At 35.4% G+C, this 144179-nt stretch overlaps 3 long non-coding RNA genes across 5 annotated transcripts; all 3 read right to left on the bottom strand.

Moving 5' to 3' along the window:
• Positions 1-33474: 33474 nt before the first annotated feature.
• Positions 33475-68374, bottom strand: LOC144283953 (uncharacterized). Its single transcript, XR_013352433.1, has 6 exons — positions 68132-68374; positions 46734-46856; positions 43856-43991; positions 36986-37084; positions 34284-34429; positions 33475-33957 (listed from the first exon to the last, which is right to left on the bottom strand). It is a non-coding gene; the product is annotated as an uncharacterized LOC144283953 (long non-coding RNA).
• Positions 68375-80301: 11927 nt separating this feature from the next.
• Positions 80302-109495, bottom strand: LOC144284280 (uncharacterized). 3 transcript variants are annotated; one of them, XR_013352637.1, is made up of 8 exons: positions 109411-109495; positions 104498-104623; positions 101592-101706; positions 100273-100390; positions 95760-95919; positions 87652-91557; positions 85474-85809; positions 80302-80702 (listed from the first exon to the last, which is right to left on the bottom strand). It is a non-coding gene; the product is annotated as an uncharacterized LOC144284280 (long non-coding RNA). The 3 variants fall into 3 exon arrangements; XR_013352636.1 differs by having other exon boundaries at positions 85474-91557; XR_013352638.1 differs by having other exon boundaries at positions 85474-91557; positions 95844-95919.
• A 5938-nt stretch (positions 109496-115433) lies between these two features.
• On the bottom strand, positions 115434-120902 carry LOC144283952 (uncharacterized). The gene is made up of 3 exons (XR_013352432.1): positions 117900-120902; positions 117445-117590; positions 115434-115625 (listed from the first exon to the last, which is right to left on the bottom strand). It is a non-coding gene; the product is annotated as an uncharacterized LOC144283952 (long non-coding RNA).
• Positions 120903-144179: the final 23277 nt, after the last annotated feature.

Here is a 144179-nt window from a genome sequence, read left to right as displayed (position 1 = left end):
TGAGGAAGCCCATGGCACAGGAGAGCCCCAAAGACTGGGCTGAGCCTGCACAAACCTCTCTCTCTGATCTCGTCAATGATACAAATCCCTCCTCAGCCTTGCATGGGAAAGGAAAGTGATGTCATGGAGATATTCTGGTAAATCGTGCACTCTTCTACCTCATGCCTAACACGAGGTTCAACGAGCTTCCTTCCGTCTTCCCTTAATGGTGCCGCAGACGTCCCCAAGACTTCATGTCTCTTGTCTGAAAATCGCCTGGGCAGACTCCTTACAACTTTAGTCAGAAAGTATGTTTGCCCTTCGCTGGCACAGAACTAGCCAAAATCTCAGCTAACTTGGACTTGCACTTAATGTTAATATAAGGGCATCTGGGTCATATTCTTGCCACCTGACAACCGATGTCAGCTCAAGAGAGTAAAACACTCAGTTCCTCCCTCCAAACATTCTTTACCACTGAAGTTTTATTGAGGTGACCACAATGCCCAGGACTCATCTTGGGTAAAAGGAGGAAGGAAATTTTCATCTTGGATTCATTCATCAAGAATCCCATTTATCTAGAAATAAGTAACACTGTGCATTCTGTAGAATAGGTGCTCAAAAATAAATTGTATCATAAATTTTAAAACACCCAAGAACTCTGCATTAGACATGATATCCCCTCTACAAGAGGTTTTTACATGTGGTCAGCACAGACATTGCCTTAGCTACAACAAATTAATATTCTTTATTTACAGAAACAGGCAGTCGGGGACATAAGCCATGCTATTTATGATCTAAATTAAGTTCAACTGTGTTTCCCCTCTGATTTGTACATAAGCCTTATTGTCTTGCATGATATTAGATTTAAATTGAAGGTCTTATGATGAAGAATCACTAAATCAAAGATCAGACGTGTTTTAGTTTGGCCAAATCATGATTAAAATAAAGAAAACATTATTCAACATTGTGTTTACTTAACATTGTATCTCTGTCTCTCTGCACACCCACATATACCCACATGCACATTCATTCAGCATGAGACACAATCTCTATGTTTTTCACTGACCTTTTAAGTTAAAGAAAATGATATTCAGAAAATCAATAGGATAGAAAAGTGACAAGGCCACTAATGTTGATTGCATCAAATCCAAGAGGGACTTTAAAGAACTCATTAGCCAAGGAGTCTGTATGTCTGTGTTCTTAGATTTACCTATCTGATACTTTTAACATTCTAGTTAGATAGATAGTTGAGTATAAGGACACTCGTGATATCAGGATGGTTTGCTTTATAGAGTAAGAACTTAACCAGGGGAAATAGTGCAACCTTGCATTCAGTTACTCTTCCCCTCATCCCCCCAGTTTATATATAAATCTGTAATTTCATTTGTAGTCAACCATATTTTTTTTTAGAAATAGGCATATAACTGGGTATAGCAAGAAATAATTGTTTGTCTCTAAGTAAAATTATTTTATACCAGTGGGAAATTATTTACTCTAAACTTACTGTAAAATAATCTAAATTAAATTTGTATTTTTGAAAATTAATGACTTTTGTATGCAACAGAACCAAAAGGCCTTTTCTATTTTCCTTTGGAAAATATATGCATAGTTTTAATTATGTCTTAATAAGAAAATAGCTACTTAGAAACCCAAAATTGCAGGCTTTTACTGTTCCTCATATTCTGGAAAGTGTTCTTAAGATCAGTTATCAACGAATAACTTTGGAATATCTGTGATCCTCTGGTAAGGCTTTGTCAAGTTGAGGGAATATAGTGTCCCCTGAAATAAATGTACTTGGGCCAGCTACTCCTAGTCTTTTCCTTGTTACTTCCCATATCCACTTTAAGCTGCTTAGACATAACCTGGGAATAATGGTTAGGCTCTCTAGTTTATGAAAGTTTCTTAAAAGTCCTTGAAACCAACCAGGTTTTCCAGTTCAACCTTTAAAGGTGACAGTTACAATTAAAGTATACCTTCATCTGTGTCTTTGAGACATAGTAATTCCCAGACCCATACTGGTCCCAAGAATAGCTCAATATATCGATCCTAAAAGGAATGAACTGACCAAGATAACAATGCCCGACATGAGTTAAAGGAGTAAGGATAGATTTTATTCAGGAATAACTATTGCAAGAGAGAAGAGGATCCAGCGTGAGTGGAATTCCATTTCATCAAACAGTGGGCAGGAGACTGAGGTCTGGTTTGTGTTAAGGGTAAGGCCCTGAGTGGTGTAAAAGGGGTTTGGCTCCTGTGACCAGGGCATCTGGGTTTCTTCATCGACTCCTATCCAGAGAAGTAACAAACCTCTCCCAGCTTTATAAAGGAGAGAGTGGTGCAGGTTATAGCAGGAGCCTGCTGGGGCCCTTCTCCCTGCAGGGAGCAAGAGTAAGAATGATCCCCAGGAATGTTTGCCTTTTAAATAAATGTATTCTCAGGTTCTTGAGAAGACAGTTCTGATGGTTGAGGATTTACATCTCAAAGGGGGCAGAGAAAGGATTTATAATGTAAGCTTTCTGTTCATTGAGTGTTGGCTGGAAGAAATAGTAAATTCTGGCCACTTTGAGCTTTCTTAGGCAAGAACTGAAGGGTACTGGAGTCCTCATCCTGGGGATGTGGCTTTGAGTGGTTAGAAACCGTGTTATACTGTTTATTCATGTCTCTTGCTGTGTTGTCTATGTACAGGGTGGGGGGGGGTTGGAGGAAATCTTTTGTGGTTTGAGTCTGCAGTTTTCCCTGGCCAAGGTTGAAGCATAGTTGAGAAGAGAGTTCCTAGGAGCCTAACTCGACTTTGGTGAAGGAAAGTGTCTTTGTCAAAGCTCAGCTTTGTTACCTGATTGGTTCTCATCCCAGATGCACCAAAGAATTGGAGACCTGAGACCAGGATGGAGAGAGAGAGAGTTTACGCTTTCAAGAGTGAAGCTGGGCCACTGTCAGAGCAGGAGTGGCAATGGCCCATGAGCTCTAGGGGAGTCCTTTCAAGCCTGCTTCCTGCATATGCAAATTTGGCTTTGATTGACATCTTTGGTTGACAGCTGGTGGCTGTATAACATTTTGGCTTCTGTGCACGCGCCTAGCCATGATGCCTTCAGTTATAATTGTATTTATTTATGTATTGTGTATTTATGAGTGTTTGATGGACTCTTGTTGTGACCTTAAAGGCACTTAAGAGCAAGTTGTACCTTTTGTGCACATGCTCAGGCCTTGGAAGTCCTTCCTTGGCTTGTGAGCCAGCTCTGTGGTGAGGACTTTCCTGCTCTGTTAGCCCTTACAGGGGGTTCTCATGGGGTGGCTGTTAACCCCAGGGGGTGGCTCCCAGGGGATGGCCAGCACCTGCTTTATCCCTGCTCGCTCATGCCTCAGTGCCCAACAACTTCACATACGTGAGGCGAAGGATTTCCTGTAATTTATTATAATGGAACATTCGTGTAGTGTTTTGTCAGTTGTAGCAGAATTAATGGATTAGTAATTTGGAAATTTCTAGCACTAGCTTTCTGAGTTACTGTGTCTCTCAATCAGGGTTCAGTCAAGATCAAAATAATATTATATGATTATGTTTTTCACAGATATTCTTCTGCAACTATAGGAGCCAGTTAGGCAGTCTATGTGATATAGTTTTAGAATATAGATGAGGTTTGGTGGGGTGAGGTCCTGAGCTGAGGACCAAGAAAGAATTCTTGAGACTTCTTTGGTGCAAAATGGTAGTTTTATTAAAGTATGGGGACAGGACCCATGGGCAGGAAGAGCTGCTGCCCTGGGCCTCTGAAAGGTAGCTGATTATATAGCTGGGACTTGGGGGAGGAAAAGGGAGGTTTTCCAAAGAACTTTCATCTGCTAAAGAGGACTCACAGATCCTGGAGGCCTTGCATTGTCAAGTTAAGGTTGTTTTTCCCTCTAGCAAGGCATCAGTGTTAAGATAGTTGGGAACTTTCTGGAAGAGTGTCACATATACCCACTCGGGAGTGGGGGAGGGGAGTTGCAGGGCGTGAGCTTGTGCTTTGTCCTCAGCTAGCCTTCTGCTCCCTCATCATGTGTTTTTGTGTCTGATGCTGGGTCTTGAAGGATAGGCAGTTGGGAAGGGAAGGTGGATGCAATGAGTGGGGAAGACCAGCAACAAGCTGGAAACCACACACACACACACACACACACACACACACACACACACACTGCAGTTGGTGAAAATGGATTGAAGCCCATGTCACTTTTTGGCTCGACCTTGATGAGATGTGTTCCAAGGAGACAGGGGATGCCACTGTCAAGAAGGTGAACATCATAGCTGCCCTATGAAAAGGAGTGCTCAGGGGATGGTGAAACCATTTAAGGAGGTAAGTTACAGATCAGAAACAAGAGAGTGAGCAACAAAATGGCAGCTGCTTTACTCCCATCCTCCAAATCCTCATAAGAATCTCTCCTGTGGACCATTCTCACCAGAATCTTAAAAGAAAGTGTATTCAGGAAAATGATCAACTTAGCCAGGTTGATACATTACAAAGTCATCACAGTCTACCTCTTAGCAACTTGACAAACACATACATCTCTTGAAACCATACTTAACTGTTTTTTTAAAGATTTTATTTATTTATTCATGAGAGACACAGAGAGAGAGAGAGAGAGAGAGAGAGAGGCAGAGACACAGGCAGAGGGAGAAGCAGGCTCCATGCAGGGAGCCCGATGTGGGACTCGATCCCAGGTCCCCAGGATCATGCCCTGGGTTGAAGGCGGCGCTAAACCACTAAGCCACCCGGGCTGCCCCATACTTAATTGTTAAAGTCAATAGCAAAGTCACATTTTGTGTTACATGAAACAGTTATCCTGCATACAAATTTTTAAAAAAATGTTAATGCCATAAAGATGATAGATGATACAAAGTCTTTGTGTGATGTTCATTCTTCTGGTAAGTCACACTTCCTGTTTGATACCCAGTAACTTAACACTAAAAGATTACACTAGTTACTATTAACATATCTCATTCTAAATGGTAAGGAGGTGAGAGAATGGAAAAAAATTAAATAATTGGTTAAGATAAACACAAACATAATCTTAACAAAATGAGGAAGAAATACTCATAACTCGTCCCTTCCTTGTTTTTGCAAGTGCTCCTGTGATTGCAGCTAGTGTGTACAATTACCTTCCCCAACTACTCATCCCATGTTCTCTCTGCCCTCAACATACACTCAGCTGGATTCTTGCCTGGCGGTACTACCCAACCTTAATTTCCGAGAGATCTTTTCCACAAACAGCATACCCTAAACTGGATGTTGTGGTCTTCCAAATACTTTCATCATAGGACATGGGAATACTGAGAAACCTAATGGATCCCTTTTGCTCTAGACATATCCACTGTTGCCCCGTATCATGTATTAGAAAACCAATATCCCTTGACAGACAGAAGCACTCAGCCCAGTCAGTATAGTAATCCCTTCTTTTCCTATTGACTCACTGGCATAAGGACCCCAAAGAGCTAAGTAACAGTGTCAAATCTAGCAAACATGACTACTCCGATATTTGCAAATTTATTAAAACTAAGGAACTAATTTATTTGCTGGAAAGATGTTTGCACACAGAAAATTTGTTTAGTTCTGGAAGTTTTAACTTGACCTCCATCTGAGCCAAAGGCTTTGGCATGCATGTTCCCTGTTACAATTAAAAAAGTATTTTTAGTAGCTATTTGTTCCGCAAGGAACCCACTGAGATTTAGGTTTGCTCTTTCCAGGATTTAAAAAAAAATTAATTGTAAAAAGATAAATGCTCCAGAATTTAATTTTGTTTTCTATGCTCAGAGCATTAGCTATTGAATCATCAGAACTCACTTCCCCATTTCTGATCCCACGCACCAAAAAAAAAAACATTTGAAAGTATAACTATATCCTCTGCTTAGTAAAGGGAAGTGCAAATTAATTCCAATCAAGCTGAAATTATACCAAATCAAAATTGGTTAGAAGACAATATGTCTCCTGAGGTGACTTGAAAGGAGAAAAAGTAGTGATGTAATTCTCCATTTAATTGTCTGCTTTATTTGGAAGCATTTGTTATGGTAATTCTTGAATTTGTCTAAAACATGCTTTCCTGGCTTTGTATTTATAGTTCCAGTAATGATCTATAGCCTCTAAATGAGATTTTTTTTTCTACATATTCTATATTTCTTTGGATTCAGTAATAGCTCTTTCTCCTTCTTTCTTACTTCTTTTATTTCTTCCCTCTCTTCTCTGGCACACTTGTTTCTGAAACCCCTTTAGGGTTCTCCATTACTGACAGAATGATTCTAAATCTTTAGTGATAATAAAATCCCCGTTGGGACAATCTGCACTTTCAAAGTGTGTGCCCCACAATAATTCTCATGCCACTTTTAAGAAACATTCATAAAAATCAATAAATCAGCTCATGAGGCATGTACCCCTTTTATAGCAGGTCATCTGTGTGCCTCCTCTCGTCTCGTGACCTTGCCTAGGTCTCCTGTTGCAATCACATCCAAAGATTTCTCTGTTCTTAAGGAGATTTGTCCTCTTATACATCCTTTTTTTTTTTTTTTTTTTTTTTTTTTTGCACGTGATGTTCCCTTTCAGATTTAGTTAATAAATTAATTTGACTGCCGGTCATTTCTCAAGCCTATCAGAGTAACTCAGAATATAATTTATGATACTCGATTACTAGAGGCAATAAGCTTCATGTCCATAAAAAAATAAGTCATTTTATCAACTTGTAACTAGAATAATTAAGAAATTTACTAAAAGGTGATCTTTTATATGCTTTCCTTCTCTCCTCTTAGAACTCAATACTTTTTGATTGGTTGATTTATTTGTATAATAAACTCTATGACCTTATAACTTGCAATACAATCTTCTTTTTCACCCACATCACTGCACTGAAATACAAAGACATACAATATTATTACCTTGACACTAAAAACACCCAAACATTCTACAAATACATTTTCTAACTAGTTATTCAACTTACCGTTTCTGTTTTGGTAGGTTTATCTTTTGAAAATTTGGAACTGTTTTAATTCATACATTTTTATATAAACGCTACAGTCTCCTTGGAGTCATTTTCTAAACTCGCTAATATGTTTATAATAGACCCTGATATTTCGGTTTTATCATCAGCAGAGCTAGGTCGTGTTGAATAAGAGTTGTAAAATTAGACCTGAATTTAAGGTTTTTGATTAAAATGCAATATAACTTTTTTTCCCCTCAAGACTGTGTCTTATCATCGATATTCAACATAAGATAGATATTTAGATCTTTGCTCTACTGAGTGGAATATGATGGTGTATCTCTGTTATGTATCGATTAGGGCATGTTATCATGTCTTTTGCCCATTTCATGATTGGATTGTTTGTTTCTTTGCTGTTGAGTTGAATAAGTTCTTTAGAAATTCTCTTGTGTTCAAAACAAAATATAAATTAGATGTGTGGATACATGAATGTCAGCCTCATCATTGCTTCTCTCTCTGATTCAAAGTGATCAAAACGAGAGATGACAACGAACGGAACTAGTAGAGAGCTGGTAACAGAGGTAACAGGAAGGGACAGCACACAGGGACATTTAGAAGGACATTTAGGGACTCAGATCCAAAGTTTAGATCACTGCAAAGGAGTGTTACTATGTCCCTAGTCCCCTAGCCACATGGGGGTGTTTTGGAGGAAAAGCTATATGGGGATACAGTAGAAATTCTTTTTTTAAAAAAAAAAAATTATTGGAATTCAATTTGTCAACACATAGCGTAACACCCAGTGCTCATCCTGCCAAGTGCCCCCCTCAGTGTCCGTCACCCAGTCACCCCCACCCCCCGCCCTCCTCCCCTTCCACCACCCCTAGTTCGTTTCCCAGAGTTAGGAGTCTTCATGTTCTGTCTTCCTTTCTGATATTTCCCACTCATTTCTTCTCCCTTCCCTTATATTCCCTTTCACTATTGTTTATATTCCCCAAATGAATGAGAACATATAATGTTTGCCCTTAGATTGACTTATTTCACTCAGCATAATACCCTCCAGTTCCATCCCCGTTGAAGCAAATGGTGGGTATTTGTCGTTTTTAATGGCTGAGGAATATTCCACTGTATACATAGACCACATCTTCTTTATCCATCATCTTTCGATGGACACCGAGGCTCCTCCCACAGTTTGGCTATTGTGGCCATTGCTGCTAGAAACATTGGGGTGCAGGTGTCCCGGCGTTTCACTGCATCTGTATCTTTGGGGTAAATCCCCAACAGTGCAATTGCTGGGTCGTAGGGCAGGTCTATTTTTAACTCTTTGAGGAACCTCCACACAGTTTTCCAGAGTGGCTGCACCAGTTCCCATTCCCACCAACAGTGCAAGAGGGTTCCCCTTTCTCCATGGGAGAAAGGTTCCCTTCCATGGGAGGGAAGATTGTTCTCAAGAAGGGGTATCTCAGGTTATGATCCCTATAAACAGAACCTGAAGTACAAATTCTTATGGAAGTGACTTCCCCAGAGGGTGCTTTTGGGAGAAGGGGAGTGAGAGATGCAAACCAGGAAAGAGGAGGGATGTCTCATAGAGATGTAGTTTCCAGCCTCCTTTCGTGGGGGGCTCTGCATAGGAAACATTGGGGCTACCAAGGAAAAAGAGCTCACTCACATGCTTGCTTGCTTGATCCTTCCTTCCTTCCTTCCTTCCTTCCTTCCTTCCTTCCTTCCTTCTTTCCTCCCTTCCCCCTCTCTTTCTCTCTTTCTCTTTCTTTCTTTCTTTCTTTCTTTCTTTCTTTCTTTCTTTCTTTCTTTCTTTCTTTTCTTTTCTTTCTCTCTCTCTCTCTTTCTCTCTCTCCTCATGTAATTCTTTGGCTGCTGACTTTCAAAGAACATATCCTGGGTGGGTGGTGATTCCCTTTGGGCTCAGGGTAATTCTCTGCAGCAGCTTGGAGAGAAGAGTGCCAGCCTGGGGAGAGTAATCTGTACCGAGTGCCAAAGCGCGCACTCCCAGGGAATGTGGACTACTGCTCTCTGACACAGAGGCTCCTGGTAAATATTAACAACAACCTCTTCCTAATTAGGTAGAAACAAATGTGAGGATTTGATATACATGTGGAAAACCAAGATTAGTCTGTCCGAAGTCAGGCTGTTGAGAGCCATGTTTTAATTCAATTTTTTTTTTGTAATGACCAGTTGATGAGGTTCTGACTACCCATCATATTATAACTCCATGAGGGTGGAGTCTGTGGTAGCCTTTTTTAAATTATTGTACTTGCGACTCTAAGTACAGAGGAAAGCATAAAATAGGTATACAATAAATACCTGTCGAATGAATCAAATAATAAACATGAATTATATGAGAGATAGCATTAGTCAGGGCTCTACAAAAGAAGCCGAACTAACACACACCCCACCCCCACCATGTATATGTACACAGAGAGATTTACTTTAGGGAATTGTTTCCTGTGATTATGAGAGCAAGAGTCCAAAATCTACAGTGTAAGATGGTACCCTGGAAGCAGAATTCCTTATTCCCTTAGAGAGCCTCAAGTCTTTTCTCTGAGGGCCTTCAACTGCTTAGACTAGGCCCACCCACATTATGGAGTATAATCTTACTCAAAGTCTTTTCTCTGAAGGCCTTCGACTGCTTAGATGAGGCCCACCCACATTTTGGAACATAATCTCCTTTACTCAAAGTCTACTGATCTAAATGTTTATCACATCTAAAAAGAAAAAAAAATACCTTCAGAGGAACACCTAAACTGATGGCTGACAAAACAACCAGGTGCCATAACCTAGCCAGGTTGACACATTAATCATCCATGAAGACTGTCATCAGAGCTATCTTTGCAGTACTTATTATATTTCTCTAAGCAGAATTTCATTCAACAAATGAAAAAAATATAAATAAAAAAGAAAAATATAAACATATTAAATATTAAAAATCTATTAATCATAATTATATGTCTATAATGTCACTTTTCTGAACCTTGGTATATTGGAATTTTCAATAATCCGGGAACTAAAAAGGATTATCAACTGTATAGTAGGATAGTGGCTTGCTTTCTTTTCCTGTGCAGGGAAAAATGTTTCCATACACCAGTTAACTCAGAGTAAATCTTTCAACGTAGCATGAAAGACTGTGAAATTTCCTGTCTTTCACATAGAATATTTTAGAGCATAATCTTCAGAATGTTACACTTGATAGTATAGTTGGTGTGTGTACATTAAAACAGTGCCTTCAAAGATCATTTTTAGAAATATAAAAGCTGGTATGTAAGACCAATATTATAGTGTATTATAGTTTTCAACTACAGCATCCTTTAGTTTGCTTTTGAGAAACAATTGGCTCAGAATCCTGTAATATCTAAGAAAAGCAGCATCCCCCACCAATCTGGGTGAAGTGAAAAGCGACAATCAACCTTGCCTTTTATTTTCAAAGATGGTGACAGTGAGAGAGCTTGTGCCCCTGAGGGTAGCTGAGATGTCCAATGGTGTGGAGTCCTTCACCTGTTCCATGTTCTCTTTGCTAAGGTTTGTGCTGTTGTGTCATGGCCTGTTTTGCATCTTTCTGGTAGATCTATTGTCATTTCCTGTCCAACTCTTCTCCTTACATAGACATCAATTGTGACCTATACCTATCTTAGATATAATCTCAGAGCAACTTCCTGACACAGATGAACGATTCTGTGTGCTAGGAAGTAACCCTAAACTATAAAACACTGAGTAAATGTAAGAGGCAAAATAAAAGAAGCTTATATAGTGTTTCAACAATTTTTAGTGCTCATCACAGTAAGTGTACTTGTAATCCCCTTGACCTATTTTGCCCATCTCTCCACCCACCTCCCTTCTCATAATCATCAGTTTGTTCTCTATATAGTTAAGAGTCTGTGTTTTTGTTTCTTAAATTCCACATGTGAGTGAAACCATGTGGTATTTGTCTTTCTCTTATTTCACTTAGCTTTAACCCTTTAGATCCATTCACGCTTTTGGGAATGGCAAGATTTCATTTTTTCCTGTGGCGCAGTAATATTCCAATGTAAATATATAACACATCGTTACCCATTCATCTACTGATGGACACTTGGGATGCTTCCATTATATGGCTATTGTAAATAATAGGGCAATAAACATAGGGGAGCGTATATCTTTTCAAATTAAGGTTTTTACATTCTTTTGGTAAAAATGCACAGTAGTAGAATGACCGGATTGTATGGTAATTCTATTTGTAAGTTTTTTGGGAGCCTCTGTACTTTTTTTTTTTTTTTTCCATAATAGCTAGTGGTTTGCATTCTCACCAACACTGCACAAGGGCTCTTTTTTCTTTACATCTTCACCAATACTTGCTCCTGGTGTTTTTCATTTTAATCATTCTGACAGATATCTCATTGTGGTTGATTCCCATTTCCCTGATTATTACTGATGTTGAACATCTTTTTCATGTGTCTGTTGGACATCTATATGTCTTTTTTGGAAAAATGTCTGTTCATGCCTTCTCATTTTTTATTGGAAATATTTGAGGGTTTGGGGGTGTTGAGTTTTATTAGTTCTTTTTTAAATTTTTTATTTTTTTAATTTTTAAAAAAATTTTTATTTATTCATGATAGTCACAGAGAGAGAGAGAGAGGCAGAGACATAGGCAGAGGGAGAAGCAGGCTCCATGCAGGAAGCCCGATGTGGGATTCGATACCGGGTCTCCAGGATCGCGCTTCCGGCCAAAGGCAGGAGCTAAACCGCTGCGCCACCCAGGGATCCCCTTATTAGTTCTTTATACAGTTTGGATACTAACCTTCTATCAGATGAGTCATTTCCAAACATTTTCTCTCATTCAGTAGGTTGTCGCCTAGTTTTGTTGGTTTTCTTCTTTGCTGTACAGAAGCTATTTTATTTTTTAAATTAATTTTTATTTAAATCCAATTCACCAACATATAGTATAACAGCCAGTGCTCATCCCATCTAGTGCCCTCCTTAGTGCCTGCTCATCACCCAGTTACCCCATCCCTGCACCCAACTCCCCTTCTGCAACCCTTTGTTTGTTTCCCAGAGTTAGGAGGAGTCTCTCATGGTTTGTCTCCTTATCTAATTTTTTCCCACTCAGTTCTCCTCCTTTCCCTTATAATTCTGTTTACTATTTCTTACATTCCATGTATAAGTGAAACCATATGATGACTGTCCTTCTCTGATTGATGTATTTCACTCAATATAATACCCTTCAGCTCCATCTATTTCGAAGTAGATGGTGGGTGTTCATCCTTTCTGATGGCCAAGTAATATTCCATTGTATATATAGACCACATCATCTTTATCCATTCATCTGTTGAAGGACATCGTGGCTCCTTCCACAGTTTGGCTATTGTGGACCTTGCTGCTAGAAACATTGGGGTTCAGCTGCCCCAGCATTTCACTACATCAGTAACTTTGGGAAAAATACCCAGTAGTGCAATCACTAGGTCACAGGGTAGCTCTATTTTTAACTTCTTGAGGAACCTCCACATGGTTTTCCAGAGTGGCTGTATCAGTTCACATTCCCACCAACAGTGCAAGAGGGTTCCCCTTTCTCCACATCCTCTCCAGCATTTGTTGTTTCCTAAGAAGTTTTTTATTTTGGTGTAGTCCCGATAGTTTATTTTTGTTTTTGTTTCTCTTCCCTCAGGAGACGTATCTAGAAAAATGCTGCAATGGCTGATGTCAAAGAAGTTACTGCCTATGCCTATGCTCTCTTTTAAGATTTTAAGGTCTCACATTTAGGTCTTTAATTCTAAATGTGTAACTCACATTTAGGTCTCAGATTCAAACTCAGATTTAAAACTCAACCTTTGAGTTTATTGTTATGTATGATATGAGAAAGTGGTCCAGCTGATTCATTTGTATGTAGCTGTCCAGTTTTCCCAACACCATGTGTTCCCACTCCCTATTCTCGCCTCCTTTGTCAAAGAGTAATTGATATTTAATAATCATGGATTTCCTCTGGGCATCTCTTGTCTGTGCCACTGATCTGTGTGCCTATTTCTGTGCCCATACCATACTGTTAGCATTACTACAGCTTTGTAGTATATCTTGAAATCAGGGATTGTAGTACCACCAATTTCAGTCTTCTTTCTCAAGATTACTTTGGCTTTATGGAGTCTTTTGTGGTTTCATAAAAATTTTAAGATTATTTAATCTAGTTCTGTGAAAAATGCTGTTGGTATTTTTATAGGAATTGCCTATCTGTAGATGCTTTTGGGCAATCAGGATATTTTAACAATATTTATTCTCCCAGTCCATGAACATGGAATATCTTTCCATCTGTTTAAGTCCTCTTCAGTTTCTTTCATCAGTGTTTTATAATTTTCAGAGTAAGGTGCTTTTGCCTCTGTGATTATGTTTATTCCTAGGTATTTTATTCTTTTTGGTGCAATTGTAGATGAGATTGTTCTCTTAATTTCTTTTTCTGCTACTTCATTATTAAAGTCTAGAAATACAACAGGCTTTCACATATTGATTTTGTATCCTTCAACCTTATGAAAATCATTTATTAATTCTAGTAGTCTTTTTTGGTAAAGTCTTTCAGGTTTTCTATATATATAGTACCATGTCATCTGCAAGTTGTTAAAGTTTAACCTCTTCTTTACCAATTTGGATGGCTTTTATTTATTTTCCTTTGGTTGTTATGGCTGGAACATCTTAGTACTATGTTGAGTAAAAGTGAGTGGTTATCATTGTTTTGTTCCTGATCTTAGGGGAAAATCTCTCAGGTGTTCTCCATTGAGTATGATGTTAGCTGAGAGTTTTTCATGTGTGGTTCTATCATGTTGAAGTATGTTTCCTCTAAACCTACATTCCTGGGGTTTTGTTTTGGTTTGTTTGTTTTTTCATGAATGGATGTTGTACATAGTCAAATGTTATTTGTACATCTATTGAAAAGATCATATGTTTTTTTCCCCTTTCTCTTATTGATGTTATTGTATCACATTAATTTGCAAGTATTGAACCATATTTTCATTCTAGTAATAGTTATTCATCATTTAATGTGATGAATGATTATTTTTAATGTATTATTGAATTCAGTTTGCTAGTATTTCTTTGAGGATTTTTGCACAATATTTATAGAAGATATTGGCCTGATTCTTTTTTTTTTTTTTTTTTTGTAATGTCTTTATCTGGTTTTGATATGCCTTGTAGAATGAATTTGGAAGTTGTCTTCCTCTTTCATTTTTTGGAATACTTTGAGAATAGCTATTAAGACTTCTTTAAATGTTTTGAAGAGAGGTAACCTAGGTGGCTCACCGCCTACAGCCCAAGACATGATCCTGGAGACCTGGGATCGAGTCCTACGTCAGGCTCCTTGCATGGAACCTGCTTCTCCCTCTGCCTCTTTCTCTCTGTGTCTCTCATGAGTAAATAAATAAAATATTTGAAAAAAAATGTTTGGCAGAATTTACCTGTGAATCTGTCCAGTAGTGGACTTTGTGTGTTAGGAGTTTTTCAGTTACAAATTGCTAGCAGTTGGTATGTTCAAATTTTCTATTTCTTCCTAGTTCAGTTTTGGAAGGTTATATTTTTAGGATTTACCCATGTCTTCTAGGTTGTTCAGTTTGTTGGTATATAAGTTTTCATAAGATTTTCATCTTTTGTATGTCTGTGTTGGTTGTTTCTCCTTTTTCATTTGTGATTTTGTTTGAGTTCTCTCTCTCTCATATCTCCCTTTTTATGAGTGTGGCTAAAGGTTTATCAGTTTTGTTGATCTTTTCAAAGAAATAGCCCCTGGTTTCTTTAAGCTCTTCTATAGGGTTCTTTTAAAGTTTTTATTCAAGTTCTAGTTAGTTAACATACAGTGAAATATTAGCATCAGGTGTACAGTATAGTGATTCAACACTTACATACAATTCTCAGTACTCATCACAAGTTCAGTCCTTAATCCCCATCACCTATTTAACCTATCACCTTCCTGCATCCCCTCTGGTATCCAAAAGTTATCTATAGGTAAGTGTCTCTTTCTGAGTTTGCTTCTCTCTCTCTTTTGCCCCATGCTTGTTTTGTTTCTTAAATTCCATATACGAGAGAAATCATATGGCATTTGTCTCTAACTTATTTCCCTTAGCATAATACTCCATACCTCCATCTATGTCATTGCAAATGGTAAGATTTCATTCTTTTTTATGGCTGGGTTCTATGCGAGTCCCAATGCGGGACTCGATCCTGGGACTCCAGAATCATGCCCTGAGCAGAAGGTAGATGCTCAACCACTGAGCCATCCAGGCGTCCCCATTTTTAACTTTTCAAGAACCTCACCTACTGTGTTCCAGAGTGGCTATACCTGTTTGTATTTCCACCAACACTGCAAGAGGGTTTCCCTTTCTCCACATCCTCACCAGAACTTGTTTTTTGTGTTACTGATTTGAATAGGTATAAGGTGATATCTCATTGTAGTTTTGAATATATTTCCCTGATCATCAGTGATGCTGATCATCTTTTCATGTGTCTGTTGGCCATCTTTGTTGGAAAAATATTTATGTCTTCTGCCTAAGTTTTATTTGGATTATTTGTTTTTTGGGTGTTGTGATTTATTAGTTCTTCCTATAATTAAAATACTTATCCTTTATCACATATGTCATTTGCAAAGATCTTCTCCTATTCTGCAAGTTGCCTTTTACTTTTTGTTTGTTGTTTACACTGCTGTGCAGAAATGTTTTATTTGGTTGAAGTTGACAACAGCAAATTTTTTGCTTTTGTTTCCTTTGCCTTAGGAGACATATCTAGAAAGAAATTGCTATGGCCAGTGCCAAAGAGGTTATTACCTGTGTTCTCTAGGAATTTTATGGTGTCATGTCTCACATTTAAGTCTTTAATCCATTTTTTTTTTTTTGTGCATAGTATAAGGAAGTGGTCTGGATTCATTCTTTTGCATGTTGCTATCCAGTTTTACCAGCACCATTTGTTGAAGAAAATATCTTTTTCCATTAGATATTCTTTCCTGCTTTGTTGAACATTAAGTGGCCATGTAGTTGTGAGTTCATTTCTGAATTTTCTATTCCGGTTTTGTATCCTGCAACTTTACTGAATTCATGTATCAGTTCTAGCAATTTTTCAATGGAGTTTTTTGGGTTTCCTATGTACAGTATCACATCATCTAAAATAGAGTTTTACTTCTTCTTTGCCAACTTTCATGCCTTTTATTTCTTTTTTGCTGGATAGAACTTCTAGTACTGTTATAGTGGTGACAGTAGATATTCCTGTCCTGTTTCAAAGTGTAGAGGACTCTCTCAGTTTTTCCCTACTGAGAATGATATTAGCTGTGGGTTTTTCATATATGACCTTTACTATGTTGAGGTATGTTCCCTCTAAACCTACTTTATTTCAATCATGGATAGACATAAATCATCAAATGAGGTTTTCTGCATCTAGTGAAATAATCATATGTTTCTAATTGTTCCCTTTATTAATGTGGGGTATTACATTTATTGGTTGGCAAATATAGAACCATCCTTGCACCCCAGGAATATATCCCACTGGATCATGGTGAAACTTTTTTTTATGTATTGTTAGATTTGATGGGATAGTATTTTACTGAGAATGTTGGCATTCATGTTCATCAGGGATATTGGCCTAGAAGTTGCCTTTTTTTTTTTTTTACTGGAGTCTTTCTCTGATTTTGGTATCAGGATAATGCTGGCCTCATAAAGTGTGTTCGGGCATTTTTCTTCCTTTTCTATTTTCTGGAATAGTTTGAGAAGAGTGGTACTACGTAATCTTTAAATATTTGGTAGAATTCACCTGTGAAGCCATCTGGCCCTGGATTTTTGTTCGTTGGAAAGCTTTTAATTACTGATTCAGTTTATTTGCTGGTGATTCATCTGTTCAAATTGTCCATTTCTTGTTTCAGTTTTGATAATTTATATGTTTCTAGGAATTTATCCATTTTTTCTAGGTTGTCCAACTTGTTGACAATAGTTTTCCGTAATATTTTCTCATAATTATATTTCTGTGGTGGTTGTTTTCTTCTTTCATCTGTTATTTATTTGGGTCTTTTTTCTTTTTGATAAGTCTAGCTAAGGATTTATCAATTTTTTTGAAAAATATTTAATTTATTTATTCATGAGAGACCCAGAGAGAGAGGCAGAGACACAGGCAGAGGGAGAAGCAGGCTCCATGCAGGGGGCCCGACGTGGGACTCGATCCCAGGTCTCCAAGATCATGCCCTGGGCTGAAGGCAGGCACTAAACTGCTGAGCCACCAAGGTGTCTTTATCAATTTTATTAACTTCTGGTGTCTCTGATTTGTTCTATTGTTTGTTGTTTTTTTGTTTGTTTGTTTGTTTTTCTTTTTTAGTTTTTATATCATTTATTTCTGCTCTAACCTTTACTATTTCCTTCTTTCTGCTAGCTTTAGGTTTCATTTGTTGTTTCTTTTCCAGCTTCTTTAGATACAAGGTTGGGTTGTTTATTTGTGATTTTTCTTGCTTCTTGAGCTAGGCCTGTATTGCTATATTCTTCCTTCTTAGAACTGCTTTTGCTGCATCCCAAAGTCTTTGGACCATTGTGTTTCATTTCCTTTTGTTTCCACATACTTTTAAATTTTATCTTTGACTTTTTGGTTGACCCATTCATTGTTCATAACATCTGGTTTTAGCTCTATGTATTTGTGTTCTTTCTAGATTTTTTATTGTGGTTGATTTCTAGTTTCATAATGTTGTCAGAAAAGTCATGGTATGACTTCAGTATTTTTTTAATTTGTTGAGGCTTTTTTTTTTTTTCCCCCTAACATGTGATCTATTCTGGAGGATGTTTCCATGTGTACTTGAAAAGAGTGTGGGAACACCTGGATAACTCAGCGGTTGAGCATCTCCCTTTGGCTCAGGTTGTGATCCCAGGGTTGCGTGATCAAGTCCCACATCAGGCTCCCTGCAGGGAACCTGCTTCTCCCTCTGCCTATGTCTTTGCCTCTCTCTGTGTCTCTCATGAATAAATAAATAAATAAATAAATAAATAAATAAATAAATAAATAAATAAATAAAACCTTACTCTTTTTAAATAAAAGAGTGTGTATTTTGCTGTTTAAGGTTTGAATATTATGAACTTATATCTGTTATGGGCTAGGAATGACATCTGGTCCAGTGTTAATTCAAAGCCAATGTTTCCTTGTTGATTTTCTTTTTGGATGAACTATCCATTGATGTCAGTGGGGCTGCTGTAGTCCACTACCATTATTGTATTACTATTGATTACTTCCTTTGTATTTGTTATTAGCTGCTTCATGTATTTGAGTGCTCTCACATTGGGTGCATAAATATTTATGATTATTATATCTTCTTGTTGGATTGTTCCTCTTTATGATTATATAGTGTCCCTCTTTGTCTCTTGTAACAGTCTTTGTTTTAAAGTCGATTTTGTCTGATATAAGTATTGCTTCTCTGGCTACTTTACTTTCCATTTGCATGATAAATGCTTTTCTATCCTTTTACTCTAAATCTGCCTGTGTCTTTGAGTCTGAAATGAGTCTCTTGGAGGCAGCAGATAGATGGATCTTGCTTGTTTATCCATTCCATCACCTGTGTCTTTTGATAGAATGTTTAGTCCATTTAAATTCAAAGTAATTAGTGATAGATATGTACTTACTGCCATTTTGTTAACTGTTTTATGGGGTTTTTTAGTCCTCTGTTCCTTTCTTCTCTTGCTTTTTTCTCTCATGGTTTGCTGGCTTTCTTTAGTTATATGGATTTCTTTCTCTCTGTTTTTTGCATATCTTTTGCCAGCTTTTGATTAATGGTTACCATTATGCTTACGTATAGCATCTTATGCATATAGCCGTTTATATTAAATTGATGGTCGCTTAATTTTTAACCCTTTCTTTACTCCTCTCCACATTCTAGGCATATGGTGTCATAATTTATATCCTTTTGTGAGTCCCTTGACTGATTTTTATAAATATACTTAATTTTATTGCTTTTATGGTTCCTATTTTACTTCTTTTGCTCATGGTCTTACGTTTCTACTCAAGGATTCCCCTTTAACATATCTTCTAAGGATGGTTTAGTGCTGATGAATTCCTTTAACTTTTATTTGTCTGGAAAATTATTTCTCTCTATTCTGAATGATAGCATTGGTGGATAAAGTAGACTTGGTTTGCAGGGTTTCTTTCAGCCCTCTGAATTTATCATGCCACCCTCTTCTGGCCTTCAAAGTCTCTACTGAAAAATCAGTTGACAGCCCTACGGGGTTTCCCTTATATGAAACTATTTCCCCTTGCTGTTTTTGAAATTCTCTTTATCACTATGTGTTCTAGTGTGGACCTCCTTTGTGTGATTTTGTTGGAAGATCTCTATGCCTCCTAGATCTGGAATTCTATTTCTTTTCCCAGATTCTGGAAGTTTATAGCTATCATTTCTTCAAATGGATTTCTGCCTCTTTTTCTCCTTTTGGTATCCCATCAGTGCAAATGTTATTATACTTTATAGTGCCCCTGTTCTCTCACTCTATTTGGATTTTTTGATCCTTTATTTTTTGTTTCCTTTTCAGCTTGATTGCTTTACATTACTCTGTCCTCCAGGTCACTGATCTGTTCTTCTGTTCCTCTAGTCTGCTATGTATTCCCTCTAGTGTATTTTTAATTGCCATTATTGAGTTTTTCATCTCTGATAGGTTCTTTTTCATGTTTTGTATCTCTTTGGTGAGAGTCTCACTGAGGTCCCCCACTCTTTTCTCAAATCCAGTAAGTATCTTTATGATCATTATTTTAAAGTCTCTATTGGGCATATTCCTTAGCTCCATTTTTTTTTTCTCTCTTGATGTGATTTTGTCCTGTTCTTTCATTTGGGACATAGTCCTGTCTCTCATCATTTTGACTAACCCTCTGTATCTGTCTCTGTGGGTTAGGAAAGTTAGCCAAGTGTCCTGTTCTTGAAAATATTGGCCTTATGAACAAGAGGTCCTGTGGTGCCTTGCAGTGCAGTGTGCCCTGTTCACCAGAATCTGGCACTCCAGGAATGTCTCCTATGCATGTTATGTGCAACCTAGAGTGGTCGCTGAGCCACTTTTGCCTTGAGTCCAGAAGTCTACAATGGCTCTCTTTGCTTATTAGGAGCAGGTATTCCCACATTGTTAGTGACCCATCTGAGACCACATTGACCTTGAGTTATCAGATAGGTGTTTGTCAGAGATGTAGCAGCACCAAACTTCAGGGTGCTTTTCCTAAATTGTCTTCTGAGAAGCTTGTGTTGGTGGTGGGGTCTGAGTCTTATTGGATGTCTGCTGCCAGCCCAGTTCTGAGGCTGTCGGGGACTAGAATATTAGCCTCTTGACAGCAGGAGGTATTATATTTGGACAGTGTGTAACCAATGTATAATACAATTCTTAATACACAGATATATAAAAAAATATTTGTCAAATGAATTGAGTGCTGTGTCAATATATAAAAGAACATTGCCCTTCCTCAAAAAAATAAAACTTCCCTTGTCTATTATGTCTGTGATAAAATGTTGCCCAAGTTTTTATCTATTTACAAACTTATATAATACATATATACACATAAATGTGTCATACATATATTTTAAGTATTGAGAAATTTAATTATTTTGATGAAATAATATCTAATGAAATTATTTTAATAATATATATCACTTGAATATCAGTATTACTAATTTAATGGATTTTATGTGTGTGTGTGTTTACAATTATAGTCTTCCAGTATTTGAATCCATATAGTCTATAAAAGTAAAGGAGGAAAGTAATCAGGAGGTCAGCAAACCATTGTTTAAGCACTTTAAAGTTATCTTAAAAAATCATGTTTCAGAGAAGCTATGTGAAAGCAATACAAACAAGGTGTTGTTCTTTCAGCTTTGTAATTAAGGATTCTTCCATAGTTCTTTTGATGAGTTATAGAATATGTTACTCCTGACTTCAATAAACTCAGCAGCTTGTAAAAACAAAATTTTACCTGGTATTTTATTTTACATAAATTCATTAATATTTATATTGTATCTTTATGACTTTCACCTCCTCCTCTTCCATAATCCCCCTGTGAAATCTGTGTGTTATAATAGTTATAAAATGTGATATTACTGTAATTGTCGTTTTTGTTGGCAACTTGTCCTAATCATTTGGACTCTATGATTGATGTTCGCATGTCTTTCACTTTTTTCATTGACTAAGAAAAAAACAGTGTAGCACAGAGGCTCTGTTTCATCTTTATTCATGTTCTTTGTAGTGATTACTACATTCCTGTACATTGAATAGAAATTTAATGAAAACATAATGGATGGTTTTATTACTTCCTATTATTGAAATACTGTGACTTGCTACTTGCCATTCTCTTTATTTGGAAATCTTTCCCCAATTTTATTAGCTTACCATGGTTTTAAAAAATATATTTTTCAGACAAAGTATGTGATAATAAATTTTACTGTTTGTCATACATTGGTGGTTCTTCTATTTCATCTAAGAATGCTAATGTGAGTAGCTCTAAAAGTGATTACCGAGCCATTTAATTATACTGGGAATAATATCAATATCAGTAGGATTATGTGATCTGTAAAATATCAAAATATTTCAATAGAAGACTTAAAGCAGAATTCATCTTTATTTTGTCTTCTATATAAAAACATGAACACAACTTTAAGTGTATTTACAATATATGTGTATTTGCAAAGCTACACTGCCTGTTTTTTAAGAATAAATCTTATTCAATAAATACATTTTGATATCAGAAAAAACATCTATCCTCTTACATTTCCCGAAATCTCCATCAAACTGCTCTTGCCTTTGAGATAATTAAAGGAATGGTTATCTCCCCACATATTTACTTTTCCTTTATACAAATTCAGGAAAGGAAAAGGATGTAGAGGACAAATCACTAAATTGTGAGACCTAATTGAATCTCTTTTTAAACATTTGATAAGAGAAGAAATGGACATTTTATGTTTGTAGTTCCTGCATTTTCGTTTTCCACAATGACATAATTGAGAGTTGTGTCCTTGTGTTAATGTATAGATAGAAAGCATGTTCTGTATTTTTCTATAAATAAGATGTTAACTAGGCATTTTGTCAATACCCTTTATCAGATGTGGAAATTCTCTTCTATACCTACTTTGCTAATAAATTCTATTATGATTAGATGTTGAATTTAGCAAATGCTTTTTCTGCACCTGTTAAATGTCTTTTGTTTTTTTCAGACTCTTATATGGTAAATTACAAGATTTGATACTTTTTAATGTTAAAGCAACCTTGCATTCCTGTAACAAACCCACTTTGTTTATGGATGCTTGTCCTCTGTATGATTTTAAATTGTGTTTCCTCACATTTTGTTAAGGATTTTTGTTTCTGTGTCCATGAGGTATATTACTCTGTTTTTTAATAATCACTTCTACTTTTGCAGTCAGTGTGATGCTAGGCTTCAGAATATGAGTTGAAAAACATTTCAATCTCCTTTATTTCTTAAAAAAGTTTGAATAGAATTAGTACTTTTCCTTCTTTAAAAATTTGAAACATTGGGATCCCTGGGTGGCGCAGCGGTTGGGCGCCTGTCTTTGGCCCAGGGCGCGATCCTGGAGACCCGGGATCGAATCCCACGTCGGGCTCCCGGTGCATGGAGCCTGCTTCTCCCTCTGCCTGTGTCTCTGCCTCTCTCTCTTTCTCTCTCTGTGACTATCATAAATAAATAAAAATTTAAAAAAAAAAAATTTGAAACATTTATCAATGAAACCATCTGTGCCTGGAGAATTCTTTGTCTAAATGCTTTTAATTAAAAATTACCTTTTAATGGTCTGTGTTGTCAAATTTATTCAAATTGCGTTTTTTAAACTTCATTTTTTATTACTTTAGTTTCTATACATTGTGTAGTAATAATTCTTATTTTGTTCTGAAATGGGCAATTTTGTTTCTCCTCTTTACTTGATCATTCTTACTAGTTGTTTATCAGTTTACTCATATTTTCCAAACAGCTTTTAGTTTTATGTATTTTCTCTAATATTTGTCTATTTTTATTTCATTGTTTTCTGTTCTTAAATTATTTCCTTCCCTATACTTTTGACTTTAATTTGCTCCTATTTGTCTGTATTGGACAAAATACAGATTTATATTTTAGCCTTTTTATTTCCTTTTAAATATAAACTCCAAGTTATAGATTTTCCTCTAAGTACTATATGTACTCTGAAAGTTTTCATGTTGGCTATTCATTATCATTCAGTGAAAAAAATTAAATTTGTGCGTATGATTTCTAATTTGATAGATTATTTAGAATGTGTTATTTAATTTCCAAATACTTGCGGTTTCCTACATACTGTTTAGAAGTAAAATTTCTGATGCAGTTTTGAAAGCATTTATTCACATATTATAATCTTATGATAAAAGGGATTCAGTGCTCCATGGTGTGTTATTCAACACACCATGTTGGTATAAGCCTGTTCTCCCTTAAACCAAACTGTAAATGAAATTAGCACAGTCTTTGTGAAACCACCAAACTTTTGAAGTGATCTCTTTCTTCTTATATTCACCTCTAAATTTCTCTTTCTGTCTCGGTTAGCTTCATTACATAATCTTAGGGAATCCATCAGGAAATAAGCCTATTAGTTGTCTAGGTATTTGCATTGTCCTGTTCCTGCTCACTAACCGAAAGTAACTTTATCCTGTTCCAGTTTGAAAAATACCAAAATTATGATTGATGTGGCTTGAGTCATTCTAACCATATTTGTATGGGGTATATGTATACAAAACTCTAGCCTTAACTAGAACAGAGCCATCAGGACAAACTTGGCTGGTGGGACTCTGCCTGGCATGAAATTTCCTGGAAAGTAGGAGTCATTTTGTACTGGCCCAAAAGCATATTACCCATCCACTGCTATGTATAAAATGTTAGTGTTAGACTTTAAGTTCAATTATAGAGACTCAAAAACCACCTACGAATCATGGTTCACTTAATAATTATTTTAATTAAGCAAAAGAAAGATGCATATATTTTATTTACTGACATTTTAGGGAACATTTGTACAGTTCTGTCCTCTAGAAAATCTAAGGTCCTTCCTTCATATGACAACCTGACCTAGATTTTTGGTTTTCTCTAAATTCAACTCAGTATCCCCATCCATTAGTCTCCATCAAAAGTGTGTCATTAATCCGTATCAGGACGAGTTTGAATAATTATTTCATTATCCCATAATTGTATGTATTTCTGAGTCTATTTTCCTGGCAAGATTTTGCATTCTGCATTTGTTCATCTGAGTCCCTAATAACCTCCTTTATTTACTCTTTATTATGGATCATTTGAAATATAGTTCTATAAAGCCATGCATGTACCTGAGTTGTTTCCTTATAGGAGTGGGGGTGTACTTATGAGCTTACATTTATTCCTCTCTCATTTATCTCCAGTATCTTCTGTCTTCATATTTGCTTTACAAATATATTGATTTCAATTCCTGTGCCATTTGTTTTCATTACCTATGCTGATTGTAAAAGTTCTCTATCAATAAGACTATGTCTTGTGTATAAAATGTTCTGTATTCTCATTGTTTTAAATTGTATTCATTTCTTAATTATCTATTTTAGTAAAGCACCATGTTGTTTGTGTACATTTACATGGATACTAATCAAATTTCTCTTCTAAAATAAGTTAGTAGAGTCAGATTTATCTTCCTGTTCTTACAGATTTTAGTATTTTGAAACTGCCGGTTATTTCTTTCCTATGGCTAACACACACTGGAGATATCTCACATTACATAGTCATATATAATTTTTACCAAATTTGGAGGCTTATAATAATAACAAAGCTTTAAATCTGTTGTTTTTTTTTAAAATTAAAGGATTAAAAGGAATCACTAATCAGAATAGAACCAGGTAAACTGAAACACCGATGACAAGAGAATAATACTATACTACCAGAATATTATATTAACAGAGTATCTCAAAGCACAAAGCTGGAAGACTGGATCAAAATAATAAATATTTTCTGCAAGACACCTCATTTCAGCTTTAAAAATACCATGTGCTACAAAATCAAAATGTTACTCTCAGGTCTTCCTATTTATAAATTATTTTTGTTGTGGAGTTATTGCTCTAAGTAGAAATTATTGCTTTAAGTAGAATTGCTTGAGTTAAAAAAATCCCATTTTTTGCTACTTTATCTTGTGCTGTCATTTTGCTCTTTTAGAAAACATCATTTTTAGACTTATGGTACACACATGTATCAACAGCTTTTTTTTTTTTTACTCTGAATTGTAGGTCATATTCATGCTAACTGCAAATTTATGAGAATTTCTTTAAGCATTTAATTTGGACTTGAGATTCTGACTCTAATCTAAAACATCCTAAATGGTCAGTCACCTGAATATGCTTATGATTTGGTTTCCTGCTAGGTCTCTAATGACCCTCACATATAGATGAACTTTACACTTGATGAAACATTAACTGATATCTGAGAGGACAATATTCTTTGCAGGATTGCTTCATGTGAGTGTTATATTTTGTAATCTAAAAAGTTACACATGTATATATGTACATACAATATATGACTTTAGTGAAAGTATTCAGAAATTTATATTCTATTCTTGTCTGCTTAATCACTGTACTTGTTATCTTTCTATATTCTTGTGGGCAAATGTGGATACAACTATGATAATTATAATTTCTAAATCTTTCTAAAATTAATGAGTTTATTAGAAGTTCCTATTAAGCAACATGAATTTTGAATTATAGTAGAGTTCACTTAAATGTAATTATGATCTCTTAATGACTTCCAATTGATTTTTGTTATGGCTACTACAATCAGAGAGCACCTAATTAATTTACTTTACTAAATAAGCAAAACCGAGCATTACCAGTGTCAGAATATCACAGTGTTCTGAGCAAGTGAGTTGAAAAATATTTATAGGAGCAAGCAAAGAATCAGTATATTTCAGAAATACAAGAGACTTTAGACCTCATCCAGTGGTATCCTTTCACTTAACAAATAGATTGAAGTGTTGAAAGTTTATATGATTTGTCTGTAGTCTAATAATGCAACAATGAGCAACAGAATCTAGCACATCTAATCCTTTCCACTGCAGTCTGGTCTTCTTGACCATATATCTAGAAATACTATTTGATTCAGGGATTTTGTCTATATAGTTAATAATTTACCATTTCTCTTTTTCTTTTCCATAATATGCATGGTAGTGAAGAGATGAGTGGACTGTCTACTGTGTCATCACTAATGAATCCAGGTGAGACTTGAGTTGTATTTCATGCTTTGTAGCTCCTGGTTTATTAATAATGTATTCCACACTAAACACAAAATAGATTCTGGGTGTGATATTTTCCAAGTAATTCAAATCTCATTGATTCATTGGCATGAAAAGTAGCAAATGGTGTGAGGTGATCTAAAATATGTTTTAAATACCATGTGAGGGACACCTGGGTGGCTCAGTGGTTTAGTGCCTGCCTTTAGCCCAGGGCATGATCCTGGGGTCCTGGTATTGAGTCCCACATCAGGCTCCCTGCATGGAGCCTGCTTCTCCCTCTGTCTCTGTCTCTACTTCTGTCTGTTTCTCATGAATAAATAAATAAAATCTTAAAAAAATACCATATCAGTATTTAATTGAATAACTGGTGTTATTTATACAAGCTGGGAAACCAAAAATCAGAATATTTCATCTTGAATGATATTTCAAAAATAATATTATGATCACAAATATTTACTACCCCATACATTCCTGTCAAAGATGAACTTTCTAGTGATTCAAAAGTCCTTTGGAGACCAGCAGTATCAATATCATTTGAGAACTTCCTAGAAATGCTAATTCTCTGGCTCCAACACATACCTAATAATAAGCAATTTGTGTTGTAACAAGTGCTCTTAGTGATTCCAGTGCACCCTCAAGTTTGGGAACCACTGTTTGGAATTAATTTTAAAAATAAGGTAAATGACTTGTAAAGGAAAATGTTCATAGGTGATGAAAATTTTTCACACTGCTAATTATTCTCAAGTAGAGGTTTGGAATTTGAGTTTCAACATGTTTTAAGATAAATGATATGTAGCATACTGTGTCTCCAATTAGAAAAAAAATGGTAAGATGGCCTGTGCAAATTTTGAAAAGCAGAGTTGGCATGCAGTTTTGAGTATCCAAAAGGTTATTAGATATGATTTTTACATATCTCTAACCCAGAAAAAAGTGAGGTACCTCTCTAATCCAATACAAATGGAAGTATTAAGTTATTCCCCCAAACCAACTCTCCACCAAATAGATCAGTAGACTTATACTATACTGTACCCAGAACCCATTATCATGTAACATATTTAAGGTAAGTAATAAAATTGCATAAATATTTAAATAAATGAATTCCATTTCATAGGGTAAACTGGACATACTCTATTATACATGAGGAGACATAGTGTATATTCACATGTTAAAGTCTAAAATTAATTATCATACTATAGAAGCCTGTTTAATTGTGTTTAATACCAAATTTATCAAATTACTTTATTATGGATAGCTTTCAAGTCATACATTTTAAAATTTCATGAAACTAGTGTTGTGGAGAACATATTTTTAAAAGTGCTGATCTAAACATTAAAAGTTGTGCCATCATAAATAGAGTAAGAATGTCTTCCTTGTAGAAGCTACTGATATATGTAAAAGATTTTCAATCAAGAACAAAATCCCTCACTGAAAATGTTCCTTTGTTAAAAGAATAAATGTAGTTTTATTTCATCATAAGAGAGAGTATTGCATTGTGGGTAATGGCTTGGATTACTCTTTCAGCTCCCACCCTCCTCAGCTAGGTAACCTTGTGCGTAACATTATCTCTGTGCTTTAACCACTTAAACTATGAAATGGGAATAATATTAATACCTTACTCATAAGGTTGTGAATTTTGAAAGTTTCTGGCACTGAGTAAAACCACTTAAACACGAGAGGAATAAATACATTTGAATTATTATCATGACTGACTTAACTAAATATATTTGCAAAACTCCAAGCCTTCATATTGTAGGAAATTTTCTTTGGGTAAATTGGCACTTAAATATTTAAAACATCTTTATTTACACTTAACACTTCTTGGAGATAAGCAGAGAAAAACATAAAATCTTTTTCTTAGGTTTACATATATGGAAATGAAGATGTAGTCTATCCTTATTGAAGTTCTAATAAAGGAATTCATTTTATTACCTGCTAATGCAGAATACTAACATTAAAGAAAAAATTGAATGTAAAATCCCCAGATAATGAATGAGACTATAACAACCCAATGCTAGGCACTGAATATCAGTAAAAGAATAAATTGCTGTATACTCACTGTTGTATTAAGAACTAAAATGAATAATCTCCATACCTCCAATATTACTAATTAAGAGCTCTCTCTTCTTTCTTTGGTACTAGGGATGTATAGAATTCCAAAATGCACTTTGAATATTACTACATACTGTAAAACAAACAAAAACACAATTTTGGCATTCAGGAGCACTGAGCTACCACTCAATTAGATTGAGAAGAGTCTCTGCTATAGCTAAAAGGATCCATTTTTCTGTTTCCAATATGTTGAAAGATATTTTCTTACATTAAATAAAATTTATACAGTCATATTCCACATGGATATTTGAATTATGTGAGAATACCTATTTTTTAATTTAAAACCTAAAACAACTGTCATGCCTGTGAATGTATGGAATAATATGCACCAAATATCACTGATATCCAATTCTATGAATGATGGAATTTTAGATGTTTTATATTTTTTTGTTTCTGCCCATATTTTTTTCTTATAATGAATGTTTTTTTCATAAAATAACATAAAAACACTCTTTACAATAAAAGAAAAACAACTACCTAGATACAAAGCCAAATATAATCTCATCTTTCAAGCCTTTCCAGATCTTCCTCAAACAAATATAGTTGACTTGAATTTTGAAACACTCTGTTATTCCTCTTAAGACAAATCAAATGTCTTGCCATAAAGTATATTATATATACTCACATAATTCATAAGATTGTTGAGAGAAAATGGTGTACTTTCTCAACCTTGAATAATAGATTGATACCCACTTCAAACATAGTAACTATTCAATAAATATTTAATAAATTATATGAAAAAGTTCATTGACCCAATAACCTGCTTGTAAGCCTAGATACTACTCTCATAGTTATCACAAAACAGTTAAATTGCAGACATTTTGTAGAGAGTTTCTACTGGCTAAAAGGAAAGGCTTCAAGTCCATGATGTAGACCAGAAGATTCAACAAAGTTAACTGCTTGAGGCATGTTGTAATGCTTGAGGTATGTGAAGAGCTAATAATAAAAGGACAAAAAACTGACTGGAAATTGTGGGAGAAATCTGCACTCTCTCTGGCAGTGACCCTGCTGTGCAGGCACATGACGTGTCAAATATGGCCTTAGCCAAATAAATAGCAAAGTTCACCCCTACTAATCAGCTTCGGATATCTTAAGGTAAAATCCAATATAGTAATTTTGTATTTTAAATCATATAGCACAATGGCTATATATTAAGTCTGTAAGTCACCTGACCACTCCCAACTCCAGCCTCTTTCTTTAAAATGTATGGACGTTTGATGAACTGATTTTTCTTCCTTCTAGCTTTAAATGTTTATGATTTTTCTCTTCATAATTTTAGTAGTATCTACTAGAATGGATGAATGAATTCAGTAAGGTCTCAGGATACAAACCCAATATAGAGAAATCAATTGCATTTCTATACACTAATAATGAAGTAGCAGAAAGAGAAACTAAGAAAACAATCCCATTTACAATTGTACTAAAAATAACAAGAACTTAGCCAAAAACTTGTACTCTGAAAACTATAAAACAATGGTGAAAGAAATTGAAGATGACATGAATGGGAAGATAGTCCATGCTCATGGCCTGAGAGAACAAATATCGTTAAAATGTCCCTATTGCCCAAAAGAATCTACAGATTTAATACAATACTTATCAAATTACCAAGAGCATTTTTCACAGAACTAGAACAAATAATCTCAAAATTTGTATGGAACCACAGAAGACCCTGAATAATCAAAGCAATCTTGAAAAAAGATGACTAAAACTGGAGGTATCATAAGGTCAGATATCAAGATACGTGACAAAACTATAGTAATCAAAACAGTATGGTACTGGCACAAAAACAGATCAGTGGAGCAGAAGAGAGAGCCCAGAAAGAAATACACAATTGTCTGGTCAATCTTGGACAAAGCAGGCAAGAATAACACAATGGGAAAAATGATAATCTCTTCAATAAATAGTATTGGAAAACTGGGCAGCTACATGCAAAAGAATGTAACTAGACAAAATTCTCACACCATACAGAAAAATAAACTCAAAATGGATTAAAGACCTAAATAGGAGATCTGAATCCATTAAAATCCTAGAAGAGTGTATAGGCAATAATGTCTCTGGCATCAGATGTAATGACATTTTTTATATATGTGTCTTGAGACAAGGAAAACAAAAGCAAAAACTATTGGGATTACATAAAAATAGAAAGCTTTTGCACAGCGAAGGTAGGAGTCTACAAACTGAAACACAACCTACTGAATTGAGAACATATTTGCAAATGACATATCTAACAAATGATTAATATGCAAAATGCATTAAGAGTTTATATAACTCAACACCAAAACCCCAAATAATACAATTTAAAAAATGGATAGAAGATACAAACAGGCATTTCTTCAAAGAAGACATACGCATGGCCAACAAATAGATGAAAAGATGCTAAATATTATTCACCATCAGGTAAATGCCTATCAAAACCACAAGGAGATACTACCTCATACAGGTCAGAATGGCTAAAATAAAAAACACAGGAAATAAGTGCTGGTGAGGATGTGGAGAAGAAGGAACCCTCATGCACTGTTGGTGGGATGCAAACAGGTGCAGCCACTGTGGAAAACTGTATGGATGTTTCTCAAGAAATTAAAAATAAATTATCCAGGAATTCCACTACTGGATATTTAACCAAAGAAATTGAAAACACTAATTCAAGAAGATACATGCACCTCTGTGTTTATTGCAGTATTATTTACAATAGCCAAACTGCAGAAGCAACCCAATTGCCCTTTCATAAATGAATGAAGAAAGTGGGGCGTCTGAATACAATGGAATATTACTCAACCATAAAAAAGAATGAGATTTTGCCACAATATGGATGGATCTAGAAGGTATAATGCCAAGTGATGTAAGAGAAAAATACCATATGATTTTACTCACATGTAGTATTTAAGAAACAAAACAGATGAACAAAGAAAAAGAGAAACCAGGAAGTAGGCTCTTAACTATAGAGAACAAACTGATAGTTAACAGGAAGGGAAGTAGGTGGGGGATGGGTGAAATAGGTGATGGGGATTAAGAGTACATTTATGGTGATGAGCACTGACTGATGCATAGAATTGAATTTATGGTGTTGAATCACTACATTGTAGACCTAAAACTAACACTATGTGTTAAGTGTACTGGAAAAAAACAGGGAGGTTTAGTATTTCTTTATTTTGTAAAGCATCAGTCATCATTTCATATATTCTACAAGAATTTTGGTTGGTAAGCCTTGGGTCAATACCGAGTTTGCTTCTGGACTTAAGTGTCAAGGCTGTGCATGACAGGCCAGATTATCTTATGGGTGTGCAGCCTTCCCTAACTTTTGATTTTGGATACTATGACAGTAAAGCAGAGAATTATCCTATTCATTGGAAAAGATATTTGGAACCTGGAATGCCACTATAAAAAATATTTCAGTAGTTAGGGGAAAGTAACTTAGGCGGAATAATAGTGTTGCTTTTCTGTTTAACACTTTTTTTTTCATGTTAAGTACATATCCTGAATAGAATACTTCCTTAACCATGATCTCTAAGTGTCGAATAAGAATATTGAGTTATATGTAACAAAATTCTTGCTTAAACACCATATTTTGTGGTAACTAATTAGAAAATTATTAATAATGAAGTATTGGCTTACAGAATAAAAGCATGTAACTCTGGGATACACAATAAAGAACTATTAATGCCCTTTATCCAGAGATAAAATTCTGATTTTCTCTTAAAAAGAACTGTTCGCCTCATAATTTTCATGTGTCTAAATGGGAAAATTAATGAGTGTATATTTTAGTTTAATATATTACAATTATGATGTCTCCTGTAAATCTGGAGCATTTTGATATGTGCATGAATTTGCAGTATATATATATATATATATATATATATATATATATATATATAAAACCAAGAATGTAGAAGTTGTACTGAAGAGTGAAGCTTTGGCCATACTTGGTGTCTTTTAAAATCAGCAGCAAGCAAATAAAAGAAGAAAAGAAAGCAAAAGAAAGCAAAAGATTCAATAAAGAGTACCTAACTTATTCATACAAATCCTATTATTTCTATTGATTTAGTAACTAGTAAACCTCATTTTCCACTCTGTGAAGTGATAATGCTCCTGGCCATGAGCTTCTTTATTTCAAGACTCTAATTTGAAATATTTCAATCACCTCTGAAAGTTGCAGAATAATCCACATCCTGATCTCCCAGAAGGAATATCATATTGCAAATGTGCTATACTTTGCAAGTACAAACAGAATGTTAAAAGATCAGGTTACCTTTCTTCTTGGAAATCTACACTACACCTAAGATGTGAAATACAGCTTTTATTTTGCTGGAGGCTCTCAGAGGTGCAGCTGCCGGTTGGCAACGCCATTAAGTAGGTTCAAGTTGGGAATGGAAGGTTAACAACAGTCTGTGTAATAGAAATGTAGACAAAAGATAATCCAAGTTTCCAGCTTTCAAGGGATTCACTGGCAGTAGCTGACTGTGAGCTCTCAGTATTAAATCTAATAAAGTCCTCGGGCAGAGCAATGGTGAGGTTGTTACCTTTGAGAAATGGCACTGTGTTTTTCTGCATTTGGATCACAAATAGGCACCCTGGCAGATTTTCTATTTGAGGGGAGCCTGAACTGAAATCAAGATTTGTAGGAGTTTTAAGTCTCTAGTTTTTTAATAAATGAATTAGCATTTCCAGTATGAAAAACTTGAATGAAAATATTATTATGATACTGCTTCCTGCCAGCAATCAACCCATACAGACTCTGACATATAATTTTGCAACTGTGCTTTATCAAACCAAACTTCTTTTTTCCAAACTTAATTTTCTCTCAAAGCTAACAGTGTCATCACAGGAAGAGTTTCTAATTTAAGTGTTACTAATCACCTTAGACTGAATTTGAATATAAAACAGAATACTAGCTAGAGGAGAATATTGTAAGAGGCACGGGTTTGATAAGTTGTGGTTACCGTCCCTCTTTTCACGTCGCCCTTCACATATTTCCTCTGAGTCATTTCTATGTACTCCAGAACGAGGGAGTTCTCTGAAGCCTCACTACACTCATTTTATCCAGGAAGAGCTAACTAGAAATGATGTATTCCTTGACAGGGGCTTACCACACTCACTACACTCTGCACTTGAAATCTTTAGTTTTCACAAAGAATTTGTCTTACATGACATTTTATCTAATTATTTTTTAAAGAAGAACAATCTGAGGCCGATAAGAAAGACATCACTGTATCAGTCGGATTTTTTGAATTGAATATTTACATATATAAAACTAAAAAATATATAACAGACCACAAGTAGTAAAAACACAACTTACTCTAAATCCTACCACCAGCAAACCACCAAGAACTGCCATTGACACCATCATCTATGGGTTATTCAGGTGGATGGTCTCTTTATTTGAAATTCCAAGATTTCTTTTGCTTAAAAATCCTTATGAGGGGATCCCTGGGTGGCTCAGCGGTTTAGTTCCTGCCTTCGGCCCAGGGCACGGTCCTGGAGTCCCGGAATCAAGTCCCACGTCGGGCTCCCGGTATGGAGCCTGCTTCTCCCTCTGCCTGTGTCTCTGACTCTCTCTCGCTCTATGTCTATCATGAATAAATAAAATCTTAAAAAAAAATCCTTATGAAATCTACCTGATGGTTTAGTGTACCTTTGACAATTGCTAGATTTAGATTGGGGAACTGATTCCATCCAAGACTGGAGTAAAGTGAGTTTGCTGTAGTCTTTCTAAGATGAGAGAAGGTGAAAATTTGATTTTCCATCATATATGGCACAGTCTATAGGAAAAAGAAATGAAAAAGTAAAATGCACAAGAAAATGGCAGTGCTAAACAGGATGCACTGGGTAATGTCTGGGCCAGCCCTTTCTTCACCTTTGTTTCCTCTTACATTGTATTCATATTATGATCTGAGTATACTATGCCTCTTGCTTTAACACAAGTACACACATACAGTCCTCTCCAGCCACTTCCTCCTTGACAACAAACCCATCTAGTGTGAATGCTCTATGATATCTTCAACTTTAGATACTATTGTATTAGGTACGCAGAACCAATAGGATGTATATACGTATATGAAAACATTTATAATAGAAGTCGGCTCACCTGGCTGTGGAGGCAGACAAGTCCCACAGTCTGTGGTCAGCAAGGTGAAGAACAACAACCAGGAAACCAGTGGTATAATTCGGTCTGAGTCAGGAAGCCTGAGAACCACACACTCTAATGCTGGAGGGCAGGAGAAGATGGATGCCCTAGTTCAAGAAGAAAGAGGGAATCAGTCCTTTTTTTACCTTTTTGTTCTATTGGGCCATCAGCAGATTGGAGGATACACACCCGGGGAGAGAACGGGTCTCTTTATTCTACTAAAGTACATGCTAATCCCTTTCAGAAATGCCCTCACAGACACGTCTAGAAGTAATGTCTTACCAGCTATCCAAGCATCTCTTAACCCAATACAGTTGACACATAAAATGAACCATTATAGATATCAACTGGGTATTTTGCAATATGAAAGTTATTTGTATTTTCTAGTAAGGGATATGCATTGTAGGGAGAAGTTATTACAGAAATGCAGTAAATCATTTTAAAGGAGAAATGTACCTACTTTGCAATAGATATTTGTGATTTCTCACACAAAATACAGTGGGGCAGAGCACATTGGGGATGGTGGGGCACAGTTAAGCAAGCATAATATAAGATCATTCAAATGATTGCACTACTTACACCCTTACGCCATACATTGAGTGAAGCGGGCCTGCACTCCTCCTTCATGTGGATGGTGGTATCAGGCCATAAATGCTGTAACTGTGAATCAGAACATTGCTGGTTCATAGCCCGGGTTTCACATCTGGCAAGTAGATTGCACAGACATTCCCTAGAGATAGCATATGGTCTTTGAAGACCTAGATACTGTTGAAATTAATTGAACTTATATGACATCTGGATAAGCAGAAATGTCATGATGGCACTAAATGGCCCTATTACAGTTCCTGCATATGAAGTTAGCATGAGAAGATGAACACCAAGTGCACTTCAAATACTTAATCACTAGCATTGTCCACATTAGCTCTTCAACTATGCCATGTTTTCATTGCCTTGTTCAACTTCTCATAATCTGACACATTTTCTTTTGGACGCAGTTCTAACAAAGTCAGGCCATCTTATTACGGAATCCCAGAAAAAAATGTTTATGGCCTGACACAGTAGTGCAATTTAGATTTCTCTACCAAAACTCCCATCAGAATTGGTTTGTAGTGCAATTACCAAAAGAAGGAAAATGCTACCAACAGAAAACAAACTAAGGACCAAAGAACCAAACCCCAATGACACCAAAGAACTACCAATACAGTTACATTTTTAAGGTGAAAAAGAGTAGTAATTTGGTCCTTCCCCCCTCATTTTCTTTATGCAAATTTAAACTGCTTTAAATAAAATAGCCCCCTATAAACACACCTGGCCTTTCGCTTAGTAGTGCAAAAGTTCTATTTTCATCTTCTAATTTAGGATGGAGGTAAAGTGGAATAGAGATGTGTGGATATAAATGTTCTCAGGAATATTAGATGTTTTGTTATAATATGTCTTGGTGGAACTAACTCTTGAGAGCTATCACTTATTGCAGAAATAATAAATGATTTAGGTATAAGCTAGCAATTAAAAAAAAGGATCTTAGCAAAGAATCTATTTGGGAGAAAAAAAGTCACTTTCAATCTCTGGATGATCAGTTTGATATTAATTTGGAACATGCTAGATTAAGAAAACAAGATTTTTCTGTCCTAATATTTACCAAAGGGTTAGTAGAAGGAGAAAATGAAAAAATAATGTTTACTAGGTTGCCTTTAATGGCAAAAGGTAATTTTTTTGATTCCTTTGAATACTTTGTGCCCAATGAAGGGTTTTCAATTTTCAGAATTTAAGATGCTATATAAGAATTGTAAGAATTTAATAAGAGTTTAGAAACTAATCAATACTCAGAAAACAGTGGATATAAATGTCTTTTTCAAATTTAAATTTGATGCAACATGTTTAGTAAACTCATTTCTGATGTATTTTTATATTTAATACATAATAAAATTAATAAAAACCTGACTCCTTGAACCCACTTGAAGGAAAAACAAAAACCCTAAAACCCAGAAAGCTCCATCAAGTTTTATACTCATCACAAGGAATATAATGAAGAAGAATGCAAGGCTGCATGACAGAGCTCACTTTTTAGTGAGGTTTTCTGAGAGACACATAGTTGTGATGAAACAGTGTAATAAGTGTTTGCATCATCATAGGTTTGTTCAGAGGGTCCCTCAAGTTGGGAAGGGTTCCTATCTTAGGGAGGGAGGCATGAGCTGGCTCCGCTAATCACCAGAATGCTGGACTCCGAGTGTGGCAGTGACACTGAGGAGGAATGACAGCTCCAAAAGAAAACATTTTAGAATGAATATTCAAATTTTCCTCAATATTTTACTTTGATCAGAATACAAGTATAAGCCAAATTCAAAACATTATCTTTAATTAAGATGAATTAATGGGTGGGACTCATGAACAATGAATTGGTTTATCCAAAACATTTTCTGAAGTAGTATTAAAGCTTCCAAATTAGACCCTCATACACAAACTAAGCCAAAGAAGTAACTGAAGTCATTGGCGAGCAAGAGGACAGCAAATATATTTCCAAAGACCCTGCTTCTTTAGGTTAATTCCATGATTGCCAAGCAAAGGAATCCTATTCTGCACCTAGGCATGTGCATGGTTCTGAAGTGATGTTTTGCTACAGAAAAGCCAGTCAGTCAAACAAGAACTACTGTGTCTATACTCACATCGGTTTACACTCTGCAGTAATGAGTAAATATGGGACCCATGCGGATGCTCCAGGAGGATAACATTCCCATTTATCAGAAGTTCTGTTTTCTGGATTTCTGCAAAACAGCACATTCAAGAACAGTCAGGCTAACCTTGTTCTGCCTCCTTATGGAGAGTCTCAGTTCATGGGCAGCTGTCTGTTCTCCTGTCCTCAATGCTCCCACACCCCCAGGGCACACCCAGAGATGTGAATAAGCTCCAGCTCTCAGGGCCGAAGAACTCCCAACACACACACACACACACACACACACACACACACACACACGCACCCTGCTTCATGTCACTTTTCCTCTTTGTGGGAAGACGTTTGCCATCAGTGTCTAATGTTACCCTAGTTATTGTTTTTAACTCTATTCAAATTACTAGTAGCATCTTCATTTTCCTTTCTTAGCTTCCCTCCATCTTCCATTTTTATTAGCTTTTCTGTGAAAATTCTGTCCCTTTTTAATAGACTTCACAAACCTATCACAATGGACTTTTCTCTCTAAGTTATAACAGCAAACCACATTGCAGTAGAGATACTCTTTAAAATTTGGACTAGATTTCCTTCTTTTTTCCTTCCTCTCTCTCTCCCTCTGCCCTCCTTCTCATTCTGTCCCTCTCTTTTGCCTTACACTGTAAATCTTTGAGCTCATCTATTGACAGCAGAGCACCTGAAGGTATTTAGGGTAGTGTGTGTGTGTGTGTGTGTGTGTGTATGTGTGTACATGTTAATGGCAATACATAAATCATGTTTTCTGAGATGTAGACAGCGGATCTCCTTAAATTAAGGTTTCACTGGTAGTAAGTGTATGGTATTTATTATTTTAAAAGGTGATAAATACTTAAAATATAAATGGGTTCCTAAAAGCTTAAATTCATGGATAAAGATTTATTATATGCCACTACATGTGACAACCATCTGTTTTCATATTAACATTCAATTTCTTTGCCAGACTACTACTATCTTAGGTATATAATGGGATCGACATAGGATGTGGTCTTTTATTCTTCACATCTGCCCTAGTCATCATCAGCATTATGCCTTCCAGAAATTTTAAGTCATTGGCACCCATGTAAATAATTCAAGAATACAAGCAACATGTAATTCACAGGTTCTACTAAATATAACACAGTGGTAGTTAACTTTGGATTCTTTTGAAATAATTTATTCCATTCAAGTACATGCATTTATTTTTTTGCTTTTATTAGGATAGAGAAGTACTTTTTATGACAAATTAAATCTATTTGATCTCTGAAAATATTGGGAATGGCATAAACCTGTAATAATAGTTTTGTTAGTGCTAATTACATTTTTACTTTTTAATATGCAAACTTTGATTCCCAGAAACAAGAGGGTAATTACAAACTAAGATTCCTTGGAAAAAAATTGCAGCTCTGAAATTGTTTTTAAATCAATATATATTACACTTAGATTGCAAATAAGCTCTGAGGTGAGAACCATCCCTAGATGATCCGGTGAAACCTGACAAGAAGCCAAGAGGCAGCTTTTGATGAGTGCTCTGTGGATGCATACACCTCTCTTAACTAAAGCATTTTAACTCACTGTAATTTGCAGGGTATATTCCCTGTCTGCCCTGCCTGAAAATATTTCCTTTTGGATCTAACTACAAAGGTGTTTTTTTTTTGTGTGTGTGTGTGTGGTCTTTTTGTTTGTTGTTGTTTAATTCTAAGACAACATCACAGAGCAGAGTCAGTTATATTTCATAGTCTGTTTACATAAAAATAAGGAGATTTTGTATGCAAGATAGACATGTGATTCTGATAGGCTTTTTAGAGTAGGAAAACATTTTTAAAAATATTTTATTTATTTATTCATGAGAAATACACAGAGAGAGGCAGAGACACAGACAGAAGGAGAAGCAGGCTCCCTAAGGGGAGTCCAATGAGGGACTCAATCCCAGGACCCCAGGATCATGACCTGAGCCAAAGGGAGATGCTGAGCCACCCAGGTGTCCCAAGTAGAAAAACATTTTAAAGAGAAGCTTCAAATATTCAAAACGGCAAGATGAATATGACTTTGTTATTATAAAATCCATCATATAAAATTAAACATAATATCTGTAGGAGAGGAATTAATGTTTGTTATACTCTTACATCAAGAACACAGTTTGAATGATCAATTAAAATATACTTAATAGGTAAAATATACTTAAAATACATGTCCCTGATCATCATTACCTAAAAACTGGATTCAAGTCTTAAGATTACTAGGCTAGAGCCTAGATTTCTATAATGAAATATTTAGGAGTATTAATTATGGTAGTATTATATGAAGAAATTTTGCAAATGGTTAATAAATATACTAAACAACCCTTAGTTGAATAAAATGATTAAAACCAGGCAGGTTGTAATTTCTGGATCTGCATAACTTCTCTGACAGATGTGCTCTGATGTTTATATTATGCTTTTCTTTTACCCTTCCCATATTGTTGACTGTTATATTTGAGACTCGCATCATAGCCTGTGTGCTTTATGGGGCACACGTAAACACCCATGTGAAAGACACACTAATGGCATTTCTCGACTCTGCTTGGCCTACTAGGTTAGTCATTCTTCAGTCCTGATTTTCTACAGGAGCCAAACAGGTGCTTTTTAATATACTTCAAGCATGCCAGGCTGAGAACAACAGGCTTGTTAAATAAATGTTTTCCAGAGACTTAATCTGAGGGTCATTAAAGGTAGGAATAGACTTCTAACTGTGACTTGCAATCTTGTGTCCTGGAGGCATGTGTGGAGGTAATGAACTGACGTGAATGTTTCCACAGTGCCTGTTATGTGCCAAACTGTTAGGCTTAGTGTTTTCCTGTATATACGTCCTCATTCAGTCGCTAAAACACAGTGAAGCAGAATTGTTAGGTAGAAATTGAGGCTCAGAGAAGTTAAACAACTTGCATAAAGTCATGCACCGGTTAAGAAGTTACCCAGATAGACAGTGGATTTTAATCCAAATGTTCAGACCGTCTGTTGTGTTGACCATCTTACCACATTGCATCGGAAGCCTCAAGGACTTTCAAAGGCCTATCTGGAACTAGATTTCTGCCTTTGGTGAAAGATTTCCTGTACTTTTACGGAATAGAAGACTTAAGTCCTGTTCTGGGAACATTGTTCCCACTTCAGGATGTGTTTGCCCTGTGCAAAGTTATTTAATCTGTTAATTTTAGGTTTTTCTCTCTAAAAATAGCGACAATGATATTTCAAACTGTCGCCCAAGGGTGTCATGAAAATAAATGTAATAATCACGGTCATAAGTCATTTTAAGCTACTAAAGAAAATTTCTGACTGGGAGATAAATCCACAAATTCTATTTTTATCCTCCCACTGAGCCCCCACCATAGGCCAACTCCCCCACTTACTCACATTTTCCGAGAACACAATAAAGAACGGGCGGAAGACACTGCAGTAAGTAGCACCATGGCCCCAAGGAAAACACTAATAATGACATGAATCTTACTTTCAATTTTGATGAACATTCTTCTTTGCCCAAAGCCTGGTTCCTTTTTTAATACACAGTGACTATGAGACTGACTGACTTTTAAATAATTTCTTTGATAAAAACCATAATTGTAAGCCTGCATAGATCCAAACTTCTGTATCAGCATATAGATAGTATATGATCTCCATCAGTATTTCATGAAATAAATTTGCATGTGATCAATATTCACTATGCTTTCTCCAGTAGATCTTAGGCAAGACTACCTTCAAGTTATAGGAATCATAAAGGAATTTATGATGATAAACTTTATCCGGGACTAGAAGAAAGATTTGATAACTAAAGAAATAGCAAATAGCAAAACTTTTTGAAGAAGATGGTAGCAAAATAAACATGTTTAGCATGCTAAAGCATGCCATCAAGCAGATCTGTCTCCTTACTCCCATGTGAATCAAGTAAATGAATCTTTGTTCCTTTAATTTCTGTATCTGTTAACATGGATTAAATAAAATTTATGTGGGTTAGGGAGGGGGAATGAGGCTTACATAGGACAAAACTTGTAATATTCAAAAGTAAGTTACTGATCAATTCAAATTTAATAATTACATTTTAATATTAGATTTTTTAATGTATGATCACTAGTAATAGTAGTCATTTCTGTTAGTAAAACAGTGGCATTCATATTTTAATGATATTTTTGTTTATTTTATAAAAACTGCAGGTACCAAATTATTTTATGTCATTTTTTTCTGAGTTTCTTCAAATTCAAGGAATTACAGTTCCAAATATTGGGTTTACATGATAATTAACCTTTCAGTTATTCAGTTAATAGGCCACCTTATCAGGTTTACTCATTTCCTTAAAATATGGTGTACTGGGGAGCACCTGGGTGGCTCAGTGGTTGAGTGTCAGCCTTTGGCTCAGGGCATGACCCCGGCGTCCTGGGATCCAGTCCCGCATTGGGCTCCCCGCAGGAAGCCTGCTTCTCCCTCTGCCTGTGTCTCTGTCTGTGTGTGTCTCTCGTGAATAAATAAATAAAATCTTTGAACAATATGCTATACTGGGTTGAATAGTGTGCCCTTCTCAAATTATGAAAAGTAGATTCCCTTATAGAAAGAGAGAAAAACAGACATAGAGACGCAGAGGGCAAACACCATATGATGATAAAAGATGGAGATTGAAGTGGTGCATCTACAAGGCAAGGAACACCAAGGATTTCTGGCAACTTCCAGAAGCTAGGAAAGAGGCATAGAGTAGATTCCTCTTCAGGGTCTTCAATGGAACCAACCCTGCTGATACCTTGATTTTAGACTTTACCCTCCTAACTGTGACAGAAAATATTTCTATTGTTTTAAACCCCCTGGTTTGTTGGGATCTGTTCTATAGCAGCTCTTGAAAACTAATACAGATACTGGTACTGGGCCCTGGGGCACTACGGTAACAACTACGGAAAAATGTGGAAGTGGCTTTGAAATTGGGTAATAGGCAGAGGCTAGAAGAATTTTGATGCTCAGGATAGAAAAATCCAAGCTTCCTTGAAGAGACTGTTTATAGAAATAATGGATATTAATGGCAATTCTGGTGAGGTTTCAAAAAGAAGTTAAAACAGAGAGAACATGTCTATTATCTTAGGGAAACATATTATCATGAACAGGATACTGCTAGAAATATGTTAAAGTACTTCTGGTAAAGTCTCAGACACAAATGAGAAACATATTATTGGACATTGGAATAAGATGATCCTTGTTTGTTTTTCCATTTTGTAAGTAGATTCTACGCCCAGTATGGAGACCAATACAGGACTTGAACCCACAACCCTGAGATTAAGACCTCTACTGAGATCAAGAGTTGGATGATTAACCAGCTGAGCCACCCACGGACCCGGATCCATGTTTTAAAGTGATAAAATTATGACTGAATTAACGTCTGTTGAGTGGAAAGTAGATCTTGTAAATAATAAACTTGGATATTTAGCTGAGGAGCTATCCAAGCAATGTGCAAAAACTGAAGCCTGATTTCTCTTTGCTGTTTACGATGAAATGTGAGAGGAAGAAGCTGTTAAACACAAAGGAGTCACACTTGATGACTTGGATATTTCTCAGCCTTTCTAGGTAGCCTGCCTTGGAAACAAGCCCGAGAGTGTAGCTGGGCAATCTTTGCTAAACAGATTAGGATGTAATTTATGGATCCAACAACCATCTCAACAGAAGCCAGGAATAGACATGGGATTATCCAGAAGAGATCTGTGGAGAACCCTCATATTTAATGGTATGGATACCCTTGATAGTCACAGAAGGGCAATAGTAAGGCTTTTGAGAATTTTATATTGACACTTCTAGCCTAGACTGAAAAGGGGAGAAATGGGACAAAATGAAGGAAGAATTATGCTGAGAGTAGAGACAAGGATTTTGAGGACAGAAAGGACAAGTCTGCTGCCCTGGAGGGTCAAGACAGTGGACTGTCCCAGAAGACTTACAGGACAGAGCTTCAGCCACAGGAGAGGACTCTAAGGAATTTGCAGTGATAGGTTCTAAACTTACTTTAGACCAGTAAGCCCCCCACCTTTTTTTCATCTTCCCCCTTTTGGAATGGGAATATATATTCCATCTCTGTTCCATCACTGTATTTTGGGAGCATATAACTGGGTTGGTTTTTTTTTGGTTTTTTTTTTTTTTTTGGTTTTATTGATCACTGGATAAAAAGAAATTTTGTCCTAGGATGGACAATATGCTGAGACTCATAACTGATTTAGATAATAAGATTTGAAAGAGGGGATCCCTGGGTGGCTCAGCGGTTTAACAGGCCTTCGGCCCAGGGTGTGATCCAGGGTCCCGGGATCGAGTCCCACATCAGGCTCCCTGCATGGAGCCTGCTTCTCCCTCTGCCTATGTCTCTGCCTCTCTCTCTGTATCTCTCATGAATAAATGAATAATCTTTAAAAAAATAGATTTGGGATATTCTTGAATTGATATTTAGATGAGATTTCAGATTTAGAGTTCATTCTTGAATGGGTTAAGACTTCTGGAGATGTTGGGATGCCTGGGTGGCTCAGTGGTTGAGTGTCAGCCTTTGGCTCTGGTCGTGATCCTAGAGTCCTGGGATCGACTCCCACATAGAGCTCCCTGAAGGGAGCCTGCTTCTCCCTCTGCCTATGTCTCGGCCTCTCTCTCTGTCTCTCATGAATGAATGAATGAATGAGTAAATAAATAAATAAATAAATTAATTAATTAATTAATTAATTTTTTAAAAGACCTGGAGATGTTGGAATTGGGTGAGTGTATTTTGCACATGGAAAGGATTTGAGTTGGGGAGGACAGAAGATGGACAGTACTGGGTTGAATAGTGCCCTCCTCCCTAAATTCACATCCACCCAAACCTCAGTGTGTAACCTTACCTGGAGTTAGGATTTTTGCAGATGTGATCAATTCAAAATGGATTAGCTCAGGCTCTACACCAGTATGAAAGATGCTCCTTTAAGAAATGGGAAATTTGAACATGAAAACATGGAGGTGGAGATTGGATGGATGCATCTGTAAGAAAGGCAAGGAACACCAAAAATTTCTGTCAACCACCAGAAACTAGGGCAGAGGCATGGAACAGATCTTCCCTCAGGGCCTCCAGATGGCACCAGCCCTACCTCTGCCTTGATTTTAGAATTGTAAAAGAATAAATTTTTGTTGTTTCCAATGCTCCAGTTCATGGCTCTTTGTTATAGCAGCCCTAGGAAACTAATATATACTGTTGCTGCTATATAGTAAATTATTATAATAGAATTAATAATGTTTTCTACCCTAGTAACTCCCTTAATGTATCAATTCACATTGCCACTAAAACAAACTACCATATGGTCAAAATTATATGGTTAACCCTATAAACATAGTATACCTAATTTAAATGGAGACCAAATAGGAAAAGGATACAAATACATATTATTTATATATGCGATGTGCCATATGCAGAGAAAAAGCCCTAACACTTTTTATAGTCATCTTCCCCCCGTCATAACAAAGTAAAGATAAAAATATATTCAATCATTCATCTAGGCCGGTTTCAATTGTTTTGAATAGGTACCTCAAAATTATATTTAATAAACCTACATTCAAACCAGAAATATTGTTTAATACACTAGCATGAAACTGTAATTTTTTTTTGTTTTTGTTTGGTTGTACTTTGTGTGAATAAGATTATAAAAGCAGATGATGGGGGGAGTACCTACATCAAAGTCACTTAAAACTGTACTGTAAATATGGTCACCCACATGTAGAAATGATAAGACAACAAATTTAAAGCTAGATTTTTTAAAAGGAGTAAAAGTCGGAAAATATTTTTTATATTTTTTTTTGTTGTTGGATAAGCCAAGTCATTTATGACATTTTGTTATTTTAGGTATATTGGCTAGAGATCTCCATAGAATAGTTCAAATTTGATTCAGTTTTGCTATTACTGACAGTTAGAGATAAGATAGCAAATACAAATACTTGAGAGTTTTAAAACTGCCATTCAGGGAGTGTTATTATTTTTCTATAATTCATACTACTAAAGTGATATAAAACAGATGTTTAAACTGGGTTTTACAGTGTTTAAAGTATCTTCTCACCTCTCTTAATGAAGAACGTGAAAGCATTAAATACTTATGGAAATACCAGTGAAAAGAAGAGAACCGTTCTTTCATACTTTGTTGATATTTTGTTGCTGGGGGTTAGAAGTTCTTTGTGTAGCATAATATATAAAACTTAAAATTGAGATAGATTTTTTGGTTAATTGTAAATATCCTAAATCTGAAGATAAAATATATGGTGATAAAACACAGAAATGCTTTCCAAACATTATTAATAAAAATAAATATTTAAGATATACTGAAAGACAAGAAGGATGTGAAATAGTGAATTTATTCTGATCACCTGTGAGCTTTTTAGACTATGATAGGAAAATGTATTATCATAGGACATTTTTAAAGATTTTTGAGATCTAGAAAGAAAAGTGAGAGACTATGAATAAATTAGGTGTTAGCTGAAGGTCATTTTAACTGTACTAATTTAGAAATACACAGAAAAAAAGAATTTTCCATTTCTTACTGAGACACAATATATGCACAGGAGATATGATTAGATATGGCCTGAGATCCTGTTTGGACACCTTCTTAATTATCTTTAATAAAAATGAAATTTTAGAAATGAGATTAATTCAACAAATCAATTGATAATGACTAATTAATTAATGTCAGTTATCATTTATAAAGCAGTTTGAAGCTGGAACATGCTATGCTTGTTAAGTAGTATTATTAAAGATTATAATGATGAAGAATGTAGATAAAAAATCTGGCATGGGTAACATTTTAAAGAACCATTTATATTATGAATGTTATAAAATGACATACTATTTAGGAAGAGATATGCAGTTATGTTTCTTAGACTTCTTTTAAAATTCTTTTCTTATACAATCAAAGGTGTCTTTTTAATTCACTCTTAGGCTTCATTTCTGATATCAATCGGTCAAAGTGTTGAAGCCCCTAACATTTAACAGCTACTAGTCTGAGCATTAGGAGTTTAGTGGTGAATGAAATCCCTGTCTTCAAGGAACTTATATTCTGCTGGAAGAAGCAAATCTCAAGACATAAACACAGAAATAAGAATTTCAGAGACTGACAGGATGGTATGAAGAAAATTAACTAGGCTAAAGGGAGAGAGTGTACCATCTAGATTATCTGGGAAGCCCTTGTGAGCTTTGACATTATGCCTGAATAAGGAGAAGCACCAGCCAATGGCCAAGATCATAACAACTATGAGAGCCCAAGTCAGAAACAAGGTTTGCTCGTTCAAGAAACAAAAATGAACCAAATGCAGCTGGAGTGCACTCCAAGCTGTAGTAGAATAATGAGTCAGGTATCTAGGCAAGGTGATGAGAAGTCACTGGAAACATGAGGAAGAGTGACTGATAGGAATTTTATTCTGACAGTTGAGTTGAAAATGCATGCTATAGGTGCAGGTTTAGGAAAAGAAGAGGTTAAGGGTTCGATAGCTTTGTTGAGGTATATTTTATATATCACAAAGTTTACCCATCTCAAACCATCATTGATTTTTAATAACTACCCAAGAGTTTCATCATCATTATGAATAGGTTTTAGAACACCCTTCCTTGTCCCCCACCAAAGATCCATCACGTCCATCTGTAGTTCATCGCCATTCCCATCCCAAAATTCAGGCAAGCACTTCTCTTCTTTCTGTCTCTATAGGTTTGCTTTTTGTGGACATCTCATATAAATGGATCCGTACCGTATGTGGCTTGATTACTGGTAGTGGTTGATGCCAGATAATAGAAAGGGTGAGAGGTTGTCCACTTTGGATTGACTTTGGAGGTAGAGTTGGCAGGACATTCTGTTGAATTGGATGTAGAATCTGGGGAATGAAAGAATTAAACATAAAAAGACTCTTAGGCTTTTTGTTCTTGATTATGTGATTTTGTGTATGGTGATCCTATTATGCTGATGAAAAATCTTCAAGAAAAATAATATTTCAGATTTTTGCTAGATATGAGAGTCCAGATACCAAGGAGGCAGTTGGGTATAGTACATCTGGGAGGAGTCAGTAGACAGTCATCATGGATGAGAACACATAGGGAGTTATAGGAGGGTGAGTGCAAAACAGAGAGGGAGGGTGAGAGGAAGCAGGCACAAGCTGAGCCTCTGAACACTTTAACAGTCTGTCCTATGCAATTTGCAGGACTCAGAAACATGGGCCACTTGTTCAAAAAGCTGCTGAGACTTGAATTACTGGCTTCCAATCCAGCATTTAAAAAGCTTAGAAGTCTTTACTCCATCATAATGACAAGTGAAAAAAAAACCCAGCAAACTAAAAATATCAAACTCCTCATAGATGTAACATAGAAGTGAGATGCCAGGGCAAATTTCTGCCAGCAGAATTAGAGAGACAGACAAGCAGATTCAGAGTCACAACTATGAGAACAGAAACCAGCCCAGAAACTGGTATTGGGACTGAAAAACCTAAACTGTAATTGAGAAATTGCTGGAGTCTTGGTGTAGACAAGTTTGAGAGAGAAAAACCCCAGGAGTCCCAGTTTTACCTCTAGTTGTATCAGGCCTCACAGTGAATATTGTAGAAAAATCCCCTCAGGTTTCTGGCAGGGTAAGGGGAAAGTGAGTCATTCTGAAATAGACCAAAGCTTGTTGTTCCTCTTAGCAAAACATGCTCTAAGGAGAAACTTTTATTAGATCCTAACATACTTGGGAGAAGGGAAATCTCCAACTCCAGCCCTCTCAAGTCTTTTGTATAGGGGAAGAGAGAACACAACTCCAGTGAACGTCAGCCATTCTATCCCACCTGAGGGGGCACAAAACTGGAAGCACTGGTGAAATTCACAGTTCAGATACACAGCCTCACCTAGAGACTGGGACTTGATTGTAGGATTATGGAACATGCCCTTGTTCCCCCACCCTTTAACATGTTACTGAACACCAACATATAGAAGTTTCTTTCACTCAGTAGATCATGTACACCTTTCAACCAAAATGACAAAGCATACTAAGAGGAAAAACCCAGAGTTTGAAGAAAATGAACAGCTATCAGAACCAGAGACAGATACGGCAAGAAAGTAAGGATTATCAGATAAGAAATTTCTGTAAAACTATAATTAATATGCTAGGGCTTCAATGGACAACATTTGGATAACATAAGCAGGAAGATGGACATTCTGAGAATGAATAAAAAGGAAATGCTAGAGATCAATACCAGTGTAATAGAACTGAAGAATGTCTTTTTTTTTTTTTTTTTTTTTTTTTTTAGTATGTCTTTGAATGACACATTAGAAGACTGGGCTTGGCTGAGCTTGACAATATGACAATAGAAACTTCAAAAACTGAAAAGAGAGAAATATTTGGAAAAAATACAGAATATCCAAGAACTGTGAGACAACTACAGAAGGTATAACATGTAAATAAGAATACCAGAAGAAAGGGAAAGGAACAGGAGCAATAATCAAAGCAATGACTGATAATGTCCTCAAATTAATGTCAGACACCTAACCACAAATGTAGGAAGTTGGGAGAACCCTAAGGATAAATGTAAGAAGAGCTACACTTAGGCAAATCATACTTAAATTTCAGAAAATCAAAGATCAAGAAAAATCTTGAACAAAGTTGGGGGGTACTTAAAGAGCATCAAAGATGAGAATTATATACGATTTCTCCTAGAAACCATGCAAGCAAGAAGAGAGTAGAGTGGGATATTAAAAATGTGAGAAACAAACAAACAAAAACCACCAAAAGGGATCCCTGGGTGGCTCAGTGGTTTAGCGCCTGCCTTTGGCCCAGGGCATGATCCAGGAGTCCTGGATCAAGTCCCACATCAGGCTCCTTACAAGGAGCCTGCTTCTCCGTCTGCTTCTCTCTCTCTCTCTCTTTCTCTCTCTCACTCTCTCTCTCTCATGAATAAATAACTAAAATCTTTAAAAAAGGAAAAAAAAAAACTCCAAAAACTTAAAAGCAACCAAGATTATCTTTCAGTAAATAAATGGATGAATAAACTTGGGAACATCCAGACAATGGAGTTTTATTCACTCAAAAAGGAGCTATTGAGCCATGGAAAGACACAGAGGAAATATAATGCAAATCACTAAGTGAAAGAAGCCAATCTGAGAAGACTACGTACTGTATGATATTCTGGAAAACGAAAACTATGGAGGTAGTGAAAAGATCAGTGATTGCCAGGGGCTAAGAAAGGGATTGATGGGTAGGCAGAGAGCACAGAGGTCATGAAGCTATCTTGTATCATAGTGAAATGGTAGGTACATGTCATCATGCAATTTGTCAAAATCTATAGAATATACAAAAGCAAGAGCAAACTCTTACATAAACTATGGCCTTGAATGATAATGATGTGCCAGTTAGGTGAACCAGTTGTCATAGATTTATCATCTACTGATGGTAAGTGACAGTAGAGGAAGCAGTGTACGGGCCGGGATGGAGTCTTTGGGAAATCTGTACCTCCACCTAATTTTGCTGTGAACCAAAAGTTGCCATAAAAACAAAGTTTCCTAATTAAAAAAAGCTACTAGTAACTTTACAATGACAACATTAAAGAATATAATCACTCATGGGACTCTTTTAAGTAGGAAACGCTGTGCAGCTAGACACATTTTGCACACCCATGAAGCCAGTCTTGTGGTGAAAGGACAAGAGAAGTCAAAGAATATTGTGTCTTACAGAAGCTTAAATAAAGATGTCCTGGACTGAATTATGTCTCCCCCAAATTCATATGTTGAGGCTCTAACCCCAAATGAGACTATATTTGCAGATAGGACCTTTTGGGAGGTAGTTAAGGTTAAGGGACACAATAATCGTTGGGTCCAAGTTTGCTTTGGCTCGTATCCTTATAAGAAAGAGACAACATGTCTGTTTTTCCATGCTTGCTCAGAAGAGAGGACATGTGATCATGCAATGAGAAGGCAGCCATGTATAAGTCAGGAAGAGAATCTTACCAGAAACCAACCCTATTGGCACATTGGTCTTGGACTTCTAACTTCCAAAACTATGATTAAAACATTTCTGTTAAAAAAATTCTGTTATTTAAGCTACCCAGTCAATGATATTTATAATGGCAGCCCTAGACAAAGACAAAGACAAAGCCCTAAGACAAAATGTTTCAAAGAAGGAGTAGTCATTATGTCCAATGAGTTCAAGTTCATGCCCTCCATGCCCTGCATTTCTTATAACTACAGAAGAGGGGAAGAGATGGCATGCTCTGATAATAAATTTTCCATACTTAATTGTTCTTAAAATATAATGTCTTTGAAATATATGTAAGGAATAACTTTGCATGTCAACATGACTAGATTACAGGATGCCAAGAGACTTGGCTGAACGTTATTTTTGAGGATGTCTATTAGGGTGTTTCTAGATGAGATTAGCATTTGAATTGATAGACTGAGTAAAGCAGAGTACTCTCCCCCATGTGAGTGTACAGCATTCAACTGTTGAGTGCCTGATAAAACAAAAACGTTGGAATAAAGTAAAATTTATCTTTCAGTGAGACTGTGGATCTGGGTCAGCATTCTTCTCCTGTCCTGGGGTGACTGACAACTTTAGCTCCCCTGGTTCTCAGGCATTTGGGCATCTGACTGAATTATACCACTGGCTTTGCTAAATCTTCAGGTTGTGGATGGAAGATCATGAGCCTTTTCATCCTCTATAATTGTGTGAGCCACTTCCTCATAAAAATGAATTGGGGTGTGTGTGTATGTCTCTCCCCCCCACCCCAGGTTCTCTTTTGCGGGAGAACACTGACAAACACAATATATCTCACTCATTATTCAATTTCTTGATTAAAAGTAATCAATGACTACTATAAAAAAAAACTATTCTGAAGATATAGGAGAGTGTAAAGACAAAACATAAATATCATTTATCCTTTCAACCACTCTGAAAAATCAGGACTAATTTTTATAGCACCCTCTATAGCATCATCCTGTACACATTTGTAGGCTTTCCTAACATCTTGATTACTGTAGTATCTATATGGTTAGATACCATATCGCCATTACCATGCTAATTGATGCAAACTGCCTTATTTTCACTTACCATTTAAAAAATATTTACAATATGTCAAGTATTTTATAAACTATTTTATATTCATATATCATTTTATTCCTGAAGTAACCCACAGATGTGTTTGTTTACATTCCCATTGTACAATTGAGGCTCTGAGGATGAAAGAATTCAAACAATGTGCCCAAAGTTAAAGATTTAGAAGCTGGGATTCTTAGTTTTATACCCAAGCCACTCCACTTCCAAAGTTCTAAGTTGTCTTAGTCTTAATTATTTCAGGTGTATATCTCATGTATTTTTAAAATGCTGTTGTATGTGTCTGGAGAACATGTTCTGTGCCCTGTGCTGCTTTTGTATGCCCTTCAATATTTAATAGACTTCTAGGCACATGTTTGTTTCTAATTAAATTCTTAATTAATTTAATTGAATTTACCATATGGTCTTTGCTACTTCATCATTAATTTATTTCTGCGATTGATTTGGACTCAGTAAAAATACACATGATCTCCATTGATAAAAACATTAAGAGTTATGATTTATGTGGCTTAATCAAGATATTGTTTTACTAAAACACTTCTGGTTAATATAATCAAGAGGAAGTTTCTATAATTAGTTTTTCTTCCCCAAATGATATGTGTCTAAAATGTAAAGAAAGGTAAAATCACTGATTAATGTTTTAATTGTACTATTTAACAAATTATGACAAAAATGTAAAGTATGGATCAAATAATATATAGGAACAAAGTCCAAAGAACTTAGTGGTCAATAGATTGAAAAAAATAATAGAGAATAGTCGCAATGTCCACAACCCCCTCTCAGTTCTTTCTCTCTGTGAGCTTTCAGGCCACAGCCTCTTTGAATACATGTCTTGCAATGACACTTAAAATAATCTTTTGCTATAATATTGTCACCAGCTACACCCTAAGACCTGACCTTTATTCACCTGCTTGTATCCACACACCTTCATCCCTTAAGCTCTTCCTTCCAGTTTATCTCTTAACTCTGGTAAAAGAGTTACAGGCATAGCATCCCCCATGGCATCTGGAACTACCTCAGAAGCAATAATGACTGCCTGGACGAGGAGCTTCCGGCACCCAGACCACCCAGACCTGTTTGAACCTCACCCTGACGCACATGTGTACAGATGGACCATGGAGTGACCCATGCAGGGACCGGCAGTTACCTTCACCTCACTGCAATATTAAAACCCCTGCCCAGCGAGAAGCACAAGCCTCATTTAAATAACATACAATATATGGATACCTAGGTTTCCTTAAGATCTATGGGCAACCTTATTCCTGTTTTTATATACAATGAACAAGGCTTCCCTTTCTAAGTATTCATCCTGAACACTAAATAAAAGGATTTATTCATTTTCATCTGGAGAGTCGCAGCTTTGAAGGTTATTCCCCATGAACTCCTTATTTGCTGCAAATAAAGTTTCCTTTGTGTGACAACCCTACCTGGTATGGTTTCTATGTGACTCACCAAGGAGCGAACTCATGTAAGTTCAGTTACAATATTTCTTTACACTTTTTCTGCCACTTTTTTTTGATGGGGCACAAACTATTCAATGTGCCACTGAGTATTAAGACAAAATGACCAGAAGAAATTATTAAATTATTTAAAAGCAAAATGATCATTGGAGGACCAAAAAAAAAATGATGTTTTTCAAAATAAGTAGTGCAAAATTTGTTCATATATACGTGAACATGAATTTTTGATAGTTGGTGTAAGTACTGGCTGAAGAAATCTTGAACCAAATCTGTAATAATCAAATATTGTTTGATATGAAATATGTATTAATTTGAAATGTTTATTAATAATAAATTTGCATAGGGACATTTAATTAAAAGATTTTAAGCACCATGACCAACTGGTATGTGAGTAGCATAATTCTAACCTGCATGGAAGTGAGCATTGTTAGTTCTGTGTTTTCATGATAATTAACTACTCGGTTAAGTGTGATATCTAGTAGATACTTTGAATGTCCAAAAGTCACTAAAAGCAATGAGACTAAATTATTCTACAAACTCTGTGATTCAGTGTTTACTTACGTGAGTTATTTTTTTTTTTCTCTCTATGGCAGTTGTGTATCCAGTTGGTAGGTTTGGGGTATAGCTATATGCAACTGTAAAGATGATCTGAAATCTAGAGCACAGTAAAATTCAAAGAAAATAATTATAGAGCAAAGAAAGGAAGTAAATTTTAGATAACAAAGAGAGCTTTAGAAATATCAGATGGGGCAAATAAAAAGCTCTGCAATGTTATTTCTGTTAATATAATTGAGATAGGGGAGCTGAAGAGATTCTATAAAAAACTTGTTTTTGCTCCTTTTCCTGTTCTTGCTAGGACCCGCACCCCCCCCCCATATGTGCCTCATACTGTATATCTTCCTTATGAGGGACAAGGAGTCAATGATTTCTTTAAAGCCTCCCAGCCCAATAGATAACATCTAAGGAAGGACCAGGCAAGAATGACTGGATGAAGCCATCAAGTACATATTAGACTACTGGCGCCAGACATCTTGACACCAAGACCCCCTAGTTCTAAGAAATAAGTAATTTATAGAGGACACCTGGAAACTTTTCCTTGTTCTAACCAGTTCCTGGATAGACATCTAAGAGGACACATACACCAGACCACAATCCTCAATAAAAACCCAAGATGCAAAGAAGAGACTCTCTTTCCCCTACTTTCTGAATCTCCCAGACAGTCTACCTGTACTTGCACTCTCTCCAAATAACTTCAATAAATTCTGCTTTCACTTCCTGCTGGCTGACATTTGATTCCTATCCTGTGCATAACCAATGAACCTCTTGGTTGGTCCTGTGTGAACCCCTCCCTCTGGGTCCTTGGAATGGGACTGCCTACACTATAATAACTCTTAAAATCTACTTATAAAATAGCATATTATAAACATACTGATATGATCCCAAATCAAGACATAATTCATTGGCAAATTTTGAACAAAGGTAAGTAAAGTAGTTTGAAAGACTTACTTGGAAATTTTTTAAATTATGAAAAACTTTAGAAATAAAATTGCCATTGTGCAATGATTATGTTAGTGTGTTAATAATCAAATATTGCTTAATTTGAAATGTTTACAGATCTTCATAATCCCTCATTCAGGTTTCCTTATAAACATAGGACAAATATCTAGAATTATGCCTTCTTGTTCAGATGCCCAAATATATTCTGTAGAATTCTAAAAATTCCAAGTTGATTTTATTCTTGCTGGCATACAGAAAGGCAATGATCAGTAATTTAAGATAGGATGGAATCTTAAAGTTCAATATGAGACTGAAGGGCATGGTGATAATGTTGGTAACTGGCATCAGTAGAAAATCAACTAATAAGGCACGTTTTACCATAGCATATGTATTAGTTGGAACATGTTTCAGAGTGAAATATAAATGATGCAATTAACAGAGGTAAAAGACATGTGATACCAGGAAAATTATATAGAACCATGAAGAATATCAGCTTGTAAAGCCACGTTAGGTCTAATAGGTTATAAGCTAACATAATTTTCTGCTAGTATCCAGTATGCATTTTTCCCCCATTCTAATTTTTCTTCAGTCGTATAGCACTGACATTATGATGCAGCCCTCTTATGTTTGTTTTTTGCTTTTTCACTTATTTTATCTTTTTCCCACTCTCCTACTGAGTATTTGGCATTTTATTGTCTGTGGGGGAGAAATCGATTTTTAGATGTGACTATAAAAATATATGCACATAGAACCAATGGATCCTCATTCACAGATTCTTTATTTGCAAATTTTCCTACCCATAGTGTCTATTTGTATCCCCTCAAATCAATACTTGCAGCTCATTCATGGTCATTCACAGATATGTGCAGAGTGAGTAAAACTCTGAGTCATTTTATGTGTATGTTCCTAGAGAAGGTCAAACAGTATGATGCCCTGCCTTCCCGTGTCAGCTCTCATACTACAAACATAGCTTTTTCAGCCTATTTCATGTGACATAATTCACATTTTGGAGCTATTAGTGATTTTACTACTTACAATGTCATCCAGATGCAGTGCTGAAGTGCTCCCTAGGGTTCCCAAGAGCAAGAAGGCTATGATGTGCCTCAAGGAGAAAGTACATGAAAGTACATGTGTTCGATAAGTTCCCTCCAGATAGGAGTTACAGTGCCTTTGAGTCCAATGTTAATGAATCAATGATAACATTGAGTAAGGTGCTGTGGAACCAAAACTAATATAGAAGACAATGTTACATGTTGATCAGCTGACAAAACGTTGTGATCAGAGTTTGCAGGAACCACTGTGTATTTTCTCTAAGGACATTTGTTCAGTATTAGCTAATTCAGTCTTTGCAGAGACTATATAGCATACAAGTACCATGAATGACAACAATTGACTATATTATCAATTTTTTTCTATGTAGATAATGTGGATATATAATTTACTATAAGCTAATCAGGAAAAGCGTAAATACTTTGCACTATAAGTCTGTCAAAAGCTAGATTTTAATTATTTTGAATAGAAAACATTCATTTCTCACACAACCTTAGGGTGCTATGGAATAAAAAAATATGATTAACAGATTTCAGAACTTGGTAGTTTTTCATAGCCCCTTCCAAAGAGGAAGGAATCTCAGTGACATCATATATTTTTAAGGACTTGTTAACTTTTTGGAAGATGTATAAACCATGGCAATATTCAGACAATACTGACTTTAAATCTCATTTCATTCTTTCTGATTACACATATACTTAGCTTTGATGTCAGAAAACAAGATGCGGAGTACAGCTTTCAAAAAATTATCCTTTCAACCTCACATTCAGTAGCAAAGTATAATGTTTAATATATCTTTGGGAAATTTTACCTTTTGGGAAATGTATACCCTCCTTGTACTCTGGATTCTTTTATCACGTTTTTTGAACACATGGCTCTTTGGATGTCTCATAGGCATCTAATGGGCATCTCAAAGTTAATACACTTTCCTCCAAACTGTTTTATCTTTTCTTTCAGAGTCAAGAGCAGTTCTATCTTTGCAATGTTCAAGTCTACCACCTTAGACTTCCTTAACTCTTTTCCCCCACTCGATATGTCCAAACCATTAGGAAATCCTGTTGGGGAAATTAAATCCTTCAAAAAGGTGCCAAGAACCCAGCCACCTTCACTATCTCTACTGCTACCACCTTCATCATTCCTTGCTGTTTCCCTAGCTCCTCTCTTGGCCTCTTCATTCCATTATCAAATGAGTGGCTAGAGTGAAAATTTTTAAATGGAATCTTATCTTTTTCATCAGTGAAATTTTTCTAATGGCTTCTTAGCTTGCTCAGAATCAAAATCAGTGTTGTTCTGTGACCCACAAGACCCTTCATTACTGGACTCCATCAACCATTATCCTTTGTGATTATATTAAATCAAGTTCCCATTTGTGAACTGAAAAACAAGAAGGTAAGAAGATAAACTGTCAAAAAAAGAAAAAAGAAGATAAACTGTCAAGAAGATAATCTAGTTATCAGTGTGACGAAGTGAAGAATACTTAGTGCTTGATATAAAGGGATATAAGAAGGGAAGCCTGGGTGGCTCAGCAGATGCCTTTGGTTCAGGTTGTGATCCTGGGGTCCTGGGATTGAGTCCCGCATCAGTGTCCCCACAGGGAGCCTGCTTCTCCCTCTACCTGTGTCTCTGCCTCTCTCTGTGTGTCTTTCATGAATAAATAAATACAATCTTTAAAAAAAATAAAATGCAGTTTTGGAAAATATTGATTGTTTTATATACTGAAGGAAATTATTTTTGTAATTTTTTGTTAATATTATTACAGAGATATATACTAGTAAACTTAAGCATATAACTTAGAGGTTTCTTTTTTCTTAAGATTTTGAGCAGCACTTATTTTTTTCAACAAGTAAATAGATTCCTAAACTCTTTCTGCTCACCTACCTAAATTATTACTCAACTTTAGTGAACAGAAATAAAATATTGGAAAGATTGCTTTTTAAAAACCTTCATTTGCATATTCCAGATACTACATTTTGTATTTGCCTCTTTCACTTCCTAACACTCTATTAATAATATATTTAATGTTGTGGTACTATTTATATCAATGTGAAGCCATTTTAATATAGTTCTATTCAGGAAAATAAAATCCTGAAGACACTGAATAAAAGAGTCTATGTATATGGTATAGACCTAGTGTCAAGAGTTAGCGTACTTATTTATGTAGTAATGACAAATTAGTAAGGAGAGAGAATAATATCTCAAAAGATTATTAGGAAGAATAAAATATAAATCTTGGCATAGTTGATTATTCAAGTTGATTGTCTTCCTGGTCTTGAAAGGTGTCTACCATTCAACATATATTTTCTACAAATCATAAGGGAGTATAAAATTAACTAAAGGATATCCTACTTGCTATTACTGTAATTTAGAATGGATCATTTAGGAAAAAACAGGGCAGAAACGTTAATGATTATTTACAAAGAATATAATAGAGCAAAACAGCGAAACACTCTTTCATAGAGAATTGTTTTTAGGGCAAAGAGAGGAAGAGAAAAAAGTGAAAAAGAAAAAGCTCAAAGAAAGGGGAGAGCTATCTAAGCCCCTGGGATTTCTCTTGGGAGAGGCTATTATTTGTATTGATTTTAGTTTGCAAGTTTTCTTCTTCTCTTTCTCTGCTGGCCCACCATGTAATCCATAAATAATAAATAGATGAACAGTGAGTCATTCTTTTGATTGCAAGCATAGCAACCATCACAATACATTAATCCACCAACTGAGCACCACATCATGCCCATCATAAAATGCACTTCATTATGGAGTCAAGATCCTAGAACTTAAACTTGCTAGTGGCCCCAAGATTCTGACAGATGGAGTAGTGCAAATTGAAAGGATTCTTACAGGCCAAATATGTCAGCTTCTATTGTTACTTGTGCTTTAATTCATATGCCTACTTCTTTACCCTTAAACCTTGAATATTGAAAGTCTAAGGCAAGAATGGTTGTCGTCTCATTTAACAAAGTGTTATATATAAGTTTCTGGGTGCTTTTGATGGGACTCATACAATTTTCTCTAAGTAGTATAACTGTTTGTTATTTGTCACATAAATCTGTGAGAAATGGAAAGCTTCAGACTGTAAGCATGTAACTGAATGGCTAATTTATAGGTCCAATAAAGAGAGGAATAGAAGTAACTAATGTAAATTAAAAAGACCTTTTAGAAAGTAACATCAATAAAGATAATTGTGAATTAATAATAATTCAGTGAGTAATATGACCCCAGGGAGTTTCAATGCTTTAGAGAACTGAATGGGCATATCATATATTACATGTATGAATTTCTTATTCTATTAAAGAACCATGTTATTGTTATTATTTTTTAACCTCTTCTGATAATGTAACAAACATCCAGAAAATGGTACAAATCTTCTGTGAACCTTAATGGATTTCGTTTTGTTCTAATTCATTTTTTAAATTTTTAAAACTTTTAAAAAATTTAAATTCAACTAATATATGATGTATTATTGGTTTCAATTTTTAAAACTTTAAAAACAAATACAACTAACATATAATGCATTATTTAGAAGTCAGGTATTCATAAGTCTTATACAACACCCAGTGTTCATCACATCACATGACCTACTTAATGTCCATCACCCAGTGACCCCAACCCCCCATACCCCACCTTCAAGCGACCCTCAGTTTATCCCCTATTATTAAGAGTCTCTTATGGTTTGTCTCTCTGTGTTTTATTTTTCCTCTCTTCCCCTATGATCCTCTGTTTTATTTCTTAAATTCCACACATAAATGAGATCATATAATTGTCTTTCTCTGATTCACTTATTCTGCTTAGCACAATATCCTCTAGTTCCATCCATGTCATTGCAAATGGCAAGATTTCATGTTTTTTGATGTCTGAGTAGTATTCCATTCTATTTATATACCACATTGTCTTTACCTATTAATCTACCAATGCACATCTGGGCTCTTTCCATAGTTTGGCTATTGTAGAAATTGCTGCTAAAAACATTGGGGTGCAGGTGCCCCTTCAGATCACTACATTTGTATCTTTGGGGCAAATACCCAGTAGTGCAATTCTTAGGCCATAGGCTAGCTCTATCCTCAACTTTTTGAGGGACCTCCATACTTTTTTCTAGATTGGCTGTACCAGCTTGCATTCCCAGCAAGGGTGTATTAGAGTTTCCCTTTCTCTGCAACTTTGCCAATATCTTTCATTTTCTGACTTGTTAATTTTAGCCATTCTGACAGGTGTTAGGTGGTAGCTCATTGTGATCTGATTTGTTATTTCCCTGATGTCAAGTGATGTTGAGCACTTTTCTCATGTGTCTGTTGGCCTTTTGTATGTCTTCTTTGGAGAAATTTCTGTTCATGTCTTCTGTCCATTTCTTGATTGAATTATTTGTTCTTTGGGTGTTAAGTTTGATAAGTTCTTCACAGATATTGGGTATAGCCCTTTATCTGATATGTCATTTGCAACTATCTTCTTCCATTCTTTTGGTTCTCTTTTGGTTTTGTGACTGTTTCCTTTTCTGTGCAAAAGCTTTTTATCTTGATGAAGTCCTAATAGTTTATTTTTGCATTTGTTTCCTTTGCCTTTGGAGACATGTTTAGTAAGAAGTTGCTGCAGCCGAGATCACAGAGATTGTTGCCTGTGTTCGCTATGATTTTGATGGATTCCTATTTCACATTTAGGTCTTTCATCCATTTTAAGTCTATTTTTGTGTATATGGTGTGAGGAAATGATCCAGCTTAATTCTGCATGTGGCTGTTCAGTTTTCCCCACACCATTTGTTGAAGAGACTGTGTTTTCTATTGGATATTCTTTCCTACTTTGTTGAAGATTAGTTGACCACAGAATTGAGGGTCCATTTCTGGGCTCTCTCTTCTGTTCCATTGATCTATGTGTCATTTTTGTGCCAGTACCATACTGGCTAGATGATTACAGCTTTGTAATAGAGCTTGAAGTCTTGAATTGTGATGCCAACAGTTTTGGTTTTCTTTTTCTAATATTCCTTTGGCTATTAGAGGTCTTTTCTGATTCCATACAAATTTTAGGATTATTTGCTCCAACTCTGTGAAATAAGTCAATGGTATTTTGATAGGGACTGCATTGAATGTATAGATTGCTCTGGGTAGCATGGATATTTTAACAATATTTGTTGTTCCAATCCATAAGCATGGAACATTTTTTTCCAATTCTTTGTGTCTTCCTCAGTTACTTTCATGAGTGTTGTATAGTTTTCTGAGTAGAGATCCTTTGCTTTCTTGGTTAGGTTTATTCCTAGGTATCTTATGTTTCGGGGTGCAATTGTAAATGTGATCGACTCCTTAATTTCTCTTTCTCCTGTCTCATTGTTAGTGTATAGAAATGCAGCTGATTTCTGTGCATTGATTTTATATCCTGCCACTTTCCTGAATAAGTTCTAGCAATTTGGGGTGGAGTCTTTTTAGTTTTCCATATAGAGTATCATATCATCTGCAAAGACTGAAAGTTTGGCTTCCTCTTTGCTGATTTGGATGCCTTTTATTTCCTTTTGTTGTCTGATTGCTGATGCTAGGACTAGTACTTTGTTGAACAGCAGTGGTGATAGTGGACATCCCTGCTGTATTCTTGACCTTAGGGGAAAATCTGAGAGATTTGGAAAAAACTCAAACATCATCTGAGAATGATATTTTCTGTGGGCTTTTTACATATGGCTTTTATAATACTGAGGTTTGTTCCCTCCATCCCTATAATGTAAAGAATTTTAATCAGGAAACCATGCTGCACTTTGTCAAATGCTTTTTCTACATCTATTGACAGGATCATATGGTTCCTCTCATTTCTTTTATCAATTTAGTGTATCACATCGATTAAATTTGCAGGTATTGAACCACACTTACAGCCCAGGAATAAATCCCACTCAGCTGTGGTGAATAATCCTTTTAATGTACAGTTGGATCCTATTGCCTAGTATCTTAGTGAGAATTTTTGCATCCATGTTCATCAAGGATAGTTGTCTGTAATTCTTTTGGTGTGGTCTTTATCTGGTTTGAGAACCAAGGTAATGCTGGCTTCATAGAGAGTTCAGAAGTTTTTCTGCCATGTCTATTTTTTGAAACCACTTCAGAAGAATAGGTATTAATTCTTCTTTAAATGTTTGGTAGAATTCTCCTGGGAAGCCCTCTGGCCATGGACTCTTATTTGTTGGGAGATTTTTGATTACTGCTTCAATTTCCTCGCTGGTTATGGGCCTGTTCAGGTTTCCTGCTTCTTCTTGTTTCAGTCTTGGTATTTATACGTCTCCAGGAAGGCATTCATTTCTTCCAGATTGCTTATTTTGTTGGCATATAGTTGCTCATAATATGTTCTTGTAATTGTATTTCTTCAGTGTTGGTTGTGATCTCTCCTTTTTCATTCATGAATTAATCTATTTGGTCCTTTCTTTCTTCTCTTTAATAAGTCTGGCCAGAGGTTATTAATATTATCGATTCTTTCAAAGAACCAGCTTTTAGTTTTGTTGATCTGTTCTGAAAGCAGCTGCAGAGAAGAGGTTCATAACCTACAAGTGTAGAAACATTAGACTGGTAGCAGACATATTCACAGAGACCTAGCAGGCCAGAAAGGACTGGCATGATATATTCAGCATGCTAAGTGAGTAAAATATGCAGCCAAGAATATTTTATCTAGCTAGGATGTCATTCAAAGTAGAAGGAAAGATAAAAAACTTCCAGAAACAAACTATAAGAATTTGTGATCACCAAACTAACCCTATAAGAAATATTAAAAGGAAACCTTTACATGAAAAGAGAGCCCAAATGTAACATAGACCAGACATGGAACATTCTCCAGAATAGATCACATACTGGGTCACAAATCAGGTCTCAACTGGTATCAAAAGATTGGACCACAATGCTGAGAAACTGGAACTCAATCACAAGAAGAAATTTGGAAAGAACTCAAATACATGGAGGGTAAATAACATCCTACTAAAGATTGAATGGTCAACCAGGAAATTAAAGAGGAATTTTAAAAATTCATGAAAACAAATGAAAATGAACATACAATGGTTCAAAACCGTTGGAATGCAGCTAAGGCAGTCCTATGAGGGAAGTATATAGCAATACAAGCCTTTCTCAAGAAACAAGAAAGGTCTCAAATACACAACCTAACCTTATGCCTAACGGAATTAGGGAAGAAATAGCAAATAAGCCAAAACTCAGGAGAAGAGGAATGATGAAGATGGGAATAGAGATCAATGAAATAGAAACCAAAAAGAACAGTAGAGCCTTAATTAATTTTAAAATGTCAGCACACTTGTTATTTTAGCACTGAGAACCAGAAGATTAACAGCCATCTCCAAATCCACCCTCTGTCCATCCACATACTTTTTTCCACAAACTTGACTTTATCCACTGAGGTTGATTTCCAATTATTTGATTCTTGTCTAGCTTCTTCTGTGTGGAAGAGTTTGGCAGTGGCAGTTCTCATTTCTGTATTCAATTACTTAATTATACTATATTTTTTCCAATTCATTGTTGTTGGATAGCAGTTACTTCAAGTCCTGGATTATTATATATAGTCCTGTTATGAACTTTTTTTTATAAAGGTTTATTTATTTATTCATTTTAGAGAGAGAGAGAGAGAGAGAGAGAGAGAGGCAGAGACACAGGAGGAGGAAGAAGCAGGCTCCATGCCGGGAGCCCAACGCGGGACTCAATCCTGGGACTCCAGGATTGCGCCCTGGGCCAAAGGCAGGAGCCAAACCACTGAGCCACCCAGGGATCCCCTGTTATGAACATTTTTGAACATATTTTTGGTAAACATACATGCTTGGGTGATACACTATCCATATATTCATTTTAGTAGATATTGGCAAACAATTTAGAAAACTTGTTATACCATTTTGTATTCTTACTAACAATTTGTGAGCATTCCACGTGTTTCACACCCTTGCTGAAAACTTAGTATTTTGTACATTTTTTCTTATTTTTTTTTCATCTTTGCCCTTCTAGTATTTGTAGTGTTAGCACATATCACATTTTAGATTTAATTGGTGTTTTCCTAATGACTGATGAAATTGAACACATTTTCATATAATTATTTGCCATTTGGATATACATCTTGTTTTATATCAAGTCTTTTGCTTATTTTTCCATTGTGTTGTCAGCATTTTGTAATCATTTATAGGAGTTGTTTTTGTAAATTAAAGTCATTTAATTTATAATTACTTAATGGTGCCTCTTGATGAATATAAATTCTTATTTGAACTTAGTACAATTTTTCATTTTTTAAAATTTTATAATGGGTTTTGCAATGGTTCTATGCAAGATATTTTTGTCTTTTCTAAATCAATAAATATGTTCACTGATATTTTGTTCTAAAAACTGTATAACCTTAATTTTTAAATTTATATCTATAATCCATGTAGGATATAGATTTGGAGAGGTGGTGATATTTAATTATGATAACTAGCACAAAAACATACATTTTCTATTAAGTTGCATAAAGTTTCATAAATTTGATTGTAGGATGTCATTTGGTCAATGTACCAGGATGGGTTCAATCAGGAAAAGGAAACCATGCAGTAATTTGAACAATAATATCAATATAAAGAGTTATTAAATATAACAAGATTTTAAAATAATGAGAGATGGGTTAAAAAGAGAACTCTAGAGACCATAGAAATATTAGATATAAGGAGTAGTCATTAGCCCTAGTATTGATATGAACACCCAAGAAAAAGCTCCCTATATATCCCCATCCTTCTGAGGTTCAGACTTTGTTGGAGAGTATACCACTATGACTCACATTTTGGCAGAAAGCTTCCTAGAGTGGAGGCTCGTGGAACATGCTAGAAATCTACCCCCTAGGGCCTGGGAAAGCTATTCATCCTGTAAGGCCTGAAAAAGCTGGAGGTCCTCCGATACAAAACTGTCCAAAAAAGATTGGGGAAAGCTGTTGGCATATGGGTGCTGCTAACCGTCATCTACTGCAGGCACCCGGTGCTAGAGAAGCCACCTACACTGTAAGAGCCTAATACTGGACAAACTTCTCACATTATAGGAGCTGTGAACTGGGTAAGCCACATGCAGTGCAGGAGTCTATCAAGCATACCACGATTAGGAAGCAAAACCCTTTCTGCCCACTATGTTTCTCTAGAATTCTCTATTGAGAAAGCTTCAGTACTGCCTGAAAAAAAAAAAACCACAAACATATTTTAAAGGTCCATATTCATTTTCACAGAACAGAAAAAAAGAGGAGGTTACTTTGGAGCAGAGAGATAATGAATTAATAATCGCAAGGTCAAATTCAAGTTCAAAAAATAAAGACTAGCCAGTTAGAGATCCACAATACCTTTTAAAAAAAAGATTTTATTTATTTATTCATGACAGACACACAGAGAGGGAGAGAGAGAGGCAGAGACCCAGGCAGAGGGAGAAGCAGGCTCCATGCAGGGAGCCAATGCGGGACTAGATCCCGAGACTCCAGGTTCACGCCCTGAGCCAAAGGCAGACGCTTAACTGCTGAGCCACCCAGGCATCCCGAGACCCACAATATCTTGATCTAACTCTAATATTAATGAAATGTGGCCGTTCTTGTGACTCCACTTGTAAGGTAGTTAGATCCCCAGCAACATTTCACCCTTGACAGATGAAGACCACACTGTATTAACCTGAGAATGAACTGGCTCAGCATGTCTGGAATATGTAGTCCTTGGAATAGCCTCTGTGAGAAAGTCAGGCACTGTGGACCTTGTGAACTCTTCACAAGCTAGGAACTGGACACAAGTTTTAAAATGTATCATGACTTATTAAAAAAACACTCTATTTCCAAGGTATCTCTCATAAAACATACCCGGTTTAATAAATATACTCCTTGTTTGTAGCAATATCACTTCTCTGCTTAGGAGTTAAAAGAATACTATTTAAAGAAAATAGACTGATTGGCAAATATCACTCCCTGAAATATCTTTAATTCTATGTATAGGCATCTTGACTATATTGAGTATGTACTTCTAATTAAAGACTTTGCTTTTATAATTCTGCATTCTCCTAGTTTTCTTTCTATCTGTGACAATTTATTTTCTAATTTTTCCCCAAATGTCAGCATTTCTCAATAATTCACCTATGGCTCACTCACTTTTCATTCTTTTTCTTTAAAATTTCATCTATTTCTATGACTTCAAGTCACATCTCTTTGTGAAATATATGTCTGTACCTCCAATCCTCAAGTCATTCGCAAGATTCTAGAGTCATAAATTTCTAAATACTTGTAAAACCATTATGCCTTATTGCACTGCCAGCAACTCAGATTCAACAAAACCACAGTTTTTTCCAACTAAATGTTTCCATCCAGAATTCAAAATCTGTATTAATGGTACAATCAATCATCTAGTTATCAATGTTCAATATTTTATCTCCACTTCTATATTTCCTAGTCTATCATATTCATTACATTTTTAAGTTTTCTAAACTCTCTGTATTCTCTTTTTATTGTATATTCTCATTCCCAGTATATATGCACTAAAATTTCAAAAGTATAAAGAAAAATGGCATGGTATTCAGAATAAATTATTTGTCTTTAGAGGATATAGGCTAAAGGAGGTGAAGATTCTACAGCCTACTATTATTAAGTCCAAGATATATAAAAAGTGGCATAGGTCTTGGAGTACATTAATAGGCATGACATCAGAATTTAAGTTTTGATTGCAAAGGATATCATTCTAAGTGTTAGAAAGAGAGGTTAAGCATTAAAAAAAAATAGGAGAAAGAGAGACTAAAGACCTCATTAAGAGTCTCACCTGAATGAAGCAAAGCAAATAGAGGACAGAGAAAGTAAAGTTAAAAGATACTGGAAGAGTACCAAAGATCAAGAAAGGAGTCTTAATCTTAATGAAGAGCTTGACAGGGGAATTCTCATGATGGAGAGAATGGTAGTTCCATAAGGGAAGGTAACAAAAAATTTCTAAGATGTTAAGTCAAAAGTAAAGATTAAATGTTGAATTATAGGACATAAGAATAAGTCAGTGTATATCTTAGATAAATATTGAATCTGAAATGGTGTTTAAAAATAGGATATGCAAATGGTTTAGGATCCAGATTTTCCTTTTTTCTAAATCCTCACAGCAAATTTTTTGTACTGTTGGAAGCTGCACACACACACACACACACACACACACACACACACAATGCTGAAAAAACATCTACCTACAAGAAACTTGATTCCCAGGAGGATAAATGAGCTCCTAAGGTCAAGCATAGCTCTAGAATTTTATGAATGTGTAGAATCTTTTATTTACTTCTCTGTGAATTGCCTCCTGAACTTATGTAAGAATTATTTATCTTTCTTTTTCAGAAGTGAGCACTGAAAGAAGGTTAAGCGACTTTACCAAAATATAAGAGCAGTTCAATAATAGAATTCTAGGAGGAGTTTGAGAATCCCTAGTAAATTGCTAGAGTTGTTTAAAATTACACGTGGTAATTTAGAAAATTCCAAGTGAGTGGTTCTACTCAACTACTTATACCTTATTAGATCAATATAATATTAAAATAAAATTATTTCTTATATTTTTATTTTCTAACTAAACAAAATAACTTTAACAGTCCAAAAATAGTGCTTAATAATATGCATTTTAATTATAAAATTTAAAAATGCCATTTATTAACAGCCTATTTGACCTCAAAAATCATTATTCTACACGTACTTACTGAGTTCATATTATTTGTACAATACTGTGTGTGACCCTATGAGGCTATAAAAAGACATTATAGTATAGTGTGTAAAAGCATGGATTTGATTGGCTGGGTTTGAATTTTTGCCTTACTACTTACAGTCTGTGTAAACTTGGGGACATTATTTAATTTCTTTCCTCATCTATGAAATGTGGATGTTGATAGTACTTTATAATGTTATGAGTATTAAGTGACTTAGAACAATACTTCAGTACTTATTGAGTTATTTCTCAACAAATATTGGTTCCTATGAATAAGATATATTATAACAAATAAACATGGTACAAGGGATTCAAGCGACATGCCATAATTATGTACTATCACACTATATTAAGAGAATTATTTGTGGTGTAGAGGAGGCCAAAAAAAAAAAAAATCACCTCTACCTTCTGGAGTTCTTAGCTCAGAATCCTAAAGTTAAAGGCAGATTAAGAAGAATAAAAGAAACAGACATTTGATTAACAGGTATCTGTTTGTGTACAAGAAGATGCCCACGAGAAAATGAGTAATTCCCTGAGGTGGTTTAAAATACAGATTTAGATATCACTCTAAGAAAGAAAGGGGAAGGGATGTGCATCTCTTAGGGGAGATGAAATGATTTTTAGGAATGGTGATGGCTGAAAGGAGAAGAAATGGGAAATGTGATAGCTTGAGATGAAGTTTTTCTGGGTATGGTGTTGACTTTTAGACTCCTCTCCTGTGACAAGTCCGTACTCCCTGGTTCATGACAGTCCTGGGAGGTGATTTATGACAAGGAGTTCCATTTGGAGGATCTGCCTTTAAGCACATAAGGGGAGTTCAGAGAAATATCCCTGAATTTGCTGTTTTCCAAGTACCTACAGCTCAAAATAATCAATAGGTCAAAGTGGCAGATTGTGGAGTCTCAGATTCCTCTACCCTTCTGTGGTTTGGGATTTTTGGCAAAATTGTCCTGAGAACATGCTTTGAGAATCCCTCTATGCTGTTGAAACAAAGGAAATGGAAAGTAATTCTGGGAGAAAATATGATCAGAAATCAGGTGATACCTATATCAGCTAGTTTCAAAAATGGACTGTGTGCGTGCACGCACACACACATATATATATGTGTGTGTGTGTGTATATATATATGTATATATATACCAACCGAGATGACTTGGCTTGCTTTCTTCATCTGTTTTCCTTTTACCTCTCCTGCCAAAAATGCTCTGGGTTCTTTTGTGCTACAAGAAACCCCTGAATACAATATTATGATATAAAAAGAGACCGCTGGCTAAGAGAGAGTTCTTAGAAGGAGAACATGGATGGCAGATCAAGTAACAATGAGTTATGATTCTTTAAATACAAGGGTTCCTTATAGCCTTATAAAAGAACATTTGTAATTTCAAACTACTAAGAAGAAAGATAAGTCAAACCACTCACCTTTCAGCTAACGGTGTTTTCCTATAAGCAGATTTCAGTCAATGACAGTCTTAATCTGAAACGTGGGTCTTTGGTCCTTACAGCTCCAACATTCTGGCATAGTCCTGGTTGTTCATAGCAATATAGACACTTACTACAACAGAAGCTCATAACTGAATTATGAGTACCGGCATCACACAGTTGTCTTATTTTAGATATCTCCTTTTCCATCCTTTCTGTTGCCAGAGACAGCTCTGTCTGACTCAGGACCTGAAAAAGCAATCAGATTTTAAATGCAGTGTTATCTCAGGTAGGAAACATAAAATGGGCTTGGTTGCTTGTCAACCTGTCAAGTGTCTCTGTCACCATCTCTCCCTTTTTCTTATTTGAAGAAAAAATTCTTAAAAAACGAAATTTTCCTTATGTTAGGATTATTGGAACATCTACCTAACTCATTTTAAAATGAACAACCAATGCTCCTGGTCAATAACATCATACTTAGAATAACTGAAATGACCTCAACTTGTAGCTTTCTCTTCATGGATTCTGAATACTTCGTTCCTCAGATTTTTAATGGAAAATTAAAATTAAATTTTCATTCTGGCTACATGAAGGTAGCCAGAATGAAGGTATGGTAAATATAGAAAGATGAATCTTGCCACAAATTAACTACTATACATTGGGATCATGAACCGAGAAACTCAAGTCAAAAGTGGAGAAGGTTTCAAAGTGGTGAAGGGTCCTTACAATTATTCTTCCATATTATTTCACTTAAATATTAGCCCCTGAGATTCCCTCTGAGTTTAATACCTTTGTGGGAGCTGAAGAAGCCAGTGTTTCTTATTCTCTACTCTTGGTGTCAAGTAAACCTATTCTTTAAATTGTTTCACACAGCCTGTGGTTTTTCACCTCCAAAGATGCCAGGAACCTCTGGATTATATCACCTTAATAAAAGATTTAGCCCTCTTGTTACTGTCATTGGAATTCTTGATCCTTAGGTGAACCCACATTAGAGATAATGGACATCTAGACAACTTGCCAAAAGCAATATGGCATTCTGGTACAGGCTGTTAAATCAATATTAACTGAACTAACACTTGTGCCTACAGAGACTTATTTCAGTAAAAAGAATCCCTTAAGTTCCTATACTTTAAAGCTTACAAAAGGTAAAAGTGAAATAATAGTTTTCTTGAGTAAGACTAAACTTACAAAAAGTCAGATCATAGAAGAATTATTTGCATATAGAATAAAGAATCTTAGTTCAGCAACACATGTTGAATAGATAAAAATTTTTACTATGAATAAATAAGAAAGTTGCCCTTAGTATGTTATATGGTTTCATTTACACTTAAGATTATATATTCCTTCAAAAAGACTGAAGTTCTATAAGCCACACAAATATTATTGAATTAAAATGATGTTTTGGATTCTTGGCCTTTAGTCCATGAAGGAGTAACTTCTATGAGAATTACCTTCTCACACATATAACTAGAAATGTGGACAACATATAGGAAACAGTACTTTTCAGTCATTGGACCCCAGAAATGCAGGGCTGTAGTCACTGAAAGAAAGGATGCAAGATGAATCCTATGAAATGCTTTGCTTTCTGTCTGGGAACAATTTGCAGATAGCAGTGTGGGGAGAGGAAACCCAAACAGAATTCAGCACTTTCTCTGAGTTGAAGAAACTAAAATTAGCGTTCAAGAAAGTGAAGGCACCTAGATTTGTAGGTCAGAGTACCTGAGCAGCAGGAACTGCACAGAGAAATAAATTCCAGAATCTCAAAGTCTCTAAGTCTTCAGGTAAATAAATACCAGTCTGAACAAATTTAGGATTAAACTCCATAAGACCAAACAAGAAAAACTGTAGTAGGAAGAACAACTTCCAGATCTCCCTGAAACTTTTAGAGTCTTGAACAGTTGGAATGGAGAGCATCTGCTTAATACAAGAGCAAAGCTGTACCTTAGCAAAAGGTTTGAAGAAAATAGGCCTAATCCTAGAATAATGGCATTCCTGTCTCCCAAAAACACATAAATGAATAAATAAGTTAATGTGACCTATATCATAGAAAAATCTGGCAATAAAAAATTGCAAGAGATAAGAATTATGGAATTAGCAATGATTCTAAAAGATATAAAACACAATTTATGTATCAAATTTTCCTAAATAAGATTAATAGAATAGACCCTAAAGATGAAATAACAGGTGAACCTGAAAGTAAAGTAATATAAAATATTCAAAATAAAACACAGAGATAGCAAAAACTGAAAAAAGGATAGTAAGAATGTCTGAGTGACTTGTAGGACAATAACACATATGAAATTGAAGTCTTAGAAAAGGGCAGGGGACAAAAAATATATTTGAAGAAATTTTATCTGAAAATATTTCATATTTGATGAAAACTATAAACGTAGAAATTCAAGAAGCAGTACAAACCACAAGTAATACAAAAACAAAAACATACCATGTCACATCATAATCATATTGTTGAAAACAATTAATAAAGCAGTCAGGAAAACACACAGGCACACCCAATCATTATATATTAAGAAACAAAAATGAAAATTCCCATAACTTTTTCATCAAAAATTATGCAACCTTTAAATTATTGGAAGAAAAAAGCTGTCAGCCTACAATTATAAAACCAGCAAATAAAAAAAGTAAAAATAAAGAACAAGATGAACAAATATGAGTGATGTAGCTGCCAGCAGACTTCAGCTACAAGAAATTTTTAAAGAAACTTCTTTGAGCTGAAGGGAAATGATATCAGATGGAAATAATAAGAGAAGAATAGTGAAAGGGATAAATAAATAATTATACTTTTCTAGTATTTTGTTTGTATGGTAATTGGGCATTTAATTTTTGATTTCTAATGCATAGAAATAAAATATATTTCAACAATAGAATAAATGGTAGTAGGAGGATCTACCTATATTGAAGCTTTTTTATGTGGGCTGACATTATATTTTATGAAAGTAGATTATAATACTATAAATATATGTAGTGTAAATCCTGGAAAAAAAAACACCACAGAATAAAAAATAAATGTTACAGTAATCATGCCAAGAGTGGGGGAAAATGCCATCCTAAAAAATAAATTTTAGGAAGATGGAAAAACATAATACATATGGAATTTTAAAAAGTGCTAGAGTTAAACACAAACATATGGTAAATTACCTCAAATATAAATGACCTAGACAATAAAAAATTAGAAAGGAAATAAAAACATGAATTCTAACTATGTGCTATCTGAAGTAAATCCATTTTCAATTTATCAAAACAAACTAGTTAAGAAGGAAAGAAAGAAAACAGGTTTAAGGAAATTTACAAGGATGCATACAATTTTCCATGTTTAAAAAGTAAAATCAGTAACAACAACAAAAATATATGATATGTAACTAATCATAAGAAAGCTGGTATGGCTAAATTAATGTCAAACTAGACTTCAGAACAAGAACTATTAGAAGAGATAAAGGAGAACATTTCATATTATAACTGGTCAATTTTTCAGTAAGACATCAATCCTTAATTGTACATACTCAAAAATGATATTAATAGAACCAAAATCTGGCAATTTAAAAGGAAAACAGAAAAATGTACAATTGTAAAATTTCAACACTCCTTTCTCATCAAGTAAGGAGCATTCAACAAAATAGACCATAAAACTCAACAAATTTCAAGGATTTGATATGATGAAAAGTTTTTTTCTGACTTTAATGAAAGTAATGATTTGGAAATCAAACAGTACAGTTAAGGAAACTGCATGTTAAATAAAATTAAAAATAACCTCCTGAAATTAAAATCATAATATATTACAATTTGTTGTATGAAGATAAAATAGTGCTTACAGTGAAATTTATTGTTTTAAGAGTTTAGATATTAGAAAAGGATAAAAGTTTAAATTAACGATTTAAGCTTCTACCTTACTGAGTAGAATATAGAAGAACAAATTAAAGTCAAATTAGCATAAGTAAATAAAGAGCACAAAATTAATGACTACAAAATGAACAAAAAAATAGAGAAAATAATAAATCCAAAAACTGATTGCTTGTCTATAAATCAATACTCCTACCTAGAGCGATAATAATTTAAAAAGTCAATGACACAATTACTGGTAACACTGAAGAGAGGGCATCACTACAGATCCTACATAAATTAGAAGACAATATAAGGAACTACTTTTTTTAAAAAACGACTTTTTCAGTGAATTTAAATGAAAAAAATTCCACAGAGACACAAAAATGTAAAAACATTCAAGAAAAATATAGCTTCTGAATTTTTCTTTGTAACTAAACAAATTAAATGTAAAACATTCTCAGTGAGAATGTTAAGAAACCTGCCCTAGAAGCAAATAACACGTTCTGCAGCTAAGTTTCAAGCTGTCTGACCAGTCTGTGCTATTTAACACTAGGCTATGCCACTGTGAATTGTCTAAAGAAAAATGCAAGTGTTAAAATGATATTTTGAAAAGCCATGATCCAAGAAATACACAAAAAGCTTAATTACTCCAAGCAAAGTTCCTTAGGTAGAGAAAGAGTGAAAAAAGGGAGAGAGAGAGACAAAGGGGGAGAGAGAAAGAGAAGGAAGGAATGATGAAGGGAGGAAGGCAGGGAGGGAGTGATGGAGGGAGGGAGGAAGGAAGGCAGGCAGGCAGAGAGGGGAAGGGGAAAAGATAAGGAAAGGAGAGGGAGGAAACAAAGAAGGAAAGAGAATGCAAGCAAGTTAGCAGAGAGATTTAATATTCCTTTTTGATAAAAGCCATCAAAATAGAGATAGACAAACTACCTCTGATTTGTTTATAAAAAAGGGAATTATTGAGGGGCGCCTAGGTGGCTCAGGTCAGGATCTCAAGGTCCTGGAATGGAGCCCTGCGTCAGGCTCCCTGATCAGCAAGGAATCTGTTTTTTCCTCTCCCGCTGCTGCTCCCCCTGCTTGTGCTCTCTGTCAAATAAATACATACATAAATAAAATATTTTAAAAAGTAATTTTTGGAGAGCCTGGCTGGTTCAGTCAGTAGAGCATGGGTAACTCTTAATCTTGGGGTTGTGAATGGAGCCTCACACTGGGAGTGGAGATTACTTCAACATAAAATCCCCCCTCAAGAAAAAGTAAAAAATAAAAAAATAATAATAATTGTCATTTTTCTGAGCATTTATTCTAATGCTGGGAATATTTTTTTAAATATTTTATTTATTTATTCATGACAGACACACACACACACAGAGAGAGAGAGAGAGAGAGAGAGAGAGAGGCAGAGACACAGGCAGAGGGAGAAGCAGGCTCCATGCAGGGAGCCCGACGCGGGACTCCATCCTGGGTCCCCAGGATCAGGCCCTAGGCCTAAGGCGGTGCTAAACCACTGAGCAACCTGGGCTGCCCTAATGTTGGGAATATTTTAACACTTTAGAAGGTGATTGAAAACACTTCATAATGAAAATAAAAATCTTAACATTTTTCTCTTAATTTTAAAATGCATTATATTGTGGAATTTTTTGTGGAGATGAATTTAGTTAATTTGTAAAACTAAAAATGTATTCTAAAAATGCAGAAGGAAAAATGTTTAACATTTATTATACAATAGTTACCAAGAATATGAATGTGCTAAAAACACAATTAAAACTCTATTATAAATATACAGTTTTTAAGGAAATGTATTGGAATTGAATCGTGCTGTACTTGTAAAAACTGGTGCCATTTATGGATGGATTTTTTAAATATATTTTTTAAGATTTTATTTATTTATTCATGAGAGACACAGAGAGGGAGGCAGAGACATAGGCAGAGGGAGAAGCAGGCTCCATGAGGGAAGCCCATTGGGGGTCTTAATCCCAGGACCCTTGGATCATGACCTGAGCCAAAGGCAGACGCAACTACTGAGCCACCCAGGTGTCCCTATAGATGGATTATTAATAAAAGGTATATAATCTCAACATCTTCATCTGTTAATCATAAAAGTTCTAAATAAAATCTAAACAGTATTTACAACAATTTTCTAACAATGGTTTATTAATTAATGGTACCATATTTGTAATATGTTTTTTTTCTAAGATTTATAAATGACTTTGGAGACTGATTTTACATTCACATAATTCTACATGAAGTTTGGCTCTACTTTAAACATAAGAACTCTGGGGCACCTAGGTGGCTCAGAGGTTGAGCATCTGTCTTTACCTCAGGTCATGATCCCCAGGTTGTAGGATCGAGTCCCACATAAGACTCCCTGTAGGGAGCCTGCTTCTGCCTTTGCCTATGTCTCTGCCTCTCTCTGTGTCTTTCATGAATAAATAAATAAAATCGTTTAAAAAATAAAAATAACTCAAAGTACCCAAATATACAAGGTAACCAATGAATTTTAGCCTGTGAGTATAAAGAATACCTCTGTCATTAGATATAGTTTTACTTCACATCTGTTAAGATAGGCTAATTTATGCAGCAGTTAACAAAAAATCCCCAAATCCTAGATGCTTGAGCAAAGATTAATTGCCTGCATTTACTTTATGTCCGTCACTAATGGTAGTAACTCAAAGATTCAGGCTGCTCATAACTCACAAACTCAAACTGGCAGAGAAGCAACTAGTTGAAGGATGTCAATCACCTTGCCAAAAGTTAAAAAAAAAAAAAAAAAAAAAAAGCTCTGTAGTTGAGTCTTGCATCATCAATTAAGTCTCTATTTTGCAAGTGATAAGCATCATTGCTGTTCACAGTTTACAGATAAGACCCAGACATATGGCCCCCACTACTACCAGGCGTCCAGAAGGCACAGGCCAGGAATATTTGACAAATAGTACCAATGACTACACAGAATAGGTTCTTAAATAACAGAAATCCAAGAGAGTAAGTCTGTTCCTAAAAAAATTACTTATGAAAAATTATAAATTTTAAAAAGGAGGCAGAATCAATGTTATTAGGCACAAATATTAACTTATTTGGGAGTATAATGGAAATAATTAATTGGTACAATTAGGCAAGAACATTATTACCTTAAACTTGCTACTAGGTTATATTGAAAAGAGGTTTCACAGCAAATTTTCCAGTGCACGTGAATATTTAGAATCAAGCAAGCAAACCTACAGAAAAAACAAGTGTACTAAATCTTAAATTGTGATACTATGCTAAATTTTAGATCTGCCATTAAAAATGCATTGAAGTTAGTTCATAGAAAAATATGTAAAGAAGGCTTTACGATGGGGCACCTGGTGGCTCAGTAGGTTAAGTGTCTGCCATCAACTCAGGTTGTGATCCCAGGGTTATGGGATTTGAGCCCACCCATAGGCCCATTGCTCAGTGGGGAGCCTGCTTCTGCCTCCCAAACTTGTGCTCTCTCACTTCCTCCTTTCAAATAAAATCTTAAAAAAAAAAAAAAAAAAAAAAGGCTTGAGACTGATAAGTTACATAAGATTAGAGAAACAGACCCAATGAGAATTTCTAGCAATGGTCCTTTGACCCAGCAGAGCAAAGAGCAAGAATTTAGGGTGACCAGGCATCGTATTCAATACCGTATTTCTCTATAGTTTGTTGAATTTCATGGACCTGGTGTACTTTATGCACAGCCACTGTGGTTCGGTGGTGCAAAAAGCAACAAGTTGAGAAATTTTATACCTAAAATTTTTTTTTTATACCTAAATTAATAAACATTTTTTACATGAAAATGATGTCATTCCCTACTTAAGAATTTTATGAACTCATTTGTATTACACAAACACGGGTATCACACAAAACATGGTACAACAGAACCAACAGTTCCAGTTTAAGACAAACCATCTGGTGTATCAGAGGCAAAGAGAAATGACCTGCTAGTGGTAGTCCCCTTAGAGCATGCCTTTAATTGAATTCTCAATTAAAGCATCTAATTGCACTTTTGGCTTAAATTAACCAATGCAATACAACATCATCTATGCTTAAAAATTTAAAAGTAAATCGCAGACAAAATAAAAACAATAGTTTCAAGTTATAACCTCAAATGATATCAGATATCACATCGAATTAATATGTGAGCACGCACAGTTTGGTAAACATCTAAAATCTGTTTAAATTTGTGGAAAGATAGATTTGAGTTCTTTAATATCCCATCAAATTAGAAAGTTGGAGTTAGAATTTTAAAAAGATAATTATGCATATTCATAATAGGAAAATTCTATTAATAAAATGAAAAGTCTATTGTTCCTAAATTTCTAACGATTCCATTCATTCTGGATGGGAATAGCAACTGTTTATATTTGAATCCATAATTATGGGCTATATTAACAATGTAGCTATAGTTCTGTGACCACAATTTAAAATGTAGAATTCAGTAATTTATTTGATGATTTTTTAAAGATTTTATTTATTTATTCATGAAAAACAGAGAGAGAGAGGGGTGGGGGCAGAGACAGAAGCAGGCTCCATGCAGGGAGCCTGATGTGCGACTCAATCCCAGGACTCCAGAATCACACCCTGGGCCGAAGGCAGGCACTAAACCGCTGAGCCACCAAGGGATCCCTGATGAATGATTTTAAATAAAGCCTAAGTTGTTGCTCATTACTAGAGTTAAAATATCTTCAGATACACTATCCTATGAATGAGATTTATCAAATTTATAAAAATTGTTAAGCAACTGGCTTTCCAACATAGCTGGTTCTCTCATTATTGAATTAAATAAATCTTTGACAGATGCTTAGTTTATATTTGTAAGAGAATCATGCTACTAACTTTTTGAAAATCATCTTTGGCAGTTGATGGAGGTCCCACTAAGATGCTCAAAATGATTCAGTCGCCAAAGCCACTTAAAATGTACTGAGTAAGATATGGAATTCTTGAACTCAAGTGAGTTTTTTTGTCCCTGCAATGAATCCTAAGTACAATAAATTTTACCTTCATGATCTTTTCTCTTTTGTCATTTCTTCTTTCTCTGTTGTTAGTGGTTCTGTTTCTGATATTGACCAAGTTTGGGTGGTTTGGCTTCCTCATGGCCAATATATCATTTTTCTTTGGTGGTTACTAATGATTGAAAAGCTGGATTTATTGACTGGCCAATTGATGATCTCGGTCATGTAGAGATGGGGATCTATTCTCCTATTCTCGGTTGTACAAGACATGATAGAGGACCTGGTTTTCAGCCATTTTTGTTTGTTTATACAATATTTTATCTCATTAGAAAGGAGATAGCCCTTGGAGATTTAGACTGATATGATATGTGTGTTTGTTTCATTTAAACCTTGGCCAAAGTTGTAAAACCAAATGTAAAGCTCTATGTGCTTATAATTTAGGAGAAGCCTTTATCTCTCATTATGTATATTGGAAATATTTCCTATCTTGGAATGTTTTAAAGAATTAAACTATAAAGCCTCCTCAAAAAGTACTGCTTTTATCATGTTGTAGAAGCTAATAACATAAATATCAAATTAGGAGAACACAAACACTCCTAGAAAAAAATTAAAGCATGAAATGTCTACTGATTACAATGTTCTACACATTGAAATGGAAAAATATTCCCATAAAAACTGTCAGCTCAAAAGTAGTTTTATGTAACAATTCATGTTTATATGAACAGGTATGAATCCCTGGGGAAATCCTTTTTTTTTTTTTTCCATGATGAAGGAATATATTTTGTACTTTTTAAAATGAATGTTGCTTTTATTTTCTTATGTAAGACTAAATAGTCTGGTTCCTAGACTCCTTGTGTTTATTTACTGACCAGATAAGCTAATATTATGCCCAAATAATATTTACAAGGAAGAAAAATATAAATGTGTTTTCAATAAGAATTATGATTCTGAAAATATTTTTCACTAGCAAGGGCAATTATGTAATAAGTCAACTGAAATTTAATTTCTCAGGTCTTTAGATAAATATGCAAATTTACATATTAATAGAACTAAATGATGAATAAATTTTAGATGTCTGTATAATTTTTGAGAGAATACTAAAACGGTTACTAGGCATCACACACATACTCACCCACCTGTTCTTTCCCAGAACACATACACAAATGTACCCACAGGTATATATACACATTTATAATTATATATTTTTCTCATGTAATATGTCATGGAGTAGTTCTATTTTTGTTCAACTTTATTGTTTTCTTTTTGCCTCTTAAACTGTGTCACTGGCATGTATGAGGATGTAGGTTGTTGTCTATGTGCTTATGGACTTTGCTGATCTCTGAAATGCCTGCATAGAAGAGACAGTTCTCAATTATCAAACTCCTAGTAAAATAAGAGGTAGTTACTTCCATCAAGAGTTAAATTAAGGGATCCCTGGGTGGCGCAGCGGTTTGGCACCTGCCTTTGGCTCAGGGCGTGATCCTGGAGACCCAGGATCGAATCCCACATCGGGCTCCTGGTGCATGGAGCCTGCTTCTCCCTCTGCCTGTGACTCTGCCTCTCTCTCTTTCTCTCTGTGTGACTATCATAAATAAATAAAAATTAAAAAAAATTTAAAAAAAGAGTTAAATTAATATGAGTGATTTAGACTACCTTAGGAGCTGTGCAGAAATAGGAATACATATGCAAAAAATGTTTTCCATAGAAAAAGAGAGTGACTGACTTTAAAAGTAATGTCTTTTTACATATGTAAATGATGAAACTAAGATTTGAGTGGGTTTAAGAGGTCACAGGAAGTTGGCAGACTGCCTCGGTTTATAATAATGACACATGTGAAGACTTACGAGATTGGGCTAAAATTTTCGCAAATTTGCTCATTTTAGTAGGGTTATTCGCAAAAGCTTAACATCACAAATCACAATACTGTAAGATTAAAACTTTGTTTTCTCCTTGTTAATATGATACATTGGTCTTAGAATATCTATTCTGCTCATAAAAAGAGGCAGTGAAAGTGTTTCCTTCATCTTTTTGTAATTTTTCCAGTTGACAGAAATGGTATATCTCATCAGAGTAGTTTTCGAAGCTTTATGCAGACTTTTTTACATCCTTTACTATTTAAAATAAACAATCAAGTTTCTAACTTCTGAAAGAACTAAGATTCCTTATGACTGTGGTACTTTATTATATTTATATTTTTAAATATATTCTGTCTCTCTGAATTATCGGACACAAGCTACAGCTTTTCATTGTTTCCAGGAACTTACCGTATTATTTTAATCACATTAACTACTATCCTCTGACAAGTTGCATGATTTTGGCTTTCTGAAATTAATCTCTAAATTACAAAAAGTCAAGATGCCTTTTACATTTAAATTACATTTCAGATTTCCAGGTGGACAGTCATTTACATCATAAAAAGGTGGTATGCTAGAAATAATTGTTTTTGGTATGCTCCATATTTCTTACTTAACACAATGCATTGGCTTACTGAAAAAAAGCAATCCCATTAAAAGAGAAACTCGATTTTCCTAAGGTTAGCTGTACTCAGGTAAATTTTTATTAATACAAGTTGTTACAGATGTTGTGCACTTAAAAGAAATCCCCTGAATATTTAGGAAGACCCTCCCTGTTGATAAAATGTCTCCCATGTACTCTCAGGAGAAATACTAATGGTCTTTTTAACCACTTATTGCACCTATGATAGAGTATATTTACTCCCTTCCATTCTTGAAATTTTGGGTCAGTGTAGTAAATTACACACAGGCATCTAGTCTTGTCATCTATTGATGGTTTCTGCTCTTCTCTTACTTCTTGAAATCTTTGCTAAAAGCTGGAGATTAGAAATGTCTTCTCCCACAAAGAGCTCAGAACTTCATAGATAGAACTGTAAGCAGCTCAACTATTGTTACTTCAGGAAACGACCAACAGTACAGGCTTCTGAGCTGATACCATACAGACAGATGTCAGAATCTAAGTCTGCAATTTCAGGACAATTTTACACAGAAGCAGAGGATTTCATGAAAGCTGACTCCAGGCCCAATATCTACTAGAACAAAAAGGAGTTAAGTAGGAATGAATAAATAGCTCACTATAGTTACTTGCTTAGAACGCTGTTATCTTTTTTTTTTTGTATATTTTTTTATTGTAGTTCAATTTGCCAACATATAGCATAACACCCAGTGCTCATCCTGTTAAGTGCCCCCCTCAGTGACCGACACCCAGTCACCCCATCCCCCTGCCCACCTCCCCTTCCACCACCCCTTGTTCATTTCCCAGAGTTAGGGGTCTCTCATAGAACACTGTTATCTTGAAAGTTCTTCTTCCCCAACCCACCTTGTTAGATTTTTAAAGAATCCCCCCCTCTTATTTATTCATATGTCATCTTCATTTTAGTGTCATCTTCATTTAGTGTCATCTTTATTTTAGAATTCAGAGTTTGGGAACAAATGTTTTTACTGATTTTTTTTTTCCATTTTAATGGCACTGTAGTCATTTACATGTGACAACCAAAATTAGTCCTTCTTTAAAAAAAATAATACAATTTGATGAATCAGTTGCTGAAATGGTGTTTAAATTTTCTGGCATGTCCTATTTGAAAATAAATTTTATTCGGGCACCTGGGTGGCTCAGTCCATTGAACATCTGCCTTTGGCTCAGGTCATGATCCCAGGGTCCTTGGATGGAGCTCCCCTTGGGCTCCCTGCTAGGTGGGGAGTCTGCTTCTCCCTCTGCCACTCTCCTTGCCTGTGAGCTTGTGCGTGCTCTCTAATAGATAGAGCAAACAGTTTCTGTGAAAGAAAAAAAGAACACAGCTGTAATTATACTGCTCTATAACACACCATTCAATTTTTTATGTTGTTTCAGTTTTATTCTAAGTTTCTTTTCAGTAATTTATATATATATATGTATATATCTATATCTATATATATATCTGTATCTCCTATATATCTTTTAAAAGAGACTGTACTTTTAAAACTTTTAAAACATTTTAGGTTCATAACAAAATTAGGAGGCAGTTACAGATATTCCCAATATCCCTGCCCTACATATATGTAGCCTTTCCCAATGTCAGCATCCCCCATCAGAGTGGTCTCTTTTTTTTTATAACTGATAAACTTTGACACATCATTATCATTCAAAGCCCATAATTTACATTGGGGTTCATTCTTAGTTTCATATATTCTATGGGGTTGGACAAATTAATATTGTCACATGTCCATTATTATAGTATCAAATAGTTTCCTTGGTCTAAAAAACTGCTCTGTGCTCTATTTATCCCTCACTTCCCTATCCTAGCAATCACTTATCATTTTAGTCTGTGTATTTTTGCCTTTTCCAGAATGTCACTTGGTTGGAATCATACTGTATGAAGTTTTTACTGATTTTTTTTTTTTTTTACTTAGTAATAGGCATTTAAGTTTCTTCTATGTCTTTTCGTGGCCTGATAACTCACTTCTTTTTAGTGCTGAATAATGTTCCATTGTCTGAATATACCCCAGTTTACTTATTATTTTATCTATTGGAGGGCATCTTGGCCACTTCGAAGTTTTGGCAGTTACAAATAGAGCTTCTATAAATATCCAAAGGTTCCATAAATATTCATGTACAGGCTTTTGTGTGGACAAAAGTTTTCAATTCATTTGGGTAAATACCAAGGAGTACAATTGCTGGATCAGATGGTAAAAGTAGGTTTAGTTTTTAAGAAATCTCCAAACTGCCTTCCAAAGTGGCTGTGCCATTTTATAATTCCTATTGAGACTTCCTTTTGCTCTGCATCTTTGTCAGTGTTCTAGATTTTGGCCATTCTAATAGGTCTACGGTGGTGGCATCTCACTGTTTTAATTTACAATTCCCTGATGACTTATGATCTGGAATAATTGTATGCTTTCCGTATGCTTATTTGCCAACTCTTTATCTTCTTTGGTGAGGTGTCTGTTTAAGGTCTTTGATCTACTTTGTAATTAGGTTGTATATTTTCTTATTGCTGAGTTTAAGAGTTCTTTGTATATTTTAGATTATAGTCTTTATCATATTTGTCTCTTGTAAGTATTTTCTCCTAATGTGTGCTGTCTTTTCATTCTGTTGATAGCATCTTTCATGGAGTAGATTTTTTTTAATTTTAATTTTATTGCAGTTTAGCTGTTCAACTCTTTCTTTTGTGAATTATGCATTTGAGGTTTTATGTAAAAAGCCATTCCTTATCCAAGTTGTCTAAATTTTCTTTTATGCTCTCTTATAGGGGTTTTTATACTTTTGCATTATACATTTAGATTAATGATACATTTTGAGTTCATCATTTTGAAGGGTAGAAGGTCTGTGACTAGATTTACTATTTTTGCAGGTAGATAGAGTTGTTCCAGTAAGATTTGTTGAAAACACAGTCTTTGCTTCATTATATTGCCTTGCTCCTTTGTCAAAAATCAGTTGATGTATTTATTTATGGGGAGCACTACTTCTGGGCTATTTTATTCATTTTTTTAAAGATTTTATTTATTTTTTCATGAGAGACACAGAGAGAGAGAGAGAGGCAGAGACACAGGCAGAGGGAGAAGCAGGCTCCATGCAGGGAGCCCGATGTGGAACTCAATCCCGGGACTCCAGGATCATGCCCTGGGCTGAAGGCAGACACTAAACCACTGAGCCACCCAGGAATCCCCTGCACTATTTTATTTCATTGATCTTTTGTCTAATCTTTCACCAATCACATACTGTCTTCATTACTGCAGCTTCCTGGCACATTGAAGTCAGGTAGGATCAGTCCTCCAACCTTGTTCTTCTTCAATATTGTATTGGCTGTTCTGGGTCTTGTGACTCTTCATAAAAGATTCAAATCATTTTGTCAATATCAACAAAGAACTTGCTGGTATTTTGATTAAGACTGGCTCTGTCAACCAAGTTGGTTAAGAACTGACATCTTGACAATATTCAGTCTTCTTATCCGTGAATATGAACTCTCCATTTAATTGCATTTTTAACAGTTTTATAATTTTTCTCAAAAACTTCATTATTTTAGATTTACACCTAAGTTTTTCTTTTTGAGGGATGTTAGTTTAAGTGGTATTGTATTTTTGACTTCAAATTTGACTCGTTCATTGCTGATATTTGGGATAGTTAGTTACTTTTGTATATTAAGATTTTGTGCTACAACTTTGCAATAACAACATAATAATTCCACGAGGTTTATTTTAATTTATTCTTTCAGATTTTCAACACTGATTGTAATATCATCTGTGGACAATGACAGTTTTATTTCTTCTTTCCTAATCTGAACACCCTTTTCCTTTTCTTGTTTTATTGCACTAGTTGGTGTTTCCAGTATGATCTTGAAAGGCAGTGGTGCCATTAGTAGGAAAGCATTGAGTTTGTTACCATTATGTATAATGTAAGCTATGTTTGTTGCAAATATTCTTTATCAACTTGAGGAAATTCTCCTCTACCCCCGTTTGCTGAGAGTTTTGACCATGATTGGATGTTGGATTTTGTCAAATGCTTCTCTGCATCTATTGATATGATCATGTGATTTTTCTTCTTTAGCCTGTTGATGTGATGAATTACATTAATTGGCTTAGTACTATTGAACCAAATTTGCATACTTATGATAAATCCCACTTGGTCATAGTGTATAGTTATTTTTATACATTGTTGGATTTGATTTACTAATATTTTGTTAAGTATTTTTGCATCTATGTCCATTGGATTTATTGGTTTCTAGTCTTCCAGAAATATATTTGTCCTGTTTTGAGATTAGGGCAATGCTGTTCTCCTGAGATATAAATCTTTTCCTCCAACTTTCCTTCCCCTCTTTCTATATTTTCCCTTGCACTTCCTGCATGTGATTACTCACTTTATTCCTTCTTCTATCCATCAGTAACCCTCGGAAGTGTTCATATCTGAGTCCTGTATTTGTTTTGTCACTTATTCCTGTGATGATGATAACAGTATATTAAAATTATAATCTAAAATTTGGATCTGTGTTTTTCTTTTTCCCTCATTATCACCGAAATTTTTATTACTGTTTATTTTCAGAATTTTCTGTTTGTTTGAATCAGCTTTCCTCCCAAATGCTCTGGAGACAGGTTGTAATTTGGTGGAGGCTCTCAGGGCTGAATGGAAGACCCTGAGGACAGACACTAATATAGTCAGATATAACAACCCTAGACCACACATCCTGTTTGGTATTTGTTTCATTCTAATTGTAAGTCCTTTGAGGTCAGAGACCATGTATTCCATTATTTTTATATCTCCCAGACTGCCTAAGTTAGAGATTGGCACACACTAGGCAAATACAAGGCATACAATCAATGAATAATTGATTGATTCTGATGCTCTAATACACATCCATATTTGCTTCCGGGAAGTAGTTTAGTTGTTCAAGGATCAAGTTCTAGAATGAATAATTAATCATTTATCAAATGCCTCCAAAAGGCAAGGTCAAATGTGATAGAAAGGATGAAAGCCATTAGGAGATTGTTGATATGCACATTAATCCATTTCAGAAGTGTCAGTTTGCATTTGTTGGTGGTTAGTCTGTGGAGCACTGCAGATTGCGGCTTTATTAGAAGATGCACTTTTCAACACCTCATTACTAGAGACTAGATAGGAGTAAAGTCCCCAAACACTATACTATGTGAAATTTTCCTTTTCTGACATCCTGGAGCATCTTTTCTAGCTACATACCTACTTAAGGTCTTAAGGTGATTGTATATTTCTCATCTGTATCACAGTTTGTTCTTTGTATCCTGATATTTATTCTCCCCTTTTCCCCATGATAATGGCTGTTTAAGCTGAGTACAAGGCTGGTCAGAAACTGCAACATTATCCATCCACCTTTGGAGCGAGGTATTTTCCTATGAATAAGTTATGCAAATGACATATAATGCAGGTGAAATACATAGCTTCTGAATTGTATTTTTTTTTCTGAATTGTATTCTTAAACATAGGGGTGTTCTCTGTTTGCTTTTTCCTTTTTCTGCTGGCTAAAATGCAGAATTGTTAGGTTTGCCATCTTCAACAATGGCTTGGAGGGAAACAACACAGGAATGATAGAGCACTAACAAGGTGATTGGTTCTTGGACGAATTTTTCAAACAGAGCCGTCATATGATGGCTGCATCTATGGAGCATTAGATTTAAAAACAAAGAAAGTATGTATAGACAAACTAAACAACAACAAATCCTACTTTGTGAAAGCTGCTATTGATACTAGTGTCTCTTATAATAAGCAAACTTATTATCTAACCAATTACTGGACAAATTGATTTTAAGACCACGAAGGGCGGCTCTTGAATCCAAAGATTATTTATAAGTGAGAGGTACTCTAATGGTTGATCCAGGATGTAACCATATTCAAATTTCTTGAGTGAGTTTATATTAGAAAAACATTTTGTATCTTATCAAAATTTGTCAAGGATCCTTCAATACAAAGTTTCTCTAAACTTTCTGTAAAACTATATTATGAACAATAAAAGCTCACAATTCTTTCCAACATCATGAAATAGAAATGTATTAATTCACATAGCATTTGCTGTTGTCAATTTATATAAATCCCTTTTAATCATACCTGGTCAGCTCTCTGTTTTCATTTTGGTCAAACATCTGATGATAGATGGTGCTCTGTGGTGGGCTTGATGAGTGAGGGGCAGGGATATTAAAGCAGTATCTGCATAGTTCTAGAAATTGCACAACTTAATTGGCTAACCTGCATTTACTAGATGCATGTTACTTTAGGGATCAAATCTACCCTCTCCTGTGAGCTGCTTGGTGGAATTATCATTCAGGGGAACTGAATGCTATGAGAAGATAGTTCCACAATGGGGTCACCTGACTGAAAATGAATTCAGCTTATTTCTTCCTCTGTTCCAGTTGGTTGGTTCACTCAGTTCACTGCTTTCTAAGTCTGCTTAGAGAAAGAAAGAAAAAAGCATTTTCTAAATGTAATTAAGGCCATATCATGATGGCTTTGAATATTTAAAAAAATACCCATTTCAGATCATTTTAAACTTTTTTTTAAATTATTAATTTAGCCACTCTGATTTAAAAACAACTCCACAAGTCATTTCACTAACAGGCCGGATCGTAAATTTGTTTCTAATGTCTTTATGACCCCAGAAAGCAGAGATGAATTGAGCTGGCTTAATTGGCTGAAACACCGTTGAAATGTAATGTGGGTGATTTAATCAGCCTATGGCACTAATGGAGTTAAGCACTTGGTCCAGTAGGAAACTGTATTTCAGCGAGTTTCTAAGTACCTGCCTATTGCTATATAGAAGGTGCTTCCGTCTGTAGTTTGCATGTGGCCTTGTATGGTAGGCTAAAGGGCAGAAAAAAGTTTAGAGCATATATTGTAAAAATGGAACACTGGCAGGTTTTTAATCAACATTGTAATTTGGGGAAAGAACTGGACTGCGTAGAATTGTTGTAGAATACTTTCTGAGCCAGCCCATTTCATTGTTGTAGAATACTTTCTGAGCCAGCCTATTTCATTTCTCCCTAAGCCACCTGTTGGCACTGAGCAAATGGAGCCCACTTAGCACCAATTTATTTAAATAATGATTCAGGCCATTCACTGACCAGCATGAAAGGGGAAAAGGCAACAGTTATAAAAAACTAAAAAGTATCATTAACTGCCTATCCTATCTAAAAGTGGGGCAGTTCTCACTATCAGGGGGTGACACTGCATCTCTAAATCCAAATCGCCACTGCTCACACCCACCAGTTCAGGTCGCTTCTCTAGTACTTCCTATCTGTGTCTTCTTGGGCAAATTATTTAACCTGGTAATATCACTGAATCCTTGTTGGGTTTCACAGCATCATCTAAACACCAATTTGTGTTTTGCAGTTGCTCTAGTGAACTCTTGCTACTTCTCAAAACATCCCATCCTAGACCCTATAATTCCTGCTCCAGGTGGCTCATCTTCTCCGAGGCTGGTACATTAAGCTTAGTGACTTAACTTCTTGGAGTTTCTTTTCTTCCTAAAATCCATTTGGGGAAACTGATTAATATGCATAATCTCCTTTAGTAATTAGAGGTATATAATAATACAAACCAAAACTTATTTTTTTTTCCTGGCCAGCACTGCTTAGCAGCATAAATTTATCTCTGGTTAATTGTATACGTTAAGCCAAATACTCACTAGTGGATTGCTTTTCCTTAATGATGGAGGTGAACATAACTATAGATCATAGAAAAATTTCCACACAGACCATGCTTTACCCTTTTTCTGCCCTCTAAATTTTAGTAACTATAAACATATTTTAGATAAATATCCTATATACCCACAATAAATTATTTTTACATTAGGTCATGGATAAAATCTAGAAGATTATAATTGTTAAACAGAAAATACTTAATTGTCATTCTTTATAAATTATGGCTATTTTGAGAACTATGGAAACAGGATTTTTTTTTTTTTAATGAAGAGAGCTGCCACATTCTGGCTGAAATAGCTATAGCGAATTCTACTCGTTTGATCTTGCCGCCTATGTCTGGGTGAAGACTCAGGAAGCCAGTAAAGTGCTGACTTGGTACGTGCTGCAGGCTAGGCACTGGATGATGGTCCGTCTCACATCCTTAAACACAGATTTGCTCGAATTGCTAGCACACATCCCTCAAACTCAGACTTCTTTTGGAAATTCTGGCACCCATTCCAACCCAGAATCACAAACACATTCTCATTCCCAAAAGGTGGGACAGGTAAACGTTAAAAACTTAAAAAATGATGCATTTTTAGATACTCACATTTGAGTTCGTTAATTTTAAAATATCATTCATAGCATTCTTTTCCTCTTCTTCTGTAAACAACTGCTTTTGTTTGGGAGCTTAGGTGTTAGTCTGGTATCAGGGAGATTATTAGATACAAACTCAGTTAAATTTCATGGGGCAATATCATGGTGCCTGAGAATAGGATAGGTGATATAGGAGAGAAACTTTCAGGGAGATGATTGAAAATTACAGAAAAATTAACTTTAAGTATAGATACATTTTAGACTAATATTTTTTTGTGGGAAGGTAAAGGCTGAAGAAAACGTGAATAAATAGCTTAAGCCAAGTGCACTGTAACATTTGACTTACTTTATATGGCCACTCATAAAGTATGGGATTGGCTTCTTTTCCCCATTGTTCTTTCCACCTTATAGATGATAAGTCACTTTTTTTCTTTTTTAGCCAATAAGATTTTTAAACTGTTATCATTCTTCTGGTATAAAGTGATTTTGTGAATGTCACTTTTGAAATATAACTGATAAAATATATTGAGAATTGAGAATTTATCTTATGCCAGAAATATTGCTAAGTATTTAAATACACTATTTCATTGGATCTTTACAACAACTCCATAATTTAAGTACTATTATAATTCCCATTTTATAGATGAGGAGATGGAGACTTTGAAAAATTAATTGACTTGGAAACATCACAGAGTCAGTAATAGCAAAACCAGGACTCTGATACAATGATGTTTTTTCTTAGTGTTCCTATGTTTAATAATCATGTAAACTGCCTATCTGTACATTCTTAGTGGAAGAGAGACTTGATTCTGATGTTATCCAGATAATAAATATTATACAAATACTCTAGAATATTTGCATGCTTCTGAAAATACTTCATTTTCATTACTCACTTTAGTCAATATATATGTAGACACAGCATGTGGTTTTATGTATATTGCCTTCAGTTATTCATGGAAAGATGATAGCTTAATCCAATCAACAAATATCACTCACAGTAGTGAATTAGATCTTGCTTTTCATTAACAAAATGAGTATCATTAACATCCAGATTAAAAGTTAATTTGGTATTTTTACATGTTAAAATGATACTTTCAAATGATGAAATATCTTGTAGACATATACATTTTTGTGTAAATAAAATATTACAATGGAATAGGACAAAGTTTACCAAAAAGATTAATATGGGAATTGTCTTTTTTCTTAAATTTTGGCCAATCTTTCTTTTCTAATAGATTTGTGCATATTTTTTTTCAAATTAATTGATGTAATTTTGTTGATGCTACAGGCACTGAACACCTGCAGTTCCATGCAGAAATGTAGATTTTATTCTTATCTACTGAAATCAAGAACATTACCTTCATAATGAATCCAAAAGAAATTACTCTGGATACTCACATAGATTTTAAAGTAGTTCAGTTTGACTCAATTCAACAAACATTATTAAAGACGAACAAATGTTATTAAAGACCAACAAACATGATTAAAAACATTGTTAACATTACAGTGTTAGAAGCACTGCACAGCTCTGGAAAAATCCATGATTATTCATCAAACTGGGAAAATCACACTGCTTTCCTTCCTTTAAAAAATGTTAGTCAATTTGTTGATTGAGTAAACTACACGGTGTCTGAACTCCACACCTAGCTTGGATTTTAATTTGCAATGTAGCTTTTGAAAAATAATTTAGCCTCAGTTCCTTACTCTCATCATGTGACCTGTAAGGTCATTTCTAATTAAAGAAAATAAAAATGTGGTGACACTGTAAAATAATTGGTGAGAAGGTACTTCCTCAAATATTTATTTATTTATTTATTTTTCTCAAAGATTTATTAATGTGATAGCTATTCAGTTATTTTTAATGCAAGTCTTAAAACCAGTACAGTACGATTGTATACCATATTTTGCAAAAGTATCTAAAAAAAACATGAAACTCTGGAAGTAAATGGCAAGTTTAATTACTACACTTTTTCCTGTAACTAAAATGCTTCCTTTTGTCATCTCAGTTCTTATTTAGTGTAATTAGATAACGTTGATGCTCCTTTCAAATTAATCTTCATTGATTTTGATAGGAAACAATTGACAAAAATAGTGATCTTGACACTTATTTGATTCCTTTCCTAATTAAGTTCATTTTTATATTGATGCAATGTATATTTTAAGTATAATCAACACAAGATATTAACTATCCTGTGTTCATTGGATTATGTACTAATTTGTTAAAATTGAGTGATACAAAATGAAGTTAATACTTTTTTTAAAAGCTTTTATCTTTCCTTCTCACTTCAAATTACATGGAAATTAAATAAAGAGTAAAATGTTAGGAACATTTAAATTAGGTTTGCAGATACTTTTAAGGAAGTACATTTATTTTTCAGAAAGAACATTAAACTTCACTCAAGGAAATGACCATAGCATCAGAATAACATTTCCCAGTATATGTGATTCAGAAGCTTGCAGGAGAAGGATGTGTGTCCGAATATAGCTGGTCTTCAGGATGCACTTTTCCCCATACTTCCTCCAATATTTTTTAGTACATGTGCATTTTACTATTTGCCTATTGTCAGTGACTCATATTTAGAATAAAAAAGAGCCACATATTTTGATTATTCATTAAACTAACAATATTCCTTTTTTCCCTTCCCTCCTTTTTGCAAAAGACTTAATGGGCTTGCTTCTATTTTCTATTCTAAGAAACTAATTCAAGGTTAGGAGAAAGTTTTGATAATACTGAGGGTAAAAATAAAATTCTAGTTTTTTTTTCTAATCCTCATTTCAAGGATAAAATATATGTAAGACTTTCATATTTTGTGGTTAATTATTCTTTTATTGAAAGAGATTATATAAGAATTTTCACATTTTCTTGAAATTCTAATAGACACAATTTAAAAACTGCAGGAGCCCTTAAGAAGATACAACATAAATTACTCAGGAATTAAATTCTTCTGGACTTTTACATTGTTTTTAGCTTTTTAAAACTATTAATGTATAAGTGATGAGCATCTTTTTGCACAAATGTGGGTTTTTTTAATGCTCATGGTTGTTCCTTAAGGATACACTCCTAGAAATAAAATTACAAGGTCACAAATCCGATTTTTAAAAATAAACTGTATATAACTGTCAAAATTTGCTATGTTCAAAGGAGCCCTCATTAGCCTGTGAGGATGTCTAACAATACCTTAACCATTTTGAAGATCTTGCCTTTTTCATACACAAAATATGGAATTTCATTGTTTTCATTGGAATTCTATGATTACTCATTAACCTAAACTTTAATATTCACATTTCACCTACAGTGTTTAATGTTCACTTACATTTTGTCTTTTCTGTATTGTTATTTTAGTCTTGCTGCCAGTGTTTATCTTATTTGCTTTAATAACGATAGTAACTCTTTGTTGTATATGTTATAAACACTTGCCTGGTATATTTTTCTTGTCATTTATTTATGTATAGGAGAAAAACTTTTTAAATGCTTACATAGTAAAATAAGTCAATCTCTTTTTTTCTGTCATTGATTACATGCTTAGTAAGTTATTACCAATCCAATAGCCAGATACTTCCCAAATTTCTTTCAGGCCCAATATTCCATCTATCCTCCCTCAAATATCAAAAAGGCTGTTCAGTTAAAGCTATTTTGATTGAATGAGGAAATTCTAAAGATCATGACAGCTAGTAGAATAGACCCCTGATATAAAACCTAGGAGCAGTTTACAGTTGTTTCACATCAAATCAACTGTGTAAAATGTGTAAGCAAGATAATCTAGATCATGCTCTAGTAACAAAGACCCTCCAAATTTTAGTGATTTTAAACAACATAGGCTTATCTCTCATTCATGCTGCGTGTGCCTCTCAGATTTACTGAAGGGTGTTTTTCCATAGTGTCTTTATTCTTGAACTTCAGCTGAAAAACAGCTACCATCTGGAACACAGTAGAAGGAAAAAGAAAGCATAGAGAGGGAGAGAAAAATATAAGAAATGCACAAGGGTTATCAAAACTTGCATATGAAATAGGCATACGCCAATTCTTTTCATATTATTATACAATTTAAATGGCCTCATTCAAGGTTAAGTTGGTGGGGAAGGTCATGTGCCTCGAGGGGAACTGGATATTACATGGAATACTAATGATGATTACGGTCTGACTTTTTTGTCACTAAATATTCAGCATATCCTCTTCCCTATATGCCGGATCTGCTCACACCCTGTGACAGATGATACTCAAAGTCCATTAGTCAGTGGGTCCACCTAAACGTTCAAGCTTAAGTAATGACTAATATTTTCATCACCTACTCAGCATGTGCCTCCTTCCATCTAGAAATCTATGAACTGAAAAAGAAAAATTAGATGCCACACACACCCAATATAAAATGGCAGGACTAGGGCAGGTGTGGCCATGATAAACACTCCCACTGAGGAAGATAGGCCATGAGAGATCATAGTGCTTTTGGATCCCACTGGGTGTTGTTGGCAAGGTCTCTAACCTTGATGGTGGATAATATTTCTTATTTAGCTTGCAAATCCTTTTCCTGAAAGGGACTCTCCAGTCTGTAATTACACACTCTGTTCCCTGACTTCTTCGTACCAGGAGATGCTTCTTTTTTCTTTATTCTCCTTGTCTGTATGCTATAGCCAATATGCATTAAACTATTTTTTTCCTTGAGGTAATCAGTTTTCTCAGACTGCTTCATTATCATTGAAAGTTGGAGGTTCGAAATCTTAGACATTCTTAGTTATGGCCTGTGGGTTATTTATTTAATTTCTTTGTACAAATCAATTAAAACTTACTTGGCTTATCTACTTTATTTCTGTTGACCTCTATGAGCTAACAGCTACATCTACAGCTATTTCTAGACAGTTCTTAGATTTGCTACAGATATTGCTTTTCTCCCATGCCTTTTATCACAAATTAATTGTAGATACCTTGACTTTAAAAGACTTAGATTTAATAGTCCCACATTGAGCCTTTCTCTGAGCCACTCCTTAAATTCAAAGGATTTACTGGATGCCACAAGTGTAAATGTCTCTGCTTTGAGGCACTTTAATTTATTTAGATATTTTAACAATGGGTCAGATGACTATTGCACTGATTTGCTATTTACCACAAGGTTGAGTTGTATGTAATTGGCCTTAACTCTCAAGTACCTTTTCAGTTTTATCATTTGTCATTTGGGATTGAGGACCATTTGCCACATCCAACACTGCAAGTCCCTACTTTTCTGCACTTTTTTTTTTTCTCTTTTATTCCTGCTGTTAAAACTCTACTCTCCTTTCTTAGATTGCTTTTTTTTTTTATACTGCATTTCCCAAATGGAGCCCTATCAATAAACACTCAGAATTAATATTCTACTTTGCAATCTCTTTCCCTAGATCCGTGGATTCTTTGGATATGTGGTCACCTTCTCAAGTTAAGGGAGGCAACAGTTTTCCAAATCCTTGGCTACTTTTCATGATGGGTCATCAGCATTCCATCTGCAGCATCTGTTCCCTTCTTGTTTTCCAATCGACCACTAACACGATGCCATGTTTGTTATGTTTTGTTATGGAAGCACCCCAACGTGGTAGCTGTCAAGATAGTCTAGGTTATGCTGTAGCAGCAAACTACTCCCCAATAAAGGCTTAGTTCTTGCTTGTGCTTTTTGGAAATCTTGGATTGTCTAGAGTCTCCATCAAACTCTCTGCCTCCCTTCAGGGCCCATAATGAAAGAGGGATCACATCTGGAGTACTGCAAGGCACTATGGCAGTAAGAAGGAGATTTTGGAAAACCCCTTCTTGGATCTTCACACCTCGGTTTGGAGGGGGTGCACATCACTTCTCAACATGGTTCATTGACCAAAGAAAGTTAATATAGTCAATTTACCTTCAAAATGGTAGAGAAGGAATATTCTAACATGTACTTAGAGAACCCAAATGATTACCAAAGTAATTATTTCACTAATTAATGTCCTTAAATAATATTTACAACTTTATATTGCCTATATTTACCACCATTCACTAAGGCTAAGAAATATCTAATATTTATGAAGAATTACAATAAAATTATGGTGATATTAAGCAACATTACCCCTTAAATTAGGATAAAACATAAAACATTTACAATGCATTTGAAAGAGTCTTTCTGACCATGGAGGCTAATAAATATTCCATTGTAGATAGAATCTGTTACAAATTTTTAGTTGTAAACATTTTCACCAGTTTTGCAATATCGACCCATTTCCTTTTTTTTCTTTTGCAGTACTGACTCTTATTAAAGAAATGCTACATAGGAATTAGAAAACAACAATACTTTAACCAGTGTTTAGATCTCAAATTTTATGGATTGCATATTCATCAGCTCTTTGTTGATTTTAGAGGTACAATGCTCTTCACTAATCTGTAATGGTAGCCTACTGGAGAGTTCTTATGCTATAAACCAAATAATTATGCTCTCATGGTTTATAATAGTCATCCTGGTATTTGCAGTTATGTCCTGCACCCAGCTGTGTCACTCCTTGAGAAAGATAGAAGGACACAATTAGGGCCTTAGCAAATTCTTAAACTCAAGTGATTCTCTTCAGTTGACCCATTAGTAAGAGAAAGGAGAGTTTAGGTACATCTCTCATTTTTGTTAGTTTACATGGGAATAATATCCAATGAAATCATTTGACATATTCCCTTAAAGAGGGCACTGGGGACTTTTTGTAACCCTGTCTTAAAGTACCACATCTCTAGTCAGTAAAACATTTTATTACTTATACTGATGCATGGGTGCACTGAGCCTCTGTGCCCAGCATTATTTAGTATTATTTCCATACGTTCATAGGCACATAGTTTAATGGGCATTATGATATACGGTTAAGTAGCATAGGTGACATCTGATAGTAATCTTCGAGTCAATAAAGGGAACAACGTTTTAAGAAAAGAATGAGCAAACCCTAGCTATAGGAACAAGAAAGAGAACATTATAAAAGATTTAAAAGCAAGGTACACATTTTCTGGTCCAGAAGCCATTCACTACAGCAATAAAATCTGTTCTCAACCATATTGTAAAGATTTGTCTAAGGACTGTAGTGCAGCAATTTTTTCAGGTAGATGACATAACATTACCATTTAAGAATGATTTTCCAAGGTTATGTGTCTTGAATATTATCAAAGAAATAAATTGAAAAATGAATATTAGTAATATAGAATAAGTATGTCTCTGGAATACTGTTGCTTCTCACAGAACTTTGTCCTGATCAGTCAAAGGATTGAGAGGCTAATGAACTTCATTATATCATGCCTACTGATGTTGCCTTTTTTTGTGAATGGCACTTTTTCCAAGTTTTAATTTTTTAGCTTATCAGAACTGGTCCAAATTGAGTACCCAAGTGCTCTTAAAAAATAGCAAAAGAAAACTCTCTAAAACACTTTTTAATCTAAGTCTTGATTGATTATTAAAGGTTTTCTTAATAATTCTATTCATAAAATACATTTTAAGTTGTATTCTTTATAGTCTTTTTTTAAGTTTTGACTTTACTTTCTCTCATGAAATATAATATTAATATGTTGATTGCAAATATATATATATTTAATAAAGTTAATGGATATCAATATTTTACAGCAAGTCATCTTATAGAAAATTTGTCAATTAAGAGCTAGAATATGAAGAAGATTTGATATTTAGTGCAAAATTGATTACCAAATAAACAGGATTTTAAAAGAATAAATAAAACGTCAAAAAACAACTTAAAATTCTGCATGATAATCACCAGAATGACTCAAATAAAAAAAAAAGATTATTGGGACCAAATATCAGTGAGATTGCAGAGCCACTAGAATTCTCAGACATATGTAGTGAGACTATAAAGTCACTTGAGAAAAATTTCTGGCAGTTTCCTATAAAACTAAAGATATGCCTATAAGACAGAAATTCCCATCTTCAGTGTTTATCAAAGAAAAATAATATATATGATTATCTATCTATAATAAGTATTATAGATATGTATTAGATATATTTACCCATGCACAAAACACTGTATAAAAACATTCAGAGCAACTTTATAATTAAAAACAAAATGGCTTAGATTATTCATAAAGAGGTGAAAGTATAAACAAATTGTGTGTATCCGTAAGAGAATGCTATTTAGCAATACTGCTGATACCTGCATCCATATGATGAATCTCAGAACTCTGCTGAGTGAAAAATGCCTTACACATAGTAGTGTGTATTATGAGATTCCACTCACATGACTGGAACAGGTAAATCCAATCTATGTTGTGGTGGGAAATATCAGAACAGTGGTTTGCCTCTGGGAGTTGTATCTGCAAGGATAAAGCAAGACAAGAGTTTCTTAAGTTATCATAATGCTGTATATCTTGGTATAAAAGATGTATCTGTTTGTCAAAACTTAGCAAATGTGCACTTAAGATCTGTGCATTTCACGGTGTAACATTTTTCATCCAAAGAAAGAAATCCAAATGATGCTGAATTCTAGTTAATGTTAGAAATACTGAAATTTTTGGTGGAACTATATAAATTCTGCAACATACTTTTAATGCATCAAAAATAGTGTGGATGGATTGAATGTGCGGAGTCACATGACGCACATTGTGTACATTAAAGGTAGAATCTTTAGGTTCCTCTTCTATGGGTTTTCATTGTGAAATCTTTTCGGTATTTCTGTTGATTAAAATTTTCCACTAAATTAAAAAATTAAAAGCTTGCACAGAAGACAGAAGTTTGTTATCATATACTCTAGTATCAATCTTATGGAAGTTTTAAGGAAATGGATACAAAATTTTTATTGAAGAAAACAAGAGGAAAAGAGTGAATTAGACTGAATAAAGTGATTTTCCAAGCAATATAGTGGTTTGGGTAAGCTTTTTCCAAAAAGAAAGAAATCAAAGTTTTGTGTTTTCTTCCCCTATGGAATGAAAAACTGACTTCAAAAAAAAAAAACGGCTCTTCATTGGGAGCAGTCAGTGGAAAGACAGAGGCCAGTTAAAAAAACTGCTAGTTTTCCAAGAAGTCCATTCCCTAATCTCAGATGAAATTAGTAAAGGATTGTTGAGTGACAACAACTAACATGACAATATGTTGCCGTCAAACACGTTTTGTTGTAACTACCCTGCACCACCATTCAGGAGACTGGCAGCAGTTTGCCTAGGACTGGCTTTACACATTGAAAAAGAAATTTTGAACTTCATTCCTTTCCAGTTTCTTAGCTTATCCAGTTTCATGCATGCTTGAATCTGTGAGAAGTGACTCATCCAATTGGGTTTGCTTATATGGAAAGTTATTTCTATTATAATATGGTGCCACGTGCCGTATTTAGTTAAAAATGTTTATGTTATTCAACTACTAAATGCATTAGTAGTTTGCATAATTGTTTAACTCTCACTGCTTAATATCTGAATGTTTTTCATGTACTAATAAAATATATTTAGCATTTGTACATACATTAGATATCACAGATTTTAACTCTTAATACTATCAGTCATAAATATATCACTTGCTACAAATTTTCAGTGTGTGTCTGGGCTATTTGGTTTTAAAAGCTATTGAAAAGTCTTACTGCCTATAAGTAAGTCAATAAACAAAGAAAATAGAGAAAAAAAGAACTTGAAAACAATTTCAATACTTTGCTGGGAAAGGATGATAAGAACTAGCTATAAAAAGGATAAGGATAAAATCTAATGAGGGTGCCCATGGTGGTTTTGGAGCTATTATTAGGCTAAAAAAAAACCCTCTAATTCTGTATTTAAGTCCAATAATATTTATGTCACACCATGAGAAGTATTCCTTCAAATATTATTTATTTTCACCTAAATAACAATTGAAAATAAACAAAGTGCTGATTTTTGTTCCTCAAGGTTTTTAAAAAAACATTTGACTCTGTTTTATCTTTAATTCCTTAATGATTTAAGCTGGATTTCCTAGATAGTTTATAAAAAATAACTTAAACCAATTATTGGTGAGCTGTCTTACTTTGTTCAATAAAAAAAAGACTGAAACTTTTCTTATAAAAATATAAAGCAAAGGAGACAAGTCTTGATTATCTGATTAGGTAATTTATCACATTCCTGTCTCAGTATCTTTAACACTCATGTAACGGTACACAACGGAGCCTCCAACTGTCAGCCAACAACATATTTTTCCTTTAACATGTTTCGAGAATTCAGTATAGACAATAACCTTGAACAAACAAAAAGGCTACTCGGTTTCACAATTAGCATAAGGTTCAGGTCAAAGTCTCAGGAAACAACTGCTAGCTGAAGTCCAGTTAATATATCCAAATTCGTGTATTACATTTCAATATGGAATAGCACTGCTTAGGATAACAGCATCCAAAAAGTTCAAATCAAAAAAAGATTTACTTTGAAATGGTTATATAATTATGTTACCAAATTTTAGAGGATGTGAATGAGCCCTTTTATTGTTGCGAATTCAGCAGAAGAAATAACAATATTTTGGGTATTACTTTTATTTTATTGCAACAAAAAAAAACTATCCTTAAATGTTATCTGTTAACAGCGAGGAAGGTGTTTTGCTACTCAAGTCAAATTGTAGTTGCCTGATACACAATAGATAGGAAAATTTCTTTTTCAAATAATATGCTTTTTTATCTCAGAACTCTGACTAGACATATTCTCAAGTGCTGAGTAATCCTTAGAAATAGTTCAATCATATTTGGTAGTTTGGTCTCGTAAGACAACGTATCTCTTTCAATATAAACTATGAGTCTGGCAAAAAATATAGGTTTAGTCTTCTACTCTGTCATTGGCTAACTAGGATTTCTCATCAGCAGAGATTTCCCTTATGGCTAATCAAATATCAGAATGATACATTTTAAATATTTTACTTATAGATGCTAACAATCTATATTTTTTAAGCATTTAGATTTTAGCACATCTAATAATACAATTTCACGTATACTATACACTATTGGCATTATCAATGAATTCCTCTCTTACCAAAGAAAAGGTGTTCAGGTGCATGAAATGGTGAATACTCCATCTTTTTCTGGGCATCAGTCCAAAGACCAGATGCTAGGCAAAGTCCACATAGATTTGTGATTGCTAGTACAAACAATTCCTAATTAAGATTCTTTAATTGGGGCACTGACAAAAAAATGTATGCCTCCAATAGGACATAATAAAAAGTATACAGTATTCCTAATTACTAGAATTCTCAATTAATTTAATAAATATTCATCAAGCTCTTGGAGTGAGTGGTGTTTATTACCTATTCAGTCTTTAATAAGCTATAGTGGCAGACTTCCTGTTTTCCTTCGGGGAAAATTGATTCTTACCTATGTGACTGGGACAAAGTTAAAGAGTTAACATGTAATAATACTGGAATTATTCTTAATTCTGAGGTCAAAACTTAGACTCATTTTATTCTGCCTCACATCCACCCAATTATTCTTTGAGGTGGTGAAAAAAAAAGATTTCACTTGCTCATTTACTCATCTTCTACTTCTTCTAATGCTATAGGTCTTTTCTCAACATAAATATTTCTCTTTCCTTTGCCATTCTGGGTACTCATGTCTCTCTTTTTTTCTCTCCTTCTGCACATTCTTAACTTTGTACTCCTAGTATCTTGTAAAGCACTCGCCACCACAATTTGCTTGATTAGACGACTTGAAGTATGTTGAAGGCCTATTATTTATTTCATCATCTACTTTTATCAAGATATCTAAAATTCCTTTACAATTTGAATGGTTTCAAATGATAACATTTTTGGCCAACCGCAAATTTTTGCACTTTACAACAAACTGCACATAAATGTATCCAATAGAATCAAAATATATTAGGTTTTAACGCTTATTATATATAAATATATGAGTTTCTTTAAAAGCCAGAGATTTTATATTATTCTCTCTCCATATCTCTATTCTATTTTCTCCACAGAATTTTGTCTTCATGAAATATAATTTTATGCTCAAGACTTTTATTGATTACACTATCATACTTTTCTGAACCAAAAACATATAAATTATATGCATTTAAAAATGCTTTAAAATAGTAAAGTGTAAATCTCTTCTGCATTGATTTATCATGGATATTTTTATTAGTATCAGCAAAATATTAATATATTACTTTTTTTTTTTAAAGAAAATTTTAGGGGCACCTGGGTGGCTTGGTCAGGTTAGCAGCTGCCTTTGGCTCAGGTCATGACCCCAAGGTCCTGGAATGGATCCGACATGGGACTCCCTGCTCAGAGGGAGACCTGCTTCTCCCTCTCCCCACTGATTCACTATTCTCTAACTTTCCTCTGGAATTCAAGCAATCAAAGTTACAGACATAGTGTACATTGTGATGTTCACCCTAATGATGGTTGTGAAATTACAAACCTTTATAAATCAATGGACTCAAAAAGAAGAATGGATCAGCTACAGAAAAAAGATCAGAACATATCTTCCTACTTCAAAACCAAGAGTCCAACTAGAAAGAGGGAAATCACTTTGTTATTGCAAGAAATTAAGGAAAAGGCTAAGTAACTCGAAGATATTTCAACTGTTTCCCAATAATCTCTGTCCCCATTATTTCCATTTTTGAAAAAACCTATATCTATTTTAACAACGCAACTCCCAAGAAGACAACACATCTATGGCTAAAAGTAGCGAATGCATCCATATATGTATAATAATTTAAAAATCAGCAAAAACCTACTGTGAATATGTGGCTTTTCATCCAGTGCTATTTCTTACTCTGTGGGTCCAGTCAGCATAATGCCATCAATGCAATGGACCAGTATGATGTCTTGTGGAAGCAAAGGTAGTCAAGATTTCTGTAAACAAAATTATTTTTTTCAGAAAAAATAACCCTGAAATTATGACCTTAGCTGAAATCAAGAGCTGGATGCTTACCCTACTGGGTCATCTAGGTTCCCCTGTAAATTAAATTGTGAAACAGAGGATTGATATATCCCCGGGGTAAGATAGTGAAGGTGTATAACTGGTCATACCAGTGGAAAGAAAACTGCTCTGGAGGTCTTTACTGACAGGTCTCAACTAAAAAACATTTTCAAAAGATCATATCTGGTATCAAGTGACATGCTAATTCCCTCAAGCCATGAAATCACATCTAGTACAGCAGCTGCAATTGGAGTCACCACCTGGTTAAGTTTTTCATAATCCACTGTCATTCCCCATATTCCATCTGTCTTCTGCACAGTCCAAGCACTGGAATTGAATGGGGACGTGGTGGGAATCACCACCCCTACATCTTTCAAGTCCTTGATGGTGGCACCAATGTCTACAATCCTTCCAGCAATGTGGCATTATGTTAGCTCTACTATTTTCCTAGGAAGAGGCAGTTGTAGTTGCCTCCACTTGGCCTTTCCCATCATAGTAGTTCCCACTCCACAGGTTAAGGAACCAGGGTGGGATTCCATCAGCTATGGAATATGTCTATCCCAACTATGCATTCCAGAACTGCGGGAAGAACCACACCATGGGTTCAGGGACCCATCTGGCCCAACTTAAGATGGATCTAAGCCCAGACTGCTTTGATCAACTGATCTTCATAAGTTCCTACTCTGACTGGTAGGTCACAGTGATGTTCTGGGTCTCCTGGAATCAGCATCAGCTCAGAGCAAGTTCCCCAACGCACAGTTACCTTGGGAAAAGGCTGTAGCAGCTTCTACAGAAGCCTAAGAAACAGATAATGACTATTCATTCTTACAGTATGGTCCTTCCTCAAGGGAACCTGGTCTGCCTTTCATTTAAGAGATTCTAGGTCTATAAACTGGCTGAAGGCTGGGAATCGATTCAGGGGCTATGCCTCATTGTTTTAGGATTCAGGTTAGACTTGCTCACTGGACCAAGAAATTTTCTGCATATACAGACCAAGGAAGAATTCAGTAGAGTTCCTATCTATTTTACTTCCAGGAGCACCATGATCAATTAGACAATGTCATAGGTCTGAGTGAGTCAGACTATTCTCATTGCTGCTTTGACTCTGCTCTCCATTACGGTAGTGATGCTCACCTTGCCCTCTGTGGTTGAGTGATGCTATATGCCTCTTGTCACCCTGGGATCCAGTTATTCCCACTGATGCAGGTTTCCTGATTCAGCAACTGCAGTTCCCACTGTAAGGTCTGGCCTACAGAGAAGAATGATTGCAGAGCTTGTCAAGGACTCTGAGACTCTCCTCACAAATTTATTTCTCACAGTACTGGTGACAGGTATGTCTTCTGGACACTCCCAGGGTGGGTGAGTAAGCCTTAAAAGACAAATCCATCCTAATATTCCATGTTTCTAAGTATCTGAACCTGTTTCTCTATATTAAGCCAAGGCAAGTCACTCACTGTGGGTAAGCATCTTTTGTTTCATTTTTGTTTTTTAAGTTTTTAATCACCCAGTGCTCACCAGGACAAGTGCAATCTTTAATCTCCATCACATATATCACCCATCCCCACATTCCCCATTCCTCTGGTAACCATCAGTTTGTTCTCCATAGTTAAGAATCTGTTTCTTGGGACACCTGGGTGGCTCAGTGGTTAAGCGTCTGCCTTTGGCTCAGGTTGTGATCTCGGGGTCCTGGGATCGAGTCCCTCATCAGGCTCTCTGCAGGAAGCTTGCTTCTCCCTCTGTCTATGTTTCTGCTTCTCTCATGAATAAATAAATAAAATCTTGGAAAAAAATAGAATCTATTTCTTGGTTTGTCTCTCTTTTCTCCCCTTTGCTCATTTGTTTTGTTTCTTAAATTTCACATGAGTGAAATCATATGGCATTTTGTCTTTCCCTGACTTATTTTAGTAAGCATTATGTCCTTTAGCTCCATTCGTGTTGTTGCAAATGGAAAGTTTCCATTCTTTTTACAGCTAAACAATATTACATTGTATATAAATATCACATCTTCTTTATCCACTCATAAATCAATGGACACCTGGACTGCTTCCATATCTTGGCTATTGTAAATAATGTCACTATAAACATAGGGGGTAAAGGATCCCTGGGTGGCGCAGTGGTTTGATGCTTGCCCTTGGCCCAGGGCATGATCCTGGAGACCCGGGATCGAGTCCCACGTCGGGCTCCCTGCATGGAGCCTGCTTCTCCCTCTGCCTATGTCTCTGCCTCTCTCTCTCTCTCTGTGACTATCATAAATAAATTTAAAAAAAAATTAAAAAAAAAACATAGGGGGATGTATATCCCTTTGAATTAGAGTTGTTTTTTTTTTAATTCTTTGTGTAAATATCTACTAGTGCAATTGCTGGATCATAGGGTAGTTCTATTTTAGAATTCTGAGGAACCTCCATGCTGTTTTCAACTGTGGTTGCACCAGTTTGCATTCCCATAAATAGTACAAGATGGTTCCCTTTTTCCCACATCCTCAGCAACACCTGTTGTTTCTCGTGTTGTTGATTTCAGCCATTCTGACAGGTACGAGGTGGCATCTCATTGCACTTCCCTGATAAGTGATGATAAGCATTTTTTCATATGTCTGTTGGCCACTGTGGGGCCAGCTTTTTATCCAAGGTTCATCCAGCCCAGTATACAAACTGTTATATTTCATCCTAATACCCTGAGCTGCAACATTAAGTGCAGAGTTTCTGTCTAGTGAGATCACATCAATAAGTTAGGTCTAATCCAACTGTGTTTTCCTTCCACCATTATTGCACACCCTCAACATCCCTTCTTATATATGTTTTCTGGATTTCTGTCTGTATAAATTAGAAACTCAAGTGGTCCCTTTGGTATAGAACACTCTCCATGAGTCACATGTTGTACTTTACCTTTAGGGGTCTACTGGGCTTTGAGTATAGTTACAGGTCTAGAAGAACAGAGGAGTGGTGGGAGTGGGTCCTGAGGAGAATCAGTAGTGGTTGGATGACAGTTACCTCAAGGGAGGCCACTACAGTTGCCACAAGGCACCAACCACTGGGCGTAGGGAAGCTACTTTCCCTGGTAATGATGACTCACCAGAATTTAGGGCGTAATGTCTCTAGTTTCTTAGTTTTTTCCTGTGATTCTTCCCACACATCCTCAATCCAACATACCGCATCCCATTATTTCCCAGTCAATGACCTCCCTTTAAAAGCAGACATCCTGTGAGGTTCAACTTGCTTTGCAACTCATCCAATCACAGGATGGGTTCTGAGTGATGTGCAGCAATCTCAGCCCCATGGCTCAGGAAATAATTGTGTCTTTTGAGTGAACTTTGTATGACTTGAGTTTGGACTTGGAGTCCCTGGGCTGATCCTTTTCTTTTGCCGCTTTTTTCCATGGACTTGAGGAGCTACCAGCCAATCTCATATCTGTTAGTTTTCCTAAAACATTACAACAGAACAAATGTAGTCACTTAGCTCCTTGCTTTTTATAACTGGTTGATTAGGAGGATCCTACAGAGATATTTTGCATGTTTCTTTATTTTTAAACGATTTTATTTATTTATTTATTCATGAGAGACACAGAGAAAAAGAGAGGCAGAGAGACACAGGCAGAGGGAGAAGCAGGCTCCATGCAGGGAGCCCGATGTGGGACTCAATCCCAGGACTCCAGGATCATGACCTGAGCTGAAGGCAGGCGCTAAACTGCTGAGCCACCCAGGGATCCCCTTTTTGCATGTTTCTATTGCCAAATCATGTCATGGGTTAACAGTGATGTCTTTATAATTGGAAATAGAAATACCATTTTAATCTAATCATATTAAAGAACCAATTCCAAAACCCCAGGACCAATTTTGAAAACTCATTCTTAACAATTCTGTTGCTTTAGAACTACTCTTGGATGAAAGCTCACATTAATCTGGTTTCTCCAGAGGAGCAACCATTAGGAGATGTGGGTATATGTGTATGTATATATGCACACACACACACACACACACATCCATCACCATCTTTCCTAGATACATATAGAAATATAAAGAGATTTACTATTAGAAATTGGCTCACTCATATATGGAGACTAAGAAGCCTTCTCCTGTCTTCAGATTTAGACTTGGACCGAACCCCATCTTAGGCTCTTCTAGGTTTTCATCTAGGCAACTGTAGATCTTGGGCCCGCTGAGCCTCTCATCACTTGTCGAGAGAGAAAGTGTATAAGCAGGAATGAGATTCATGGCTCAATAACAAATGAATTAAAGACAGTCTTCAAAGCAGAACTACGTACTTTTCGAGGATATATCCAAATCTAATACTATATATTAAACATATTCGAATGGAAGCTTTCAGGTGGAGTGAGAGGAAGATGAAGTGAAATTATTAAATAATATAAGAGACTGGCCTTTAACCAAAGATGATTGGATACTATGGCCTGAGAAGATGAGGTACTAACCTGGAACACCCAAGAACAGATAAAGAAATGCATGATGAGTGTATCAAAAAAAAAAAAAAAAAAAAGATGAACAAAAAGCAGTGATTTCAGATATGTTCTCTCTGGTAGTAACATTTAATAAAATTGAAATAATTACATCTGCTCCATGCTGTCAGAGAACAGACAGTAGGATAGAGGAAATAGCCCAGATACGAACTATTATGTAAACTATGATACCCAGTATCTAAAAAGTAACTCATCTGCCCACCTACAGCACACACTTCATTCTTTGCCCTAAGACTTAGAGGTCTGGTCATTCTTCCTCCCAGGCCCACATCAATAGGGACAATAATTTGAAAAAATTTTTGACCAGTGTTAAACCAAGATTTTTAACTGCTGTCTTGCACAGTCACATTTTTCTCTGGCCCTGCTGAACTGGAATTTGACACATGGGGGAACAGAAGAGTTGAGTGGAATGACTTCTTGAAAGAAAGGAGGATTTTAATACAGGAAAGAGGAAAAAACTATTTTATTTCTTGGACAGGCAGTGACGTGGAATGCATTGTAAGAGTGAGCTGACATCTAGTGTGTAATTAATGCTGCTCACTCTAACAGAGTCTGTGAACTCTGGTGTTACAGGTCAATATCATCCCTGGGCTCTTTAGGACTTCACTGTCCAAGATGGCAGCCACTAGCCACATGTTCCTCCCCAGCATCTGAGACTTGGCCAGTCCAAATTTGATTTTGAAGACTTAGTATGAGAAACCGACTATAAAATATCACTATATTTTAATATTAAAAACATTTTAGGGATGCCTGTGTGGCTCAGGGGCTGAGCGTCTGCCTTTGGCTCAGGTCATGATCCTGGGGTCCTGAGTTCGAGTCCTACATAGGGCTCCCTGTAGGGATCCTGCTTCTCCCTTTGTGTCTCTGCCTCTCTCTCTGTGTCTTTCATGAATACATAAATAAAATCTCTAAAAATATTTTCAAGTGATAATATTTTGCATACATTGGGTCACACATATTTTTTAAGTTAATTTTACCCGTTTCCTATGACTTTTTAATGTATCTACTAAATGTATAAAATTACATTTGTGGTTGTCGTTTGCATCCCATTTCTATTTGGCTTTACTGCTCTAGGGTCCTTTTTTTCTAAGTAGCAATTCTTTTTTAATTCCTGATTGAAGTTGTTGCTTGAGCAATTTATTAAGACTTGGCACAAAAGATGACTTGTAGGCTGGATGATCATCTATATTTTGCTCATCTGAGACAGAATAAAGTAAATAGGAAATACGGGGAAGTACAAACTGAGGGCGTAAGTGAAAAACAAATCAAGCTTTAAATTTCCACAAGAACAAAAACAGTAAAAAACAAAATGCCAACCAAAATGGCAGCAGGCATTGCTCTGTAATCCTTTCTGATTTTGAGGCCCATTCTTATAAATTTACCAGGTCCCGGAAGGTTGGATGTGTGAAAGAAATACTTATTTTTAATGTGAAAATACTCATCTAGAGGTGAGCACAAAGGTGTCCAAGGCCTCATCCTTGGCTTCAACTCTCACTAGTACTACTATATTGTATTTTTATCCAAATGTTTAGAATTCAATTACTAGCAGAGGTTCAAAGGATGTCACAATTAGTGAGTGCCCACAGTATTCTTTATCTTAAAAGTCATCGTGGGAGGGACGTTTTAAAGACACTTTAAAAGGGCTAATGTATTAATAGCTTGGGTAACATTCTATGTCTGTGCTAGAAACTGTGACAAATAGAACAGCACAGAAGCAAAACCAGACCTTTGACGTTTGCTCAGCTATCTCATTTACCCGTTATTTTTATGGCCACGAATATTAGTATTTGTGTTTTATGACCAATACCTAGGGTTAGGATCTAATTTTCAAAAGGTCTTTCAATGAATATGCGTTCATTTATATTTATGTATAAAATTATATACAATTCTATTTACGTGTACATACATCTCTATGTATCTCAGCATTAAATTATAAGACTGTTACTACCTAATTAAAAATAAAATATCAGTACATGTAATCAAATAATATCAGGAATCATGAGAGACTTCCCAATTGGACTGCGTTCTTAAGTGGCGTGATTCTGGTAGGTCCAAATTGTGCCACTGAGTCTAAGTTCTATTAAGAATCAATTTATAAAATAAACTACTACATTCTCACACATTTTCATTGCAAACTTATTGTTATATTGCCTTTAAAGTGCTCCAAATGCATTTATAAATATCTTTCATTTTTGTTGGCCGGTTTTCCGAGGTTTTTAGTTTCACGTAAAACAAACTGAGAATTCAGTTAAGTGACTGGTCACCCTATGATCAAATACCCAAATTTTTCTGTGTATTAAAATATTCACCTCACATCCTACATTTCCCTACTGCCAATTTTTCATACTATGTTGACTGTAAGATCACTGAAGAGAAGACAACCAAGGTCACTTATTCTAGTTACCTCCAAATGGGGTCTAAGCAGCTCCCCAAAAGTAGGTTATAGTTTTACAAAATTCTGAACAGGCTGATCAGGAGCTTAATTTACTGCTTAGATCTGGTTGGGCACCTAATTTATTTTTAATTGACTGGGCGGTTTCTGCTCCTAAGATCCCTAGAAACTTAACTACTATTAATTCTTTATTTTGAGCTGATGATACTTGAGTTCATAATTTTACATGCCCAACCGATCATTGCCTTCAGGTAAGGAAGCTACTCATAGCTGAATGCTGCCAACTATCCCGATTCCTGGGCTTTCTACTACCTCAGAAAGACCCACTCAACTCTCAGGAAGCAAAGACACCGTAGCTGTCCTGGTGCGAACATGAGCCACTTCTTTATAGATGCCCCACTTGATTTTAAAAAGCGTGTCACTGAGATATAATCCATGTCTCATGCAGTTTTTCCATTTAAAGCATGTAATTCGGTGTTTTGTTTTTAGCACATTCAGAGTTGTGTAGGAATGATACACACTACAGCATGGATGAACTTAAACACATTACGGTAAGTAAAAGAAGCCAGGCACAAAATCCCACAATTTCATCTATAGGATGTGTCCAGAACAGGTCAATGGATATGGACAGGAAGTGGATCTTAAGTTGCCTGAGGCTGGGGGCTTTGAGGGTGCTGATGAGCATGGGCTTCCTTTTGGGGGTGATAAAATTGCTCTAAAATTAGATCATAGTGCTAGAGGTGCTTTCTTTTGAGCAATTTCCATCTGCCCCTGTATTTTTCCTTCTTTGTTTGTCTTTTATTTTCTTCTTCCGAAGAAGCAAGCTTTCTGTTCCCCCAGACCTGCTATGACTTTCCTCTCCTTTCTAATTGAAAAATTGGCTTGGATTTATCACAGTTGTGGACCTGGAAACAGAGGGGCAGTTAGGGTTTGTGGAGGCACCAACACCAGCTGGTTTTTATCACAACAGTTCTAGCAAGAGTTCACTTTTGTCCTCTGTTACCCTCCAGTAGCCCAAACTCCCAATACTCTGATAAATAACTTTGATATCTTTTTTCACTGGTTAATACTGTCCATTTAATAGCTTCTCATATTTTAAGCAGATGATGAAGGATCTAAAGTTGACCCCACTCCCCATACCCACACAAGCACATTCAACTTGCCCTTTTCTTTCATATTGCAAATACAACAGGAGCCAAGAATTGCTAATGTCATAATTTCACTGTGCCCATATCATCTTTCCTTCCTTTAAAATTTGAAGACATAGCAAGACTGAGTATGAGCCTATATTCTTTTTTTCCCAATTTAATAAGGTCAAGTTTACTTAAATTAAACTATGTTGAAAGTAGAAATGTCATGTATTTATTACTTTAGCTGTATTCTCTCAATACATTTTATTTAGTGTTCTTAGAAAATATAGATAACCCTAAAATAATTAAATGTATAGCAATATAGCAATATATATTTTAAATGGTTTATTTTAAATCTTGGCCAGATAACTCATATATAGATGTTTTAAAAGGAGGTTACCTGTTGGATATTTTGCTAGAATATATTTCATGATAAATTAATATTTTGGCATTCTGCTTGGAAGGTATATGGTCTACATTGTGAATTCCTCTGTCTTAACTCCATTTTGCCCGTTGAGCCATCTAATTATTTTATAAAAGCCACAGAATCTCAAGACCAAGTTTCTTGTAGATAGATATATAGAATATCCATGATGAAAAGCAACATATTCAGTTAAATTATACAAAAAAAGGGACAGGCGCCAAAATTACTTACTTACTTACTTTCTATTTATTTATTTTTTATTTTGCCTCTTCGGATTAGCTTCTTTTATCATATATATAAAATCATATATATATATATATATATATATATATATATATAAATTTATATAATTTTAGCCTTATAAAGCCTTTTTCATTTTATATGTCTATATAAGTACTTTTTTCCAATACCACTGCATTATAGAGGTACACTACTCTTATTAATACTGTTAAGATTGCATGTGTAAAATCTGAAAAGCTATCTGATAGAGACTATAAGCCTGACCCTGATATAATTTGGTTCAAGAAGTAAGGAACTTACCTGCTATGTAGTCTAGAAAAGCCACTCCATTGCTTTGGGTCTTAGTTTCTCCATCTATAAAATAGAGGTAATACCACTACATCTCTGAAAAAAATTTAAAAAAAAACTTAGAAAAATGGCCACTAGTCACTTATTCCTCATTTAATAGCAGTGAGTGATACAGGCATTCTTCCAAGTTATTAGCATTTTGTGAAGTCAACTCTTAAGTTGAGGAAGCTGGCAAACCTAAGACTCGCAGCTCCCATTTCACTAGCAATTGGTTTCATAAAGAAGTTCAGGAGAAAATGAGGGGTGATGACTTTCATGGAGGAGAAGTTTTAGAGAATAGATCAGAAAGTACATCACAAAGACAGACAATAAATTAAGATGAAGTAGGCCTACTGTGAGGTCTACCATCTTGGAAGTCCATGCTCCCTTTAATTTGGGCATTTGCTAGTGATCTCCAGAGGACTGGCTCTGCCTGAATGTGAATCCTCAGATATTAAATAATCTGTTTACTATTTACTTTTCTTAAAATATTGCAAGCCAAATGTCCATCAAACAGAAATCTAGAGTGAATAACTCCCATAATAAGAAATATAACTACGTATATTATAGATATACACACATACACACAACATTGTCAGCTCCCCAGAAGGACCAACAGTACCTTTCCTATGATGACCCGACATCTTGTACTTGTCCCTTGTGGCCTTTGTTCCTATATACCTCTTTCCTATCTTGTCGATTAATCATGTCTTTTTTTCTTACTTGGTTTAATTGCCTCTACTAGCTTTGCGCTGTAGCTTTTGATATTACTCTATTCGTAGTTTTCAACAAAAATTACAATAGACATATTTAACTTATTTTAGTCTATATGAAAGCAATGCTTTTCCACATATCAAACAACACACAAGATAGTATGATATTTTAACTGCATTTAGCCTCCTCCTGCCCTTTTTTGTCCTTATTTTTTACTTCTACATAGTTTACAAACCAAAACATTATTCTTATATGTATTATTATTGCTTTAAATAGTCAATATTCTTGTAAATATGTATTCCTATATTTATAAATTCTAATGATATCATTCCTTCCTATACTTCTATGCTTTCAAAAGAATATTTAGTATTTGTTATGTTTTGAGCCTGTTGGTAATGAGCTCTACGTTTTTGTTTCTGACACTATTTTCGTTTTACTTCAATTTTCAAAGACATGTTCATGGGGTATAAAATTCTATATTGAGAGTTTGTGTTTCCTTTTGTCACTTTAAACGACTCATTTCATTATCTTTTGGTTTCTGTAATTTCTGTTGCTGATCTCCCTAATCTTATGTTAGAAGCAATTTTCTACAATATATCTAGGTGAGGTTTTACTTACATTTATTCTGCTTAGGGTTTGATGAGTTTCTTCAATTAGTGGCAAATATCTTTCATTAGACATGTCATTAAGCGTTCTTTTTGTCTTATTGTTACTCTTATTTTTTTTTAAGTAACATCTAGGTATGATATGGGGCTTAAACTCACAAACCCCATATCAAGAGTTGCATGCTCTACTAACTGAGTCTGCCCAGTGCCCCTCCCCTTTCTCCTTAAGAGTTGACTTACATTATATTAGAAGATGTTTTTCTCTAACATATATATATTTTTTCCTATTACGTTCATGTTGTTTTTTTCTGTACTTTAGTTCAATTTTGTCTCAATTTAATTGCTTTAGGATTTTGAATCTTACCTTTAGTAGGGTGCATTTGCTGTTAAGCCCACTCAATGTATTCCTCATTGCAAGCAGGATTTTGCACTTCTAGAAGGTTTGTTGGATTGGTGCACGTAGATTCTGATATTGTTTTTAATATTTCCTTTCAACTATATGATATCTCTCTCCTTCTAGTTAATTTATTATAGTTGTTTGAAAATTTTTGCTCACTTTAATATTTGGATCATCTCTTAAATCTGTTGGTATTTACGGTCTTATCGTCAGATTGCTTATCAATTTTTTCTATTGCTTTGCTTGTCTAGAATTATTTTATTTAGACTTTCTATTATCAGTTATACTCAGTAGATTCTTTAAAGTTTAACTTATTCTAAATAATGTCATGTTCTGTTTTGGCAGGCAATCAAATCACCAGTGGATACTAGTCAAAATACTAGTGGCTTTACTTGATCCTTTTTAGCTTTGGATACAGACTTTGTTAGCATGTGTCTATGCCCAATTTTGATCTTACTCCTAGAGGAGAGAACTTATTCTTAAGAATGGTCTTGACTCCTATGACATAGGAGTTAAATGAATATCTGCGATATTTTCAAAGGTCTCTTTACACTGGCTGGGTAAAAAAGCCAGTTATATCTCCAACAATGAAAATTTTGTAATATCTGTTCAAATTTTAGTCTCCCATGAGTTATTCTTTAATAGATTTCCTGGAATTTCACCCTACACACACTGCAGCTTATGAATCAGCCAAATACTGATGAGGAATCCTAAGGCAGATATTTGGAGATTGGAATGCAAATCTGAGGACAAGAAGGCCCAATGGGGCTGGTTTGAATATGAAGACTTTTGTAGGATATATTAACATCTTTTAGGATTGCGCATCACAGAAGAAGTATTAAATAAGAAAGTGTTATACTGAGGATGTATGAGATTTAAGAAGTTTTGTTGATCAACTACAAAACTGGATAGGAAGCAGAATATGATGGACCTTGTAGGCTATGTTGAAAATTTTAATGTAATCCTCTTGAAGAAAAGGGGCTACTTTTCTCCTGTAAAGAGCAGAGAAGTAAGGATTAATATTTTAAAATCAAAGCTGGTATAAAGAGGACAGAGGAAAGCGCAGGAAGAAGGAAAACTTTTGAGGAGGGTGGTACAATAATCCAGGAAATTAATAATTAGTATTCAGCAAGTGATGAAACAACAGAGAGATTTGAGTGATATTTGAGAAGCAGAGAATACTTGATTAAAAAAAAATTAGACGTGAAAGGTGAAGGAAAGAGGACATTTAAAATGACTTCTTCACGTCCAATTTGGAGATGTGTCTGTACCATAAGACTGAAAATATAGTAAGATGGGCTAACTGTAGTGAGAAAGGGTTTTATTTTCATTTTGACACTTTGACATGAATTATTTTATTTAATTTGAGGTATAATGTGCTTTACTGCATATTCCAATATGTGGACTGCGGGTTAAGAAAACCAGAAGAAAACATAATTTTGAGAATCATATAAAAAATCACGGTTTTTGAAGACTTCATAATAATATGAATTAATACGTGAAAATAGTAGGTATAACCGTTATACATAAACTACAATTACAACCGTCTGAAATCCTATGTACTACCACATGTATAAAATTTTATGTAATTATATAAAGTCCAGCAAAAATGTATTTATAAGTTAACATGATGCTAGAACTGTGTGAAAGGCTAGAATTAGAGAGATCACTAAAATCCCTCCTTACTAAAAACATGGAAAAAAAATACTCAGCTAGTAGGATGAATTTACTAGCATTGTATCAATTTCACACACAGAATATTAGAGAAACACAGGCAGGTTTTTCTTTCTTTTTAGTAAAGATGATGTGCATTCTCCTATAAAGCCATGAAATGCTTTTAGATATTCACACTCACTGTAGCCAATGCAGTAAAAATTAATCCCACATGTAACTTTGCAGTTCCATTTCTGCTGATGCTCAAAAGCATTTGGAGTAGCCATTAGTAAAATACAGAGAAATCTATATGCCTGCTAAGACTCCTTTCTTAGGCTTCAGGGTATACAAAGTTCAATCAGCAATGACTGTCAGATTAGATTTGGATAACATTTAGTGTGTATGATCACTGGTATTTCCTTTATCCTTTCTGCAACGAGGATTAATTGGGTTCATGACCTCAACAGAGGAAAAATGCCAATAGTTGTTGCCCAATGGACATTTAAGTTCCAGACGTTATCTTCTTGTGGCAATAGTGCTGTTCTATACATATTAAAAGGAACCTAATAAACTGAAGAATGGACTAAAATGTATAATTTAAACAGTGAAGTACGCTCTTAAGTTGGTTAGTTGTTTTAGAAACTGGCACTTTTGCTCAGTAATGGTGGCAAAACATTAAAGCATATAGAAAGTGAAATGCAAATTTCTTTTGCATTAGGTTTGAAGCTTAATTATCAATCTCCCAAACTGAGATTTTTCTTTTCTTTTCCACTTTTAATTCTTTAATTTGACTTGTTAGAGAGGCAGCGATCGTAGGCTTATTTGTGACATGAGGAAAAAAAATCTTAGAATGTGTATAACTGTGTCAAGAGAATCTGAGTTGCCTGTCTTCATGAAAAATAATAGGCTATAAAAATTACAAAGATGTTAAGAAAAAGCAGAAAGTGCAAAAAATGATGGCAGTAAGCGACATAATTCACACAGCAGAGAAAAGCTTCGAGTCGCCATAAATTCCTTCACAAAAGGAAAAGAGAAAATAAGATGGATAAAAGCCATTCAAGACAGGTTGGACAGAACAAAGAACTGTAGGTAAGCTGTAGCTTAAATAATGACAAAAAACCAATTAAATATTTCCTTCTACCTGAACTTCTGTATCAGAAAACAAAGGAAAGAGACTGAGGTTGACATTTTCTGGAAATGGCTTCTCTTCAAAACTTCCATCATGACCAGCCTTCTAATTAACTCAGATGTTAAAGCCAAGGATTCTCTCTAATTTCAGTCATGTTTTAGAAAGGAATGCCATCTCCTGTCCTGAGAGTGCTTTTATATTACACTTTGTTGTAAGTTGGAAGGGGAGAGCGTAAACACAGACTCCTGCGGAGATGAAGTGTACACCAGAAGCTTAGAGCCAGAGAAATGATCTTAGAAAGATGTGATAAATTTAGTATTATAAAAATCTCCACTTGAGAGTGACAGGAAATTGAAACAAAGTGTAAAGAAAAAGTGCAGTCTTTAAAGGACCATTTATAAATGTCACAGTATCAAGGAAACCTATTTCTAAAGACAGAATTTCAATTCATTTTGGTGTTAGGTGTCAGTGACAAGAGACACAGGTCAATCCTTAGTCAATGACAAGAGGCAAACGAATGGCAAATATTTATAAATATACTAAACTACTCATGGAAGGTCATATAAACACCAAGTACTTTTTAACTCAACCCTGAATGGCATAATTGCTTATTACTCATCCTGACCTCAGAAAAGAAATTCATCTTTAATATAGCAGCCAAACATACAGGATTTTTTTTTCCCCAGGATCTTTTCCTAGCATATAGTGAGAATTGCATTGGGGAAGGAAAACAAGAGTGTTTTTTTGTTTTTTGTTTTTTGTTTTTTTTTTTTTTTGATACCATTGTCCTTTCAAAGAGTAAAAACCCTCACCCTAGATTAAAGATATTCTAAAAGATATTCTTATATGATATATAACTGATTATTTTAAATGGCATCCTTAGTTTTGGGGATAAATAATTCTATGTTACAACATTTCAAGGCAAATTTAAGGTGTAATTTTCATAGAAGTCAAAGAAAAAATTTTCCTTTGATCATTTTTTTCTTATGACAATAACATATTTTCAAAGAGGAAGCAAGGATGTGATGAAATGAGATAAAATTTATCAAAGGCTCACCATCCAGAGACAATCATAGTTAATATTTTGGTGGAAATTCTGTTCATTATTTGTACTTAACAGATACAATTATTAACCTATGTTAACAACAGAATCATGCTATACATACTTTCTGGTAGTCTGTGTTTCTTTTTATTCTACTATAGAATAACAGATTTTTGTTTCAAAGTGCTCTGCTTAATAGAATTGCCAAATATGTCATAGATGTAGACTGGATATTCAGTCATTCAGAAAAAGGTTCATTTTTTCATGGCTAATATATACTGTTGGCAATTAGTAGCAAAAATATTACTAGTATTAATCCAACCACTGTTCTGTTATTTTTTAAATGAAGATAATTCTCTAATGGCAACTAAAATATTTTTTAAAATGATAATCAAAACACCCTACAAGGTTTTGTCACTACCAAAGCATATATTTTTATGAATTCATAATAATTATTTTATCATCATGAATAAAAAAATGGAAGGAACTAAGGAGCAAAAAAACCCCAGGGACACTACTTAAACTTTACTCGCAGAATAATGTTTCTTTGGACGTAGAATTTTGTTCTTTACTTGTAACATATCCTATACTTCAAATCCCATTGAGCTCTACCTATGTTCAATAGTGGAAAAATCAAAGGTAGATTTTCTACAAATAAAAAATAAAGATCATCTACATTAGGAAAGCAATGGAGTTAAAGAATTCTAGTTAAAAATAAGTATGAAAAGAATTCATCCCTTTTCAGCACATGTGTGTCTACACACACATACACACACGCACATATATATATGTTTAAAGATGATGTTTATGCCTATACATTTATGGAACATGAAATATGATGCAGAGGCTAAAAAAATCATGAACTTTCTGATAATGTCGATTCTACTATACATCATAAGGCATGTGATGTCTTCCATGTATTAAATTACCCAAAACTCTTTTTTGTTCTACTCACATATTGCTCAACTAGAAAAGCTATCTTAACGAACATTCGAACATTTATGGGACCAAAACTGCCCAAGAGTACTCTCACCTCCTAGAAGGGGCACATGGAATCAAATTTGTGCTGATTCACCTGAGATGGGACAATAAGAACAATCGCCTGACTTTACCAGGCTTATTTGTCCCTTCATGATTTTCTGGCTAAGAAAAGAAAGTTGATAGAAAAAAGCTGACATTAACATTGGCATGATAGCTTGACTGTGGTTCACACATTCCTAAATGTTTGTCCTAAATTGTTTTTAGGTGAGTCAGTGAATAAATACTCAAAGCTACCTGTTTTTCTTTGTGGACAATCTTTTGATCAGTGAGGTTGCTAAGCATGAGATGAGATTATCAGTGGAGTCTTAAAGATGTAGCAATCAAAAGTATATTCCTGTTACATAACTACAGGAGAAATAATGGATTTTAAGTCTCACATTTTTAGGCTAAGTCCCAGAGGTGTCATACCGTGGTAGCAGCCTGGACAATTTGTTTCAATCAGTTTGAAAAAAGATGACTATTATCGAAAGATGTAAAATAAAAGGAGACCTCTTTTGTAATATAGTACTAAGTGGAAACAAAAACAATACTGAGATGCTAAGATCACTTTCATTTTTTTTTAATGCACGCTCATGATAAATTCCATAAAGGAAAAAAAGGTCAACTATTTATATGGAACGTGCATTTTTCATAATAAGGTTTTCCTGAAAATATCTGAAATAGAGAATCTGATTCCTTTTGCTTCCCTGGTGAAGTGAAGAACACTGTTAGCTATCGCTTCATGCATACGAAATGGTTTGGAAATTTCAAGGCGGTGCTGAATATGGCTTGCATCATTTCACATTTAAAATGCAAGGTCTGTTTGTCCTTGTTGACAAGAATTAGCAATTAAAGTCAATTAAGAAGAAATAGAATTTAAAAATTGATTCAGCTTTATGTGCATGATGAGTTAACTTTCTCAAGACAGGTCTAGGTTTTAATATTTTTATTCCCCTAAAGTCATAAGCATCCTTATTGTTTTTCCCATTTATAAAGGGAAATGACAGGATCTATGGTCCCCATATCCCTGGCCTTCATTATTAATTTAATGAGCTAGGCTCCAAACTGATCAATTTTTTGTCCTTACCTAAGCATTTGGACCAAGTAAACCACAAGGATCACAACTCTTGTGTGGTGTCCCCGCAGCCTCTCTCTCGCTATTAACATAAACTTTGTAAGTTAACCATATTTGTTAAGCCCCACCATGTGCAAAACACTCGGTTATGTATTATGATGAGATGCAGGGGAAATAGAAAATGCAGCTCTTATACTTTCAGGGACTTTATAATCCATGTTTATGCAAAATTCCCCTCACAATGCCATTGATAAGACTGGATTCTGCATGTTTGGTTTTCTTTCTTTTTTTTTTTTTTTTTTTGATTCAAAGGGCTGCGTGCAACTGTTTAAAATTGAATGATACAGAAAAATTTAGACTGAATCAACTTACCCCCTTCTTTCCACTGAGTAGTCTTCAGAGAAAATCATCTTCAATTATTTATATTTTTTATTCTGCAAGTGCTTAACTCTTTATCCAAATATTATGGGTTCAGTGCTGTTTTGATTTACCAGCGACAGATCTCATCCATTTACAGGCTGCAATGAAATATTGGAATTAAAAAAAAAATTCTTCAACTCTCACTTCTCTCTCCTTTTATTATGTAGCCATTTTTATTGTCAATCTAACTTTGTCTAACCATCACCTCTGTGGTTTTATTTTTTATTTTTTTTGTGGTTTTATTTTTTTTTTTGGTTTTACAAATTTATTTATTTATTTATTTATTTATATTTTTTTTATTGGAGTTTTAAATACAGTACTTAAGATTATCGTCTTACTATGCTTGGGCTGCCATAACAAAATACCTTAAATGGGGGAGCTTAAAACAATAGAAATTTATTTCTCACAGTTGTGGAGGCTGGGAAGTCCAAGAAAAGGTGTGACCGGTTCAGGTTCTGGTTAGAGCCCTCTTCCTGGCTCGCAAACAGAAGTCCTTTTCAGTGTGTCCTTACCTGGTAAAGAGAGAGAGAGAGAAGGAGGGAGAGAGAGAGAGTGTGCGTGCCCATGTGTGAGCAAGAGAGGAAGAGTGTGTAAACCACCTCTCTGCTGTCTCTATTATAAGACACTATTTCCATTTTGAGAACTCTACCCTCATGCCCTCATCCAACTATAATTGCATTCTAATGACCCCACCTCCAAATTACCATCCCTTTAGGGGTTAGGACCTCGAAATATGAATTTGGGGGTAAACAAACCTTAAGAAATACAAAGCTATATAACATAATATTGCTGTTTTTTTAAGTTTTCGAACTCCTCGTTGTGTGAGGACATCACATCTCTCTACTTAACCCTATTTCAACCACCTTCTAAACCCTGTCATCTAATTTTTTATAACTGTAATCTTTACCTTGACAAGTTCAAACCTTTATTTTCTATGCAGCCCAAATGAAACTATCCAAGACTTGGAAACAGGGAAACAGCACAGTTTAACATTACCAAAAAATATAGCAAATTATTACTTACTGCAGAATCTGCCCCCATCCTCCAGGCAGTGTCACAAGATGTTGTGTCTTGACTTGATGGAGACTGTTGTCACAGTGACATGGCTTCTGTTCCTGCTGCCGCGGCTAAGGCCCTCTTATTTCTTAAAAGACCCCCAGTGACAATAATGCAACATTTCCATTTGCTTATTTTCTATTCTGGAGCATGACTTCATCATAGTTTTTATCATTGTTATGCCTTGAAATCACGAAGACTTTTCAGGCTTTTGCTTACCCATCTTTTTTTTTTCTCCAATTTTTTTTAAAGACTTGATTTGAGAGAGAGCAGGAGCGGGGGGTGGGGGGCGAGGGGAACAAAGAGGGAGGGAGAGGGAGAGGCAGGCTCCCCACTGAGCAAGAAGCCTGACACAAAAGAGAGACTGTATAACATATGTGGATACGAGATTTTTATAATTGTTTGCAGAAGAAATATCCATGAAACCAGTTCCAGGCAGAGTAAAGAATATACAAATACCATGGAAGCATCCTCTTCTCATTGAAGTGTCTTGAACTTTGTGGTATTTTCATGCTTTGCTCTGAAGTTTCTAACTCATGATAACCAATAGATGCAACTGCTTAAAAAATGTTATACAAAACAATCAGACTGTATTTTCTTCTGTGACTGTACCTATTTCTACTCATTTTTCTCCCAGATAACTCCATTTTAACTCATGTAACTATAGTTCCCTCACTTCCTCTGTGGTATGTTATTCCATTTTGTGGATAGACTACAATTTATCTATTTCACTGTCAATGGACAGTTGAATCATTTCCAATATTTTACTTTAGTAGGGATATTGCTTATATAACCTAATGCACAAGGGGATGCATTTGCCCCCTGTGTACAAGGCTTTGTAGGCCACATGATTTCCATTTGCTACATAATTGACGGAATTAATGTGTTTGAAACAGTTTAAACTGCCCCAGAATTCTATGGGTTTTCATAGTCTCTGACTTCTTAATTTCGGTCAACATGGAAAGTATGAAAAATAGGTCTTCTGGTTTTAATCTATAGTCCTCTGAACTGAGGAGGCTATGCTCCAATCTGTGTTCTTTCTCGAAGCGTGGTCTCTTCTGTGTGAAATCCTCTGCATGGCTTTTACTCAGCACTCTCTCCCTGTCTCTTCAGACTTCCGTGCTTTTCACATCGTGGTTCATGACAAATCATTAATTCATTTCATATTTCCAGGCTTTGATTATCTTATCAGTTTCAATTGCTATGAACATATTCTTTTAAATTATGAAGATGCTTTGAGTCTTTTCACTTTGGTCATATCATTTGATGAACAAGGTATGTTCATTATAACATAATAATGCTTACCAAAAATTGTTTTATTAAATGTCTTATTTAAGAAATCCTTCTCAGGGTGCCTGGGTGGCTCCGTTGGTTAAGCTGTCTTCAGCTCAGGTCATGATCCTGGGGTCCTGGAATCAAGTCCTGTGTTTCTCTCTGCTCAGAGAAGAGTCTCTCTCCTCTCCCTATGCCCCATCCTCCAATTTGTGCATGTGTGTTCTCTCAAATAAATAAAATTTTAAAAAATGAAAATAATCCCTCTCTACCCGTCTCAATCATAAAAGCACTCTCCTATATGTCCTCTAAATCTAAAATAGTTTACTTCTTATAAAATATTCTATTTCCTTTGGAATTGATTTTACAATATAATGTTAGGTAAGGATCCATTTTCATTTTCTCTTACATAGATAACCGATTTACTAGCACCATTTATTTGTTGGATCCTTATTTTCCAACTTTTCATCTGTAGTACTCAATCTGGCATCATATACTGTTTCAATATTTATGTGGATGTACTCGTTGACACTCAGTTCAGTTATTGATCACTTAGCTCCATGCCAATACTCCACTTTCACCTTTATGTTGAAACACAATTCTCCAAAAGTCTCTCATGATCCTATGTCTCTAACTCTTCATCAGAACCATATATCTCATGGCTACATCTACAATAAACATCCTTGAGAAATGAAGTGATGGGGGTCCTTGACTTGGTTCTGCAGATGATCAAGACCCCAGGTGGGGATGCTACTTGGGCATTATGGGTATGAATGCCATCTGCCAAATCTGTGTCCTGGCTGTTTCAAGCCCCAACCCCCTTCTCCATCACGGTCACATTCCCAGTGGATGGCCCTTGAAGATTCCCCTGCCATGCCCTATGACTGAATATCAGAGTGAGGACTCCAGCAAAGTGACCCACATTGCTGGGGTGGGGGAGCTGGGTGTCCTCCCTGGTTTCTCTTTTCCCACTTGAGAGACTGAAGCTCAGGGGACACCTCTCAGCCTAGTGCTGTTCCGACTTGGTTGATGAGCAATATGGTCAACATGGAGCCATTCTCTTACCTTCTAAAGCAATCTGTCTTAGTCTCTGTGGCTCAAGGGTGTACTTTGGCCCCACTCCAGGGTTGTGAGATTCTTTCAGTGGTTCCTTATTCCTGAAGAGTTGTTAGTTGTTCTTCTTGTGAGGAGGCATCAAGAAGAACCTACATCACCATCTTGGTGGCATCACAACCAATTTTGTTGATTATTTCAAAAAATCAATTTTGGTTTATGGTAATTTCCTGTATTGTTTCTATTTTATTTCTACATATATGTATTATTACTGTTTTTAGGGATTTTTGTCTTTATCTTTTTTTCTAGCTTTTAAATGTGGTAACTACAGTTTTTAATTTTAGATCTACATTCTATCCTAATATATTTACAGCTATAAATTTGTCAGCACGAAGCTGTATCTACCGATCCTAGATTAGCTTCATCTGGTATCATTTTTCACCAGCCTAAAAAACTTCCTTTAGCGTTTCTTGTACTGCAGGTGTGCTGATGATAGATTGTTATTATTTATAATTTTTATAGTCTAAAAATGTCTTTATTCTCCCATATTCTTTATAGCTATTCTCACTGGAGATAACATCCTTGTTTCAACAATTTTAGGTGTTTTTCTTTTTTAAAATAAAAGATTTAATTTTATTTATTTGAGAGAGAGCACACAAGAGCTTAACTGAGGTGAGGAGGCTGAGGGCAGAGGCAGAGGGAGGAGCAGACTGCCCGATGAGCAGGGAGCCCAACGAGGGTCTCCATCCCAGGAAACTGGGATCATGACCTGAGCTGAAGGCAGATACTTAACTGACTGAACCACCCAGAAGCTCTCTTTTTGTTTTTCTTGCAGCAATTTAAAGGCATTATTACATTACCTCCACAATTTCTCCAAATCTCACAATGGATTTTTTAGCTGATGTTAACCTTAGAGTATCATCCTTCTTTCAATGCTTTGGAAAATTTCATCTTTGATTTTTAGTTGGCCTGATTCTTTTTTGCCTAAATACGGGGCTCTTTTTTTTTTTTTTTTTTCCCATCCTTCCAGGTATTTTCTGACATTTCTGGATTTATCAGCTTGTATTTCATATCAGATTTTTGAATTTTCTGCCATTATTTCTACAAATACTATTTTTTCTGCTACATTACCTTTCTTTTCTCTGTTTATAGGACTTCAGTTACACATATTTTAGACTGATATCACCCATAGTACCTTAGTTCTGTTCACTTGATAAAAACTATTTTCTTTGTATTGTTTTCCATTTATAAATGTCATTCTTTACCTCTGTGGTAACACGGTATTCTCCTTTTGTATCCACCACTGTATTTTTCCTCCTCATTCTTACAGAGACATATTGGACTAGGGCCTACTCTGATACAGAATGAACTTGTCTTAAATTGATTATATCAGCAATGACCCTATTTTAAAATAAGTTCAAATTCATAGGTACTTAAGATTAGGATATCAACATGTCTTTTTTGGGAACATCGTTTACTCCATATGCATCGTGTTCTGGGAGGAGACAGAAAAAATTAACCAATATTAAGTACAAGATCTCAGAAGTTTCCCACATGAGGACTCACTGGAGATAGATTTTAATAATCAGCTCTTATTCTTAATATTAACAATTGTCATAATTATACTAATGAATATTAACAATAAAATGCCTATAATAAAATAAAACTAGAAGTTCCATAAAATATACTTAAATATTAAGTAAAATGTATTAACAATTATTAAACTTCACTGGCAATTTAAATTTATCTTTGGATAGAACGTAATGCAAATCTGTAAAGGGAATGTTAAGGTTGCTTACTAGATGCCTTGATGTCTTACAGAACAAAGAACATTTCAAGTACAGTGACATAAATTTACTTTAGAAAGTAACAAAAAAAATCACTTTTCAAAAATTATTTTAGAGAGAATTTAAATATTTCCACAGGTACAACAAAATCAAGAAGTAAAGCACTCCTGGGATGCCTGGGTGGCTCAGTGGTTGGGCGCCTGCCTTCGGCTCATGATCCCGGGATCCAGGATCGAGTCCTACACATCCAGTTCCCTGCGAGAAGCCTGCTTCTCCCTCTGCCTGTGTTTCTACCTCTCTCTCATGAATAAGTAAATAAAATCTTAAAAAAAATAAAGCACACCTACAGCAAATATATTGAAAATAGGTATGAATATTTTCCAAAATGATCACATTTCTGCAAAATATTATCATGCATTCAAATAATAAAGAATAAACTATATTATTAGAGAAGACAGCTTTACTTTTGCAGCTTGTAATTGAACAGGATCTCATATGTAATAAATTTTTTTTTCACCTGAAGCACAAAATTTGAAAATTTTGAAGAATGAAATTCTGATTATACTGTTTTTATCTTTCATCCATACTTCTGAAATGCATGCAATGTTTATCTGCTAAATTTCAACAGGTACTATGCATATTGTATTTTAAAATATATGTTAAAATAAATGCTCAGAAAAAATGCTCATAATTTCTCATTCTGAAGCTATAGAGTATTAATTTGAAGGCAGGCTGGCTATTAGTGTAATTCATTTTCTTATAATCAAATATCACTTATTTGAAAGAATTGTTTTAGATGGTCTTAATAGTATGCTTGGATATCTAGAAATGGTATGGAAATAGGGTATTCTTATAAGTGAATAAGTCCATAAGTGTTGCAAGATTTATCCAGCCAAATTCCTGTAATGTTGAATGAGGCATTACAGTCTCTTACATTATTCCAGAGGCTTAGAGAATTTACACAATACTGAAATCTTACTGCATTTGAGCAAAAATTACATAATATGATGCAAACATTAACTAACATTTCCATGGATGCATGTATCCAATCAATAAAAGATTTTGGAAAAAAGATTCAAGAAGAGAAATATCTATGCTCCCATACCACAGCTATTTTATTTAATCTAGGATACATGCAAATGCAAATGTATTTAACTCCACTTTGAACTATTCCTAATAAAATGAATTTCTAATGTCAATAAGCAACATCCATATTTTAAAATTATGTTTAAAATATGATAATATTTCAAGTTTTACAACTCAGAATAACTTTTAAAATTGATGCAATACAGTTAAAAGATGCTTTTGCAAAGGTTGATAATTATTCACACAAAGTAATTTTCCATCATTTCAAAATCCAGAATTATAAACAAATCAGAATTTTCCATACCTGTGAGTTAGATGTTAGTGCTAGGAATATATTTGTCAAATATCCTTAATCCCATCCTTCAGTTCACATGTTAAGATTTTATCAGTCATCAAATCTTATCATTTAAAAAGCAATTTTAATATCAATTTTTGGACAAAATTATTCAGTGCATATTTCTTTATAGATAGACATTAAAATGATGTATTCTTATTTTTCCAAGCTTTATCAAAATATAATTGATATATATCATTAAGTTTAAGGTATTCAACGTGATGGTTTGATACAAGTATATATTAGAAATAGTTACCACAATAAGGCTAGTTACTACATCAATTAGTCCACAAAATTGTAATTTATGTGTTTATGTGGTAAGAATCCATTCTCTTTAGCAACTTTCCATCATATAATACAGTATTATTAACTATAATCATAATGCTGATTAGATTCCAGTCTTCATTTTATAACTGGAAGTTTGTACACTGGAAGTTTGTACCCTTTGACCGATATCACCCTATTTTCCTCACTCACCAACCCCTGAAATCTATTCTAGTCTCTGTTTCTAGAAATTAGACTTTTTTTTTTTTTTAGATTCCACATATAAATGAGATCATACCATATTTTGTCTTCCCCTGCCTGATTTATTTCACTTACCTTAATTCCCTTAGGAGCCTCTCATTCTACAGATTGTCTCTCCTCATTCTTTCGATGGTTTTCTTCTGCTGTGAAGGTTTTTAGTGTGATGTAGTCCCATCTTCTTATTTTTACTTTTTTGCTTTTTGTGCTTTTGGTGTCATACCCAAAAACATCATTGCCAGCACCAGTGTCAAGGAGCTTTTCTCCTGTTTTCTTCTGAATGGTTTATGGTTACAGGTTTTACATTTAAGTCTTTAATCCATTTCAAGTTAATTTATGTAGGTGGTGCAAGATAGGAATTCAATTTCATTCTTTTGAATGTGAATATCCAATTTTTCCAAACGATTTATTGAAAAAAACCTATATTTTCCCCCATGTAATCTAGACTCCCCTATAAGATATTAGGTAACCCTATATGGTTGTACTCTATTCTTTCAGTCTTTATAGACCGTTTCAGTAGATAATGACCTCCTGTCTGTTCCCTGGGTGAATGGGGTTATCTTTAGAATCACAGGCTGGATCAGAAAATATGATGTGGCTACAGATTGGTCTGTAGTGAGGTCTGCAGTTGGTGGGGGTTATGAGGGACTCAGGCAGGCATGAATCCTATCTGGTCATTGGGTAGATGGAACTGCTCCCATTAACTTATTCAATAGAGTGGCACTAGGGTTTTCAGGTCCTCAGACAGTGAGCCTATTACCAGAGGTGAAGAGGGTGTGATTCTTACCAGGTTCACAGCCCAGTCACTGGATGGGCAGTAATGGCGCTGGACCACAACTGAGAAGAATTGGAACCAAGTCCCAGGAATGTTTCAGGTTCTACGGTCAAGAAATCTACAGACATAATTCTTGAGGCATAGACACCCGGGTGTGTTTCCTTCCAGGTCCATGGGAGAGCTGGATTGTTCCCTGACCATGGCACGAAGTGGCTGGTGTATAGGGCCCTTTCAGGATCTGTATGAGGGCAGACAAGATATTTCCAAATGGGTCCTAGGGCTAACGGGTCTGCTGGGGGCTTGTGTCCATGATAGAGTTGGAGCTGAGTGTAGTACTCTTCAGGATCTTTGGGGCTGCAGTTGGAAGTACCTCCTGGTGGGGCCCAAGACCCTCAGGCAGACTATGGCTATGAAGAAGCTGAAGCCACATGGAGCAACTTTTCAAAACCTCCAGGGATATAGATAGGAGATTCTCTTGCCTGCTTCCTGTGCCAACAGGCTACCGATGGTACTCTGGCTGAGAAGGGGGCTACCTAGTTACCTAGGACCATATGTCCATTACCTGATGTGTAGGTAGGAGTGACTCCTCCCTGGTCCCTTGGTGTATGGTGTCAGTGGAAGACTGAAATCCAGGGCAGCCCGGGTGGCTCAGCGGTTTAGCGCTGCCTTCCACCTAGGGCTTGATCCTGGAGACCTGGGATTGAGTCACACCTCGGTCACACCTCGAAAATCAAGGGTTTTCCCAAGTGGGTACAGGTCTGCTCCATAGTGGACCAATGCTAGTGGCTCCCTGCATGGAGCCTGCTTCTCCCTCTGCCTGTGTCTCTGCCCTTCTTTCTCTCTCTCTCTCTATCATAAATAAATACAAAATCTTAAAAAAAAAAAAAAAAAAAAGACTGAAATCCAAATGAGCTGCAGTGGAGTTCTCAGGGAGAACAGAGCTATTTCTTTTCTGTAGCTGGACCAGTCTATGAGTCAGCTGTCTGGTTTCACACTCTTTGTTCAGAATGACTCTCCTTGGTCTTAGACTACACCAGCATTTCATATTCTTCTATCTGGATCCCAAAGCTTCCACTAAAGCACATTTTTCTACAGATGGCTGCCAAATTGTTGTTAAGGGGAAGATACATGCTAAGTATATCTTATTTGGCCATTATGGTGATGCCTGTCCCTCTTGTCTAAAAAAATATATATTTTTCTTAATGGATCACAAAGTTCAATAGTTAAACTGCTTGAATTGTTCTCAGATCAAATTATTTGCCCATGGAACATATAACTATAGCACAAAAAGCATCTGGATTATAAAAATTATCATGTTGGAATAAACATACAAGTAGTTTAATTGTTCTAAGATAATGTACTGTATGGATTAGGGTTTATATTTTACCCCTATTTTATGTTTTTCAAATCCAGTGCTGATGATAAAAAAAGGTCTGATAATATAACACAATTATTATGATTCATTATAGTATAGACGAGTTTAACAATGTATACATAATGTATATAAAACTTTTAAGGACTTCTGGGGAAGATGGTGGCATAGGAATGTTTCTATGCTTACCTTGCACCATGGATACCACTAGATAAAAACCCACATCAATGTAAATAACCCAGAAAATGACCCAAAGACTGGTAAAACAGAACCTCCACAGCTAAACATAGAAGAGAGGCCATACTGAAGAGGGTAGGAAGGGTGGAAATGCAGTTAAGAACCAAATGGACCCTTGGGGCTGTCCATGGGAGGGAGGGGTGTAGTGGCATGGAGAGAGGACCAAACACCCTTATCAAGGCATCCCAGGCATGGGGTAACTATATAATGAAGACAACTCCCATAACATTGGGAGTTTTGAAAACCAGAAAGGCCTAAAATCAGTGGGGCTTAAGATCTAGAACTTTAAGATCAGGCATAGTACTGGAAGAGCCTAGAGGACGAGGCCCTAGAAGACATGCTCTTAAGCAGACAACACAATAAACATCTCTGCTGAGATATAGCAGAGATGTCATGGCTTGAAAAATGCCATGGGTATACAAGAGGGAGATTTATTTACTAATGTCAAAGCAAGTACTGGCAGGGATCATTGGGAGAATTCAAGAAAAAATTAGCTGGAAGGTGCCATTTTCCTCACTCACCCCTCAGCCTAGATATAGGACATCTGTGGGAGTCAGAATAGCTGCAACACTCTCTAGCTTGCTAACACTGCACCCAGCCCCTGAGTGCTTCTGCCAACCTGCCACCTCCAACCTGGTGGCATAGGGTTTTCCAAGGTGGGTACAGGTCCACTCCATAGTGGACCAATGCGAACCTTGCTGGCAACATTTGTCCTGCCCCACATTATCCTGTGAGTCCCCCCTCCCCCGCCCTGCCAAATGCCCTTGATCAGAGCCCTTCCAAAGTGGTACTACAGGCCAGTGTGCAAGCAGCCCCAACAGACACCAGTACCACTCCCAAATGATTTCTGCCCCAGGGAGAAGGGGCAATAACTATACATATGAGTTCAACTGTAGGCTCAGTAGTGGGCTCCTGGCAGACGCTGGTTTTGACTTCGGGCCCAACCTACCAAAGTAAAAAAGACCTCAGGGGACAACATAGGGAAAGCATAGTGCTATTTCTTGCTACTGCATTTCTAGCAAACTAGACCCAGACTGGTCCACTAGCAACAGAGGGACCAACCTTTGCCTGCAACAGACAAAGAGATCCATTGCAGACAACTGGACTGAAGGCAAAAGCAATTCATCCACAACCATAGCGTGCACACAACACACACAGGAAACACCCTTAAAGTGCTGAGTCCTGGTGAACAGGGGACATTGCATGCATACAGGACCTCTTTTTCAAAGGGTTATGATTTTTAAGAGCAGGAGACATAGCTGACTTTCTTAATGCATAAAAACAGACACAGAGAGTTAGACAAGATAAGGAGACAGAGGAATACACTCCCAAATGAAAGATCACAGCAAAGTCACAGCAATAGAGTGAAACAAAATGGAGTTAAGTAATATTCCTGATAGAAAATTTGAACTAATGTTCAGAGATACTCACTGGACTTGAGAAAAGAATGGAAGACCTCAATGAGACCCTCGACAGGGATCCCTGGGTGGCGCAGTGGTTTGGCGCCTGCCTTTGGCCCAGGGCACGATCCTGGAGACCCAGGATTGAATCCCACATCGGGCTCCCGGTGCATGTAGTCTGCTTCTCCCTCTGCCTATGTCTCTGCCTCTCTCTCTCTCTTTCTGTGACTATCATAAATAAATAAAAAAATTAAAAAAAAAAGAAAGGAAAAAATGAGACCCTCGACAAAGACATGGCAAACATAAAAAAGAGCTAATCAGAGATGGAAAACTCAATAAGTGAAAGTAAGGTACACTAGATGGAATAAAGAAGACATTAGAAGAAGCAGAAGAACAGATAAATGAAATGGAGGACAGGCTTAGGGAAATCAACCAACCTAAAGAGGAGAAAGAAAAAAAAATAATAATAAATGAAAATAGGCAAAGGAAATTCTGCAACCTCATCAAGCATAATAATAGGTGCACTGTAGGGATCTCAGAAGAAGGAGGAGAAAAAGGGGCAGAATATTTATTTGAAGAAATAACAGCTGAAAACTGCTCAAATCTGGGAAGTGAAACAGAAATCTTGATTGAGGAAGCAGAGAGACCCACAAAAAATCAACCAAAGGAGGTCCACACCAGGATGCATAACAGCTTGAATGACAAAGAGTAATGGATAAAGAGAGAATTTTAAAAGCAGTGAAAGAAATGAAAATAGTTGCATAAAAAGGGAAACTGCATAAGGCTATTAGTTCTTTTTTTAGCAGAAATGTTGTAGGCCAGAGGGGGGGTGACAATATATTTGAAACACAGAAATTTAAAAAAAAAAGGAAAAAAAATAACTTGTTACCAAGAATAATCTAGCAAGGCAGATTCAGAAGAGGAGAGGTAAAGAGTTTCCCAGACAAAGAAAAGTTAAAAGAATTCATCACCCCTAAACCAGCCTTACAAGAAATATTAAAAGGGACTCTTTGAGTGGAAAGACCAAAAGTAGGAGGAAGGAAAGCATAAAGAACAAAAACAATAAAATTAAGTATAAAACTCAGTTAAAGGGGGGATCCCTGGGTGGCTCAGCAGTTTGGCACCTGCCTTTGGCCTGGGGTGTGATCCTGGAGTCCCACATTGGGCTCCCTCCAGGGAACCTGCTTCTCCATCTGCCTGTGTCTCTGCCTCTCTCTCTGTGTCTCTCATGAATAAATAAATAAAATCATAAAAAAATCTCAGTTAAGGGAGTTACAAAATAAAAATAAATAAAATAAAGTGTAATGACATACACCAAAAATATGGGGTGGGGAGAGGAGTAAAGAATAAGATCAAACTTGAGTAACAATAAACTTAATATAGACTGGTATACATGTTAGATATAAACCTAATGATAACCACAAATCAAAAAGTAATAATATATACACAGAAAATAAAGAGAAAGGAATCCAAGTACATCACTTAAGAAAGTTAACAAACTAAGAGCAAAAAAGGAAACAAAGAAGAGTTGTAAAACAAGTAACAAAGTAGCAATCAATACATACCTATCAGCAAAAACTTTGAATGTTAATAGACCAAATGCTTCATCAAAAGACAAAGGGTGTTGGAATAGATAACAAAGCAAGACCCATCTATATGTTGCCTACAAGAAACTCACATCAGACCTAAAGACATATGAAGATTGGAAGTGATGAAAAGGATGTATCATACAAGTAGACATGAAAAAAGACAGAGTAGCAATATGTATATTGGACAAAAAAATACTTTAAAACAAAGACTATAACAAGAGACAAAGAAGGACACTATATAATCATGAAGGGAATAATCCAACAAGAAGATATAACAACTGTAAATATTTGTGCACCCAACATGAGAGCATTCAAATACATGAAGCACTAATAACAAATATAAAGGAAGTAATTGATAATAATACTGTAATAGTAGAGGACTTTAACACTTCAATTACATCAGTGGATAGATTATCTAAATAGAAAACCAATGAGCAAACCATGGCTGAGAAGGACACATTGGACCAGATGGCTCTAACAGATACATTGAGAACATTCCATCCTAAAATGGAATACACATTCCATGAGCAGAATACACATTCTTTTCAAGTGTACATGGAACATTCTCAGGATACAACACATATTAGGACACAAAACATGTCTCAATAAATTGAAAAGACTAATGTCATACCATCATCTCTTCCAACCGCAAATCTATGAAACTACAAATCAAACACAAGGAAAAAAAAAACTGGAAAAAACAAAAACAAAAACAAATACACAGAGGTTAAACAATATGCTACCAAACAATGAATTGGTCAACCAAGAAATCAAAGAAGAAATAAAAAGATACCTCTAGACAAATGAAAATGAAATCAGTTCAAAAACTTTGAGATATAGTAAAAAGTGTTCTAAGAGGGAAGTGTATCATAATATAGACCTGCCTCAAGAAGAAAAAAAAAAGTCTCAAATAAACAACCTAACTTTATACTGAAGGAGTCAGAAAAAGAACAAACAAAATCCAAACCAATACAAGGAAAGAAATAAAAAAGATTAGATTAGAAATAAATGAAATAGAAACTACAAAAACAATAGAACAGATCAATGAAACTAGGAGCTGGTTCTTTCAAAAGAGCAACAAAATTTATAAATCTAGCCAGACTCATCAGAAAGAGAGACAGACAACACATGTAAACAAATCAGAAGTGTAAAAGGAGAAATAAAAATTGACAACACAGAAATCAAAGGATTATAAGAGAATATTATGAAAAATTATGTGCCAACAAATTAGAAAACCTAGAAGAAATGGATAAATTCAAAGAAACAATCTCCCAAAACTGAATCAGGAAGAAATAGGGAATTTGAACAGACTGATGGTCATCAATGAAACTGAAATATAATAAAAATCTCCCAAATACAAAAGCCCGGGACCCACGGCTTCAGAGGTGAATTCTACTAAACACTTAAAGAACAGTAAATACTTATTTTTTACAAATTATTCAAAAAAAAATCAAAGAAGACAGAAAGCTCTCAAATTCATCCTATGAAGTCAGCATTATCTGGATACCATAGCAGGCTAAGACACTACAGAGAGAGAGAGAGAGAGAGAGAGAGAGAAGTGTAGGTCAATATCTCTAATGAACATATATGCCCAAAGCCTCACAAATACTAGCAACCTGATTCTAGCAACACATGAAAAAAATAATAAACTGTTTATCATGATCAAGTGGAGTATATTCTTAGGTCCAATATTTGCAAATCAATCAACAAGGATACATCATATCAAAAAGAGAAGGGATAAAAGACATTTGATCATTTCAACAAATGAAGATAACACATTTGACAACATCTATTTATGATAAATAAAAACCTCAACAAAGTAGGGTGTAGAGGGAATTTACCTCAACATAATAAACAACGCATATGAAAAACCCTCAGCTAATATTATACTCAGTAGTGAAAAACTGAGTGTTTCACCTAAGATCAAGATGGAGATAAGGATGCCTACGCTCACCATTTTTATTCAACGTAGTACTGGAAGTCCTAGACACAGCAATTAGACAACAGAAGAAATAAAAGGCATTCAAATTGGTAGGGAAGAAGTAACATTTTCACTATTTGCAGATGACATGATTCCATATATAAAAAACCTGAGGGATCCCTGGTGGCGCAGCGGTTTAGCGCCTGCCTTTGGCCCAGGGCACAATCCTGGAGACCCGGGATCGAATCCCACGTCGGGCTCCCGGTGCATGGAGCCTGCTTCTCCCTCTGCCTGTGTCTCTGCCTCTCTCTCTCTCTGTGTGACTATCATAAAGAAATAAAAATAAAAAATAAAAAAAAAACCCTGAAAGACTCCACCAAAAAAATTACTGATAAATAAGTTCTATATCATCACAGGATACAAAATCAATACACAGAAATCTGTTGCATTTATATACACTAATAATAAAGTAGCAGAAATTAAGAAAACATCCCATTTACTATTGAACCAAAAAAGGAGAAAATATCTAGGAATAAACTTAACCAGGGAGGCGAAAGACCTGTGCTCTGAAAACTATAAAACACTGATGAAATAAATTGAAAATGATGCAAATGTAAAGATATTCCATGGTCATTTGTTGAAAGAACAAATATTGTTAAAGCATCCATGCTACTCAAAGCAATCACCAGATTTAATGAAATCCCTGTCAAAATACCAACAATATTTTTCCCAGAACTAGAACAAATAATCCTAAAATGTGTATGGAGCACAAAGACCTTAAATAGCTAAAGCAATCTTGAAAAAGAACAGAACTGGAGGTTTCATAATCCCAAATATCAAGATATACTACAAAGCTGTAGTAATCACAAAAGCATGGTTCATATAACAGACACAGAGATCAATGGAAGGGAATAGAGAGCTGTGAAATAAATCCATGATTATATGCTCAATTAATCTTTGACAAGAGAGACAAGAATACTCAATGGGGAAAAGACAGTTCTTTCATAATTGGTGGTAAAACTGGAGAGCTACCTGCAAAAGAATAAAACAACAAAATTCTCATACCATATACAAAAATAAACTCAAAATGGATTAAGAACCTAAAGGTGAGATGTGAAATGATAAAAATCAAAGAGCACAGGCAGCAATTTCTCTGACATGAGCCAAAGAAATATTTTCCTAGATGTGTCTCCTGAGGCAAGGGAAACAAAAACAAAAACCCTATTGGGACTCCATCAGAATAAAAAGCTTCTGCACAATGAAGTAAACCTTAACAAAAACTAAAAGAGAATATACTGAATGGGAAGAGATATCTGCAAATGATGTATTTGATAAAGAGTTAGTATCTAAAATATATAAAGAACTTTTTTTTTATTTTCATTGCATTCATTTTTTTTTGTATTGGAGTTCAATTTGCCAACATATATCATATCACCCAGTGCTCGCTCCATCAAGTGCCCCCCTCAGTGCCCATCACCCAGTCACCCCAACCCTCCGTCCACCTCCCTTTTTACACCACCAAATAAACCCCCAAATAATCCAATTAAAAATGGGCAGAAGACATTTCTCCAAAGAAGACATACAGTTGGCCAACAGACATATGAAAAGACGCTCAACATTACTAATTATCAATGAAATACAAATCAAAACCACAATAAGATATCACTTCACACTTGTCAGAATGGCTAAAATAAAAAACAAAGGGAACAACAAATATTGGCCAGGACATGAAGAAAAAGGAATCCTTGTGTGTTAATGGTGGGATGCAAACTGGTGCAGCCACTATGGAAAACAGTATGGAGGTTCTTCAAAAAACTAAAAATTGAATTCTCTTATCATGCAGTACCAGTAATTCCACTACTGAGTATTTACCCAGAGAATATGAAAATACAAAATCAAGAAGATCTATGCAGTCCTATGTTTATGGTAGCATTATTTACGGTAGCCAAATTATGGAAGCAACCCAGTGCCCACGGATTGATGAATGAATAAACAAATGGTACACACACACACACACACACACACACACTGAAATATTACTCAACCATGAAAGAAGGACAAAATCTTGTCATTTGCAACAGCATGGATGGATGTAGGGAGTGTGATGCTAAATGAAATCCATCACAGAAGGAACAATACTATATGATTTTAGCCATCTGTGGAATTTAAGAAACAAATGAACAAAGAAAAAAATGGATAAACCAGAAAGCCGACTCTTAGTTACAGAGAACAAACTGATGGTCACCAGAGGAGAGATAGGTGGACGAATGGGTGAAATGAGCAAGGGAGATTAAGAGTATACTCATCGTGATGAGCACTGAGTAATGTAAAGAACTGTTGAATCATTGTACCATATACTTGAAACTAATAGGACACTGTTAACTACAAAGGAGTTAAAAATTAAATTAATTAAAAGTAATTTTTCAAATTATTAATGATGAAAAGGTCAAAAATTCCTATCACACATTATTAAGGAAAATGTCCTTATTTTAATAACTTACTGGAACACTTGGCAAGACATTTCTCCATTAAAAATGACATTCATACCAAAGTAGGGTACATAATGGTGATGCGAATCCTTTTCTCTTAGAAGAAATGTAGTAATGTCACCATTTCACCCATATAGAAGGCTAACTTAGAGTCTTGCCCAGAAATGTAGGAAATCACTGACTCTCACTGAATTCCTCTTTTGTTATATTCTGTACTATTTTTCATCATGTGTGGTATTTTTAGAATAAAACTTTATTAAAAGGTGCTACCCAATGGCAGTGGCTCTAAGAAATGAGAATTCAGTGAAACAGAAACAACAGAGATTCCAAAATAAAATTACATGGTTGAAATGAATGAGGGGTAAATGCGTGCAACTGACATGTTGATACAGAATTGATGCTTTCCACAAGTTTATTTTTTTAAAGATTTATTCATTCATTCATTCATTCATTCATTCATGAGAAACACCAACTGAGAGGGAGGCAGAGACACAGGCAGAGGGAGAAGCAGGCTCCTCGCAGGGAGCCCAACGTGGGTCTCGATCCCGGATCCCAGGGTCATGACCTGAGCCGAAGGCAGGTGCTCAACCACTGAGCCACCCAGGTGTCCCTCTTTCCACAAGTTTAAACAAACAAGCATGCTCTGCTTCTATTCTGTAAAGAGAGCTGCGAATAATTTTTATCCCACAGATTGTGAATCTGTAATAAAGTTGAAGAAGAAACTCGTATGTATAATAAGTTAATTACAATCAGAATGTAGAAGTTACATTTCTGTAGATGCCCTCTGTGGACTATATAAAAATGGGAATAGCGTGCCTAACTTGTTGTGTAACTTCATTACACATAAATAAAACATTGAACAAGTGACGTCAATCAAGCATATTAGAACCCGAATCCGAGCAGAGGAGGTAGAAAAAGGGAGTGTATTTTTGTAATTGCATGGGCTTGAGCTTTGGGTAGGTATGTCATCTTCTAAAAATGTCAAATAATGACCAAATGTAGCCTATCTCTTGCTTTCATTAATAAAATTATTGGAACCATAACCACATCCATTAATTTACAAATCATCTAAAGGTGATTTCATGCTACAACAGCAGTGTTGAGTAAGCTTAGATTATTTATTATCTGGCCCTATCCAGAAAACATTTGCAATCCTTGTTCTCTGCTTTAAATGGAGGTGCAGTTCTATCCTTTATTTCTTTAAATGTGGGAACATGTTTAGCAGGTAAGAAGCTCATGGTCAAAATAACATGTAAGAATAAAACTCTGTATTTTGCATGGGAAAAATCTGCCTGATGTGATTCAACTCTCGTTTTCAAATATTTACTTAGTACTTATCACAGACATGGCATTATAAATAATAAAAAAATAATTGTAAGAATTCACAGAATTTATAATATACATACATTCATTTCATTATGAAAAAACCAAAGAATCACAAATATTTTCCATTTTTAAGTGACTAGATTTTTATTAATATCTAAGGCATAGTATAACCATATCATCTCACCGTATTGATATAAAATGCTCAGAAGGAACCCTAGAAAAGATGACATAATCTTCTTCCAAAACTAGTAGGTTTGCTAAATATTTACTTGTCCTTATATAATTAAACAAATTTGCCTATTCTTGCCTATCTACGTGTTCTTCATGGCAATGCATACTATAAGATGCTTAAATAATAAAACCTGTTTCTAATACAGACATGCCATATTTGTCTGGAAGTTTTCCTCTTCTAAATAGACACTAGAAATGATAAAATCATCCTCTTTGTTCTCAAATATGTAACTGGTCACACCCCTATTAATCTCTCTATCGGTTTCCTCTGCTCCGACTTCATCTGTGACACTGAAGCGCTTGGGGAAATGGCAGGCACATCACACGCTTCCCTGCTATGTTCCCTGTAAATACAGGCTTCATGTCTGGAAGCCTCAGAAAGGTTCAGGTGAAAAAGCTGTTTGTTCCATAATAAAGGGCAGACCTTTTTATACCCCGCCTATAACAAATGTTCACTACACCTTTGGATACTAGTTGAGCAACTTATGATGTTTATGTTTGTGGCAGTATATGGGGCCAATCTCATGATGAAACAGTATAATTTATCATCCTATCACCCCTGTGGGCATCGGAGGGTATATGATCAAACACCCACTCTTTTAGACACACACATATAGGCACACACAGATCTCCCACACCGATCACACATCATCTCTGAAATTGTACATTGGAGTGATGCTTTTTCTCAGACAAAATTCAAAAGTCTATGGCAAAGACAACATGTTAACCTGTATCGTCCACTAGACTACATTGTTCAGGGAATTAGGCAATTACCTCCTGGAAGTAAGTCCATAGTATTAGTTGTGAAATTACAGATAACCTGACCACGTGGATATAAAGGCCCAGATGTGGAGAGGGTGAAATGACTGAAGACAGCGGAGGGAGCTGGCAGTGATTCACATCTACCATTGTGTATGGAGCACCCGTTGGATGCTTGTGTAAATATAATGAGCTTTTTAGTGAAAACTCATCCTTCAGTGTTTTGGTCTGCTTGGGCTGCTATAACAAAATGCTATAGAATATCTGGTTCTATTTTTTTATTTTTTTTTAAAGATTTTATTTAGTTATTCATGAGAGACACAGAGAGAGGCAGAGACACAGGCAGAGGGAGAAGCAGGCTCTGTGCAGGGAGCCCAATGTGGGACTCGATCCCGGGTCTCCAGGATCAGGCCCTGGGCCAAAGGCAGACGCCCAACCTCTGAGCTACCCAGGCATCCCAGGATATGTGCTTCTAAATAAGAGGAATTTATTCCTCATAGTTCTGGAAGCTGGGAAGTCTAAGATAAAGGTGTTGGCAGATGCCATGTCTGCGGAGGGCCTCCTTTCTGCTTCTCAGAAGGCCATCTTTTCACTGTGTTCCTACATAGTAGAAGGTTTCTCTGTGGTCTCTCTGGTAAGAGCACTAATCGCATTTGTGAGGGCTCCATCCTCAAGACCTAGTCACCTCCCAGAGCCCATCACCCAATATTAGGATTTAACACATGAAAATATGGGAAATAGTATTCAAATTTCACAAAACAAACAGGGAATATTTCCTAACTTGCTAAACAAAGCTGGCTAGCAAAATCCTGATAAAAATCGTGACAAAGACATGGTAAGAAATTGAGATGTTGAAATCTCCTCATATAAAAACAGATGCAAAAATCTTAAACCATAAGAACAATAAAAGAAGAAATGAAGAAAAGGAACATGAGTTCCACCGAGCCTGATGGTGAAGGCCTTGAGTTTAGAGTTACCCCATCACTGCTGTTGTGAGAAACTACAATAGGCACATTTCCAAGGCTGTGAATATGACAGCAAAGCGCTTCTACCCACTGAAGGCCACCATGAAGCTTATCCACTGAACAAAAATTCTATTTTTTTTAAATTTATTATTATTATTATTATTATTATTTTACAATTGTTTCCTTGGTATTTGCCAAGTGCTTTCTGTAGGCTCTTGCTCTAGGACCATCACTTGCTTTGCCTGCCATGATGCAAGAGGAGGAAACTCTCATCCCTAAGTCAGGAGACTGGATGGGCCTAGCAGCTTGGGGTTGAGAATGAGCACAGAAATGAGAAATCTTGCACTTGGTAAAAGGAAAGAGTAAGAGAGGAAAGTAGAAAAAAAATGAGGAAAGGTTGAGGGGATGCATGGGTGGCTCAGCAGTTAAGTGTCTGCCTCCAGCCCAGGGTGTGATCCTGGAGACCTGGGATTGAGTCCCATGTCGGGCTCCCTGCATGGAGCCTGCTTCTCCCTCTGCCTGTGTCTCTGCCTCGCTCTCACTCTTTTTGTGTCTCTGATGAATAAATAAAATATTAAAAAAAAAAGAAAGGCTGAGAAGGATGATGTAGAGAAAAATAAATGAATACAAAAAATAGGAAGTGTTAATTTCCCCCTGCATTTGGGTTCCCAGAAAATAGGGGAAGAAACTGAAGTAGTAAAATCTGCCTATCACAAAGGAAATTCTAGGTAGCAAAACCTTGGGCTAGATTCTTAATGTTTGAGTGAGATATCAGGAAAATATACACAAAATAACTCACAATAGTTAGGTTTATCATAAAGCCGATGAGATTTAGGCTTCAGCCTCCAGAGTCAGTGAGGCGTCTGCACAACGTTTTCACATGCATGTATTTGAAAAGTTTGAAGAAGGAGATGCAGGCTTCCAGTTATAGAATGAGTAAGTCTTGGGAATAAAAGGCACAGCATAAGGAATATAGTCAGTGATATGTGACAGTGGTGTAAGGGGACATGTGGTAGCCACGCCTGTGGTGAACACAACATGATGGATAGACTTGTCAAATCACTCATTTGTGACACAAATCACACTGTGTGTCAACTATACTCAAATACAAATAAAATAAAAACTAAAAAAAGATAGTTTGACCTCTATTGAATATTATTTCTCTCTTCCTTTAAGATAGCACTGGCATGCTATCTTAGGAGTGGCATGAAGGTCATTTTTAAGGATTTGGCTAAGAGGAAATTGAGCGGAGAATAGATTTAATTCAGAGTTATAGGAATCTATTTATGGGGCTCAAGATCACTTCTGTGTAAAGGTATTATTAGTGATAACATCTAGGGATAGGAAGGATTTTAGGAAATACTCATAGGCTGACTCACCAGCCTTATGGTCAGAGGCCATATTACCCTACAATCATGTACTCTGGCATCTCCAACTAGAAGTTTAGGATCAAAGAGAAGCTAGGTGTGAAATATACAATACAAAAAGCTAGTTTTTGGAAAAGTCTTCCAATTACCAAGCATGTATATTTGAAAACAAAGTAAAAGGTAAAATATTCTTATTTCAAAGATATATTTGATAATGTAATATACATAATTATAAATGTATGACATGCCTTTGAGGGGTATTATCTGAATAGAATTTATCAAATTCTTATGTTTAAAAACCTAAACTGATAGAAGTGGGTATATTTATATGTGAAATTGTATGTCTTACGTGTCTCAGTTATCAAAAAAAAAGAATTATGCTGGATGAAAACCTAATTGTCTTTTCTATCCACAAATACAAAATTTTCACGTTAAGAAGCAATCAAAGAGTACATAAAATGTACAGGAGAGAAATATTATAGTAGCATGTGAGGCAGTTGATAACGCAATATTCCATTATTTTTCTGTATTTTGTTATTTGGTATTTGTCAGCTTTTAAAATGTTTAACCTACTGGTATTTCTTTTTTCTTTCTAAATAAATATTCACATTCAACAACAAAAAATATAGGTCACCCTTCCACAAGCATTTATTAAATATCTACTCTATGCAAAAATTATACTAAGTATGGAATTCTAGAAGGGAACAAGATAAAAACTGTCCTTGTCCTCCTTAATATCACAGGAGGTAAGACAAACATTGAATTACTAATGAAGCAATGATCTAATACAGCATTACAAAAGAGAAATTCAGTGTGCTTTGACCTCATGTAATAAAATAGGCCTGTTCCCCAAGGTTTGGTGAGGGATGACGATGAGGGGTTTCTTAGGGAGGTGAATTGTGAGCTAACTTTTTAAGATGAGTCGGGATCACATAGAAAAGTGGTTGGCTGGGCGTAAGAAGAGTCGTTCAGGCAGAGGGGAAGCCGAATTTTTTCCTTCCGAAGAAGGAAATACCACGGTATGGTTAAGAACTTGAAAGATAGACAACTGGCAGATGACAGATAATGAGGTGCAGCCCGAGGGTGGTCAGTGGCAGGTGTCACAGGCCTATGTTAATCTCTTATCTTTCATTTTCAGAAAAAAAGGTGAGCTTTTGAAGAACTTTAAGTATTTGACTGACATGTTCAGTAACAAATATAGTTCTCACTAATCTGTAGATGATTCCTGAAGGAGCACAGGATGAGAGAGGATTTTATGGGAAGCCAGGTAACAATCACAGCTGCAACCAGGATGATGGCAGAGTAACGGGAAGAAGGAAAATTATTCTGGATGGAGAAACCAGTGAAAAGATACAACAGAAGTGGGAAAATACCAAATATATCAGGACTTTAACATGGCCTATGTAGCAGAGCACATGGTGAGCCTTTAAAGGAAAGGAACAGAACATTAATTTCAATAGTGGGCTACCTCCTTGACGTCTTTGCTTGGGAACTCTTCAATATTCTTTTTAAAAACATTTATGCCCTTCTATCACTCCCTAACATGAATTCTGTTTTTTTCAGTTGTTGTCTAAACTCTCAAGAGTGCTTAGCTCCCATAGGAAAAAAAAAATGATTATGTGTGTGTTGAATGAATAAATAATGACTCCAAACACTGAAACAAACAAAACCCATGATTTTGTAAGAACTGTTTTTGAAGAGTTAATTCTGAAGAAAAGAAGACCCTTTTGTTGATGATGGCTGGCACCTTCAAAATCTTCTCTACAGTCACGTCCCAGTTGCAAGTTTCTCTGAAGAAAAGAACAGCCAAATTTCTAGTTTTCTTATCTCAAAGTCTGTTGAGATTTCAAAATAAGAACTACCAGATGGGACTTAGCACTTGATTTGAAAAGGTGAAAATTCTGCTCAGGCACCATTATCAAAATTTCTAAAAGGAGAGCTATCCTATTTTTATTAAAAATTCATTTACTCCAGGGATGCCTGGGTGGCTTAGTGGTTGAGCATTTCCCTTTGGCTTAGGTCATGATCCTGGTATCCTGAGATCAAGTCTTGCATCAGATTCCCTGGAGGGGAGCTTCCCTGCCTCTCTCTGTGTCATAGCCTCTGCCTATGTCTCTGCCTCTCTGTGTGTGTCTCTCATGAATAAATAAAATCTTAAAAAAAAAAAAGAAAATTCACTTATTTCGTGAATATTAGCTGAGTATCTTCATTAGACAGGCACTCCACCATACTATTTAGAAATACTGGTGAACAGAGCAGGCACAGTGTCTAATGTCTACATAAGATGTGAAAAACAAATACATAAACTAAATTGAAAGAAAAAATGTTTTAAAAAACACGTTGATTGCTTTGGGGGTAACAAAAAAGTTATGGAGATCCCTAATGGTTGGCTTTCCTTTAGATGAAATAATTAGAAGGATTTTCTAAGGACAGAATGTTTCAGCTATGATATGAAAGATGAAATATTTTCCCTGGAAGTAGCTAGAAGTTTAGTAAAGGGAACAGAAAGTCTCTAAAGTAAGATAGGGTTTGACACGATGAAGGTGAGGAAAGGAAGGAAAATCAGGACAACGGGAAGTCTTTATTGATGGCTGTGTTCCAACACCATGCCAAAACGTTATCTCTATTCTATCTTTGAAGCCAGACAACCTCACACCTATCTCACCATTTTAGAGTTGAGGAACAACAGAGAGAGAAGGTAATTTGCTATGGGTCATGCAACACAAAGTCACACAGGTATAACAGGAATCAGGCAATTGAACTTAACTCCATATCAATTATACGAGGGCTTGCAAGAGGCTGCAAAGTTTTGAGAAGTCAAGATAGCCTGGAACCAGAATTCAATATTAGCTATGCACTGCTCTTATCAGCATAAAAGCTTATCATATATGACAGTGTTTTCATTCCATGAGATTTTAAACTGGTAGTAATAGTTTCCTTTTTAATAACTACAGATGGCATTTCTTGGATAAAGCGGTAACCAAATGTTTTCAAAGCATACTTATAAATCCTGGAAAACATTCTCATATTTCAGACAAAATTAAAAAAATAAATAAATAAATGGAGAGATATACAGTATTCATGGATTAGATGATTCAGTTTTATCAAGTTTTCTTAACTTCCCAAATTGATTCATATATTCATAGTTTTTCTACCTATAATCCCGGAGACTTAAAAAAAAAAAGACAAATTGACAAGATTTCTCAAATGTATGTGGAAATGCCAAGGACCTTGAAAATATACATACACATATATATAGATATATAGAAAAAAGAATGAGAAGAGGAATGTATGTTATTTGATTTCATGACTCATTAAATAAATCTAAAATAATCAAAATAATGTGGCATTGGCTTAAGAATAAAAAAATCAATAGAAAACCATTGGCTGAATGCCTGGGTGGCTCAGTTGTTAAAGTGTATGACTTCGGCTCAGGTTGTGATCTCTGGATCCTGGGATTGAGCTCTACTTCCTGCTCAGGGGAGAGTCTGCTTCTTTTCCCTCTGTCTCTCCCACTACTCCCCCACTTATGCTCGCTCTCTGTCTTTCAAATAAATAAATAAATTATTTAAAAAAAAAGGAAAAAGAAAACCATTGGTAGCTTAGAAATATGTCTATTCTCATAAGGCCATTGTATTTATGATTTGTACAAGGATGACTTTCCAATGGTGATAGAATGATTAGATATCTATACAGAAAAAAAAAAAAAGACCTCTACTCACTCAATACCACTCTAATTAGTCTTCAGTGTTAATTTGCTTCAAGCTTATGCACTCCTTGCTGACTGACTAAGCCCTTTGATGACCCATAACAAACTAACTTCCTTTCCTTGAGAAGTGAAGAACCAAACTATCTCAGAAGGTAAGGCCTGATTACTTTGGAGAACAGCTGTCAGGGATGCAAGCAAATCTCTTCAGGGTCATGTTGACATATGACTAATGGCCTGGGCACTTATTTCTCCTGCAGGCAGCCTTCCTTTCCTTTCCCACATCTTCCATTTTAAATCCTCTGGCTTCCCTTGGCTGGGGAAGACGGTCTTTGAGACATCATTCCACCATCTTCCCAGGTTGCTGGCTTCCTGGATAAAGCAGCCTTTCTTTTCTCACCATCACTTCTATCTCAGATACTGATTTTTGAGCAGTGAGCAGCTGAACCTGAGTTTAGAACCTATTCTCTGTCCAGAAATACTCACACCTTGCACCCCATGAACTGATTAATTCCAGATGAAGAGTATTCCTAAATATAAAAGCAAAAACCATGAAAATCTAAAGAAAAACATAATATCTTTCCTAACTTGAGGGCAAGGAAAAACATCTTAGGTCCAGACAGTAACAACCATAAAATTGACTAATTAGACTTCATCAAAATTGCTAAAATTCTGCTCATTAAGAGACATCTTTAAAAAATACCAGCAAGCATTAGTGTAAGAAAAACATTCATAAAATATATATCTGACAAAGGACTTGCATAGAGGATGTACTCCTATCTCCTATGACTGAATAATAGAAGAAAAAGAAAACAGATACTTTAAAATAGAAGATATACTAATGATGACCATTACACAGTTGGAAACTGCTCAAATTATTCATTGTTATGGAAATGTAAATTAAAACCACAGTGAGATGCCACAGCACCCCCATCAGAATGATTAAAAGTAAAATTGACGGATCAATGTTGGCAAGAATGTGAAGCAATCAGAGCTCTCAGAAATTGTTGGTAGAAATTTAAAATGGTACCGTTGCTTGAGAAATATTTTGGAACATTTCCGATAAATGAAACATTCACTTGTCCCTTTCCATGTCATTCCTAAATATGTACTTAAGAGAAATGAAAAATGTATTCACAAAAGAATCTGTGCAAGAATATCAATAAGGCTTTATTTAGAATAGTTCAATTTGGGGTGCCTGAGTGGCTCAGCGGTTGAGCGTCTGCCTTTGGCCCAGGTCACGATCCTGGGGTCCTGGGATTGAGTCCCACATCAGGTTCCCTGCAGGGAACCTGCTTCTCCCTCTGCCTACAACTCTGCCTCTCTCTCTGTATTTTTCATGAATAAATAAATAAAATCTTTTAAAATAAAAAAGAATAGTTCAATTTGACAAGCAACTTTAGTACCATCAATGAAAACACTAGTATATTCAAACAACTA

Source organism: Canis aureus, chromosome 15 (assembly GCF_053574225.1).
Source record: "Canis aureus isolate CA01 chromosome 15, VMU_Caureus_v.1.0, whole genome shotgun sequence".
NCBI lineage: Eukaryota > Metazoa > Chordata > Mammalia > Carnivora > Canidae > Canis > Canis aureus.
The sequence above is the reverse complement of the archived record's forward strand: the minus strand, read 5'-3'. Positions and strand labels throughout refer to the sequence as shown.